Source organism: Gastrolobium bilobum, unplaced genomic scaffold (assembly GCF_033153095.1).
Source record: "Gastrolobium bilobum isolate Gb01-03AN ecotype WA unplaced genomic scaffold, APGP_CSIRO_Gbil_v1 utg4866, whole genome shotgun sequence".
NCBI lineage: Eukaryota > Viridiplantae > Streptophyta > Magnoliopsida > Fabales > Fabaceae > Gastrolobium > Gastrolobium bilobum.
This window is the reverse complement of record NW_026896414.1, coordinates 56,495-200,673: the sequence shown is the minus strand read 5'-3', so window position 1 is coordinate 200,673 and position 144,179 is coordinate 56,495. Positions and strand designations below refer to the sequence as shown.

Sequence of the window (144,179 nt, the reverse complement as noted above, 5' to 3'; positions counted from 1 at the left end):
ACAGAACTACAACGCGTAGACCGAACAATGTCCTGATACATTATACAACTGAAATGAACTCAAACATAACATAAATCAATGTGGCATGGACAACCCCCATGCTCACCAAATCAGGCAACAAAGCCAAACAATGTCTCAAATCAATAGTTATATCATAATAATCAGGCATGTATAAATCCAAAAGCGATAACAAGTAAACATGCATATATCAACTCAGCTCCGGCCTCCTGCCGCCAGAGCTCTCAACCCCCGAGGTACCTGTACTTGAAAATGTGTCCCAACACGGGATGAGATCTCTAAAAAGAAATCTCAGTAAGACAAGGGGTCCTCAAGGATCTCTCCACCCCAAGCTCACTTAAATGTGCAATATAAGTTCCAAAACAGTATAATAATATCAGTTCCAAAATCTGTGCAATGCAGCATATATCCATGTCATGTGTGTAAGCATCCTACTGGCCAGAGAATAAAAATGTAGGGATTACATACGTCTACAACCTACAGTACATGGAACACCGCTTGCACCGCACCCACGGGTTGCCATCTTGTATGTCTCCACATACTCAAGATTACCGTCTAGGTGGTACACCACATACATATCATATGACACTTGCACTCAATTAAATAGCTCAATAGCATTTCAGTAATCATCACATAATTTCATAAAAACACAGCATGCATATAACCACCCCTCCATAAGGTATGGTGGAACCACACAGAGGACACGAAAGCTTACCTCTCAAGCTATCAATCCAAAAATGAGTCCACCAGCCCACGTCACCAAACAGCCCACTCACAGTCTGTTTATAATAGAAACACTATCAACATTCAACCTCTAGAATTTTATTACATTACCATAACATTTCCTTTTTCGTTTACATCCTTTATAGTTCATAATTATCACGCATTAAGCCTCACTATTAAGATATTAATGTTTCCCAACAATAATACTGACTTCCTAGGGCATCATGCCCAAATAGGAATCTTCTCACGCATTAAAATTGGTTTCTGGTCATTCTGACAGGGGGTAATCGATTACTCAACACGGTAACCAATTACAAAAACAGAGTAATTGATTACTGCACATGGTAACCGATTACCAACGAAATGTAATCGATTACCACGCGGACAGAACATAATTCTATAGAATTTTTCTGCATAATCCGCGACCCACAATCTTCCCCAAGGTCCAGGGACCGGTTTTTTACCAAAACAGATGTTCAAAAACACTTAACATGCATAGATTAACAACTCTTAACTTGATTAATCAAAGTTTTCCCTTTTAGTGACTTAAACAAGCTAAAATCATGGATTTCAAGGGGAATGATCATGGTATACCTATGGGCTCAAGAATTCAGAAACAAGGAGGTGACTTGGGGCCTTAAATACCATTCCACACTACTGCCAATGTAGAGCCACGAAATTGATCACCAAGCTAGGTCCTTTTCCTTCAAAGGTGGCTTCTTGAAGTCACAAATGCTAAGAAAATGGCTCCCTCCACACAAACCCAAGAAGTCAGCATCCACACTCTCCCAAACATAAACTATAACTCAGAAATGACTAGCCTTTCAACCACACAATACTAGCACACACCAAGATATGGTGTTTTGGTGAAGGAACAATGAAGAAATATGGTTCCTTGGTTGAGTTTCATGAAGAAGAAGGCTATGGAGTAAGTGGAGAGGGTGGCAGCCAAGAGGATCAGAAAACCCACATAGGAACTGTGAAAATTCTGACCTAGAAATGTGTGCCCTTTTATTTATAGTCCACTTAAGTTTAACCCGTCTGTATTAGCACTAATAGCTACGCTTATTATTTTAATCTCAAATTTCATATTCTGAACCTAGCATTTTTTCTAAGATTTGTCATATTTTTATTATAATTTTTTGCAACACTTTTTCGATACGCGTTTACATGCAGTCGGTATAAGTTCTGACGTCAGTTCTCATTATTTCGACTCCAAATTTGACATATCAGTCCTAAATATTATTTTAGGAATATTCATACACTTATTATAATTTTTCGAGATACTTCACCGGTACGCACTTATACTGTGAAACAGATCCGGTATCTGCACTTTTCGTCAAAAAAGTGACTTTCAGCGTTATTAAGTCCTTATAATAATTATTTAAGTCTTTCCATAATTATTCAAGGTCAATTATGAATTTATTTCCTAAACTCATAATTAATTATTTAAATTCCTAATTTAGCGGTGCAGGTTCTTACATTTTTCTTTATAGTTGGGGTTAGATGAAACTCAATTGAATCTTTATATTTTTGAATTAATCTTTAATGTAATTTTCCCTTTTTATATTGAATGAAAGTGTCTTTGCTTAATTCCTTCTATGAGTTGTTCTTGTAGATTGAATTAGGATTCGTATATGATAATAGGGTTGTTGGTATATGAATTTGATTTGACTCATTCATCATTAATTTGTATGATTCTATGAATAGACATATGAATAGTGTCATATATAATTTTTATGATTCTTGATTTTAATGCTTAAATCCTTTTCAGAAACACCAAAGAATTAGGATTCTCTTAAGGGAGTGAAAGGTTAGAATGCCAAGGGATTGGTTTTTAACTAATTTAGGGGAATTGATGGGCAATATAAAAAGGACGATTAATTAAGGTTTTAATTCAAAACATAAATAAGAGATTGGGGGAAATTGAATCCCTAACTACGTTTCTTGATTGTCAAGTGACTCATATTTTGCGTTCTTGTTTTGTTATTTAATTTAGTTTTCATTAAATTCTCTTGATCAATTGTCCAACTAAAGCGTAAATAGTGAATTAGTGTTTGAAATCTAATCCTTGTGAGAACTATCTCTTACTCCTAGTTATTACTTTTACTACCGGTACACTTGCTGAAGTCGCAACATTGACACTAATGGCGCAATTATCCCTCGCTTATGTTTTTGTAATCACCACACTAATGGAGCATCAGCTCTCCATTCATGGAGGTATTCCTATATATACATTATGCTTGTATTAGAAAATGGTTGCTGAATGAGAATTAGAAGTGTCTACCATAATTCTCTTTGTCTTCGCTCGTCTTTCTCTCTTGATCTTCTCTATCCTTTCTCGCACTTTGTCTTGTATCACATCTTTCCATTATCTCTCCCTCATTATTTCATAACAATTATCTTATTTTAGCAAAAAAGAAAGAAAAAAAGGGAACATTTTATAAGTTTTTCAGCCAAGAAATTTTTTATGCGGGGGGTTAAATAAAAGAAATAAGTATCTATTTTTTAATTTGTTGTTTGTATTTGTCTTAGCTAAATTTCCATAATATATCTAAAAATGATTTCCAAATTATTTCTTATCATCACTATAACACAAATTCATGACTTTATTTATTCCCCGCCTACCTCAATTTATTTAGGTAGAGAACAGGTAATAAATTATTTCTTATAATTTTTAAATGCTTTTAGCTTATGTGCTTAATGTCTTGAGGTTCTTGATTCGACTTTCACCAAAAATTTCCTATGATTTTTTTCCTCTTGAGATCCCATTTCCTTACGGGTTAATCTATTGAGAGCTTTAGCATAGAAACACTCAAGTTTTTCATTGGTCGGTGACTTTAAAATAACATAGATTTGAATCTTCAAAATAAGTGGAGCAAAATCAAAATCTAAAAAGTAGTTAAGTAGAATTAGAGCATTCCAAAGTTCGAATATTTTGCGGCAAAATCCTTTCTTTATTCCCTTGCCAAGTCTCGTTGATTTTCTCATCATTTGAAATGGTACTTTCGTATTCCCCTCATGATGACATTATTAATTAACCTTAATTTGCCAAATAATCACATGCATGATTGAAAATCCTAATAAATTATCTTATGTTAAGTTGACAAAGTTCCATAGAAGGTCATAGTTGTAATACCCCGCGGACACCCGGTGTATTAACTCAATTATGGTATTAAGCGCAGCCAGAATCATTCCTTAAATAATTAATTAGGGCTAAGATAACCTCTTTGTATGTAAGATTGTGAAATAAAAGCTAGATATATTGAAAAATATGGATAAACTTTTTCTTTTAATTAATAAGTTCATTTCTTAATACACCTAAACCATTGGTTATAATGATTATCTTAAGTAGAAAGGTCCTACACAAGCCTATAATCCCAGAACAAGTGGCCTACATAAGCCTAAAGGGGTAAAAGATAGAAAAATAGCAATCAAGCCAGCACCTTAAAATGGCACTTTAACGCGCAAAACAGGTCCAATATTCCCCGGTATAGCACATCAAAGAGTGTTAGCGCATTATAGTGCTTTCTGAGTGCATTAAAATGTGCTTAACCCGAGAGCTAGCATGCTTTCAGCGCGTTAAAAGCACTGGAATTGAATCATCAGGGTTCTTTCAACCCTAGTGTGTTAAAATGCACTAAATCAGAAATCTAAGGTTCCTATTTGGTGCCTTAGCCCCTAGTTTAGAGCATTTGCACTACCCTTACAACCTAATTGACCATACCATCAAATACAACAAAATAAACTACATCACTTTACACACTTATTCCCAAAGTGTTAATCAATTTGGCTTTAAGCAATCTCATATACATCAAATACCTTTTCATACTTGTATTTCAATACAATTCAACATTTTTATATATACAAAACACATATACTTGATTTCAAGTACATCACATCCCAAACTAAGTCATCCATGCATTACATTTATTAATACTAGCTTGTATTAGAAGTCATCAAAATATCTACAAGCCTTTCTCCCAAAAGAATGGTTTTGTAATTAACTATACACAAAAGATATACAAGTAAATCCCCCCCCCCCCCAAAAAAAAGACATATCATCATCAAAATATGCAATTAGCCTTAATGGGTAGAAGTGCTCCCTTCCCAAAGATGGGCCAGTCATTCCTCCTTGAAAACCTGAAACATGTCCCTAAAGGGGGTGAGAGATGAATCTCAGTAAACTAATAGCCCTTGAAGATCACTCCGTATAATAACCCTAAATGGTAAAATGCCTAATTGTGTTGGATTAATTATTTAATTATGCATAATCAGATTAATTAAGTGAAAGTCTTAATATAAAGGTTAGATTAAATATTTATCAAACACATTGTAGATAAAATAAGTGGTATGATTAGTTCAATCAATATGGGAGTATTTATTTGAAAAGCCCACTTATGAAGTGGTTAAGCGGGTATAAGTGAGAAAATATGAATTTTTCCATAATTAACATACGAGAAATTAGATTAAAAATCTAGTTCTTGCATCAAGTTGTTCCTGGAGTGGAAACAATATTCAGCAGGTTGTTCCCGGAATAGAAACGACGTTTAGCAAGTTGTTCTCGGAGTATGAACGACGTTCAGTAAGTTGTTTTCATAGTGGGAACGATATTCGGTACGTCATTCCCACTTTCAGAGGGTTGTTTTTATAGGGGGAACGATGTTTATAAGTTGGGAATACCATAAAGTCACATTTGGAAGAAAAATGTAAATAGTGAAATTTTCGGGTAAGAAAATGTAATTTTGTGAAAGTTATCGGAAATCCAAAAATAATGTTGGGAGTAATTATTAAATTACTTTGGTGAATACTAAAATTATGATTTAATGATTAGATTATGAATTAAAATAGGATTTATGATGAATTAAAATCATAATTAACATAGCTTTTTTTTGGTTAACACAATAACGCATTGCCTCCTTTTTATCTCTCACAATAACGCATTGCCTCCTTTTTATCTCTCTATATGTACTTTCTTTCAATAAATTTCTTCCAGATTTGAAATGGACGGTTGATTTTTTTGGGGCCTTATAAACTCAATAAGCGCTTTTCAAAACCACTTGTAACTTCCTGAAGTCCAATGAGGTACCTACCCTATATACCTGTCATTCAAGAGGTTATAACATAAACCATTATAACCACGCATCGCAAAGTGGTTGTTAATGCATCATGCTGTCGAACAAACATTTTACTAAATGTAATATTTACTGTTCCACCAGTTTGTTTGTTTTTTTCTGGATCGGCCGTCACGCATGTCTAATTTATTGTGTCGGTCACGTTGGCTCTTTACAGGTGTTATACCTTACAAGTTATTGAAATCTAGCTGAGATTTAGCAAGAAGATCAAGTAATGTGCAAAAGATGCATCTTTAACACTGAGGAGAGGTATCTATAAGTTAGAGCAAATTCGCCAACAATGAAAGAGAGTCATAATAGTTTATGCTCTTTTGGACCTCATTAATTATATGTGAGATAAATATACTCACTTAATACATAAAATACGTGTGCAAGGGGAATAAGATCAATTAAAGTGATGTAACATTTGTCTGATTCTCAGTGTTTACTCGAGATAGATCTAAACCCATCCATGCACATTACTTCTTCTTTGGCTTTCGGGATCGTTTTTATAGAGGTTTTTTTAATTATTTTTTTTTAAAAATTTTTATCTTTTCTTTTTGTACGGACAATTTAGTAATTTTTGTTCTTTGACTTTTCATTGTCTATTTAATAGTAGGCGCATGATATACTTATCATCAAAAAAGTTTACCACTCTTACAATCAATTTAATCACCGTTGATTTTTGTCAATCTAACGGTTATATTCTATTGGAAATTAATAATTAATTAATAAATATGACAGAATAAATGTTATTAATTTCCAATAAATTATAACCGTTAGATTGACGAAAATTAACGGTGATTAAATTGGTTATAAGAGTGATAAATTTTTTTGGTGGTAAGTGAATCCTTTTCCTTAATGGTATTATAAACCCTATTTTATTTGATTATTTTTTATTAAATAAAAATATTGTTAAAAGCTGTTGCTTCTCTGAATCTAATTCTTTATGTTTAGCCAATTCGCACTACCTCTAGGCTGCAGATTCCTTCAAGTACTTGTTCAAAAAATGCTCATGATTGGCAAATGAGAATCGACTCAATTTATAGTATAGAATAATCTCGACAAAAAGATCTCATTTTCAATTTGTAATGGTTTGATGTAAGTTATATGTAAGAATTATTATAAAATCGCTAAAATTAACTTGCCAGATACGTCATCACATTGGAATATATCAACCTTCCTTCGTGTTATGGACCAGAGGAAGGCTCATGGTCGCGGAAAGCTCGAATAGCGCAAGCCTACAGGTAAGCAATATAAATAGGAGCTAAAGATAACAGGTATGGTGGATTTCTTTGACCCTATTTTATGCAATCACGACAGTGCACACACACACCCCTCAGGCTAAGGCCGTCATATAGTGTGTTGTGATTCTCTATCCCCAAGGTACCTAGTTCATAGGTATCTAGAGAGAAGCACTTAAATCCTAGATCAATCATCCAATCTCAGTTGGACACATCTGCCTCAGGCAGAACACTTCCTAAATTTCTTTTACAAAAAAATTAAAAAAAAAAGTTCATGATTGCACTTCCACTTAAATTCAAGTAGGTTTCGCAGTAATATGATAAACAGTATGTAATATATATCCTAATTGTGTCGGACATAATTCAATTTTTTAAAACTAGAATGAAAGTGAGAAAGGTGTTAATTAAGATCAAAAGTTTGTCCACCAAAAAAAAATAAAAATCAAAAGTTTTATTGTACCCAAATATTTACCATTGATTACTAATTAATAACTAATAAGACATTTATAACTTTTTTAAATGACTAATAAATAATGGCAGTTTTTTTTGGGCAATTTCAATTTATAAATTACATGCATCGAAATTGAATCCCTAAGTAGGTGATGGGTCTTTCAACTCGAACACCAATCCATGTGGATGAGGGGACCACAGGGGGAGACCAGTTATCCACTTGAACTAAAGTTTTGTTCGTCCTCAAGACATCAACAATTATTGTTGCTGGTTGTGATTTTACTTGTTGTAAACAGGAATCTAGATTTCTCTATCAACAATGCGTGTCGTTCTTAAAGCCGATAGGTCCCCGGACCCCCATAGAGTTTGTCCCCCACTAAGTCAATCCAAAACCAGAGCACTGACATAGACCCACCCACACTCAATAATTCAACCAGGTTTGCTAGTATTTCCGCGAAGACGAAAGTCAATACAATTCCCCGCATTCTAGGGGAATTTGTTCTTTTAGATCTCATGTGCTCCTTTCATTTAAGAAGTGGTGTTGGGATAAAAAAATTATTTTTTAATTTTTTTTTTCTCTCTTTCTTATTAATTAAGTGATTTTGATTGGTTCGAAGTATTGAATTAATGATGATTCGAGACTATTGAAATTCTTCTCACATTTAAGGTGTGTAACAACCTTTAGGGGCAGTTGGTATAAGAAATTTTTTTGGAATCAAACGAAACTGACATTGGCAAATTTAATTTACTAACGTTTGGTATAGGATTCTGAAAATATTTTTGGGAAAATTAGATTCTCTAGAAAAAAAATTTATGTAGCAAAATGCTATCTAAGAATACTATCAGGATCCCCGTGACGAGGGAAAATTTCACAAGAAAAACTTGACAAAATTAACCCTATGTTAACCCACCGCTCTCCCACTCTCTTCCTCGTTCTTGCTTCCATTCAGGAAGTGATACTTGGACAAAAAATTATTTTTTATTTTTCCTTTCTCCTCATTAGTTGTATAATTTTGTTGGTCCAGACCACTGAGTTAATGGTGGTTCGGGACCACTGAATTTCTTCTCACATTAATTAGGGTGTTTGCTATAAGAAATCTTTTTGGATTCCCAGGAAACTGATATTAAAATTTTATTTACTAATGTTTGGTATAGGATTTTGAAATTTTTTTTTCAGAAAAATCAAATTCTCAGAAATTTTTTTTTAACTAAAATGTTATCCAAGAATATGATCAGATTCTCGATGGGAAAATTTCACACGAAAAACTTGACAAAATTAACCCTATGCTAACGCACCGCTCTCCCACTCTCTTTTTCTTCGTTCTTGCTTCCATGGAGTTTCATTTCCAAATTAGATTTTGAGTGTGATTGAATCATTTCCCTATGCAACTGTTCGGTTACTTTATGGGGAACACTGCCATCTCTATCCGTAAAACACGTGAAAAGTCTCCTCCAACCATCTTTAGCCAAGCCTACTAAGTAACCGAACAAAACGAAATTTAAGTCACAATGGATGAAAAAAAGTTTTATACAACTCCAGTCTCAATGATTACTACTGAGAGCCATTTTCAGAAAAACAAAGGGCCTCATTAAAACATTTTATTTTCGCGCTCATTCTTCTTATCTAAAGCATATCTTTCATTCTCTTTCTCCCAATCTCACTCATAATAAAAAAGGAAAAAGAAAAAAAGTTTCATTCTTCAAAGGTCTGCGCAGTGCATACACACATGCACATTACTAGGCTTGTTTGTCAATGGAGGAAGAAGAAGACCAACAAAAGCTTCCAGATCTGGTGAAATCACATTTTCGGTGAAATTGTGCTAGGAGATTATATTCCCAACAATATTAATCAACCAAGTATTAGCTTTTAGGTGATGTCACTGGATAGTTTATTTTCCCACCATGATTCATAGAAACAAAAAAATTTCTCCTCTAACAAACGCCCTATTAAGAATATTTATAAGAAAATTCCTTTGTGCTTTTAAGGTTAAGAAAAAACTCATTCTATATCATTTAGTGTATATTATTTCAATTTTATGAAGGAATAGGATTATTTTATAGGCATGTAACTTATACTCTTAATTCTAGTTCTTGATCATATTTATATCTAATGGCTCTAATTTATTAGTTATGTACGCCGTTATACGCAAATAAGTCAATATTAAGATTATGTATAAAATTTCTTATTCTTATACCAGTATTAATTGATTAATCCCCTTATTTAAATTACTGGTACCTTCTACTTTAATAATATTTGTAATATTATAAATGAACTAATGCTCTAATTAGTAGAAAAGAAATAATTTTTTTTGCTCCAGTAGAATTTAAAGATTTTTCTTATCTATGAGCTAGCCTCAACTTCTCCCTTTTCAACTTTGAATGATATTTCTTGATGAACACACATTGTTTGTTGTAGTAAAATCTTCACTCAGCTCGCCAATTCTACCATCCTAGTATAGATCAGCAGTTTAATTTCTTTATAATTTGTATCCCATTATGGTCATGCAAAAGCTATTGTTCTTTGCTTGCATGAATGTTATATTCATGACGGAGTACTAAATTTACCAAACTCTTCTCCAAAAAAAAAAATACCAAGCTAGACCTCTACAATGAAAATTGAAAAATCCCTAACAACTTCTAGTACATTATCGTAACTTGTAGGATCAATGTCACTCAACAAGAGACAACTTGAGAGTTAACAAGGCTCTCTCCTACTACGAATGTACTGCACCAGACCTTGTGTATTTATAGGTAGATCAAAGATTGGGTCAAATGGTGGATCTTCAATTTCTTGAGGATCTACTTATTCTTGATATTGTTCTTCCACATGTGATACTAATATTTCTACTAGTTTCATTTATATATTATCATGTTGAATTTTCAATTATTGTTCCCTTGTTTCACCTAGAGATATATCTTTTTCCCCTTGAACAATCAAGGGAACAATGGATGAAGCTTCTAGAGATTCTGGAAATTCTTGATCTGAGATAAATCTTATCAAGAATAACCTTACTTAAGAGCTTATAATTTCTCATCTAGTTCTCCTTTAAGAAAATCACGTGAGTGCTCACTTAGATTAACTTGTCCTTAAGACTAAATAAGAAATCATCCCTGTTTTTCTTAGGGTAACCAAAAGATATACAATCTTCCGTATAAGATTCCATCTTATTTGACTGTTGCTGTAGGACGTGTGCCATAGCACCCTAAATCCGAATATGGTTTGATCTGGGCCTGCACCCTTTTCATAGTTCTTTAGGTGTCTTTACAACAAACTTTGACAGAACCAAGTTAAGAAGGTACATCTCCTTTTCTTAGGCATCTCCCTAGAACGTTATTGGTAAGGATGAATAACTGAACACGGACTTTGTAAGAACCCACACCGTTAATTAAGGAATTTTAATTAATACATTATGAGAAAATAGAAAATGATTCCATAATTGACCCTAATAATTATTATGAGGCTCTAATAATTATAATAAGTGAGTAAAAATGCTGAAATGCGTTTTTCGGAAGAAAAGTGCAGATACCGGTTCTGCTAGTCGGTATAAAGGTGTACCGAAAAAGTATCCCGGGAAATTAAAGTAAGTGCATGATAATTACTAGAATGATTTATAGGACTTGTAAAACGAGTTTCAAGTCCAAATAATGAGAACTGGTGCCAGAATCTGATACTGGCTATGAAAAGCGCGTACCGAAAAGGTGCTCAGAAAATTATAAGAAAAATATGATAATTCTTGTAAAATTGAGTAGGTTAAGAATCCAGAGTTTGAGATTAAAATTCTAAACATAGCAATTAAAGCTTATACTGTGTGTTAATCTTTGAGTGGGCTATATATACCCTCTTTAAGGGCACAATGCCCTAGAAAAATGAATTGGCTGCGTGAATTTGCGTTGGTGGCTGACCAAAACTGTTCTCCTTGGTCTCCTTCACCTTCTCTTGAGCCAAGTTGGGACCTTTGGCATTGATCCTTCTCTTTTCTTCTTGTAAACACTTGGGAATCATCTTTGTGAGGGTGTGAGGGTGCTTTGCTTGGGGTTTTAGTCACTGTTTCTGATCAGGGGGTGTGCTGAGTTGGGGTGTGGGTTGAGAGCCACCTTCTTCTTGGTTTTCGAAGCTTCATGAAGCTACCTTTGTGAAGAAAGGAACCATCTTGTTCGAGCATTTTCGTGTTCTGTCCTAGTCAGAGGTTGAGGGACTGTTGGTGAGCTCCAAGGGCCTCTTGGTTCTGAGTTTTGAGCCTTGGTATGTTGTACCACCCTTTGATCATGAGTTTTATGCTTAAAAATGGAACCTTGATGCATGTAAAGGTTAAAAGATGATAACTTAACGTTGGGTAATGTCAAACACACCTAGAAATGCATGTTTAAATATTTAAAATCGGTAAAAACCCAACCTTGGAAGGATATCTTCACGAAGTGCAGTTTCTGCATTCTGTCGTGAAATATCCGGATATCTGCCCGTGGAATATCCGGATATGGGGATATGGATATCCGGATATTGATATCCGGATATGCACCCGAGGAATATCCGAATATTCTGGGATTTCGTAGAACAGTAGCTGTGCTGTGTGTACAGTAGGCTATTGGGGGTTTGTGGACCCTAGATTGATGAAGTTGAACTTCTGTAATTAATGAACTAAGTCAGAATCAAGTGATTAAGGGCTTATGGCTTGGACGGGAGCCTTAAGACGTAAAATATAAAGGAAAGGCGTGGTCTTTAAGTTATATGCTTGTGGTGCATTATTATTGATATATTGTTGGTCCATAACAGATTGTGAATCTGCTGTGTTTGGACTTTGAGCTGTGGACTCTTGGCTTTGGGTGTTAGCTTGCAAGGCAGGCTTTCGTGTCCTCGGTTTAGCCATGTTGTGGTTCCACCATGTCCCTTGGGGGTGTGGTTATATGCATGCTGTGTTACATGCTTTGAATATTTGAAATGTTGTTGAGCTTTATGTGTAATGACTTTTAATATGCATGTGTTGTTTCATCTTGACGGTAAGCCTGAGTATGTGGCGTCATACGATATGGTGATCCGGGGTGAACGCAAGTGGCGTCTTGCACTAATTGTGGGTAATAGACGTATACTTATTCCTGCATTTCTCTGGCCAGTAGAATAGAATTGACACACATGACATGATTATCTGCTGCATTGCACTGCTTTAGAAATGATATTGATGAACTGCTTTTAAACTTATATTGCACATGTAAGTGAGCTTGGGGTGGAAGATCCTTGACGACCCCTTGTCTTACTGAGATTTCTTGTTTAAAGATCTCACCCCACGTTTGGGGAATGCTTATTTCAGGTTCAGGTAGTATGGTGACTGATGCCTCTGGCGGCAGGAGGCCAGAGCTTAGCTGATTATGATATTTATATTGTATTGCTGCCATGATTGAATTTGGATGCTCTTTATGTTTTCCGCTATTTATGATTATGTTGTTATTGAGACTGATGCTGGGCTTGTTTCCTTATTTGAGTGAGCAGGAGGATTGTCCATGACACTTTATGTTAGTACTTTTAGATTGGAGTTGTATAATCTGCTAGTTGGTCCGGCCTACTTGTGGTAGTCCCGTGATTTCTAGAGACACACTTTTAGAGGTTCGTGAAGCGAACCGGAGGACCACTGAGGATGTGATGTCCTCGTGGCGAACAGGATGGCGAACATGACGATGATGAGAGTCATGTTGGAGGAGATGAGGGCTGGTCCTGCTGCAGGCCAATTACCACCGCCACCACTGCCGCCGCCTCCACCTAGTGTTCAGGATGAGAGCCTGAGTCACATTGGCAGTGCTGCTTATGTCGCTGAGACGAGGGAGACTCTTGTAGAGCCTGCTGAGGATCGTGATGTGATAGATCGCCGGCTGAATGCTTTCAGGAAGCATAAGCCACCTGTGTTTGAGGGGTCTTTGGATCCTATTGCTGCTGCAAGATGGCTGGAGTCGCTGGACAAGGTATTTCGGGTCATGCAGTGTACAGACCCACAGAAGCTGATGTTCTCGACTTACATGCTGGAGGGCGATGCCCATGAGTGGTGGACGAACACCTCTCGTGCTTATGAGATGCAGGGTCGTGTTTTGACGTGGCCATTCTTTGAGGAGTGTTTCTTGGGCAGATACTTTCCCTATGATGCGCAGGAGAGGAAACAAGGGGAGTTTGATAGATTGGTTCAGGGCTCGATGTCTGTTGACGAGTACTTGGCCAAGTTCAATGAGCTGGTGAAGTTTGCGCACTTCCGGATGGTTCTTCCTACTCCGATGTTTTTGTCTGCTAAGTTCCGTAGAGGACTTAGTGAGGTGATTGCTGAGCATATTGCTGGAGCTGCTTCGAGGGACTTTGGTACACTGGTTCAGCAGTGTAAGGACATTGAGGATGTCTGCGTAGCGAGTAAGGCCAAGAGGGCCAAGGTCGACGAGACCAAGGGGACTGTTAGTTCCACTCCTGTTTCTACTTCTTGGAAGGACAGGAAGTTTGCTGGGAAGGGAAAGGGTAAACAGTTGGCGACTAGGCAGGCGCCTGGTCAGTTCAAGAGGACTGCTTCACAGCAGGGGAGTTTTGCTAGGCCTCCTTCCACTCCGAGATGTGCGGGGTGCGGAAAGGAGCATGCTGGTCGTTGTGCTTCGGGTCAGTTGATTTGCTTCCAGTGTGGCAAGGAGGGCCACTTCTCTAGAGACTGTCTGTCGTCGACGGCGAAAGCTGCAGCTGTTCAGGAATTCCTTTGCAGATGGTTCCGATGGCTTCTACTTCGGCACCTGCAGTGCCACCTTCTGTTGGGCGTGTTTACACCTTGGATAGGCAGCAGTCGGACCGCGCTCCGAACCTTGTTAGAGGTACTTTGTCGATTGGTGGTATTGTTGTTGATGCATTGCTTGACTCCGGGGCTACGCATTCGTTTGTTGCTACCTTGATTGCTTTGGGGCTTGAGTTGCCCATGTCTGTGCTTTCTCCACCGTTGCGGGTGACTACCGCCACCGGAGAAATATGTGATTCTACCATTGTACATCGTGATGTAGCGTTTCAGAGGGATGGCCGTGAGTTCTTGGTGGATCTGATAGGATTGCCGATGGCCAACTTGGAGATTATTCTGGGCATGGATTGGTTGTCTAGAAACTGCGCAAGGATTGATTGTTGTGCAAAGCGCGTGGTGATGTCTCCGTGTGATTCCACAGCTAGTTCCTCGCCATATATTTCATTGCTGCAGGCTAGGAAGGCCTTGATAGCAGGGGCAATTGGTTATGTCATGTTGGGAGGTTTGGTGAGTGGGACACAGGAGGATATCACTGGCATACCTGTGGTGGGGGAGTTCCTCGAGGTGTTTCCTGAGGAGATTCCTGAGTTTTCGCCACAGCGGGATATAGAGTTCTCCATTGATTTGTTGTCTGGTGTGGGACCGATTTCTTTAGGTCCATATCGTATGTCGCCACCGGAGTTGGCTGAGCTGAAGAAGCATATTGAGGATCTTTCAGCGAAAGATTTCATCCGGCCGAGTGTGTCTCCTTGGGGAGCACCGGTCATCTTTGTGAAGAAGAAGGACGGGACAATGAGATTGTGCACCGACTACCGGCAGTTGAACAAGGTGACAATCAAGAACAAGTATCCCATTCCTCGGATCGATGATCTGTTGGATCAGCTCAGGGGCGCTTGTTTGTATTCCAAGATCGATCTCCGGTCCGGATACCATCAGATTCGGGTGAAGCCAGAGGATGTCCCTAAGACCGCGTTTCGTTCGAGATACGGTCACTTTGAGTATTTGGTGATCCTGTTCGGACTCACCAATGCGCCAGCAGTGTTCATAGATTACATGAACAGGATTTTCCAGCCGTATCTGGATCAGTTTGTGATCGTCTTCATTGATGACATTCTGATTTACTCCAAGACTGAGGAGGAGCATGCGGAGCATCTGAGGATTGTTTTGCATGTGCTGAAGGAGAAAAATATTTATGTTAAACCTTCTAAGTGTGAGTTTTGGCTCAAATCAGTCAAGTTTCTGGGGCATGTGATTTCAGCAGATGGAGTTGCAGTGGATCCCAACAAGATTGAGGTCGTGCTGGATTGGGAGAGGCCCAAGACAGTTACGGAGGTGAGGAGCTTCTTAGGTTTGGCTGGTTACTATCGGAGGTTCATCAAGGGTTTCTCCACGATGGTTCTCCCTTTGACTCGCCTTACCCGAAAGGAGACTCCATTTGTGTGGACTCACGAGTGTGAGGCGTGCTTTCAGGAGTTGAAGGAGAGATTGACTTCTTCACCTGTGTTGATCCTTCCTGATCCTGAGGAGCAGTTTGAGCTTTACTGTGATGCTTCTGGAAAGGGGCTGGGCTGTGTGTTGATGCAGTCTGGTAGGGCTGTTGCTTTTGCTTCAAGGCAGTTGAAGCCTCATGAGGAGAATTACCCGACTCATGATTTGGAGTTGGCTGCGATTGTGTTTGCTTTCAAGATTTGGAGGCATTACCTGTTTGGCATGCAGTTTGCAGTGTTCAGTGATCACAAGAGCTTGAAGTATCTGTTTGATCAGAAAGAGCTAAACATGAGGCAGAGGAGATGGATGGAGTTTCTGAAGGACTACGACTTTGAGTTGAAGTACCATTCTGGCAAGGCCAATGTGGTAGTTGATGCTTTGAGTCGGAAATCCGTGAGTCTATCCATTTGACGATGGGTGACTTCGACCTCATAGAGAAGTTTCGAGATCTGAAGGTGACCACCTTGTTTGGGGGTTCACTTCTCGAGATGGAAACTGTGGGAGTCAGGAATGAGCTTATGGAGAAGATCCAAGAGGCACAAGTGTAGAGAGAATGTCTCGACTACGTAAAGAACCAAGACAGTGTGTCTTGGAATGAGGATGGACTTCTGTTGTTTCAGAAGCGTGTTGTGATTCCTCGAGGTCCTTTGACCGAAGAGGTTATGGCGGAGGCCCATAAGGGACAATTTACTGTTCATCCTGGTGCTACAAAGATGTACCAAGACCTGAAGAGAAATTTCTGGTGGCCAGGAATGAAGAAGGACATAGCTGTGTATGTGTCCAAGTGTTTGATCTGCCAGAAGGTGAAGATTGAACACCAGAAGCCGTCTGGTAAGCTTCAACCTCTTGAGATTCCAGAGTGGAAATGGGAGAGCATTTCTATGGACTTCGTTGTGGGTTTGCCGAAGACTCAGGTTGGATGTGACTCGATATGGGTCATTGTGGACAAATTGACAAAGTCTGCCCATTTTCTTCCAGTGAAGGTGAGCTTCACTACAGAGCAGTTGGCCAAGCTTTACATTCGCGAGATTGTGAGGCTTCACGGGGTGCCCGAGAGTATCATTAGTGATAGGGACCCGAAGTTCACATCTCGGTTCTGGGAGGCGCTGCAGGGAGTTTTTGGTACGCAGTTGAGACTGAGTACAACCTATCACCCTCAGACTGATGGACAGACTGAGCGGACTATCCAGACCTTGGAGGACATGTTGCGGGCTCGCACGTTGGAGCAGGGCTCGACATGGGATAGGTACCTTCCATTGGTGGAGTTTTCGTATAACAACAGTTTCCATGCTAGCCTGGGCATGGCACCCTACGAGGCGCTCTACGGTAGGAGGTGTCGGACACCTACCTGCTGGTCTGAGGTTGGGGATCGTGAGTTGTTTGGCTTGGACTTTGTCCAAGATACCACCCTGCAGATCCAGATGATCAGGGAAAAGCTGAAGCAGGCGCAGAATCGCCAGAAGAGTTACTACGATGTCAAGCATCGCCACTGGAGTTCAGTGTGGGTGAGCACGTGTTTGTGAGACTTTCACCTGTCACCGGTGTTGGACGGGCACTCGGAGTAAGGAAGCTGAGCCCGCGCTTTATTGGGCCATACCAGATTCTTGGTAGAGTAGGACCTGTTGCCTACCGGCTTGCCTTGCCTCCGAACCTGGCTAACATCCACGACGTGTTTCACGTGTCTCAGCTTCGGAAGTACATAGCAGATCTGTCGCAAGTGGTGCAACCTGATGATGTGGAGGTTCGGGAGAACCTAAAGACTCCTGTTGGACCACTAAAGATTCTCGATCGTGGCGAGAAGCAGCTGAGGAGCAAGATCATTCCGATGGTCAAAGTGCAGTAGACCGGAAGAACTCCTGAGGAGTGTACTTGGGAGCGTGAGGACGAGCTTCTCCGGCAGTACCCCGTGTTTCGACCAGCTATGTTTCTGATTTTGAGGTCAAAATCCTAAAAAGGTGGGGTGAATGTAAGAACCCGCACCGTTAATTAAGGTATTTAATTAATTAATTATGAGAAAATAGAAAATGATTCCATAATTGACCCTAATAGTTATTATGAGGTTTTAATAATTATAGTAAGTGATTAAGAATGCTGAAAGTCGCTTTTCGGAAGAAAAGTGCAGATACCGGTTCTGCTAGTCGGTATAAATGCGTACCGAAAAAGTATCCCGAAAAATTATAATAAGTGCATGATAATTACTAGAATAATATGTAGGACTTGTAAAATGAGTTTCAAGTCCAAATAATGAGAACTGGTGCTAGAAACCGATACTGGCTATGAAAAGTGCGTACCGGAAAGGTACTCCGAAAATTATAAGTAAAATATGATAATTCTTGTAAAATTGAGTAGGTTAAGAATCCAAAGTTTGGGATTAAAATGCTAAGCGTAGCAATTAAAGCTAATATTGTGTGTTTATTGGGTAAGTGACTATAAATACCCTTATTAAGGGCACATTGCCCTAGAAAACTGACTCATGCGTGAGTGTTAGGAGGCTGGTCAGCTGCTGGTTTCTTGCCTCTGGTTTCTCCTCCATTTGTGAGCCAAGTTGCCACCTTTGCTCCATTTCTTCTCCTCTTTGAGTGAGTAAACACTTGGTGTGAGTAAGAGTGACCTTGGGAGAGTGTTAGAGGCTTTGTTTCTGAGTGTTGGGGGTTGTTTTGTGGTTGTGAAGGGGCTGAGTTGGTGGTTTGTGGTGTTGGAGCTTTCTCCTTGGCTTGTGAGCTTCAAAGTGTCAACCTTTGTGAAGAAAGGACCCTTCTTGGTGTACATTTTCGTGCACAGTGTTGAGACAGAACCATTAGGAGTTTCTTGTGAGCTCCAAGAGCCTTCATTTCTGAGTTTGAGCTTGGGTAAGCTTCATCACCTTTGATCATGAGTCTTTGAGCTTAAAAATGGAACCTTGATGCATGTAAAGGTTAAAAGATGATAACTTAATGTTGGGGTTGGTCAAACTCACCTAGAAATGCATGTTTAAGTGTCTAGAATCAGTAAAAACCCAACCTTGGAAGGATATCTTCACGAAATGCAGTTTCTGCATTCTGTCATCCGGATATCTGCCCGAGAAATATCCGGATATGTGATATCCGGATATGGGATTTGGATATTCGGATATTGGATATCCGGATATGGGAATCTGGATATCCGGATATGTACAGTAAAATATCCGGATATGGTCCAGAGGAATATCCGGATATTCTGGGATTTCGTAGAACAGTAGCTGTGTTGTGTGTACAGTAGGCTATTGGGGGTTTGTGAACCCTAGATTGATGAAGTTGAACTTCTGTAATTAATGAACTAAGTCCGAATCAAGGGATTAAGGGCTTATGGCTTGGTATGGAGCCTTAAGACGTAAAACGTAAAGGAAAGGCGTTGTCTTTAAGTTATATGCTTGTGGTGCATTATTATTGATATAGTATTGGTCCATAACAGATTGTGAATCTGCTGTGTTTGGACTTTGAGCTGTGGACTCTTGGCTTTGGGTGTTAGCTTGTAAGGTAAGCTTTCGTGTCCTCGGTTTAGCCATGTTGTGGTTCCACCATGTCCCATGGGGGTGTGGTTGTATGCATGCTGTGTTACATGCTTTGAATATTTGAAATGCTGTTGAGCTTTATGTGTAATGGCTTTTAATATGCATGTGTTGTTTCATCTTGACGGTAAGCCTGAGTATGTGGCGTCATACGATATGGTGATCCGGGGTGAATGCAAGTGGCGTATTGCACTATGTGTGGGTATTTGGCGTATAAAATCCTGCATTTCTCTGGCCAGTACAATAGAATTGACACACATGACATGATTATCTGCTGCATTGCACTGTTTTAGAAATGATATTGATGAACTGCTTTTAAACTTATAATGCACATGTAAGTGAGCTTGGGGTGGAAGATCCTTGAGGACCCCTTGTCTTACTGAGATTTCTTGTTTAGAGATCTCACCCCACGTTTGGGGAATGCTTATTTCAGGTTCAGGTAGTTTGGTGACTGATGCCTCTGGCGGCAGGAGGCCAGAGCTTAGCTGATTATGATATTATGTTGTATTGCTGCCATGACTGGATTTGGATGCTGTTTATGTTTTTCCGCGATTTATGATTATGTTGTTGTTGAGACTGATGTTGGGCGTGTTGCCTTATTTGAGTGAGCATGGGGATTGTCCATGACACTTTATGTTATAACTTTTAGATTGGAGTTGTATAACCTGCTAGTTGGTTCGGCCTACTTGTGGTAGTTCCGTGATTTCTAGAGACACACTTTTATTATCTATGTTATGAGGTATTTCAGTTAGCTGTTTTATTGCAATTGCATACAGACGATGTTTTATTAATTGATTAATAAGCAAGTTGGTAATGATAATGACATCATAATTGAAAAGAAAAAGATATTCCGCATTTTAAATTAAGCGCTGCTTAATACGATAGTATGATAACATTACCGGATATATACGGGGTGTTACAGACCTCTACAATGAAAATTGAAAAATCCCTAAATTTCTAGTTCCAGGTGATATATGCAAGCAAGTAAAATGGTATTTTGGATTGGCAATGCGTATAGTTCAACTAGGAATCAAGGATCATATAACCTCATTTGAAAAGGCTTCAATTCGAGTCTTGTACGCGCGTTGCCAATAATATTCCTTGATAAGCAATATGTGAATATCATTGTAAGTTCTCTGATTGATTGATATATGTGACATGCTCTTGTCTTGGAATGAGAGAGCCTCTAATCTCTTAAACTTTCATTCACTAGAAAAAATATATATGATATGTAATGTCTTAAACCTTTTTTCCCCTCGTTAATGATTCAAACTTCATGCATTTTATGTAATACATAACTATGTTTTTCTTTATTATTTATTTGCATAATTTTTATTTTGAAGCCATCTTTATCATAAACTATAGTAGTATAGCTTTGCCACGCAAATCCATTGACAACCATGTCGAATGAAGATGATATTGAAATCAAATTGGACCCTGAACGCTTGCACAGTTACCACCCTCTCGGTCAACCCTTCGGGTTGGCTCATAACCCGCATAAAATAAGCTGGGTTGGGCTGACAAAAATGAGATGACAACCCGAGCTAACTCAAAAAAAATTGAGCCAACTCGCAGGTCAAACGGGTCAGCTCGCGGGTTATCCTTTTTTTTAAATAAAAAACCACCACTGTTGAGCCGCCGCTACCATCTCCACATCCACTGACCAACCATCACACCACCACCAAGACCCATAAGCTTCAAAACCCCTGCTCCACCAGCTTCTTTGGCCAACAACCACCGCGGGACCACCACCATCACCGGTCCAACAGATCTTGAAAACCACCACCGGCAAAGACACATCCTCACTGTCGAATAGCAAACCACCAACTCCTTACCATCGAATAGCAAACTAAACCCCACACCAACCTGTCATCTTCTCACAAAAGACCACCACTGCATCCTTCTCCCAATCCCCACAACTAGTCCAGACCCAACCACCAAACTCATTCACCCATATTGAACCATACCTTCTCACAAACCCCACCATCGACAGTCACAAATACCCTCACCGTTCCAAATCCCTTCCTCCATTATTGTCCAACACCACAGGCCACCACAACACTCAAAGATCATGGCAACCACTTGATACCCCTGGTTCACCTTCCTTCACCACTAAGCTCTTTTCCTTTTAACACCATTGTGCTAATCTCTCTCCTTAGCCACTATTTGACTCACCGCCTAAATCAAAACCCGTAGCTTCCCCACCACTGTGCTATTTTTTTCCAAATTTTTTCGAGCTAACCCGCGAGCCAACCTTAACCCGGCTTGGGTCGGGTTAGGTTGGATTTCCTGGCTCATTTTTTTTTGAGCCAAGCCTAACCTGACTCATTTTTTCGGGTTGCAAATGGGTTGGGCCGGGTCGAGCCGGGTTGGCCCGTTTTGCCAACCCTAACTATACATATCCATTAAACTCCAATTTTATTATTTGATTTTGAGTGTGGTTAGCTTGTACAAACACAATTATTTCTTCAGTGTTTGTTGATTGAGGGTATGAGATCTTAGTATTGGAAAGGTAGCCCATTGCCTAAGAAATTTAGGTGGAAGTGTAAGTTGTCCAAGAGCTGTAATCTTGGTAGTTTTTGTTGGAGGTAATGAGTTTGTGAGAGAAGGGTTTAGAGGTGTTTGAAGTATTACACCAAGAGAAATCAAGTTTGAAATGATTAACAGTGTTACCTCCAGCTTAGGAAACCCTAGAGATAATGCAAGCTATTGGCTCTAGCCCATATGGACCCAAATAAACATACTTTCATCTATTGGGCTTGTATGTGAGTAGGGGTGTGCAAAAAAATTGGTTCACTTGCCCTACCCTTGATCTGACCTTGATCTAACCTATAAATACCTATTTTTTTAACTAGGTTCAAATACTGACCCACTTTTATTTGTGTCAGTTTTAGACCTGACTTGTTTTAATAATTACCCATTGACCCAAAACTTGATCCACACCCATTATGTGAAAAGAAAAAGAAAAAGAAATCACAATTATGGTTCTCTCTGTCACATTCTTGCACTCCACCGAAGAGGATCTCCCATATGCTTCTCGACTTTTCTTGTGCTCAATCCTGAGCTTCTTGATTAATTTAAATCCATATGGTATGATATGCCTGAATACCTGATTGATGCCATGTTTTGCTATAATGATCTTTGTTATTGGCTATGGATTTAACTCTCTGATCCTTCCAACACCGCCTCCTTCATTTCATAACAAGCAGTAGATTTCCCTTCTCTCTATTCCTTCGTTTTTTATTTTATTTTAATGGCTTTTACATCGTAGCTTTTCTGGTAAAATTTAGGTGCATTGTAACTAAGAATTTTAATAAATGACTCGCATAATAATCTTGAAGGCTCGCTGCCGATTGATCTCAGCAAATTAGCAACTACATCTTTTTCCAATTTTTATTTGAGTCATTATGTGTGGAGTTACAATTATTACTTTAATGAAAAAGTTTCTATACAACCATTCGACCTATATAATATGTCGCTGTTTATCAATCTAATGCCTTTACATTTTCTATTTTCTTTGTAGTTGATAACTAAAATTATATATGTACAGTTATATTAGCCAAGAGTTGCCTTAAACTAATTGATCTTTCCCTAGTAATAATTGTATAATTTGGGTTTGAATTTATGAATTTCCTATCAGTAGACATTATGTAATTTTATAATATATTATTGTTAAAATTAGTGATTTGTCATCTTAAGATGGGAAGAGCGTTCTCTCATCCTTTACTTTTCATTAATTTTCACTAATTTTGATACCCCCTTTGGCTTAAAATTACATTCCTTTATTTATTCAACAAATATCAAATTTATTATAAAATCTATATATTTTAAAACAAATAAATAATTAAATTACATGAGTTTAAAAAAATAAATCAATAACTATAAAAAAAATCAAAATAAAAACATGTTTTGAAACCAAGTCAAAGATGGGTCAGGTCGAGTTTGACCCACTTCAAAAACCAAGTCAGACCCACTTCAGAAATCAAGTCAGGTCAGATCCGACCTGGTTCAGAACTAGTTCAAAAAAAATCAAACCAAGTCAGACCTGACTTGGATCAAATTAAACTAGGTCGGGTCAAGATACTTGACCTATAAAAACTAAGTTGGGTCGAGTCGGCACAAAAACCTAACCCGACCTGACCCATGCACACCTCTATATGTGAATATACTATTAGACTATATAATTAATATATTCAACAATTGTAGTGGTTTGCACAAACACCCATAAAGTTTGATCAATAGTAGGCAATCATTACGGTGATTGAAGGCTGGACGTAGGTCATAATGGTTATGACCGAAACAAGATAAATTGAGTTTGCACTTTCTCTAACTTTATCTCCTTTACTTAAGCAATAGTATACTTAAGCATATTTAGCTTCAAATTTGTTGATTATAATTTCTATGTCTAAATTATTATTCATTACCTTTTATTTATCATGAATCATAATATATCTCTAGAAATTATTTTTACAAAAAAAGTGAAACATTTTGTAAAAAGTTTTTAAAACTCAATTCATCCTGTCTTGAGTTTTGATGTCACTTGTCTAACTATCTTTTATAATAATTTAAATATTTATATCAGGTAAGATTAAATATTCTTAATTTATTTTAATTTTTCTTTTGATATTTTAAATAAGAGTTACATGTCTTTTGATATTTTCTTTTCAATATTTTTGTTATCAAGTGAAATTTATGTGATTTTTACTAAATAACCTGGATTCATTCTCTATTAATAGAATCAATATGGGATTTTATCTAGTGATAAAAAAATTATAAAAAGATAAAAATTGTGTCTACAATTTCTTAAACATTAAAATTGAGGTAAATGTATTTCACCATAAAATTACACTTTTAAACATTAAAACTGAGAGAAATAACTAAAGTCGTGTGTGAAACTCATTACTTAGTAATTTAAGTCCTGTTTGATGCCCATAATTTCATTAAAAATATTAAAGACATAACTGGTACGAATTAGATGTGGTTGAAACTCAAGGTTTTGTGCATCTTGAACCATTTTAGAAAATAAAATTAAAGTTGCACCACTTGAGTAAAAATCCCTATTATTGTTTCCTTTAAATATTTTAAAAGAATTAGAAATGATTCAATAACAGTTAATTCATTAAAATAATTTTTTATTAATTACAAATTAAACTTTTTTTCGTTGAAAAGGGTCAGGCCGCCCCATCCTAGGTTTAGAAAGCCCAACTCACCCCAACTTAGACTAGAAAAGAAAGAATGATGCTAATAAACTAAGAAATAAAAAACAACAAAATTCCATGAACAAAGAAATGTTAAATTACATTCTTGGGAGGGGGCTGAACCTTTAGCCATCACTGTTCCCCCGCACTCCGGATTAGTCCCATAGCCGGCTCAAAAAGTCGAAGCTCGTGGGGATACCGGAGGGAGCCAACTCGTCTCAAAGAGATAATTAGGGTTGGGTAACTCCAAAAAAAAAGAAATGTTAAATTAAGAGTAAACTCTTATGTTGGTGATACAAGGTTACTTACGTAATTATGTTGGTTCTAATTTTTTTTTTATCATTTTTATAGAAATATAAAATCATTAAGGTAGTCTCGCCCAATAATTTAAATTTATGAATTGAAATAATTCTTTACATTGTATCAGAGCCGATGTGATTAATTGGTCATGAATTTGATCATCACCGCCCTATTTTATTAATAAAAATAATTAAATATTATGGAGTTTCGTAAAATTTGTAGGTTGAGCCTGATGCATAATCCATTCTTCAAATCCAATAAATTTTCTAGCAAAACGGCGTGCTAGAGAAAAATAAAATCATTAACCTAGCTTCACCCAAAAGTTTAAATTTTTGAGTTGAAATAATTATTTACAATCATTAATTTAATTTATTAAGAATGTAAAGTATGATCGGCACTTTAGCCCCTAATTTTTTTTTACATTAATTTAATTTCTTAATAATACAATGTATTATTAATTTAATCCCTTAAAGTTGCCATCAAGTCAATCTCTAAATAAGGACTCTTACAGCCATTTCTCTCATTCTAACAAAGAGGGACCAATTTCGTGACATTTGCATAATTTAGGAACTAAAATAATAATAACAATAAAATTTCAAATACAAAAATGATTCCAGCAAAATGAATGCTATATATAGTATATACCTTCATGTAAAAAGCAACTATTTGTTTCACGAGTTCCATGAGATTATCTATAGGGGCCTCTTCACTCTGTAAAAGGACAAAAAAGCAAGCAATATTTCAAATAAACAGGAATTGGAAAACAATCTGAGCGCACAGCTTGACTAAATTTATAATAATTTTTTTCATATATAATTTATGGATTTATCCTATAATGCACCGACACTGACACGGAACACGACACGTCGACATGTTAATTTTAAAAAATATCATATTTTGATAAGTTGTGACACGTTTTGATATTAAATAATATTTTAACATATATAATAGGGAAAAAAGTTTCCGATGTTACTTTAGATAACTTTATCTAATGTTCATCGAAACGACGTCGTTTTGGAGTTGAAAAATTAAAAAATTAGAGTGATAAAGACTATTATAACCCTGAAATAAATTAAAATTAAAAATACCATGATTTCCGTCCCAAAATGACGTCGTTTTGATGAATATTAGATAAAGTTATCTAAAGTAACATCAGAAAAAACAAACCCTATATAATATAATTTATATTTAATACATATATAATATAATTTATATTTAATACATATTTAATATATAGCAGCCTATAATAAGTTATATAACCAATCAAATATTCAAATTTCATAAGATAAATATAAACAAAAATAAATTTTCATACCTTGTTAATTTTTCATGTAAATTTCATAACAGAAAAAAATTGATTTTTAAATTATTACTTTTTATTTTTAGTTAATAAAATAAAATTAAGAAGTAAAAAAAAAAAAACGTGTCAGATGCGTGTCAGAGCGTTGACCGCGTGTCGGAAAAGTTGATTGTGTGTCGAAAAAATATGTCGAAACGTGTCGGAACATTGATCGCATGTCCTAAAATATTGACTTCATGTCGGACGCATGTCAGAACGTGTCAGAGCGTGTCCGTGTCGGATACGTGTCCGACACGCACACTTTGACAAAAATCACGTATCGGTGCTTTGTTGGATTCATCTATCACTCGACAAATTTAATTTGAGTTGGGTATAATTACAAATTTTTCGTACCAAATTTTTAAACAATACTGCATTCAGTTAACACCACTGACACAAATTCTAATAAATAAATAAAAACTACTACACACTAATCAAAAAGACCCTTACACTCAGTGTTGAAAAAACCAGATCAAACTGGCCAAGTTGACCCAAAAATTAATAAATTGGTGACATAACCAATTCAGGTTTTATAAGGAATCGGACAAGTAATAGAATCGGTGCAAATTGACCAATTTTTATAAAAATCGGTGATCAAACTGATTCAAATTAAATAGGACAGGTCATGGCGCCATGCATCTTTATTTTAAAAAAACAAAAAACAAAACAAAACAAAACGATGGTCGTTTAACGAGATGGGATTATCAAAATTTTCGATCTAAAACACGCGAAGTAGACACTGCCTCTGTAGAGAAGAAGAACCACAGCTCTGTGCTCGTCTGCGAACGCCATCGCTGTTGTTCCGCAGTTCGAGAAGAAGACATAAACAAACAGGGATATGCATATTAGTCATAAACATATTCTCCTTGTGTTTGTTCTTGAACTTTCCTTGACGATGTTGTCTCTTTTTTCTTTTTTCACATAATTTTTGGTTTTTTCCTATTTTTGGAAAAATTATTTTCATGTCTGATTTATTCATCTTCTCTGATTATATATATATATGGAGAATGATCCGTTTACAAATTTTTTTTACAAATTACACTAAGTATGACCGGTCATATACTCTTGATTAGAGTATATACTTAGTGTAGTTTGTAAACAAAAAATTTGTAAATATACTTCCTCTGTATATATTGCGAATCTTAATTCTTAAGGTCGCAACCCTGTTCTCAATTTTAATTTCTAAATCATATATATCAGCAAACAGACTATGTTTACCAACCCCGTTCTCTTCTGCCTTACGTAATGGAATTGATTCCTAGATGCAAAAATTAAGTATTACTATCCCGTAGTTTAGAGAATCCAGCTGCTCCCGCCATTTTTTATAGGCAAAATAATTATTTAATTTTACGTTAGATAACTATCTCATGTTCTTTTCACGTCAAAAATTGTGCCATCACTTTTTATTTAATGAGTGGTGAGTTCTATCACATCATATGTTTATAATAGTAGATAACTATCTTCAACAACATGAAAAATATATGTTTGAGTATGATATTATTTTGAAACTGATATTATTTTTAACATATATTTGAGTCGGTTTGCGGATTTTAAGTATAAAATATATGTTTGTATATATTTATTCGGGTCAAGTCCGGAACTGATAACCCAATAATCCAATTATTTCAGCTGGATTAATAATCAGGTCAGGTTTAATACCAATAACCCAAAAGGCTGAGTGCAAGTGCCAGAAAAGAAAACACATTTGGAGTGTACCAAAAAAAAAAAAAGGAAAACACATTTGGGACTCGTGAGTTTAGAGCATATAACACTACAGCAGAAGGAGGTTTAGGATTTCCTTTCGTTTTTAATGGGCCATTATCCAATTCTGAACAGGGCCCAACAACAAATGTTTTTAGGCTCCTCGGGAAGTTCAACATCACATTACGGTCCATTTGATGGACTGTTGAAAAAGAAATTTTATTGTTTTTTTAAAATAATTATTTTTTTACAAAAAATCACAGATATTTTTCATTTGAAATTGTATTAAAAAATATTTTTAACTAAAAACTATCGGCTTAACTTTTTTTCCTTCAAAATCCAAGAGTCTTGGCTTAAAAATATATTATTTTAGCTTTTTTTTTTACTTTTTTTCTGCCTTCAAATATACATGCAAAGTGAAAAATATTTTTATTTAAAAAAACATTTCCGTGGATAAAAAGCCCACCCAAAGGGCTAACCTAAATAAAAAGTAAAAAAGAGCGGATAGGTACATAATTATAGGTTCCCAATCTTAGTTATGGGGTTGAGGCATGGTTATGGGATTTATGGGCTCATTTGGTGGATAGAATATGATATGAGCATAATAAGATAACTTACTATCCTGTATGTGATGTACCCTGAATAGACAGTCTGATAGGATTATATTATCATATCTTGTGTTTGAAGTCAACCAGATAGCGTCAGGTTCTGATATAAATAGACGGTAATACCCTTTATAGCATAATTCTATGTATTTTTTTAATATTCATGAAGAAGAAAGATGGTAGCATGAGATTGTGTACTGACTACCGGCAGTTGAATAAGGTCACGATTAAGAACAGGTACCCTTTGCCCCATATTGATGATCTTCTGGACCAGTTGAGGGGTGCTTGTGTGTTTTCTAAGATTGATCTCCGGTCCGGATACCACCAGATCCGGACTAAACCGGAGGATGTGCCTAAAACGAATTTCTAATCCAGATACGGACACGTTGAATATTAGGTAATTCCTTTTGGGCTTACTAATGCCTCGATGATGTTCATGGATTATATGAATCGCATCTTTAAACCCTACCTGGATCAGTTTGTTATTGTGTTCATCGATGATATTATAATCTATTTGATAAACTTTTGGTTTACCATTTTTTTAGGCTAAATTATACAAGAATTATGTAGTAGATTGCATGTAATTCAAGGTTTTACAATAAATAAATCATAAGATAGGAAATTGAGCTGACGTTTTGAATTTCTTTGCATTTGGAAGGTAAAACCATGCTTGTTGGTGCTAAAAAGTGATGAAGAAATCATGACAAAAATTTGCGGCTCAATATGGACCAAAGGAAGCCAAAGTATTACAAATCAAAGGCCAGAATAGCACACTCGAGCGCACAGAATGGACGCTCGAGCACATTCAGGCAGGGAAAACAGCTAAATTGAAGAAATCCAGGACGCTCAAGCGCACAAATGCATGCTCAAGTGCCCAAAGATCACATGAATCCACCATCGAGGAGCACGCTCGAGCGCACAAATGGACACTCGAGCGTGTGGGGGCAGACAATTTAAGGAATTTTGTGCTCAAGAGAGCGCTCAAGCCTCCAGTAGCGCGCTTGAACGCCCAAATACGAATCAGTCAGCCCAATATTTAATTAGATTTGCCAATGGATACAAATTTGTAATATTTTTAGAGATCCATGGGAAGATTTGATGAGGGATCATAACAAAAATTCAATGCTCAATCTGTCACCCAATCTGCAAGATCTTAAATAAAAAGGGAAGCAATTAAAGATGTGATTGCAAATTTGATAGAGATTCATGAGAAGATTGGATGGAAAATTAAAAGATATAACTTCAATGGTTATAAATAGGGGAGCTGAGGGTCAAGGAAATGAGACTTTTTACATGAATTCACAAGTCCAGAGAATTACATAGAGACCTGAAGGAGGAATCCTGTTGTGGAGCGAGGGAACACTGAGGAACCAAGTCAACATCACACCAATGGAGGCTTGGGGTTCTCTTTTCTTTACTATTGTTTTTGAATTCAGTATGCTAGGCTAGATTTTTATGTAGTTAGGGGTAGATGGAACCCAATTGAATCTTTATGTTTATGAATTAAATTGTCTCTGAATTCTTTTCTTTTTTATAATTGAATAAATTTATCTGTTATTAATGTTTTCTATGAGTTTGCTCCTTATAGAATGACTTTAGGGAATTGTATGACAATAGGGATGTTGGTGCATGAAGCCTGATTTGATAAATTTATCATAATCCTTGTAATCTAGGGATAGACATATGGTAATTGTGCAATCTTGGAATTCTTGATCTTAATGCATGTTTTCTTGGGGAATAACCGGGGAACTAGGGTTCTTTTGAGATCACATAGATTTTGGGTAACAAGGAATTGAGCCCTAATTAACTTAGAAAGAATTGATTGGCAATATATTAAGAAAAGGTTCTTGACTGTTTAACTTATAACATAACGAGGATATTGGGGGAAGTCGAAACCCTAACTACGCTTGTTTTCACATTTTTAATTAATCATCATATTTTTCAATTGTTTCTTTTGAATTCTGATTTTTTTAATTGCATGTTAGTACTTATTCTTAATTTTAAATTCTTCAATTACAAATCTCTTCATCTTATTCTTGATTGTCCAACTAAACAGCGATTAGCGAACTAGTGCTTGAAAATTCGATCCTCGTGGGAACGATCTCGTACTCCGGTACACTTTATTACTTTACGACTGGTGCACTTGCCGAGTTGCAAAAAGTTTTTGGCGCTGTTGTCGGGAATTGGATCCTTCAACATAAGAAGTAACTAATTACCTTTTAGATTGGACGTGTTAATTTTCTGCACTTCTTTTCATACTGCAAAAACATTTTCTGCATTAAAATTCTGCATCAATTTTCTTCATATTTTGCATTCATTAATTTTCTGCATTCATTTTCTGTTTTTATTTTCTGTTTTCTATTGTTGCCCTTTTCTGTTTTACTTCGCCTCTTTTCAATCTTAGTTTATGCGAGATACTCTTAACCCACGGATCTTGCAGTTTAATCTTGAGATAGAAAAGACAGAAAGGAAACTCAGAAAAAGTGCAAAGGAAAGAAAAGCGAAAGAAGCAAAAGAAGCCTCAAGTTCAACGGAACCAAAGGAGGAAACAATGGCTGAAAACAATGCAATTCAGAACCCTCCAAGGACGTTGGGAGATTACATGACCTCAGCTCGAGTTCCACAGACGGCGAGCATTGTTAGACCAACCGTGGATGCTAACAACTTTGAACTCAAGCCGGTGCTGCTACAATTAATTCAAAAAGATCAGTTCGCTGGAGGAAGCACAGAAGATCCCTATATTCATCTTGATAACTTCCTACTCTACTCTGATACATTAAAGATGAATGGAGTCTCACGTGACGCCATCTTGCTTAGATTATTTCCATGCTCACTGAAGGATGATGCAAGAGCTTGGCTGCAATCACTGCCTGAGGGAAGCATCACCAACTGGGATGACTTAGCAATGAAGTTCTTGGCCAGATTCTTCTCAGCTTCAAAGATGGCAAGGCTCAAATCATAGATCACTGCTTTTGAACAAAAAGAAAGTGAATCTTTTTACGAGGCATGGGAAAGGTTTAAAGGACTGCTCTGAAAGTGTCCTCAACATGGCATCGAAGCATGGGAGAGAGGAAGAATCTTCTTCGAAGGAATGACGCCAAGCACAAGAACATTGGTGAATGCTGCAGCAGGACGATCGTTGAAAACAAAAACTCCAGAGGAAGCATTGGAATTGTTGGAATCTTTAGCTTCTCAGGAGTATGACAATGCTCCAGTCACACAAAGGAGAGCAGGAATCATGAAACTTGACGAATATGATGCAATCTTGGCTCAGAATGAAGAAATACTGCAAATTAATAAGAAACAACAAAAACAATTAGATGCTCTTACAAAGCAATTTAATCTTTCTCAAGTTTCTTCTGTTAGTAATTCTCAAGTTATTTGTGGTATTTGTGCAGATGCTCATGCAACTGAAGATTGCGACTACATGAGGACACCTGAAAAAGCTGAGGTCAATGGAATCTGGTACGATCAAAAGAACCAGAACAATCCAGGGAGGAACCAATATGAGAATAACTACAATCAAGGGTGGAAAAATCCTAATCAACACTCAGGGTTGAGTTACAAGTCAAACCATCAGCTGAATCCTCCTCTGCCACTGCAACAACAACCCCCACCACAAGGCAACACTTCAGAGTGGGAGAAAGCTTTTGCACAGCTTTCCAAGACCACATCGAATTATATTCAGAATGCAAATGCCTTTAGAGATGAAACAAGAGCTTCATTCCGGAATCAAGAAGCTTCTATCCGAAATCTGGAAACTCAGATTGGCCAGCTGTCAAAACAATTTGCTGAAAAACTCATGGCACCTTTCCAAGTAACACCGACACGAACCCAAATGCACAATGTAATTCAATTTTCACCATAAGTGGGATCGTGATCAACCTGTGAAAAAGCTGCTAGTTGAAAAGAAGAAAGAAGCTGAACTTGTAGTTGTCAAGGAGAAAGAAGAAGATGCATAAGAAGCTGAAAAGAGCAGTCCAGAAAAGAAGCTGCTCAAATGGGAGAAAAAGAAAGCTCTGGACAGGCAACCGAAGTCGGCAGATCCGTCTCCCTATGCAAGAGTCTCATATCCTCAGCGGTTGAAACAAGAGATCCAGAAACAACAATACACCAAAATTTTGGACATATTCAAGAAGCTGCAAGTTAACATTGCTTTCGCAGAAGCCCTGGAAAGCATGCCCAATTACGCAAAATTCATGAAAGACCTTCTGTCAAAGAAGCGCAAGCTAAAGGAGTGCGAAACAGTGGCCCTGACAGTGGAATGCAGTGCAATCATTCAGAAGAAACTTCCTCCTTAGCTGAAAAATCCGGGTAGCTTCAGTATTCCTATAGCCATATGAAATATTGAAGTAGGAAAAGCATTATGTGATCTGGGAGCAAGTATAAATCTGATGCCACTGTCCATGTGCAGAGCTCTAGGAATTAAAGAACTGAAGCCAACTACTGTTTCTCTCCAGTTAGCGGATAAATCGATCAGACGACCAGATGGGGTAATTAAGGATGTTTTAGTTAAAATTGACAAATTTATCTTCCCTGCAGATTTTTTAATTCTGAATATGGAAGAAGATGTCGAGATTCTCTATTGCTTGGGAGGCCATTCTTAGCCACCGCAAGAGCAATGATCGATGTGGAGCAAGGGAAGGACCGCCATATAGAGACGAGTGCACCACCGCCGTAACCACCCAAAAAGGTGGCTTGACGCTCCCTCACACTCTCATTCTTTGCTGGTGGCGGCCACTCGCAGCCGATTGTGGCGGCACGTGGAGGCGTGTGGAGGCTCTGGTGGTGGCGATCCACCCACCGTTGTGTTCGTCTTTCCGTCCTCTTTCCAACCATATATAGATCGCCCAATTATGAGATCAGGAAGTCCTCGAAAAGTCTTTGACAGTGCTGACTGCGCATCTTCCTCGCGGTTTCTCGATCTTGAACTTTTACAAAATATTAGAAAAATACACAGAAATTCCTAAAATAAATAAAAACAGCAAGGAGGAAACCTAATCATATGGGAGTAGCCTCCTTGTTACAAATCGAGAAATACATGAGAGACCTTAACCATAGATTAAAACATTTTTACAGATTAAAATTTAAACTTTTATGAAAAAGAACTATAATGAATTAACAACATGAATATCAATAACAGATACAGAATAAAGGTGCCATATTTTCAAAATCACATAGAAAAATAAATAAATAAATCAAAACTGATCTTAATCCCCATCACAATCCGGCTCTGATACCACATGAAGGTATATCACCAGAAACGCGGAAGCGTATCGTACCGATGCGATGAGGAATGAAGACACCGCTTTGATTACCTGGGGCGAAGAAGCGAGCGTGACGATTTCTCACCTTCAGTTCTCCTTGTCAAGCCTCACGATCTTGCAGCAACGCACCACGAACGGTCGCAATTCCGCTCTACCGTTGATCTTCCAGGCTATGACTTAAGGGGATCATGGGGTCTGTGGGCAACCGTTCAGATGATGAACATCTGCCTCTTTGGTGTGTTTCTGATGACTGTAATCCTAGGAGGCACAAGGGAGAAAAGATTGTTTATATATTCTGCCCAATCCAAAACTAACCCTAAGCTTCATGGGTTAAAATTGGACTTTGGGCTCACTCTCACTAAAACTATTAGGCTTAAGTGAAAAGAGCATACTAAACCCAACAAGTTAGGCATTATTTATAATTATTTAGCATTTAGATTTTAGTTATGATCACAGTTTTACTCATTACGTTTTATTATAGTTGTAAATGCTCGCGTAATTAAAAGAAAAAGTTTACTAGTATTTTTATAAATGAACTGTTGTGATTGTAACTGCGCTTAATATCATAATCAATGTTAACAATACCATTATACAACGGGCTGTTACAGGTAGTACATGAACATTAATAGCATATGTTCGACATTTATGACGAAGTTTCCTCTGTTTATAGGCCTTTGACATTTGATATTTCCTCTCGTTCTCTTCTTTTTCTGGTTCTCTCTGTTACTTTCATCCTTCTTTGTTAGTTCTACAATTTGAATTTTTTTTTTTCAAAATAAACAGAGTTGATCATTTTCATTTTTTACTGAACCGAGGGGGAAAGCTGTAAAGAACCTTGGGATACACCACCCCAAAAGCTAGCTCAAAGGGTGAGAGTGCCCAAGGCCTTATAAACTTCACATTAGTTGCACATACAACCAATGTGGGACTATATATCTCAACACGCCCCCTCACACGAGAGCCCATTGGGCTTGAAGAGTGGACAATGCAACAGGCCCAACCTACCTGTGCTAAGAAATACCACAAGAGAAAGTAGGGGGCGGCGAGGCTCTGATACCATGTAAAGAACCTTGGGATACACCACCCCAAAAGCTAGCTCAAAGGGTGAGAGTGCCCAAGGCCTTATAAACTTCACATTAGTTGCACATACAACCAATGTGGGACTATATATCTCAACAAAAGCATTGATTAAAGGAAGCTTTTTCTTTGAACCATTTTTGTCGTTATGCTTTTTTTTTTTTGGGAGAAGGACAATCTTTTTTTTACTTAATTTTGTCTTTCTATCATATTTTGCTTTATTTTGAATGTACTTTAATTTATATTTGGCAGAGAAAACATTTGGCCACACTTGTGTGTGTCATTGTATCTCTTCTATGTTCTCTGCTTTGGTTGAATAACAACAAAGTATAATAAGTGGAAAAAATCAATGTTCAAACATACATAAAAAAGTAGGTGTGATCTTATTTTTTTCATCTATTTTCTCTTTTGGTGGGTTCCATCCATTTTTTTTATTTGTTATATGAGATAATTTTGTCTCTTGCAACATGAGAAACTACTTTTCCATGTTTTTAATATAAATACAGAGATTATTGTTTCTCATGTTGTAAGAGATAATTTTATCTTCTACACATATAAAAGCATGTAGGACTCATATTTTTTTCTCTCTTCTCATAGAACCCACATACTTTTATGTATGTAAGAGATAAAATTTTCTTATATAAAATGAGAAATATTAATCCCAAAAATATATTATGTGTTAAATCTTATTTACATATAAAGCATTAAATAAGGATTCAAATACCAAAATATAGATGTACTTAAGAAAGAACTATTCTCATGTAATACATTATTAGAAGAGTTTAAGAATGACAATAATTACTTTAAAAGTTAAACTTTTCAAAAATGTATTAATAAATAACTAAAAAAGGACCAGATGATATAAAAATAAAACACCGTGAGATACAAATGATTTTTCAGATCAGCAAAAATTCTTTCTTTCTTTGGGTTAATTTAAAGTTTCGTAATTTTAGTATCAATAAAGGTGTCTCCCTTGAACCAAAGGGTGAAAAAACTAACACATGAACCACACCTAAAATTCTTGCATTTTACGTATAATAGATTATTAAAATGACAAGTTGGATACTCAATGCCGAAATAAAAATAGTCGATTAATAAAGTTAATTAAAGAGAAGAAAAAAAAACACAAATCCAAAGTCAACGTTTGGAAAAAGGAAGTCATTGGAGTTCTCGTCACGATGGGTTTTCCCTTGGGAATTACATCCAAATCAAGACGCTTATACAAAGATATTCCACTTGATCTCTTCATTCTTCTTCAGATTTAGATCGCAGAGAAACAGAATCCATTTTGACTCAACAATTAAGACAAAGACTACAAAGAGAGCGAGAGAGAGAGAGAGAGTATGGAAGACGAGTTTTGCGAATGCAGGCCATTGGGTTTCTTGGTTGGATTACCCTTCGCTTTGGTGTCGTTGGTTTTATCTCTTGTGGGTGCAATTATCTGGCTTCTTGGGTATGAAACTTTTTCTAATTTCTCTTCAATCTTATATGCTATTGTTTATCTCTTATCTTATGTTCCGTTTTCCTTTATTTACAACATTATCTTCAATATATATATGCTTTGTGTTCATTAATCCAATTAATGTATCTTTCTCTTTTTTTTTTTAATTTTCTTTTTTCGCTGATTGGTTGATATATAGTATATATTAATTCATGAATTAATTAATTACTCGTTAACATGAGTTGTGATGATGGAAGTGTAGGTCAATATCGAGTTGCTTGTGTCCATGCTGCATATGCTGTGCAGAATTATCCAATGTGGGTATGAGTCTTGTGAAGCTCCCAGGTCGTGTTCTTAGATGGTTCATTAGCAAGATTCCTTGTTAGAGGATACATATTTTGTAGCCCCCTCTCCTTTTCTTAGTAATGAGTTTGACTCGTTTGTACTCCTTCTATGCTTTTTTTGGGGACTAGCCTCATTTATGATTCATGTTAGTTAATTGAATGTGTTCTTCAATGGCTACCTCTTTTATTATATTTGGTTTATTCTTTCTATATATAGGGAATAGAAAGGATGTTTCGTGAACCTAAATTTGTTTGCGTGCGTTCTAATAATTAAGCTGATGATTAATTAATTGATTGAATTTAAGATAAACAAGTTTTATTTATATTTCTATTAATCATCTAAAAATTAAACAAGTCTTACTTTATCACAATTGTTAAGAAATGAGACTAAAGTCTTGTGAAATACAATTCTTATCGTGCCAAATTAGCTTTACTTGGTTTGGACCATGTTAATGGACTTATAGGTGAGTTTTAGTTGAACAAGTTTAGCCAGTGGGTCAAATAATTCTCTCTCCCTTCAATATCTTTTCTGAGTAATAATTTTTATTTTCTATTTTAGGTTTGCGAATTAAACATTTTTCACCATATTTTTTCCAAAACATATTATGAAAAAAATTTATTTACTCATTTTTCAGCAATTTTATCTACTCTTTAAGTGAGTTAACGTCATGGAATATCTGTTTTGATCCCGCTTTGAACATTTGGTTAAGACTTAAAAAAAAACAAATTGAGTTGACCCATTCTAATAATGTCTTTTATTATAAAAATAAATGATTTAATGTCTCTTATCTTGTAAACGATAATTTTATCTTTTACACACATATAAAAGTATGTGGGACCCATGTTTTTTTTCTCTTTTCTTTTTACATGACCTCACATATTTTATATGTATGTAGGAGATAATTTTATCTCATGAGAAACATCAAACCCAAAAATTTAAATATAAATGTGCAACAAAAATAAATTGAATCCAACATATGCACACAGTCGCAAATTTATTAAAGTGTGGTATGTGATAGTGTCAGGTAATTACTTGGTCGAAAAACACGAATGATATGATATTTTAATAAAATATATAAATTTAGATACTATTCATAATCAATTCATAAAATATTAAAAATAAAGGATGTTTACAGCATAAATTTAATTCGATTTATATCAATATAAATATATTAACATATATATATATATATATATATATATATTATGTACAATTATACAACATTAAATCCTATTATAAGGTTTTCATTATTTATTATTTACTTTTAAAATATTATAAGTTTTAAAATATTGTATAAGTTTTAATATATTACATCAACTTATAATATGTGAACAACAACCAAAATTACATATGTTTCCAAATAAATTATTCAAATATAACATTTCATAAAAAATTTGCTAAAATATCACGTTTTAGAATCCGTTATCAATTATGTAAGTATAATTTGTCATTTATGGCTTAGACAAGGATTTACTGTCAAAAGTAGCAAGTCCCTATCTATGCGACATGTGGTAAAATAATAAATCAATTGGATAAAAAGACATTATTTATTTGTCAAATGTTATTAGTAACATATTCTAGAGTTTTATCTAACAATGAGGGAAATTTCTTTGCTGCTATGGATGCATCGAGTTTATAGTGCATCTTCCACTCACAACTAATATGTGTTTTACTTTTTATCAAATTATTTTCTTTTTATTTTAAAATAAATTATTTATTATTAATTTGACAAAAATAAGACATGTGTCATAATATAAATGAAAAATATTCAATATATTCGTAGTATCAAAGATATTCTCAACAACGAGATATGTGACGTGGCAAACCGAAACAACGGTGATGTTTCATGTTTTACTTCTGAAACATACCATTTCAAAAATATAATACCAAAATATGCATTTTGGTCGTTGTTGTTATAATATCACTAAAAAAAAAAAATCTTGTTTCTACAACTTAGACTCGTCACAATTATCATGATAGTACAGTTCTTGGACAACCCAAATCGGCAGCGCTTTGTTTATTGATGTTCAATTATCGAGCTTCAATTTGTCCTCTCTCTTTTTTTATTTATTTTTTATTTTAAGCTAGGTCTAAGAGAGGGAGAGATTTCAATTTGATTTCTGTTCATTGTTTGTGCTAGAGTGGGCACCGGCCACGTTAGACCTAGACGGATGCAACGCCCCCGTATATGTTATTTATAAGTGCTAAAAATAGAAACAGTTGAGCGGCACCTCTAACGATAAAATTTATTTGATTATATAAAAAGGGACAGATTATTTTATTTTTGTTTACTCTTATTATGCTTACTTTTGTCTACTCCTCTCAACTTCGTTAGATTATAATCTCATCCAATGATAAAGATTTATGAGATAAAATAAACACTTTTACCTTTTTTTTTCTCCTATATTTTATTTCTCCTCCCTTGCGAAGAAAATTATAATCTCTTATTCTGCCTACGAAATTTTCATCTCTCTTTAATGTGAAAGAGAAAGTGTGGGAGAAAGGAAAAAGGTAAAAGGGTTTTTTATCCCATAAATCTTTACCGTTGGATGAGATTATAATCTAACGATGATGGAAAGGATAGACAAAGGTAGGCAAAATAAGAGTAGGTAGAATACCATATAAAAATAGGGGAGGAATATATTTACAAAATTTTTGTTTACAAACTCTTACAAATTATACTATGTACTCCGGGAGAACACTATGTTCTCCCGAGAGTACATAGTGTAATTTGCAAAAATTTGTAAAAAAAGATTATAAACGAATCATTCTTCAAAAAAATAATGTTTTATATTTTTTCACAAATATTTACAAACTTTAGTAGAATCTAAACATTTTTATGTCTATGAAAAGAGAGGTAATATAAATTTTCTGTATAAGAAGTATAAGTATTCACTCTCCTTCATCAGATGACCACTGACCGAAAACTTCTTTTAAACTAAATTTACTTTTGAAATAAGGAAAAGCATGTATTTATGTTAAATTAATTTAAAATCTATAATATTTATTTTATGAAAATAATAAATATCAAAATTTTGTTAAAAATAATATTTATTTTTAAAAAATAAGTATTTATCTCCAATTATTTAGACTGTTAACATTTTTATTGTATAGGAAGTCGGAATTTTATTTAACTCAAGTAGAAGTTCTCGAAAGAAGTCTAAAACCTAAATAGGATTCATGTCGTAATCAAAAAGTTGTAGCAATGTTAAGACAAAGATAAAAAGTCGTATAAAAACAGCATAAAAAAAACATTCAATTCTAGAGAGAGAGAAGAGAAGAGAAAGAACAACGTAAGGTTCATTCATGCATTTGAAATATGGCTCTGATCATATTCTAGTAGGACGAGGTATGGATCATAATATGGGAGTTATGGAGGATAAGGACCCGCGAGTTAAGGAAGTTTTGAGGGAGCGGGATGTTGTGGATTGTATCGTTCACTTCTGTAAGCCCACTATGTACCATTGAGGATAATATTATTATATGGATTGTACTTCTAGCTGAGGTAAAGACCAAGCTAGAATGTATTATTCCAAGAGGTAGCAAGCAGATATCAATGGCAGACAAATAGTAAGAGTATGACTTGGAAGTAAATGAGCATAATAACAGTACATAAAAGATCCCTTTCTCAAATCCCAAAAAAAAAAGATCCCTTTCCCTTGTGCCCAAGGGTGGTATTTATAGGAGTCCTGGAGGCTGATCCGATAGGGCTTACGTATTGGAGGTCAACGCTCCTTGGGATTCGTTGTGAGGAGCTGACATGCCTGGTACTGCTGTGATACAGAGTCTGCTCTTGGGCGGTGTCAGCATGCGGCAGCAGGGCGGTTTCCACTTATGGTCTCTGGGCGATCCGCAGAGCGTATGGGATTCCAAGGTAAGACATTTTGGTGTCTTACCTTGGGAGGTGAGCTGCCTTGGGACAGGCGTCTAGGGCCAACCGGTAGGGCTGACGTGTGTGTAACTTGGGGTTTTGGGCCTAGGCTGTTTGGGGCTCTGCGAAATTGGGCCATCCATGTTAACAGGCCCTTGGGCTTCGGATGTGGTTAAGCCATCCGGAACAGGAGCCCCCACCATATGTCAAACGGAAAGGGGTCTCTCCAGTACTGGATTGGGCGGTCGTCCGATATCCCCACAAAACGCCGTGAAGGTTTTCAAGCCAAGCTCCTTTATGGGAGGTTAACTTCTTTTTTATTCCTTTGGACAACATCTTGTTGGCAGACTCGACTAACCCGTTAGATTGAGGATGTTCTACGGTTGCAAAGTGGTGCCGGATATGGAGGTTTGTCATCAATTCTCTGAACTCAGAATCGGTAAATTGGGTGCCATTATCTGTAATAACCTCTCCCGGAATGCCAAAACGATAGACAATATTTTTCCAAAAAAACTTCCTGACCTTCTGAGACATGATGGCGGCAACTGGCTCGGCCTCTACCCATTTGGTGAAGTAATCTATGGCGACGATCAGCCACTGTATATGCCCTGTGGCTTTTGGAAAAGGTCCAAGAATGTCCATTCCCCATTTGTGAAAGGGCCAGGGTGATGTTATCGAGGTCAACTCCTCTGGTGGGGCCCTATGTACGTCCACGAAACGTTGGCACTTATCGCACTTCTTGACGTGGTTATTAGCGTCACGCTCCATGGTCGGCCAGTAGAATCCAGCTCTCAGTGCTTTCCTTGCCAGAGAATGCCCACCTATGTGGTGGCCGTTAATTCCTTCGTGGATTTCTTCCAACACATACCCCACGTCTCCTGGGTTCAAACATTTCAACAGTGGGGGTTGAGAAACCTCTTTTGTATAACCGGCCATGCATCAGGCAGAAATGAGCACTCCTTCGCGCGATTTTCTTTGCTTCTTTCTCATCTGGCGGGAGGGTGCCTTCTGAAAGGTAGTTAGCGATTGGAGTGATCCAGGTGTCTGCTGCGATTTCATCTGTCTCTACCGTAATACTCATTACAACGCATGGCGTTGGTAGGTTATGCTGGATGACAGAACGGTTATTACCTGGACTCTTCGTACTGGCCAGTTTGGCGAGTATGTCGGCCCGAGTGTTCTCTCCCTGCCTAATGTGCTCCACCTTGACTGTCACGAATGTCTCCATTATCTCTTTGACTTTTTCTAAGTATTTGCACATCAGGGGACCTTTTGCTTGATATTCGCTTGAAATTTGACAGGTCATCAGCTGTGAGTCACTAAAAACCTTGAGATGTTGGGCTCCCAGTTATCTGGCTTGAAGTAAACCGGCTATCAAAGCCTCATATTCTGCTTGATTGTTTGTTGTATTGAAGTCGAAGGTCAAGGAATGCTCCATCGCCACACCGTAAGGATTTTCAACGATCAACCCGGCACCTGACCCTTTGGCGTTGGTTGATCCATCCACAAACAGCTTCCATGTCGCCAGGGTTTTCTCCAATTGATTACCGCTTGCACTGGCATGGGTCATCTCAGCAATGAAATCTGTGAGCGCTTGTGCTTTGATGGCGGTTCTTGGTTCGTAATTGATTTGGTATTCTGAAAGTTCAATCGCCCAAGACATCATTCGTCCCGCCAGATCAGGCTTTTGTAATACTTGGCGAATGGGTTGATTGGTTCTAACCGTGATTGGGTGACATTGGAAGTATGGTCGAAGTCTTCTTGCAGCAAAGATGAGTGTGAGAATAACCTTTTCAACCTGCTGATACCTGAACTCTGCGCCCTGCAGGACTTTGCTGATAAAATACACTGGTTTCTGTGCTTCTCCGTTTGGTTCTCTGACCAAGGCGGCACTGATGGCTTCTACACTAACGACGAGATATAAATAAAGGATCTCTCCATTGTCTGGCTTTGTTAAGACAGGCGGGAAAGACAGCGCTCTTTTGAATTCTTGGAAAGCTTTCTCACAATCATCAATCCATTGAAAGGAGCAACCCTTCTTGAGCAGGCCAAATAATGGAAGGGACTTATAGGCAGAATTTGCTAAGAAACGAGTGAGTGCGACTATCCTCCCGGTCAACTGTTGCACCTCTTTAACCGTTTGGGGACTTCTCATGTCAATGACCGCCTTGCACTTGTCAGGATTAACTTCAATGCCTCTTTCAGTCAGCATAAAGCCTAGGAACTTCCCTGCTGGAACTCCGAAGGCACATTTGCTTGGGTTGAGTCGCATGTTGTATTTTCTCAACCTGTCAAACACGCCTTGGAGATGTGACAAGTGTTGTTCTGGAGTTTGTGACTTAGCGATCATATCGTCTATTTAGACTTCAATGCTGTCACCAATCAGGTCTTTGAATACCTCATTCATCATTCGTTGGTAAGTGGCACCCGCATTTTTCAATCCGAACGACATCATGGTGTAACAGTAATTAGCAGTCTGTGTGACGAATGCCGTTTTGTCCTGGTCTTCTTTTAGCAATGGGATCTGATTATAGCCTGAGTATGCATCCATGAATGAAAGCACCTTGAATCCTGAGGAGTTATCTACAAGCTGGTCAATGCTTGGGAAATGATATGCGTCCTTAGGGCACATCTTATTGAGGTCGGTATAATCAATGCACATTCTCCACGCTCCACTAGGTTTTTTGACTAGTACCGGATTTGAGAGCCATGTAGTATATTTAATTTCTCGGATGAAACCGGCATCCCAGAGTCTCTTTACCTCTTCATCAATGATCCTTTGGCGATCAGGGCCAAACTTCCTCTTCTTCTGTGAAACGGGCTTTGCTTTTGGGTCTACTGACAACCTGTGGCAACATACTTCCGGGTCTATGCCGGGCATGTCACATGGCTTCCATGCGAATAGATCCTTGTTGTCTCGTAGGAGTTTGATCAACTTGCTTTTCAACTCCGGGTTGGTGAACGCCCCAACAGTTGTGGTTTGGTCCTTCTCGCCCAGCACTACATGCTCTAGAGCTCCATCTGGTGTGGGCCTGGAATTCTCCATCCGAGGGTCGTCCCGTGCATCAAATTCTACAAGGAGACATTGGTCAAGTTCTTTACCCTTTCTAGTGAGGGTATTAGTTGTTACCTGGGCTGTCGTCATATGGGGTGCTGGCTGGGCTTTGAAAGTGACTTTCGGTGCTGGTTTCATGGATATGTTGTAGCAGCTCCTTGCTACCGTTTGATCGCCTCTTACCGTCGCCACCTTGTTGTCTCTTGCCACAAACTTCATCGCCAAGTGTGGGTGTGACACACTTGCTTCAAAAGCGGCGAACATTCGTCTGCCGAGAATTACGTTGTAAGCCGACTGGGTGTCCAGCACCAGGAATTGAATGTCGGCTGACTTTGAGGTAGGTGGTGTTCCCAGAGATAATCGTAAGTTTATTAATCCCAAAGGTTTGGTGGTTGTGCCATTAAACCCTGCAAGTTCACCTGCCACTGGTGTTAAGTCATTAACAGTAAAACCCAAAGCCTTAAGACAAGGCAAAAACAAAATGTCAGCAGAACTGCAATGATCTACAAATACGCGGTTGACGCTCCAGTTGGTAATGATTGCTTGGATGACCAAGGGGTCATCATGGCCAGGTAGGATGTCGCCCAACTCGTTGAAGTCCCAGACGATTTTTGGTTTGGCCTAACCTGCATCTGTGTTCGTTTTGCTGATGGTTTTTCCTGCCACTGCTAGGCACTGCTTCAAGTGTCTCTTTCGGGCATTAACTGTTACTCCACCGCCACCCAGCCCTCCAGAGATCATATTTATCACTCCATGTTTTATGGCTGCTGAATCTTCGTCTCCTCCGTCGCGCCTTTCTCTATTGCTCTGGTTATCATGCGCCTTGCGGATTGGGGGAGACCTTTCCCTGCGATCTCGCCCACGACGAGTTTGATACCTGGGCTGGGTGCTCCTTCTTTGATCTGGTGACCAGCTACGCTCTCGATATCGCCTGTTGTTTCCTGGGATTCGGGCATTGCTTCCCGTGTTTCTTTGACCTCTACTGTTAATGATCTCGTCGATTTCGTCCTTGAGATGCCTGCATTCCTCGGTACTGTGGTCGTTACTACGGTGGAATTTGCAGTATACAGCACTTCCCTGAGATTGCTGCTGGCGTCTTGGGCTATCTTTGTGTTCCTCCTTGTATTCGGTCTGAAGGACGCTATGTGTATGACGTCCATCCATGTCTCGCCCTTGTTGGCGACTGACATACTTGGGGGGTTTGCGACTCTTTCTCCGTTCCTCAGCATGGTTACGATTTTTAGTCTCTCTGTTTTCTTGGCAGTGGCTGTCGCCTGCTCGACTTCCTTTGTATTCTTCGATTCGCATAAACTCTTGAGCTTTACGCTTGACTTCTTCAAGATCTAAAATCTCGTGACGAGCAAGCTCGTAGGCGAATGCTCCTTCACGTAATCCAGATAAAAGTATGTGCAACTGCACCTTTGGGTCTAGTCCTTGTACCTGCAGGGCTTCTTTGTCAAAACGATCCAGGAAGGACCTAAGAGTTTCCCCGGATTGTTGGCGTACTTTTTCCAAGGCATGGACAGACTTTGGTACAGGGCGACTGGTGGCAAAGTGGGTCTGGAACTTTCTTGCCAGATCGTCCCAGGATGCTACACTACCTGTTGGTAAGGTGGTATACCAAGTTAACGCTCTCCCGCCCAAGAGCGTTGGGAAGGTTCTGCACATCAGGAGATCTGTTTCACCATGAAGGGTCATTGCCGCTTCAAACTTTTGTATCCATTCGAATGGATCAGTGTCACCCACGTACGTAATGATATTGGATGGTCCCTTAAAGCCAAGGGGAATAGGAGTGAGGCGTAGGCTATCAGTCAGGGGTTTATTATGCCCTGAGGTGTTTGGAGGGGTTGTCAGTAAGTATGGGTTACGGGCTTGTAAATCTGGTGGAGGGCGAGGCTCATGAGGCGCCTCGACTGAGTATGAGATAGTTGGGGCTTGGCGGGCTCCAAAATGGGGTTGGCCAAGGTTCGCGACCGATCCCTGTGGTTGGGGGATGGCCGCGTTATAAGGGTGGAAGGGGTATCCGTGAAACGGGTAACCATTTGGAAAAGGTGGGGGAAAATGAGTGGCCACATTATTCAAACAAGGTCTGGGATGGTATGTTGGGACCCGATGGTCATTATATAGTGCTACGGGTTGGCTTCGCGCCGGTTGGACACGACGGGCGGTAGGGAAAGGCATTCCAAATTGGACTCCAGGGGGTGGGGGTTGGTTTTCAAATCAGTTTTATCCTTGCATTTCTTGTATTGGAACTTGATGATTCAGGAGTGCTGCTCTAAGACCTTCCGCTGGTACCTGGAGGTCTGCAGGTTGTAGCACCGGGGGAAGGGCTTCCGCAGCTTCTCGCCCAGCTGGGATTGAGTGCATAGAAGGAGGGGAGTTGGAGTGCACAGTTTGCACGTGTCCTTCCGGAGTGACTGCTCGTACTTGTTCTGCTCACCTTGTTGTGACCACCATGTTAGTTTGAAAACGGTAAGTGTCTTGCGTATTTAGTGGTAGGAGAATGGGAATAGAAGTTTATAGCTTCCCACAGACGGCGCCAATGTACCGTTCAGTTCTGTGAGCCCACTATGTACCCTTGAGGGTAATGTTATTATATGAATTGTACCCTAGCTGAGGTAAAGACCAGGCTAGAAGGTATTATTCCAAGAGGTAGCAAGCAGATATCAATGGCAGACAAATAGTAAGAGTATGACTTGGAAGTAAATGGGCATAATAACAGTACATTAAAGATCCCTTTCCCTTGTGCCCAAGGGTGGTATTTATAGGAGTCCTGGAGGCTGATCCGTTAGGGCTTACGTATTGGAGGTGAACGCTCCTTGGGATTCATTGTGAGGAGCTGACACGCCTGGTACTGCTGTGGTACAGAGTCTGCCCTTGGGCGGTGTCAGCATGCGGCAGCAGGGCGGTTTCCACTTATGGTCTCTGGGCGATCCGCAGAGCATATGGGGTTCCAAGGTAAGACATTTTGGTGTCTTACCTTGGGAGGTGAGCTGCCTTGGGACAGGCGTCTAGGGCCAACCGGTAGGGCTGATGTGTGTGTAACTTGGGGTTTTGGGCCTAGGCTGTTTGGGGCTCTGCGAAACTGGGCCATCCATGTTAACAGGCCCTTGGGCTTCAGATGTGGTTAAGCCATGCGGAACATGGACGTAGAAGTCTTTGTTAAGGAAGGTGACAGTTTGGTTGCCATACATGAGAAAAATCTTCTCAGAAGGGAGCAGGTTGAGCCTCCCAAAGAGAAGGGCAGGAAAATAGTCTCATACAGAGACAAAGTTCTTTGCCTGAACGGGGACGACTATGTCTCCGAGGAAGAAAGAGAAAAGGTTTCTGAACAGAGTACAGAGGAGAATGATGTTGAGTTGTAGGACCTCATTACAGAGGGTGTAGATGATCCACTATGTCCAACATACGTCTTCTCTAGAAAACAACACAAGATAGATTGTGAGCAGTGGAGTAAAGCTTTAATTATAAAGCTGATGGAAAAAGAATGCCTCCGAAATTCTTCATGACCAGGCTGCTAAGGCTCTGGAACCTCATGGGGACATGTAAACAGATTGAGATGGATAATGGCTATTCTCTCTTGAAGTTCAGTGATGAAGGAGATTATCTCCACGTCTTGCATGACGGGCCGTGAATAGTGGCGGATCATTACGTTGTCGTGCAACGATGGCGGCCGTTTTTTGATCCATATAACGAAGAAGTAAGGAAGTTAGCTATTTGGTTAAGAATCCCAGGGCTACCAACAGAATTATACACAATGCAACATTTGTGGAAAATAGGTAGCCTGTTTGGAAAAACTTTGAAGGTGGACAAGGCGTCCTTTAAGAGGGATGATAGTACTGTAGGTTATAACACGGAGAAAACAAGATTTGCGAGGATTTGTGTCGAGGTTGATCTTAGAAAAAGTTTCATTTCTAAGTTCAGGATATGAGACTATATCCATAACAAGGAAGTAATTCTCAACGTCGGGTACGAAGGCTTGCACTTAATTTTCTTCTCATGTGGGAGATATGGACACCAGAAAGAAGCGTGTAATGAGGGTCTAGATTACAAGCTAGTGAGCAATATGAACGTACCTGAGACCCAACCTCAACAACAGGGGGAACCAGTAGTAACATCGGGGAGCACTTCTGTTATCGCTCTAAATGGTGACACCACCGGTATGGAGGACGACGCAAAGGAAGGGGCTTTTGGGGCTTGAAAGGTCATGAAACGCCCAGTGAAGGGGAGAAGGAACAAAACGATGCAGGCGAATGACACCAGGGACAGAACGGAGTTCACTCCGGTGATCTTGGATAAAGTGCAACCGGCAGCTACCATTTTAGGGGCACAACATGTTAAACATACTTTGGTGGCTCAGGGGGCAACAATATCCAAACAAGTGAAAGTGGTAGCGGGTCAGAAGGATAAAAGCAAGCTTTTGGTTAAGAGGTCAAACCATGCAGATCTTCCTGGTAGGACTGACCAAAGAATTTCAACCTCGGACAAACCTATTCACCGAAAAGGCAAAGAATCATCAGCCAAGCAAAAGGGCCCTAGCGCAGGGTTAAGACAAAAGGGCAGCATTCTTCTAAGTCAACCCCCCATGCAGAAGACGACAAGGACAGTGGTGGCAGGTGAGTCAGCCCCTGTGACCACAAAGGAGTATAGGCCTGGGAAGGAAGAAGGTAGGCAGGAAGATCAGGGTACAAATGCCAAAAAATCAAACAATGCGTTGGTTTTGCTGCGACGTGGCACACATGGTAACCCCCACATGGCTAAGACCCTGGAGGAAAATATCACTAGCGGGCTAGTTGGGCCCTCCGGTTTGTAGGTTGGGCCTCAGTGTTTTTCTTTCCCCCACTTTTGTTTTTCTTATGATGAACACTTTTTATTGGAATGTGAGGGGGGCAAATAAAAAACGTTTATCTTTGTTGATTAAAGATTTGGTCAAAAAATATGAAATAAAATTACTATTCCTATCTGAAGTAAGGATTAGTGGGCCGATAGCTTTGCGTAGAATTAACCAGCTGGGCTTTGATGGTTTCCACATTAACGAGGCCATTGGGTTTGCTGGGGGGATTTGGGTCCTTTGGGACAAATCCTGTGTTGAGGTTTCTATCCTGGCCCAAAATAGGCAGTTCACCCACACATCCCTATTCTGGAAAGCAGCAAACGCGAAGGAGGTGGCCACCTTTGTGTATGGCAGCCCTCACAGGGTGGATAGAAGAATGTTGTGGGATAGCTTGGTTGCTATTGAGGCTACGGTTACTGATCCTTGGTTGGTAATAGGGGATTTCAATGCCTTACTTTATTCTTCAGAGAAGGTTGGAGGGGGACTATCTTCTAAGGGGAGCATGGAGGAGTTTAGAGATTGTCTCCTTTCTTGTAATATGGTGGATTTGGGCTTCAAAGGCCCACAGTTCACGTGGAGGAGGACCAACTTGAAGGAAAGACTGGATCGGGCTCTAAGCAATGTTAGGTGGGCCAATTCCTTTGCTAATAGGTACATCGTTCACCTTCCCTTCTTCAGTTCAGACCACCGCCCCCTGCTGTTGACAGATGGGGAAACCTCGCTGATAGCCTGCGGCAACAAGCCTTTCCGCTTTCTGGCGGCTTGGCTGCTATGCGACGATTTCTAGGACCTGGTTCGAGGATGTTGGGGCGAAGAAATGGGCTGGATGAGAGCAACAGAGCAATTCCAACAGAGAGCCTCCCAGTGGCATGCAACTGTCTTCAGGGATCACGTTCGCCGCAAAAATCATCTTCATGCGCGGATTAAGGGGATCGACGATCATTTGCAAAGTAATAAAAACCAAGCCATGGGAATCCTTCAGTCTAAGCTTTGGGAGGAATTGAACCTAATTTATGTGCAAGAGGAGATTTCTTGGTATCAGAGATCGAGATCAGAGTGGCTGGTCAATGGGGACAGAAACACAAATTTCTACCACGCGGCTACCAAGGCTCGGGCTCATCATAATAAGATTCTCACCTTGAAAGATAGTGATGGTCGGTGGGTTAAGGAGCCAAACGCGGTGAAGGAGAAGGTGGTAGTTTTCTTTCAAGGATTGTATATGGATGACGGTTCCAAGAGACCCCTTCTCCCAATCACAGGTTCGTTCCCAAATATCACTAGTCCGTCGTTTCAATTGATTCATGTTGTTCCCTATGACTTGGAAATTAGGGATGTTCTCTTTAATCTTCCCCCTTTTAAGGCCCCTGGATCAGATGAGCTTCATGCTAACTTCCTTCAGTCTCAGTGGGATATTGTCCACAAATCTGTCGCTGACTTGATTAAAAGCTTTTTTGAGAACCCAAATTCGATCAAGGATATCAATCAGGCTTTAATCTACCTGATCCCTAAAGAGGTTAATCCTGAGTCCCTGAAGCAGTTCCGCCCCATCAGTCTTTGCAACGTCATATTCAAAGTGGTCACCAAGATTCTGGCGAACAGGCTCAAACCTCATCTCAATAACCTGATCATGCCTAACCAGTGCAGCTTTATACACGGAAGGCAAAGCACAGATAACATAATCATAGCACAGGAGGTTATGCACTCCATGAGACTTAAAAAAGGCAAGAAAGGCTGGATGGCTATTAAGGTAGATCTTGAGAAGGCCTATGACTGGGTAAATTGGGAATTCCTCCAAGATACGCTAAGGGAAGCTGGTTTAAGTCCACAAGTTGTGCATCTGATTATGCAAAGTGTAACCACTACCTCCCTTGATGTTCTTTGGGAAGGTTCTACAACTGGCTCATTCCTGCCTTCCAGGGGTATCAGGCAAGGAGACCCCATGTCTCCGTACATTTTCGTTCTTTGCATGGAACGGTTGAGCCATCTAATCTTCGAGGCTACTTCAGGAAAGTATTGGAAACCTATTGTCCTTAGGAAGAACGGTCCTCCAATCAGCCACTTATTCTTTGCGGATGATCTCTTACTGTTTACGGAAGCATCTTTGGACCAGGCGGATCTTATTAAAAAAATTATTTCCTGTTTTTGTGATTCCTCTGGGTAGACAGTAAATTTTGACAAGTCTAGGGTGCTCTTCTCAAGAAATGTGAACCAATTGAGAGCCGAGGAGATTGCTCAAGCCATGGGCTTCTCCACAACTCCGGATTTGGGCAAGTACTTGGGCATTCCTCTAATGCACGAGAGGGTGAGGACTAGCACTTTCAATCTCATCCTTCAGAAAATGGACAACAAGCTCTCTGTTTGGAAGATGAAGACCCTCTCCCTAGCGGGTCGAGCAACCCTCTCCCAATCCGTGCTTTCATCCATACCTGTCTATCCTATGCAATCGTGCCTCCTCCCCTTGAAAACTTGCGATGACATTGAGAGGAAAATCTGTAATTTCCTTTGGGGTGACTCTACTGATAAGAAAGGTCTGCATGTTGTTTCCTGGAATAGAATTTGTCATCCTAAAGACAACAGAGGTCTAGGATTTAGAAGTCTGAGACTCATGAATTAGGCCCTTCTTATGAAGGTGGGCCACAGAATGCTAACCCAGACGAAGAGCTTATGTGTAAGGGTGTTAAGGAATAAGTAGAAGGTTGGGGAAGACTTAATCCCGGAGATAAAAACAACGAAACAAGCCTCAAACTTATAGAGGGGTATCCAGAAGGTGTGGCCTAAAGTGAAACTTGGTTCGACAATCCAAGTTGGCAATGGTGAAAAGACCAGATTTTGGGAGGATAGATGAATCCTAGGCAATGAGCTTGTGAAGGCCAAGGATTCTGTTATCATTCCTAGAGAAGTAGAGAGATGGACAATAGGTAACTGTGTTGAAGGAGATGGAACTTGGAATTGGAACTCTCTGGAACAATATGTCTCCCCACAGTCTCTGATTTGTTTGGCTAGTATTCTGCCCCCTTCTTCCTCCGATGGTGATGACCGAGTCACTCGGGCAGGATCAAGTAATGGAGTTTTCTCGGTCAAATCAGCCTTCTCCATGCTTGATTTCGATTCCTTATTGCATACTAATAATGCCGAGCTGCTCCCTTGGAAATGGAAAGGACCTAACAGAATCCAGATGTTTATTTGGAAAGCTCTTGGCAATCATCTGATGACAAATATCAATAGGGAAAAGAGGAACTTAACAACATGCAATCTTTGTACTAGATGTGCCCGACATCTAGAGGACATCCTACATGTGCTTCGAGACTGCTCATGGACCAGAAGTATTTGGATACGCCTTCTCCCCAGTGAACATCTGCCTCAATTTTTTGATCTTCAACACCACCAATGGCTACAGTATAATCTTGAGTCGACTCCAAATACTTATGGCTATCAACATTGGCATCTCCTATTTGGTGTTGTTTGCTGGCTGACTTGGAAATATAGAAACGATTTCATCTTCAGCAACAAAGTAGCAACTCAGGAATCTTTGATTAGGCAAGCTAATATTTACGTTTCAAATTTCCTTGCTGCTCGTGATAGGCTGGGCTCCTAAGGCGTGCAGAAACGGGTAACAGTGGAGCAGCTCATCAAGTGGAATTTTCCTGCTGCAGACTGGGTGAAATTGAATACAGATGGATCTAGTAGCTTGGGAGGTCAGTTATCTAGCTGTGGAGGAGTTCTCCGGGATGATGCAGGTAGGTGGCTGGGGGGTTCTGCAAGAAACTGGGAGCAGGCTCGTCCCTAACAGCGGAGGTTTGGGGTGTCCTACAGGGGATGCTTGTGGCTTGGGAGCTAGGCTTCAAGAAGGTATGCATTGAGTCTGATTCTAAAGTGGCTATTCTCCTCATACAGGATTTTTGTGATCCTTGTCACCCATTAGCCCCCTTGATTAATCATATTAGAAGCCTGTTAAGTAAGAATTGGGAGATCAATTTTATTCACACTTTTCGCAAAGGGAATTCAGTTGCTAATGCCATGGCTCGTATGAGAAGCTACTTAGACTCTTGGGATGTGCAACTGCATGTAGAAATTCCTAAGGAATGTAGAGATCTCTTAAATAGAGACTTGCAGGGTGTAACTTGCCTAAGAATTTATAACCTGTTTTAGTTTTTGTTTTGTTTTCGTGCTATTCAAAATAAAAAAAAACGATAAAAAGTCGTAGAAATGTTAAGACAAAGACAATTATTACTATTTAAACATTAATTATATTTGTTTCGTACGTAAATGAAATGTATGTAGTTTCCCTACCCCCAAAAAAATGTATGTAGTTAGCTGAATGAGAGTTAGGATTATATTTTATAAATGTAAAGGTTGTGAATAAATTTTTATTTGTTAAGTATTTCTTAATATTACGGCATATAACTACTAGCTTGCTTTCGCTGTATTTAAAGCAAGTGCTCTGGTCTTGGAATGAAATAAGCTTTTTTTTTCCCTTAAGCTTTTTTTTTGTTAGAAATAATAGGAAATTAAAACAAAAACACAACAAAAAGAAACTAGGCACAAAGCCTAGACCAGTGAACACCTATAGTGTCACCATACAGACTATCAATACAACCTGACGGTGGACAATCAAATTCCTGAATTACCCAAGAGAAACCATAAGAGTAAGAGGCTAGAAAGTCCGCTACTCTATTTCCTTCACGGTGAATGTGAGACATATAAATCTGCCAATCTCGCTGCATCAAATTTCGAATACGATTCACCAAATTAGCCGCAGGGTAATCATGGTGGCACCCCTTAAGCTTTTTATAACAAAATATATAAACCTTTTTTTTTTTGGATATTAAAAAAAAATTGTAATTAGATGTATATCTATAATTAAGATGTATATCTTTCCAAAAAAATTGTAATTAGATAAGCTATTGTTGTCACCAAAAAAAAAAAAAAAATTTGTTTTCTTTATCATGGTACCTCTATTATTAAGTGTAAGCCTATTTAAAAATTTGTTTTCTTTATCATGTTAACTAATTAATTAGGAGGTTATCGAGGTACACTCCACTTTTTTTTTATTGTTTTGAAAATTAGGTCGATTATTAAAACCATGAAGATATCGATTTATTGTTTACTGGTTTCACCATGGTCTAATCGCAGTCAAAAAATGACAATTAAATATATATTTTCAATTTTATATAATGCATATTAAATAATGAACTAAAGTCAAAGCAATATAAATTAATCAAATTCCACAATGTCCAGAAAATTAAGAATTATACATGACATAATATTTAAATGGATTGAACACCAAAACCGTTTACTAATTTTTCATTCAAACCAATTGATCCATTTTTTTATTATTGGTTTTTCTACATTTTCTATAGCTGAGGTAAGTGGTCTTTAAAAAAAAGTTTATTTTTTTAACATTTAATAAAATATGAAGGGTAAAGAAAGTGAATGCAACTCAAGTTAGGGATATTCAAGATCCATTCAATTCTAATAATTCGGTCTAATCCAGAGCTATTTGGGACGGGTTTGGTTCTTAAAAAATTAGACGCGATGTTTTTTTTGTTTTTTGTTTTTTATCAAGTTTGCGTTACACGTAATATTGTCCCAATTCAGCATAATCTTACAAAATATTTTAATTAATTTTAGTCATTGATAATCAAAGAATAAAATTTCTTGACTTAATAAAATTTGTTTTAAAATATATATTGTAAAACATTTAGAGACGTGAACGCGACATAAACCTTTTAGTCACGGATAGGATGGTCTTTTAGAGAGCAATTTCAATTTGCTAACTCATTCTTTTAGTTTCATTGTTTGATCATTTTTTTTATGATTACTTCTTAAGTAAAAATATACTACGCAATAATAAAAGCATTTTTACATTTACTTTTTTAAAAAAATAATCAGTTTTTTCTCAATTTTTTTTTTTAAAATATTTTTCAATAACCGCTACAAAACATTCCTATCACATGTTAATTAATAATTTTAATATGATCATCTTAACGGTGATGTTCTTATAACTCTATGTTCTAATGTTTTTTCCTATCTCACTCGCTATCCTCGTTAATTTAATCATGAATAACTAGGATACTCATATCTTAATGTTTTTGTTTATTGTGCTTCTTTCAACAGTTCAGAATCACTGTGTTTCTTAGAGAGCCTAGAAATTAAAGGTGTTTGTCAACCGATTCAAACCGCACTGATCGAACAAAAAAATTGATAATCGAATAAGCTGAAAATCGAAAAAATGAAAACTGAAAAAAAATTGTAAATTTTAATTGGATTGGATCAGTTTTTGGATTGGTTAATGAAAACTGATCCAATCTAAACCGATACAATATATTAATTTCTCTTACCTACTTGAGCTTTTCTCCAATCATAATCCACAAATTTCTAAACCCAATACTCATTAATCCATCAACTAAACTCAAGAAAAAACCTAGTTATATCTTATCAACAAAATTTTGTGTAGAGCTTCATATCTCATTACAAAAAAAAATATATTATCGTTTACTAATGTTTTTGTATTTCAAAAAAATAATAATTAACAAAAGTATATATAAAATATATTATTTGCACAATAATCATGAAATAAATTTTAAAATTTTTAAAAAATTAAAAGCTAATTCAATCTAATCGGATGAAAAAAAAACAACGGCGATGATTAGACGATGAAACCAAAATATTAGATCGAAATGATTCTTTTTGCTTTGAAAACTAACTCAGACCGCTAACACCGATACTAGAAATCGAAAATTAACCGCAACTGTGTGGATTCTGGAACTTTCTACAGAGATCGAGATGCTCTACATATAAAACATTATTAAACTTCCAAAAAAGACCTTAAAGATTTAAAGATAGTCGGACACTATCATCAACCTCAATTTGCAATCGCAAGCTCTCTGAATTTGTGTGAGAAAACATCATAGAACTAAAGGAGGAGAGAGAAGAAGAACAGCAAAACTGAAGAAGAGAAAGAGAGGAGAAGCACCATCACCACGAAAGATGGGTGTGGACTATTACAAGATCTTACAGGTTGATAAGAATGCCAAAGACGATGATTTGAAGAAGGCATATAGGAAACTTGCAATGAAATGGCACCCTGATAAGAACCCAAACAACAAAAAAGAAGCTGAAGCTAAGTTTAAGCAAATTTCCGAAGCCTATGATGTAAGTTTTCATAAGGGTATTGCAAAATTTTAAGCTTTTTTCTGAAATTAGGAGTGGAACAGTGGAACTCAATTCAAAGTTTCATCTGGGTGATGCTCCCTTTTTGTTACTCTATTGTGATTCTAATGTGTTTTCGCAAAATTTTGAGCCTTTTTCTCGAATTAGGAGTGAAGCAGTGAAACTCAATAAAAAAATTTATCTGGGTGATGCTCACTTTTTGTTATTCTATTGTGATTCTAATGTTTTTCTGTAAGGGTATTGCAAATTATTTAGCTTTTTCTGAAATTATAAGAAAAACAGTGAAATTCAATAAAAAAATTTATGTGGGTGATGCTTACTTTTTTTTCTCTTTCTGTTGTTATTATTGAAGGTGCTTAGTGATCCTCAGAAGAGAGCTATCTATGATCAATATGGGGAAGAGGGTCTGAAGGGTCAGGTTCCACCACCTGATGCTGGTGGTGCTGGTGGTGGAGGAGCTACTTTCTTTTCCACAGGAGATATCCCGGGATCGTTTCGGTTCAATCCCAGGAACGCTGATGACGTTTTTGCGGAGTTTTTTGGGTTCTCAAGCCCCTTTGGTGGCATGAGTGGAAGAGGTGGTGGTGGTGGTGGCATGAGATCAAGGTTCTCTGGTGGAATGTTTGGTGATGATGTGTTTCGATCTTTTGGGGAAGGAGGAGGGGTACATATGAATCAAGGTGCACCTCGCAAAGCTCCTCCTATTGAGAACAAGTTGCCCTGTACTCTCGAGGATATATATAAAGGGACTACGAAGAAGATGAAGATCTCTAGAGAAATTGCAGATGCCAGTGGGTGAGTAGTTGTTATTACTTGGTTATTTCAGTTTTTTGTTTTTTTGGTATCTGTAACATGATCTCTAATATGGTCAATTTTGTGCATTATTGAAAGGATTGAACTTCAATTTGGTTGTAAGTAAAAGCATATATTGGATCCACTGAAGGAGAAATTAATTGACCCTAAAACATGACTGCTTCCAATTATGATTTAGTTCATCATCAATAAGGTCTGCTATTTTCATTTGGTTTTATTTTGAGTGCATGGCGTGAAAAATTACTATTGAGAGCTAATGCTTCTTAAATGGCTGTCCGTTATGGATGCCATTTTAGTTGTTGAGTGGTTTCCGTTTTTTATCAGTACATCTAATTTCATCTTCTGTGGGCAATTGTTGAGCCTTGATTGATAGGTGTTTTAGTTTTTGTAATGGTTAATGATTTATAGGTGTGGATTTCCATTAATTTAAATGTTGGGATTAAGGATTCTTCTAGTAAAATTTAGTAGGTGGTTATAGCTAAAACTTGAAAGGGTACACTGAACCTTCATTCCCTTGACCTTGAGCATCAAAAGTATTAGGATTTTTTTTCTTATTTATTTTTTAGATAATATGTTTGAATGAAATTCTGATATTTTTTGGTGTGCTCAAGAATGTCACCTTTATTCTAACCAAAATAATAAAGGAAATGGAGGTGGTGAATTTCATTTCTCGAATTGTTATATTAATACAAGATGAGAGAGCATCTTCATTCCAGATTGTACTTTTGGTTTCTTTTTCTGTTGTGGTAATTGCTTATTGATAGTCTTCATTTAATGATGCATTCTCTTTTCCTGTGACTACAGTAAAACCATGCCAGTGGAGGAGATATTGACCATTAATGTGAAGCCTGGTTGGAAGAAGGGGACAAAGATCACCTTCCCAGAGAAGGGAAATGAACAGCCAAATGTGACTCCTGCAGATCTTGTTTTCATCATTGATGAAAAACCACATGGTGTCTTCACTCGTGATGGAAATGATCTGATTGTCACCCAGAAGATTTCTCTTGTGGAGGCCTTAACTGGCTATACAATGCACCTCACTACCTTGGATGGTAGAAACTTAAACATACCAATCAACAATGTTATTCATCCAAACTATGAGGAGGTTGTCCCAGGAGAAGGAATGCCAATTCCCAAGGATCCATCAAAGAAGGGGAACTTGAGGATAAAGTTCAACATCAAGTTCCCAACACGGATCACTGATGAACAGAAAGCGGGAATAAGAAAACTCTTAGCTGCCTCAGCTTGAGATCAAATATAGATGGATATGATAATGTATAATATTTGGCAGATATGCACTACTTTTATGAAATTTTGTTAGCTTTACCAATAAGTTTGGTTGCTTCCACATGTATTGTCACGTAGTGAAAAATATTTGATTAGATTATTTTGTATGATTTATCAGTTAACGGGTTGTCCGGATTGTCTCATTGCAAAAATGAAGGATAAGGGTGTAAGCAATCAAAGTTGATTTTTTTTTTTTGAGCTCTTTTATCAGTTAACGGGCAGTGATTATGCAACGTTCAAATTAATATGAAACTTCTGAGATCTTAAATAGAAACTTTTTGATCTGTACTATAACCCGGATAAAAATTGCATAAGCAAGGTACGTCTAAATAAAATTTGAAATATATACTAAACAAACGATGTCCAATTTGAAAATCAGTATGTCTGTCAGTCCAAGATTTCTTCTCTTATATTATATATCCTAGAGATAATTTTTTTTTAAATATTATTATTTAAAAAAATATATATTAAACTGTAGTATTTTTGAATTAATTTACGGATTTACAGCCATCAGTCACGTTAAAATTAGATAGGATTGGTCAAGTCTCATTTACAAAAAGTCAATTTTGATGTGACCAAATTTTTAATAGCTAATGAAGAATTGATATATTGGTAATAACAAAGATTAAAAATGCACATACAACCTTGAAAATATGAAAAGTCACGTATGCATATTAAAAATAATATTATATAGAAACATGGATTACAAAATTATTCCCGACCATCGCCATAAAATATGGACTTTGATTTTCTCATGTTGCAAAAGAATTGAATTTTTATATTGTGATTTAATTAATAGTGAATCTCTCCTTTTTTTAAAAGAGAAAAAATAAAAGAAAAGCTTTACACACATGTCGAAGGGTCATAACATAATAATTCAATTCTCATGTAATAGGAGAAAATATTTTTCATAAAATATATGCACTACACCATAAACGGTCAAGGCCACCAATGAATTCTTATCTTTGCTTGGAAAGATAAAATAAAAAGCAGATACAACCTTCTTGAAAATATAAAAAAATAATAATAATAGGTATTTAAATTATTATAAAATTTTATCATGCCTCTCTCCATTTTCCCCTTAATAATTTGGGAAAAATATTTTTTCAGTCACGGGAGATAAACCTATCTCCAATGAACTTTTAGGATTATAAAATTAAAAAATTATAATTATAAATATTAATATAATCCTGCAATATATTAGAATTATAAAATTATTTTGATTTCGCTCAAAAATGACATCATTTTAAACTTACCAGAAATAACTTATCTCCTGCAAAAATTAATTACTCTAATAATTTATTTTGAGAGCATGTGTTCGAATCTTTACAGTACCACCTTTGGGAGGGGTTTAAAGCCTTAATCCTAGACCCACCCCGAATCGGATTAATTACGAAGCAATGAATTGATTGGAATATTTCCAAAAAAAAATAATTTATTTCGAATATGGGGTGATACGATATCTCGGGTCCCTCGAATAAGAGATATATACAACGGTTAATGAAGGATTATGCACGTGATAAGTATTTGCTTAGAATTGACAAGAGCCAACTGTAGAGCAAATAATGTTCATAAAGTTTTTGAGCAAATAATGAGTTGACTCCCTGAGTGTCACCTGCAGAGTAATATAAGCTAAGACTAAGAGCACTATTTTTCCAATGAATTATATTAATCTAATGACGACCATCACCATTCTATATATTTCTAGGAACGAGACATTTATTTTAATTAACATAAAATCAGTAAGAGATGGCAAAACAAGTCAACTCTGCTTGACCCGACCCAATCTATTTGCAACCCGAAAAAATAAGCAAGATTAGAATTGGCTCGAAAAGAAAACGAGACAAAAAAATTCAACCAAACCCGACCCGAGTCGGGTTAGGGTTAGTCCACGGGTTGGCTAGAAAAAAAAAAGTCTTTCACACTCATTCGATACATGTGGTGAGAAAGCAAAGAAAATAATTTTCATTTGATATAAGATATTTACTACAAAGAAAAACACTAAATATAATCACTACTTACTAGCCACTAAATATGCTAAACATAGCACCAATGAATACTCAAGTTTCAAGTCCAACAAGACATATTGCTAAACCAAATCAAGTTTCATGACCATTAGACCCCCACGAAGAAGAGCAACCCAAAATATATGGGAAATACTATCATCATCATTATCTACAAAACACAAACCAAAAAATATTGTATGCGTTTGGGATTTAGCCTTTATGTTTCTATTTTCTTTGAACAGATCTGACCCCCTAATTATTTTTTCGTATTCTTTTAATAAAAAAAAAGATAACCCGTGAACTGATTCGTTTGACCTGCGGATTAACTCGGTTTTTTCCGAGCTGGCTCAAGTTGTCAGCTCATTTTTGCCAACCTAACCCGACTCATTTTATGCGTGTTACGAGCCAACCCGACGAGAACTTAGCTATGTTGTGCATGGAAATTCTTAAATATTATATCGTGTGTTCTAATCTGCAAAATTAACTTGAAGTGGGAAATTTTAGGGATTCATTGATCAGTGGCGAAGCTAAGATTTTATTTTCCTATGGGGGGTCGAAATATCGAAAGACACATTTCTTTGAGAACTGAAATTACAACGACCTAACATCTTCCTTTTCTACATACTTCAAATAACCAATAGGACAAAAGAAAGAAATAACCTACTAAAGCAAAACAAATACAATTTTACCATACATTTTCATTTTTTTAATGAGGCTTGAATTTTTATCCTCTCTAAATATCAGAACAAGCAGAGTGAACCAATCTTCAATTTTTTTAATAATATGAGAGAAAAAGAGAGTGAGAGAGAGTATGGTAGATGCCACCATCTCAACTAGGATTCATGTTAGGCAAAAAAATGGCATCAGAGCATGCAACGATCGAAGTCCTTGGGTGCCAACTAAATTCACAACTCAGCTTGTTGAACCATAGGTCTTGAAGATTATGATATTAAAGTTTTGATGATAATAAAGCACCTCAAAGGACCAACATAGCTCAATATGGATGCTCTCGATGGAAGGTATGACAATAAGTCCTTAATAGTACTAGAAGACCAAATCAAAGTGTAAAATTGATAAGGCTACTCAAATGTGCAAACTCGAGCTAGAAGTCAAAATTTTTCAAGTTAGTATAGAAGGCTCAAATCATGAAGACTATTGAAGACAAAGAAGACTTAATGCTCTTACTGTTTGTAATAAGTTTTAGAGTTATAGAAACTTTAAGATTGAGTTTATTGAGCTTTAACTTGAAGGTTGCATTAATAGGTCACAAACTCATGTATTAGTGACATACACTTAGATCCTGCATACAAGATCACACACACATGGAGAGTTGTTATACAAGTATGAGACGTGATCATAAATATGCTAGATGTCACTAGAAATCTTTTAGAAGTCACTAAGATTCAATTAGATTGAAAAACCAACAGAAAAATAGGTTTCTAACATGAAGTAATCGAATACTTTTTGAAAGTAATCGATTATCCCACGAAAAGAAATCAATTACTATCTGCTAAGTAATTCGAATTTTTAGATGTCTAACGGCTATAACCGGTTAGTAACTCGATAAGATACCTATATAAATATATTCTTAGGGTTTCTGAAAAAGAATTAACATTGGAAAACATTATAACATATAGAATTCAAAAAGAACCCTCATTTGGATTACTTTTGCATATCTTTGAGAAAAAGCTCAATTACTCTCTTGTTTCTTAATCTTTTTCTGATCTTTTTTAGAATTCTGAACGTGGGGAGGTTGCCCCTACATCTGTTTGAACGGATTTGATTGTTGTAATCATTTGTGAGACAAGTGGAGTGATCCTAAGGGTCTTAGGTTGAGTGTGGTCAAGGTGTGATCATAGACTTGTGAAATTCTTCTTGTAAATTGGTTTTTCTGGAACCGGTTGGAAGCTAGAACATAGTTAAATAGATCAAACTTAGTCTAGATGTAGCTATCAAATGGATAGAAAGTGAACCAAGATATATTCCGGTGTGATTCTTCCTTTACCTTATCTCTTTGATTTCAATGCTTATAACTAGTTTTCTAGATTATACATGTTATATTGAATCTGTTTAAGATCTGGGAATTATTAGTTTTCAGTTTGATTTCGTTGTTGAATGTTTTCTCGAAGAGTGTATTGAATTACATTGATTTTCTTATCTTTTACCTTCTCTTTTTGATTCCTCTATTAATCCTCTAAATCACATTTTATGTAATATGTTTTAATTCTCTTTTTGTGTTAGGAAAAGGTTGATGTTTTATAAATTTCATTTTGGTTGATTTTCTAGTAAAGAGTTTTTTGTTTTTTATTGTTTATACAAAAGAAGTAACACACAATTCACTCTGCTCTTGTGTGATTGTTTAGCCATCATTTCCTTTCGCAGCCATCCCTTATTTTTGGAAAAACCCAAATCATTCCATGGTACTATGTTGCGTAAAATCGGAAAGTGCACCGATCGTACCAAGTAATAAAAGAGAGAGTAAGAATATCGTCCCACGAGGATTGAGGCACCTAAGTTGTTATAACTATTCCTCTCTTGTTGGATAAATCAAAATAGGTTGAGAATAATTGTGGTTTATAAAATAAACTAAAACAATTAAAGAAAAAATGTAAATGATTCCAAAAGTGCTTTCAGAATGCAAGAACAAAAGATTAAGGATGGAGAAAATATTTGAGAAAATATTGCGGTAAAGAGAAACAAACACCTTTCCGATCCCCACCTTGCCACTTGGATTACGTTTACATTTACCTATTCAATTGATCAAATGATTCATCATCTTTTATATGATTAGTTAAGCCTTAATCTCTTAGTGACTTTAACCTTATTAGCTCTATTAGAATCCTAATCCCTTAGAAATCCCTTTTCAAGTTAACCCTTAGAATCAATGAATCTTTAACGTTCGCGGTTCATGTAGCCTATTCCCAGTGCGTATATGAACAGTTATCTTATTCTTTGTCAGGAATTAGAATTCCAACATCCTTATTGAAAACCCTAACCCTCGCAATCCTACTAGATTGATCAGTTCCAATAGAATTATTGAAAAAAGAACAAGAAAAGATAAATTCAATTAAAATAGATAAACGTAAATTTCAACCAAGGTACAAGGGGTTCACATCAAGGGTTGTGACCCTTACCACAATGATAAAACTAGCCAGACATGTTCATGTCTGACAAAATAAAAGTAAAAGAAATTGACATTCAAAACCTAAAAGAGAAAAGGAAGATGAAGATCTTCCGTCTTGATCAATCGAATCCTTGAATCTCCAAGAAGCTCCAAGGAATTCCCACTCTCTTTGTTGTTTTTCTCTTCTTGATTGTCCAAAAGTTCCTCCTTCGTATGTTTCTGATCCTTTTATTAGGTTTTGGGATAACCTACTTCGTTTGCACTCCAACTGGGCCTTCTTTTGGGTAATTCTCATCAGATTGGAGTCAAAAAATATATCGCCCGCGCACTTTGCACCAGTCCTGGCCGTGCTTGGGAAAACAAAAGAGGATATGCAAAAATGGCACACCGTGCGCCGCCTCCCGCGAGCCGTGCGCGCCGCCTCCCGCGCTCCGTGCGCTGAGATACAGTAGCAGTTCGTCCAAAATGGCGCGGGGTACGCCAGGTTCCGCGCACCTTGCGCCGGTCCCGTGCACCGTGCGCCGACTTCAGCGCGTCGTGCGCCAGTGAGAACTTTGGCTTCTCCGCTTTTTCTCCTTTTTGTGGCATTTCCTGCTATTAAAACACATAACTTGAGTAAGAGCATGATTGAAAAGGAATAATCAATATTTCTTGCATTTAATGACTATTTTCACATATTTATGATTAATTCCTTACTTCTTTTAAGTTAGAAAGCATCATATGCTTAACGCACATCAAACAATTCCCAGATTTAGATGTTGCTGTCCTCAGTAATAAACAAAATTAAAGCATGGGAAGCAGGGTTTAATTAATCAAGCATAACATTGCCCAGACAATCATAAAGATTACTATACTAAGCATGAATGATTTCCAAGTCAAAGCTTAAAACGATGCTTATCAACTACATTCAAATATCAGAGTCTACTTGATTACCCCTCACAAGACATAATATTCACTCATCACTCAGTGTTTGAGGGTATTCATCATCACTCATTCCATCGCAGCTATTGTACTACCATAAGCTTGATCTTTTTCTCAAGTTCCTAAAGATGAGGAACATCAACACATGCATGATTGATCAAAAGGGCTTCTCAAGGTTATAACTTGGCTTGGCTTAAGGTTAGGATCTTTTGAAAAATGGCTGAATAATCATTGAGATTGAAACACCATTTTCGTTAAGACTCAATCATCTCTCAATTCAATTTTTAGCTCCACTTTTTATTTGAATTCATGATTCCTTCCTTTTTCTCACCCTTTTCCTTCATCATTGCTTTTCAATTTTTGCAATTTACTTTTCTTCCTCTTTAAATTCATGTGGGAACTATTCTTTTCTTTTCCTCTTCAACTGTTTAACTTCTAGTGGAGCTTACCTCAATCACTTCTAACTTTTTGATTATTGACATTTCAATCTCAATTAAGGTAAGTTCTGATGGAAGTGGTCTAAACAGTTTAATAAGGTAATTGAACAAAAATGGTCTCAGGCTCAACATGGCTAGCAATGGATGATTTCTCAAGTAGCTATTTGGTCATAAGCTTAATAGAACAAAATGCCTCTATCACTTCAATCAACACATGCATTGGAGAGAATTAGATCAAGTTCTAGAGTACTACTGCAATAAGGACTCTCAATAAATTAGTTGTATAGGCACAAACCTCACAAGCTGTAGTATCAAACTAGACTCTTCCTAATTTCATTCCAAGCATCATTATCCATTATTAACATAGAAATCAAACAAACGAGCAATCATAATCTCTATTCATGCTCTATGCAATGTCATGACAATCCTGTATGTCATGCAATGCTTCCTCATTTGCAACCAAGGAATTGACCGAGTAGCACATCTAAATCAGAATTGTGCTTTCGTCTAGCAGGAAATGAAACTAAAAACAAAACAAAAAAAAATTTCTACCAAAATGAAAATAACTGGAAAGGTTAAAATAACTCCCCGGAAGTGGCTATGAATCTGCTGAACCTTTTTCTGTGTGCGATACCTCAATTTCCGCGTACGCGGCCAATTCCTAGATTTAGAACATTGTTGTCCTCTGCAATAACTAAACTAGTTGGAGAAAATAACTGCTGCGCAAGTAAAAACAACACCCGCATGTGAAATATCAGGCAAAAAATAACATGACCAATGTACTGGGGAATTACAAAACCAAAGACCAAATATGTCTCAATGATCCTAAGTAGAAATGAAAAACATCAAAATAAAAATTAAACACAAATAAAGGAAAGGAAATAAAAAATAATAATAATAAAAACCCATTGGGTTGCCTCCCAAATAGCGCTTGTTTAACGTCACGAGCCTTACGTACTCTTTGTGATCATGGTGGCTGGTAACTCGGGCTCAGTGATGACATTATACCCTTGCTCAGAATTTGTGTCCTGCCATGGTTATACTCATATGCATGTGGATAAGGAGGAGGGCTTTCAGGAACTTTAAACTTAGTTTTCACATGCTTTTTCTTGCTCTTGGGTTATTCCATCTTAACATTTGGCTTGTGTTCTTCATGTAGCTGATGGACTTCCTTCTTGTTCCCTTCCTCAACCTTTTTCTCAGTAATGTAGTTGACTTGATTCTTAGGTTGAGAAGCAGGCAATGGAGGAGCTTCATTTATAAGTACTTTGAATATTGCTTGCTCTCCATCCACGCGCATTATCAACTCACCCTTAGGTACATCGATTAATGCTCCTGAGGTTGCTAAGAATGGCCTCCCGAAGATCATAGGCACACTGGCATCTTCATCAATGTCAAGGATAACAAAATCAACAGGAATTAGAAATTTGTCTACCTTGACTAGCACATCTTCCACAATACCATGTGCTTGCTTTGTTGAGCGGTCGGCTAGTTGAACATTCATCCTAGTTGGCTTCACTTCATTAATTCGCAGCTTCTTCATCAGGGTTAATGGCATCACATTAATGCTGGCACCAAGATCGCATAAGACTCTCTCTACAGTTGTCTTGCCAATGGTGCATGGAATACTGAAGCTTCCTGGATCCTTCAACTTTGGAGGAATATTTTCCTGTAAGATTGCACTAAACTCCTCTGTTAGTGTAATCGGTTCATCCTCTGTGAGCTTCCTCTTCTTAGATAATGTTTCCTTCAAGAATTTGGCATATGAAGGCATTTTCTCCAAAGTGTCTGCAAAAGGAATATTAATCTGCAATTTCTTACAAATATCTAAAAATTTAGACAATTGCTTCCTTTACTCATTTTGCTTGGGCCTCATTGGATATGGAGGTTTCTCAAAACGTGAGAAATCTCATTGCTTCTTTTGAACTGCAGGAGATTGTTCCTGTGCTTCTTCTTTATCCTTTTGAGCTTGTTCATCCTTTCTTGTAGAAACTTCAACTTTCTCTTTTCTAGCTCCTCATTCCTTGTAGTGATGACATTGCATTGCTCCTTTGACACTGCATTGCTCCTTTCTTGACTCCTCTCAGCTAGTTGTCTTGAATGTTGGCCAATTTGAGTCTCCAAGTTTCTGATGGATGCATCTTGGTTCTTGTTGTAGGCTCTTGTCTCATTCATGAAGGCATCAGTAGTCTGCATGTGATCATTGGTGGTCTTGGAAAGCTGTATCATTGCTTTCTCCAACTCTGATGGCTCTTTATGTGGAAGGGGAGGGGGTTGCAGGTAATTGTTGGATTTATAATCCAAGCCTCCCCCTTGATTTCTCCTTTGAAAGTTGATGCCTTGGGCACCATTCTGATTCCTCTGAAAGCTTTGGGTATTTTGTGGTGGTCTTGGATCATACCAAACTCCATTGACCTGGAACGATTCAGCTCCCATGGGTGTTGGGCACTCATTAGTCTCATCTGCTCCTTGTAGTACTCACAGTTAAATAAATTAACTTGAGCTGTCGAGACTTGCATCTTATCTAGCTTGGCATTCATACTGCCTAGCTGTTGAAAGATCATCTTTTGCTCAGCTAGTGATGCATCATTGTTCCTCAGTTGTAAGATTCCTTTCTTGGGCTGAACAGGTTGGATTGTCATAGATGCATTTTCATTCCTTGCCATAAAATCAATCAGCTCTAAGGTTTGAGCTGATGTCTTCTTTTCTATAGTTCCACCAGCTGCACCATTGATAATCATTCTGGAGTTTGGTGTCACCCCATTATAGAAGACTCTGACCTTCTTGGTATCTGACAAGTCATATTGTGGGCACTTTCTGATCAACTCCTGGAATCGGGTCCAGGCTGCACATAAGTTCTCTCCCGGTTGTTGAGTGAAGTTGGTAATTTCATTTACCAACTTGTTGTAATTTTCCATAGAAAAGTGCTCAGCAAAAAATTTAGCTGCCAATTCCTCCCATGTTCTGATATTATTAGGAGCATGTCGATCTAACCATTTGAGAGCTCTCCTGGTCAAAGCAAACGGGAACAATCGGAGTCTGATCGCATCATCTGTCACTCCGTTGTGCTTAGTTGTATCACGGATTCTTAAAAATCTGTCTATGAAGTTGTGAGGATCTTCATAGTCTTCCCCACCAAACTGAGTTTTCTCCACCAACGTGATTAGTGCTGGCTGGATGTCATAGTTATTGGCAACAATTGATGGCTTGACAATTGTAACACCCCGTATATATCTAGTAGTGTTATCATTACATCGTATTAAGCTATGCTTAATTAAAAATGCGGAATATTCTTTTTCTTTTCAATTATGACGTCATTATCAATTACCAACTTGATTACTTAATCAATTTCATAAAATATCGCCTGAATGTAAATTGCAATAAAACATCTACTGAAATACCTCAATATAACATATAAAGTGAGTATCTAAGTCACGGCATTACATCACGTAATCCGGACAATATCCTGATACATTAATACAACTCTAATAAAAGCAAGACATAACAAGTCTACGTGGCATGGACAATCCTCATGCTCACCAAATCAACAGCGTCTCAACAAGATAATCCAAAATCATAACATGAAGCTAAAAACATAAAAATAGCAAGCATATCCAGCATCCAACATGTTAGCATATAATGTCATCATTATCTAACTCAGCTCCAGCCTCCTGCCGCCTAAGGTCTCAACATTACCTGACCCTGAAATAAGCATTCCCCAAACGTGGGGTGAGATCTCTAAACCAGAAATCTCAGTAAGACAAGGGGTCCTCAAGGATCTTCCACCCCAAGCTCACTTACATGTGCAATATAAGTTCTAAAAGCATTTATATCAATATAAGTTCCAAAACAATGCAGTGCAACAGATATTCATGCCATGTGTGTTTATCACTATTCTACTGGCCAGAGAAATGCAGGAATACGTCTATTACCCACACGTAGTACAAGGAACACCTCTTGCACCTCACCCACAGCCTCACCATCTTGTATGTACCACATACTCAGGCTTACCGTATAGGTGGAACACCACATGCATATCATAAAGGCACTAGCATATAACAGCTCAATAGTATTTCCAAAACATCAAAAGCATGTAACACAACATGCATATAACCATACCCCCATGGGACATGGTGGAACCACAACATGGCCAAACCGAGGACACGAAAGCTTACCTTGCAAGCTCACTATCCAATGCAAAGGTTCCTCATAGCTCAAGTCCAACACACAGCAGATCACAATCTGATTTAGGACCAGCAAGTGTATCAACATGCATAGCTCAAAAGCATTAACATAAAGACTACGTTCTCCTTTAACGATTTATGTCTTAAGGCTTCCAACAAAGCCACAAGCCCTTAATCACAAGATTCAGACTTAGTTCATTAATTACAGAAGTTCAACTTCATCAATCTACGATCCACAAACCCCCAATAGCCTGCTGTACACACATCACAACTACTGTTCTTCGAAATCCCAGAATATCCGGATATTCCTCGGGGTATATTCGGATATGCAATATCCGGATATCAATATCCGGATATTTCACGAGCAAATATCCGGATATTTCGCGACAGAATGCAGTTTCTGCATTTTCGCGAAGATATCCTTCCAAGGTTGGGTTTTTACTGAATTCAGACACTAAGACATGCATTTCTAGGTGTGTTTGCATTACCCAACGTTAGGTTATCATCTTTTAATCATTACATGCATCAAGGTTTCATTTTTAAGCATTAAACTCATGATCAAAGGTTGGTACAACATACCAAAGCTCAAAACAAAAAGACAAGGGCTCTTGGAGCTCTCCAAACAGCTCCAACACTTCTGACTTCCAAGGAAAGCAAAAATGGCTCAACAAGATGAGTTCTTTCTTCCCCAAAGGTGATACTTTGTAGCTCAAAATGCCTTAACAAAGGCTCAACCAACTCAAACTCACCAACTCAGCCTACCACCCTCAAACACAGTAGCTGGAACACCAAGACAAAGCTATCTCTCACCCTCACAAAGCCACCCACAAGTGTTTACAAGGAGGAAATGTGAAGAAAATTGAGAAAGATCACAACTTGGCTCAAGAAATGGAAGGGAAGGCCAATGGAATAGTAACCAGCAGATGTCAGCCCCAAACTCACGTATAGAAAACTGATCCTAGGGTTTTGTGCCCATAATAAGAGTATTTATAGCTCAAACACACTTAAACACACAGTATTAACTTTAATTGCTACGTTTAGCATTTTAATCCCAAACTCAGGATTAGAATTTTAATCCCAAACTCAGGATTCTTAAACTACACAATTTTACAAGAATTATCATATTTTTATTATATTTTTCGGAACAACTTTCTGGTACGCGCTTTTCATAGCCAGTATCAGTTTCTGGCACCAGTTCTTATTATTTGGACTTGAAACTCGTTTTACAAGTCCTATATGTTATTCTAGTAATTTTCATGCACTTATTATAATTTTTCGAGATACTTTTTCGGTACGCATTTATACCGACTAGCAGAACCGGTATCTGCACTTTTCTTCCGAAAAGCGACTCTCAGCCCTCTTAATAATTATTAGGGTCAATTATGGAATCATTTCCTATTTTCTCATAATTAATCAGTTAAATTCCTTATTTAACGGTGCAGGTTATTACAACAATGCTCGAGTTTGGCCTTGTGAACTGCAGGGCCAAAATTGATTCCATCAACTCAGCTGCTGGTGGATCTTGAGCTGCCATCTCTGTTTCTACTTCAAACTGTGGAGTAGAAGTTTCTGCTTGCCTTCTCTGCCTGGTAAGTTTTCTTAATCTCTTTGTAGTCCTTTCTATCTCTGGTTCGTAGATCAAAGTTTCAGGATCAACTGTACCACGCATAAACTAAAGCAAACAGATTAGTAACACAAAATCCAATCAAGAAAATCAAAAGTTATAAATAACTTGGCGTAGTCAATCCCCGACAACGGCGCCAAAAAATTGTTGCGTAAAATCGGCAAGTGCACCGATCGTACCAAGTAATAAAAGAGTGAGTAAGAATATCATCCCATGAGGATTGAGGCACCTAAGTTGTTATAACTATTCCTCTCTTGTTGGATAAATCAAAATAGGTTGAGAACAATTGTGGTTTATAAAATAAACTAAAACAATTAAAGGAAAAATGTAAATGATTCCAAAAGTGCTTTCAGAATGTAAGAACAAAAGATTAAGGATAGAGAAAATATTTGAGAAAATATTGCGGTAAAGAGAAACAAACACTTTTCCGGTCCCCACCTTGTAACTTGGATTACGTTTACATTTACCTATTCAATTGATCAAACGATTCATCATCTTTTATATGATTAGTTAAGTTTTAATCCCTTAGTGACTTTAACCTTATTAGCTCTATTAGAATCCTAATCCCTTAGAAATCCCTTTTCAAGTTAACCCTTAGAATCAATGAATTTTTAACGTTCGCGGTTCATGTAGCTTATTCCTAGTGCGTACATGAACAATTATCTTATTCTTTGTCAGGAATTAGAATTCCAACATCCCTATTGAAAACCATAACCCTCGCAATCCTACTAGATTGATCAGTTCCAATAGAATTATAAAAAGAAGAACAAGAAAAGATAAATTCAATTAAAATAGATAAACGTAAATTTCAACCAAGGTAAGAGGGGTTCACATCAAGGGTTGTGACCCTTGCCACAATGATAAAACTAGCCAGACATGTTCATGTCTGACAAAATAAAAGTAAAAGAAATTGGCATTCAAAACCTAAAAGAGAAAAGAAAGATGAACATTTTCCGTCTTGATCGATCGAATCCTTGAATCTCCAAGGAACTCCCACTCTCTTTGTTGTTTTTCTCTTCTTGATTGTCCAAAAGTTCCTCCTTCCTCTATTTCTGTTCCTTTTATTAGGTTTTGGGAAAACCTACTTCACTTGCACTCCAACTGGGCCTCCTTTTGGGTAATTCGCATCAGATTGGAGTCAAAAAATATATCGCCCACGCACTTTGCGCCAAGCCTGGCGCACCGTGCTTGGGAAAATAGAAGAGGAGCTGCAAAAATGGCGCACCGTGCACCGCCTCCCCCCGCCGTGCGCCGCCTCCCGCGCACCATGCGCCGGGTTTGCGCGTCGTGCACCGGCTCCCGCGCTCTGTGTGCCGAGATGCAGTAGCAATTCGTCCAAAATGGCGTGGGGTGCGCCAGGTTCTACGCCCCATGCGCCGGTCCCGCGCACCGTGCGCCTACTTCAGCGCGTCGTGCGCTAGCGGGAACTTTGGCTTCTCCGTTTTTGCTCCTTTTTGTGGCATTTCCTTCTATTAAAACACATAACTTGAGTAAGAGCATGATTGAGAAGGAATAATCAATATTTCTTGCATTTAATGACTATTTTCACATATTTATGATTAATTCGTTGCTTCTTTTAAGTTAGAAAGCATCATATGCTAGACGCACATCATACTCTCAATCTATTTCCCTTGAAATTCGCACTCGAACTATTAGGTTCCAAATCAAACAAGAATAATTGGCCACTTTCAAACAAAATAAAGCTCTCTTCCAGTATATGAGGACTCCAACAAGCATGCACAATAAGGCAAGTCTTAAACACTTTACCACCAAGATAAAGCACATTGGGCCTCTCCAAAATCGAATTATGCTTCACAACAAACCAATAAATAGAATAAAGTGTAGAAGCCAACAAATACCCAATAACATAAGAAGAATTACCCAACAAACTAGAAGCTCTAAGAGCAAAATCAACAACTGGGTTCACGAAATCTTGAAGATTCAGTGAGAGGATCCACTAGCAGCCCGAAAAAATTGCCATTGTTGTTTTTTTATGTTTATTGTTCTTAGCTCCCTCTCCTTCTTCCTTGCTTCTCTCATCTTACTTAGACTTTTTTTTTTCAAATTTAGGGGGGGGGCGCCCACCCTAGCCCCCTTGGCTTTGCCCCTGTCATTGGTGGGCGTGCCCGTTCATGGTGTAGTGATGATCGGGGATGATTTTGTAGTTCACGTGGCTTTTAGTATTTTCTCATATTTTCAAGGTCGCATGTACGTCGGAGGCATTTTTAATCTTTGTTATTCCCAAGATACCAATTCTTCATTATCTATTAAAACTTTGGTTAGATCAAAATTGACTTTTCGATTCATAAAGAAAATGAAGTATAAAGTATAAACCACTCCTAGAGGCCCCTTAGTTTTCCCACTTCCCTATCTCCTCAACAATGTTACTTCATCGTCTCTTAATCTCTTTCACAAGAATTTCATCATCTCCAATCTCACTGTGTCTATTACTCTATTACAACAATTCCAGCAACTCTGATAAACCCGAGCCAGCAATTTGGCACTCCTTTTTCACCATGTTAGCCTCTGAATCAACGATTTTTCAGCAATAAAATCAGTACTAAGAAATTCGGCAACAAGATAAGTTTTTGACCATATCACCTTCAATGAAATATTATTGCATAGATCTCAAAAAATTATGTGAAATAAAAAAAATACCTAATTCGAATACTCAATTTAAAAGTTATAGCCTTTTGAAATTTTACGATCAAACTGTTGATTTTTTTGTACGTGTTAATGCCGGGTGAATTGCACCTAAACGAAGCACGACCAAGCACCAAATGTGCCTAATTAGGGCACAACCATTCACCCCCAATTTTGGCACAACTAATTGCTATAAATCCATAAATTGATTCAAAACTGTTACATTTTTTTAATTTCTTATTTAAATAATAATATTTAATTATTTTTTTTGCCATATATCCTATGTTAGAAGTTTGGTGGACATTCATCATAATGATTTCGCTGTAAACCTCAAATAATCTTCGACACATGAAATTTCTAGAGACCGATGCAAACATTTTATATCGGCAGGAGAAACAAATTTCCTTTCATCATTTTGCAGTCTACAAATTCTATCTCAAATACCTGATTCATTGGACTATTCCTACTAAATGAAATATATCAAAATTTAACTGACAGACTCTTGAGGATTCACCCTACATGACTAGAGCTGCTACTTTTAATCACTGTAGTCGGATGATGTAGAACCTATTCCATCTGGATCCATGTTTTGTTCTGGATTTTCTTCTCTGCTGTCCCTGGTATCAGAGTCCCCAATTATGTAATCTTCAACATCAACATCTACTCTCCCATCATCATCATCTTCATCATCAATACCCACACCTTCCTCATCATCCACGTTATAGTGGCTCTCTTTTACGAAGTTCTCAGACTTCCCACTAAATCCACCAAGATATCTATCATTATTATCCACCAGATAATCATACTCATCACCTGTTGCTTGATAAATATCATCTTCATAGCCTGATCTACCTGAACTACTAGCATTTAGAGCAGTGTCTTCCATTTCACCTTCATCAATCTCCTCTCTGACAAAGATACCTTTCGATGTTTCCTCTGTGATGTCTTTTGGGGTATCCCTCTCACCACTGATCACATCCACCTTGGCTGCTGCTGGTTTCTGCCCACTTCTAATGCTCCGGCGACCGCGAACAGGTCCTCCTTTTCCACATGATCTCCCTTTCCATCCAAGTAATTTACCCATTTTCCTGCTGCTGGAGGCAGTGCTTCTCTTTCTAGAATTGTATCTTGATCTAACAACCCTTCCTTGTGATCTCCCACTTTGAGAATGGCTGTGGCCTTGTCGGGTCCTTTGTCCTCTGCTGTAGCTCGTGAGTCCCGCACCAAGATTAACCCAGTTCTCTACAGTATGTTCAGCCTGATGTGAAGTCTCAATTGTATCAGCATTGTAAGAATTTTTGGCAGCAGCATACTTTGATGGAAGCTTCTGAAAGTTGGAAACGAGAAGTTGGTTGGGAAAATTCGAACAAAAACATTCATACGCCAATAATAAAAGTTAATGCCCCACAATCAATTGCAGCCAAATTAGTCTCTTTTTTCTCTTTTGAAAATTCTATTAGTATGGCAAGCAACGGAATCCCAGAAACAGGAAATAAGTTTCGATATTAGTAAAATCATGTCAGAAATAAGCTTGTTGTACTAGTACTAGAAGCAAATGAAGATCACGAGTGCTCTCATACTCGAGGAATTTATTTGTATGGCAAACCTATTGATATTCAGGTTCCTGATCCTTCCCCTTAATCCCCACTCTCAAAAAGATGAAAATAATGAAATAACGCCCCCTACATTCTTTATTTTGCTAAAATGAACCTTCTGTAAAATAACACCCCCTTTTTTCTTTTTAATCTAACATCAGACTCAGTTCTTCATCCTCCATTAACCAGCTATGTTCCCCTCACATTATTTTTAAATAGGCACATGCCAGTAGATCCAAATGCAGATAGCCGCTCAAATGAAATCAAGAATAGCAGTAACATTATAAAAATATTGAACTGGGGAAAACAATCAGTTTCATATTTATCAAGTCAACCTTGAAGCTTTGTTCTTTTCTTTTTCTTTTCCTTTTTAACGAAAAAGGAAAAAACCCAATTCAACTAAAATTTCGTAGTTGTTTATGATGGAATCAAAAGCTTAACATTTTCCATGTACATCTTATAGACCAAGTCTTGCAGGAATTTCACATAGCTTGAATATTGTTGAAAGGTAGAGGTGCTCAAGTTAATTGAACCAGGTTTACGTTCAGAAAAACAAACCAAGTCTATTTCTGGGTCGGGGACAGACCACACTTTGGGTTGGTCCTGCTGGATGTTACATAATATTTTAATAATTTTTTTAAAAAATTAAGAATAAATAATAGAACTTTTTTAATGAATGCATTATGCATAAAATAGAGGGCAAATCTGGAATAGTGGTAAAATTGTTCTCTTGTGACTGAAAGGTCACATATTCAAATTCAAATCCGGAAAATAACCTCTTTGTGATTATGCAAGGGTAAGGATACGTACAAAAATTGCTCTCACTCCACCCTCCTAGCCGGGATTTAATAGGGAGTGGTTTACATTATTCATAACGTGCTAATATTTTTTATATCAATATAATTTATTTAAAAAATTATATTATAAAACTTCTTTTAATTTTAGTTTCCTATTTTTAAAATTTTATAATTTAAATATATCTAATGTCCAAACTTACATTTGTCCAAATCTTGGGTCAACCCAATCCCAACTGGGCATTAGTTAGTTGGGCCACGGCCAGATTAGGTCTAGGTCCCAAAAATTGGACCAATGAGCATACTTTCTGAAATAAGTGCAGCCTTCTAAGTCATTTTTTTTATCCTCACTTCCGCGTCAAGACTCAGGCAGCTAATTCATTCTTCTTTTTAAATAAAAAAAAGTAGAAATTCTCCAACATTATTTTTGTTTATTTTCCTCAAAATCTTTTAATTTTTTCACTATAGTTTACAGAAGGATACTCACCATAACAATTCCAATTCTCTTATCCTTCTCAGATTCCAACTTCTGCTGCGAGGTGTAAAAGGTACACGCATCAAGTTCCATGAGCCTTAAAGCCACAGCAGCTGTTGTATATGGCACCCACGGAAGCACAGGTATGCTTTCACCACCTATGGAATCATTATTAATGGGACATCCAGAAGAACTAAAGGAACCCAACAGCTCATGGGTAGTTTCATAGTTTGAAGCCAAATACTCCCTTTTTATAGCACCTTCCAACGCAGTCAATATCTGAGAAGGATATGATGTCTTACACATTAGTAACTAGGTAAACAAATAATTAAGAAAAGCATAAAATAAACTACACATATTCCACTTCATGGTAGAAATAAAGGATAGTGTTAGAGATATATAAAACCATTAATGTAGCCTCACCCACCACCAGCTTAAGCTTTTGGGTTGAATTGATTTTTTAAATAGTATCAGAGCCTCGGTGTCACGGGTTCGATCTCGCCGCCCCCCATTTAATTAATAATTAATTAAGTCTTGTGGAATTTCTTAACACAGGTAGGTGGGTCTATGCATTGTTCACCCTTCAAATCCAGTGGACTCTCGTGTGAGGGTGCGTATTAGAGATATTTTAAATCATTAAGATAGCCTCACCCACCAGCTTAATCTTTTGGATTGAATTAGTTCTTTACAGAAAGCAAACAAGAAAACACATTACAATGCATAATAAAACCTAACATGTTTAGCAATATGGCATGAAACAATTCTGAGTTTGAGGAATGAAACGCAAAGCAGCAATATTGAATTTTAAAATGTTTAGATTTTAGACCAACACAATAACTTACTCGGCATATGCCCAACTAGTCGGGTGATATGGCTATAATATCATTGTAACTCAATGGACTTAAGAGATCATTGTGAAGAAAATTATAGTGTGTTTTAAAAACCAAACCACATCGACCAGTTGAATCGGTCAGACAATGATGGTTATGCCTCCAATTCGAATATTAGAATGTATAAATGTATTGTATTCAATTGTGTATAGAACTGTACAAAAGACCTCTATTTAAAGAGGTTAAATGACCTAATGGACCAAGCCCAAATAACCTGTTAGAAATAACAGAATAATAAATAATACAATGCTATTTAATATTATATTATTTCTAACATAGTTCAACCAGAAAATTAACGGGTTGAATATGCCAGTTCAATCTCTGGATCCGTTTGTAAAACAGTTTAGTAAAAGAACAAGAAAAATTAATATTGACAAATCCATTTAAATTTCAATAGCACACTTAAAGGGTGAGATTATTATCCACAATCCTGTTTAGTAGTATCATTGCCTTTCCCCTTGATATGTATTTTCAAATGATAATATAATCTTTAAACCAGAATAATGACCCTAGATTTCTCTCTGTCTTAATCATTTAAATATTTTCCAGCTCCCTATTCAATTATTAGCACTTCCCCACTATTGGAAACTGGGCATTGATTCAGCATTAGTTATTCTTTCTATATGCAACAGATAAGGGAAGACCAATGATGAGCTTTAAAAATATTGTCACAACTACACCACAGGACAAAAGAAGAGTGCTTAAACTTGAGACAATGAGCAACAAATGGAAGTTCTAAAGCATGCTCTATCAAGATGTGCCAGATTTATAACCTGGAGAATATCTTCAGTTGATGAGGAAGCATCCAGCTTTGCACTCCAAGATTTCCTGTAGCCATCTGTCCAAAGGGGTTGAAGAGCTTCTTGGGGAAGGGTTACCTGTCACCCATAGTGAAACACTCGGCAAATAAACAATAAACAGAGACCTTATCTGAACAACTACTCACAAATTAGTAATATGTAACTACTCGACAAATTATAGTCACAAAAAATAAATATGTAATCACCTCAACAACTGCCAAGAAGATTTTCAGCAATCTCATCCTCAAAGGAGATGAAGATGAAACATTGAAATAGTCAATGCCAATCTTCATTTTGCCTTTAGAATGAGTAACATGTTCAGAAGAACTAGAGTTACTCTTAAAAGTACTGAAGGTTCTATGGCAGGAAGGACATTGGATTCCTCCAGAGAAATAGACATGATGGCACAAATCACATATGACCAGCAGTTGGCTGCACCTCTTCTTCTCAAACTTCATTGCACATAATATTGAGGAATTTAGGCATTCCTTTCGCATCCATTCCTCAAAGTCCTGATATCTCATAAAAATATCTTTGTTCTCAGCTTCATTTCTTCCAAGCTGAACCACAAAAGATGTTGAGGTCACAGTTGCGTCTGAATTATCAATGCATACAGAAGTAGGACAGTGAATATTACTATTAGCATTACAGTCTTGGTTTTTAACCATTTCAACAACTTCTGTCTTTAGTCCGTTGACAGCATCTCCATTTTGCATTCTCATATTACCATTTAGGACATTCCTTCTCACAGATTTCCTGAAGGACATCTCAATTCTTTGCAGCATCATATGTAAGTGGGACTCCCTGATCCCTCGTACATCCAAAGATGCCAGTAGAGCATCAAAACCCTGCATGTAAGATGAAGAAAATCAACACAAAACAGAATAATGTCTAGAATAAATCAGTAAGCACAAGTACAAAAAAGCTAATTTCTATCATCCACGAGAATAAGACTTTAAATGCTCAGGAAATAATAATATCGCATAACTTTGCTAATAGTCTATGCACTTCAAAGCAGTAGACTCGATGCCTTTCACATGCAAATCATCAGTAATAAACATCTATTGCCTTAGCTACATCAAGCTTGACAGGTTAAAAAATGCACATAAAGACCACTTGCAAACCATATAATGATCATCAAAGATCAGCTCAGTCTCGGAGAAGCAATACCTCTTCAGAATCAATCAGCCTCCAACAACCATCATGCAACTCCACAAAAATCCTGCCACAGCCTGGATCATTATGAGAAGCAGATGCAATGAACCGCCAGTATCGATTATGTCTTCGATCCAAACCAAGAGGCAATGACCTATACATGTAAGTTTGCTCTGCCAGGTGGCCAATGTATGATTTTAAATTTGGCCTTGATTTTTCAGCAGCAAATCCTGATTGTTGGAAAAAATAATTATCTGGGCCCATAGAACAATCTTGCATCTGCATGTTGACTTCTAATGGAAAACTCCGAAGATGATTCTGATTTTCCTGTAGTACATTTGTCTGTTCATGCTGGCCACAGGGAGTGAACAAAGCCTCATCATTTTTGTCATCAACAGCAAGCAATGGGCTTTGTTTACCCTCTACTGTTGGAATTGCAACAGCTGCTTCATTTTTATTGCCCATATTAGAGACAGACTGCATCTTAAAAAAGTATTCCTCTTTGATACGACGTTTATCAAGCTGTGCCTCTGCCCACATCTGCTTCTTTAAAGCATTTGCTGCTTCTAAACGCTCCTGAAACATCGCTCATCAGAAATACATACATATATAGATATGTATAGCAGTTGTTTTATGGCCACCCACAATGATGAAAAATGAAAGTGTCAAACTAAAAGCGATTACCTCAAGTACAACACGAATTGAATTTCCTTCAATTGCCACACCAATCAAAGCAACAAGAGCATGAAGACGCTCCTCAACACTAAGATCCGAGTACTCTCCTTCTGCAAGCCCATGTACCCATGGTTCACCTAGAATGCCTTCATCAACTTTCATGCCTTCTAGATTAGAATTATTCACATCATTGCTGCAAACAGCAATTTCACTAGAGGCACTAACATCTTTATGTTCATTGAAGTCTTCAGCAACCTTTTGCAAAATCTCACTGTCCTTTCCACTCATTACAGTGTTTGCATTAAATTCCTCAGAATTGGAAGCCTTCTTTTTCAAATGTATTTCAGTTCCTAAATCATTAATCTCAGGATCTTCTGCCACATCACTTTCAGAATCATCATCCTTTTCACCATCATCTACTTCTACATCCATGAATCCACTTCTGAATAACCTGATTCTTTCCCTGGCAGTTGAAAAAATTGCATCAGAATCAGCTGCATCCTTTCTATATGCAGGACGTACACAATATGTTGAAGGAGCTGTCCTTTCAAATAGTTTTGTATCCCTGGACAAAGCAGCAGCTATAGAAGCCTCTGGTGTTTTGCTTGTTGTAAGATCACGAAGTCCAGATTTCTAGAAAAACAAAAAGAAATTAACAATAAAATTTAATTATTAACATGAGGCAATGAGTAAGACATCCAGTAAGAATAGTTCTACCTGAATCTTGTTTGCAACTTCCAGTATATTGAGGCCATTGCTTCCTTCAACAGAAAGGACATGAAATGCAGCAAATTTAACAGTTCCAGGTGTCAAGCGATGCCGAGATCTTCTAGGGTTAGATAATCCCTTCTCTTGCATAATAGCAACAGCATTTTTAGCTGCTGCTCCACTGCGTAGTCTAGAAATTATATCTCTACCATCATTACCCTGCACTTGCAACCCAGAAGGGGATGGAGAAACAAGCAAGACAACAAAACCAAAGAAATGGAATTAAAATCATAATTTTGATATGGAATGCTTAGATAATTTATTTCCAATGCATCACATATTATTGTTAATTATGACCAAAATCCAAATTCACAAACATGACAAGCACATACGTGCTTTATTCCACCATAGATCATTCTCAAGTTCTGAAAGTTAGAGTAATTTCCTAAAAATTCCCCAACTTTAGAAAGGGAGGAGGAGTGATTTGGATTTTGGACTCCATCCCCTCCCACCCCCAATTCGAAAGAAAAAAGTTAAAAAGCATTCATTTTTCTGCTGTTTTACATTGTATTTGATAAAATAAAAAAAATAATAAATACAAATATATAATTGACTTAATTGCATAAAATATTTTCATAACATGAAAATGATACAACCCAAGTAGGATGCAGCAGTGCATACGGCACAGTCACATCAATAATATTGAGAAATTATTTAATATAAACAACAACACACGAACGACATCCTTTATTTAGGCTTAACTCTTAAGAAAGACAACCATCCAAAATTTCACATTTGAGACATGCATATTAGATTATAATGTTGGGAACCCCAGATGCTTTCCTAAATTTTACTTCCAAAAATCTGTTGCACCTTTTTATGCGAGTTCAATTTTTTTGGACAAAGCATTGCTTTAGAAGATAAATTTTTTTTTACTTAACTGATTATTAAGGATAACTCTTTCCTCATGGTAATCATAAAATGCAAACTCTCAAAGTGAAAAAAGGTAAATATTTCAGTTGGTAACTGAAAAATAAATTACCTCATTATTATTGCAAGGATGCACCTGATCAATATTCTGTTTTTTCATTTGAGGCCCAAATCCTGCTGACAAAGCAAATTGCCGCAAAATCTCTGGCCATGTTAATGGATTTAAATGTCGCTGCCAATTTCTTATATCAAAACCCCACACATATGCCTGACAGTAGATTCCAAATAGGCTTTTTAGGTTAAGGAAAGAAATAAGAAATTACATTTAAAACTGGAAGAATGAAAAAACTTGCCCCTTCAACTACTTGTGGATGCCCCCCACCAGAGTTGGCAACATTGTTTTGGTTAGCTCCTAACCCAGTAGAGGCTGTTCTTGCAACATCTTCTATATCTTTTATAAGGGATCTCAGAAGCGCAATATGAATCTCACCTAACAACCTTGAATCCTGCAGTATTAATTGAGCAAATATACATCCATTGTCACAAAGCACTAATTTTGAATTCAAAACGATCAATATTAAGTCTAGGTTCAGTTCAGTGTATTGTGTAAATATAGTAATTAAGAAAATTGTATATTTCTTTGCTATTTTTATATTCATTATATAAATATTGAGTCCATGGAGTAGTTGAGACATGATACGCATGGTTTTCAGCATTAGCCTCTCTCTCTCTCTCTCACACACACACACACAGCATTAGCCAAAGAAGAATTTTAGGACAAACAAGACCTTGAATGGGGACCTTATAGCGAGGACATAACCTGGCAAAAAAAGGTGGAGAAAGGAATACTTACATAGTCATGAAAAGCTTGTATAAATTCATCCAAGGTAAACGGCCATACTCCAAGAACATCAGCAAAGGTAATCAAGAACCTCCAAACCTAAATATAAAGCATTTCCAATTCATCACAGTTGAGAGAAAATTTGGCAAACCACAGATAGTAACAAAATGCAATAAAAAAATAATCATATTCATCTATGAACAATTTGGTACAGCTTATTTGCTTGAAGCCATGTTGACAATAAATTTCTCCACAAGAAAAATTAAGCACAATTACAGGCTCAATCGAGGTGTTTGATGGGCCAATTGGGGCAAACGGAACACCATATGACAAAAGAACTTAACTTCCAAAGTGGTGAAGCACATCACGTGGATCAATCATTCATTTCACTGAAAAAACTAGACTAAGCACAAAATAGAATCAGTCATTTTCCACAAGATACTATAAAAAACCATTTCAACCCAAAAGCTTAAGTTGTTCAGTGAAGGCCACAATAATGGTTTTCTATCATAGTTTTCTAACACGCCCCCTAACACGAGTTCATTGGACTTGAAAGGTGGACAATGTACAAGCTCATCTACCTGTGCTAAGAAATTCTATAATATTTAATTAATTATTAATAGAATGAGGGGCAATGAGGATCAAACTCATTACCACTTGATCACGGAGGCTCAGATACCATGTAAAATACCATTTCAACCTAAAAGCTTAAGTTGTTAGTTGAAGGCACATTAATAATTTTATTTTATATTATATTTTTGTAACCAATACAATAATGCACAATCAGCAACATATTTGAACCAAAAACCATAACTAGAATACCGCTTTTATATGGTCAGGGGAAATAGTTTTTCACAACTTTAGTTAACCTAACGGTTAGTAATAACATCAAAGATCTCAACAAATTTCATCTACCATTCAGAAAAGAAAAATAAATAAATAGAACATAAAGGGAAAAACAAACTTACCATCAAAAGATTTCCTATGTTCTCATCAGACTTTGACCAAGGTTGAATTGAAAAGGCTCTTTTCAACTGTACAGACTTGGGTGGGAATGAAGTCTGCCCATCTGAAAAACCAGAGCAAGTTTGGTTTTGATTAATGTTTTGGGGAAAATGACCTTTTCGTTTTAACAAAAGCTCTCTAAGATTTTGATTATAAGCTATTTTGAACACAAAATAAGCTAATGCCAAAACACATCAAATTCCATTTTGATAGGAATATACCAACTTTCACTATGCTAGTGAGCATAATAAATGAAGGGATATTATCATAGATGGATTCAGTATTAATTATGGGTATCAATCATAGGTGATTTTGTATTTATGGGGTCGTTTTATAGGTGATTATGTAGTTATGGGTTGATTTATGGGTAATTGACTGTGTAATTATTGGTGATTGATTCCATAATTAAGGGTGATTAATCCTTTATTTATGGGAATCTATGATAAATAGAGGAGAGATGGGAGCTGATGGGAGACTATTGAGTGATTAAGAATTGGTCTCGAAAGCCCCCACCACAGAGGTTTCAGATTGATACATCCTCACCCCTCAAGGTTTATTCTGGAAAGAGGTTTAGGGGTAATGTGGGTATCCAAAATAATATCCGCAACAACCTCTCAAGTGTCGACTCGGCAGCAAAACTGTTGGGAGGGAATATATACTATATGGGCCTTTCTGATACACACTATGGAGAAGGGGAGAATCACCAATCGCATGACACAAGTGGCAGGTTTTTTAAATAGAGGAGAAAATCATTCAGAAGGGCAGACAAGGATTGGGACTAGGCTGGAACTTGGGAGAATTCAGGGCTTCTCAAATTATCTTGAGCTATAGTTTATTTCCTTTGTTGTTAATTTCATTTACTATTATTTCCATTTGTGGTTGGAGTTGCAATTTCCATTTCTTAGAACCAAGTAAAGAGACATCCTCCAAGGATTTTCCCTTTACACTAGAGCAATGTGTCCGGTTCGGAATAATTCCCCAAAAGATAACTCCCTACAGAATATATGTTATTTAACCACTTGACCAAATAACTCATAACTGTCATCCTAACTGTCTAACTGCTCTTATTTCTTCTAATATATAATCTCCGTATCTTTTTCCTAACCTCTTTATGTTCATGTCTAAAACATAGTGCTGAAGGTTTCTATTGGAGGAAACAGACTCTATACTCACGATGGCAAGGCAAGTACATTTCACCCTCCCCAGGCCTGACAATGGTGGGAGCCTTCTGCACTAGGCCATCCTTTAAAATACAAATATTAAGGTATAAACTCAAAATGGAACCACCTATAAGTGGGAGTTTGAGAGATAACCCCTTGAACAATTAGAATTCTGAAAAGAGAATACTTTATACGTTATTCTCTGTAATTTTTTCCGAGTATCAAGTCAATTTCCAGCATATAAACTTCAATTTCATTGCTCTCAAAATGATTTAGATGCTAAGCAGATCAGCAGAGTAAAAATGTTGCAAAACAACTTCTAATTGTTGCAGTTCAATTTCCAAACTGCACAATCTTCAGAAAGCAGGTACAAGATAGCAAACACAAGTGACCAGAAAAATAAAGTGTCAAATTATTACCTCTATACAATTCAAGATTTTGCATAGTTTCATAGTCAAGAGCTAGTATTGAAGAAAGCCCCTTCTTTGATGCAGCTAACTCCATGAGTTCCAGACATTCATCTTCAATAAGTTCCATTGATTCTTTCACCATTCTGCGGGCAATAGCTCTTTCATTGGCAGCTTTGATCCTTGCTACCTCTTTCTCCCTGCGTAGTTCTTCCTTCTGTCTCAGTTTCTCGGCCTGCAAGAGCAGATAACATAAGCATCATTTAGTTTCACATAACAGATCAGAGTAAATTGGCAGAAAAATCTTACATACTCTAATTGATTCTTTCTGTAAAAACTTCTCCCTCCGCTCCAGTTCACGCCTCTGTTCTCTTTGGTACCTCTCCTCCTCCCGCTGTCTTTCACGCACTAGCCTTTCCTCTTCCTTCCGCCTTTCACGGTCATTCCTCTCCATCTCTTTCTTTATTTGCTCTTCTCTCTTGATGTATGGCAAAACAATATTAGCAACAGAATAAATATAATCATCAAAGCGGGGAAAAAGAGACCAACTCAAACCTTTTGCCTTAGAATATCCTGTTTTTCAAGCTCTTTTCTAATTCTTTTCTCTTGTGCTTCAATTTCCCTTTGCATCCTAGCCTCTTCATTCTGCAAGCAAGACAAGTCAATTAGCAAACATTCTGTAGTGATAAAACATGTTGGAATTGTGTGCTGAGATACCCTTTGTTTCCTTTGAAACCTTGAAAGTTCCTCCTCATGCATAACCTTTCTGTCAGATGGCATTAGTGGGCTGTTGATCAGAGTTATTGGGTGAGCCCCACCATGAGTGTCAACAGTTACATCAACAAATGGGTTTTTTCGGGGAACATCATCATTCTTTCCTGAAGCAGACGGCAAAAGATGATTCTGCCTGTCTTGCTGAGAAAGAAGATTTAAACCAGGTATCTGATCTTGAACTCCATACCCATAAGGTATAGATTCATTCCTATTAAGGAAAGATTGCCCACTTGATAATAAAGTCCGGGAATGCGGAATGCCATCAAGAGAACCATGATGGATAGAGGGGGCAACTCTCTCATATGTCTCATTTCTGACAGTTGGCTGCTCTGGAATAAATTGATATTCGAGGGGAGTCCTTGAAATTGAAACACCCTAGAAATCAAACTTTTTAGCCAAGACAAAAATATGCACATAAAATTCATTCTTTCAACTATGATCAAGTATATAATTAAAACAAATGAAGGGAATACAAAGGAAAACACAGAAAAATATAGCAATATTTAACTAGTATAGTTGTTATGTATCAACTTTTAAAGTAATAGCAGTACAATATTCAACAGATTTCTTTAAAACTCTGCAAGGGCAGAAAGAGAGGAAGAAAAGAAATCTAACCTTGTCCAATTGTTCATAAATTTTTCCCTCAAAAGGCCTTGCAGATTGCCTATGCTGCCCCAATGTCACTGTCCCTGGAATAATAGAAGACATTGCAGAGGTTCAATAGCATTAGATCTTACAGCACAAAGCCATAGTGCCATACCAACTGAAACTTCTCTCATGCGCAGCATTGACAAGAAATGTTTTATACAACCTTCACAAAACCACTTTTAAAATCTTTCAAGAGCTCAAAAGTGATTATTGGCCTTTAAAATTAGATTTTCAGGGTCAAATGCAGCATGTTATGGCACTCTATTATATACAACAGAAAAAAATGCCAAATACCAGTTCTCAAAAGGGAGAGAAAGATTTAAAAGCTCATAAATATATATCATTCTCTTCAAATCAATTGATAAATGTACCACAATTAAAATGGACTATTATCCAAATGAAGACTTAACTCATCAAATGACTTGTTAAAAAGTACTTGCATGGCAAGTGCCTTTAAAATAAGCTCTCATATAAATTTAAATTTTCTTAACCCTTAAAGGGCAAACCCTAGTGCACAAGGTTCTCAAATGTTGTGAGTGTATTAGCCTTGCCCTTTTATTTTTGCAAAGAGTTTGTTATTTAGACTTACAGTGACCTTACGGTCACAAAAGAGCAACCTTACCATTGCAACTAATTTTAAAATGTTTATTGTACAAGTTATTTTTCACTTACTTTCTTAAGTATAAGTATTAGCTGGTGGGTTTGCTTGACCTAATAAGCAATGGAAATTATCCCATCCAAATGCACAAAAGAATTTGTATAATTGTTGTGCTAATGACATTTAATATGCACTTACCACAATAATAAGTTAAGCTGTAAACAACCATTTCAACCCAAAAACTTAAGCTTTTGGGTTGAATCGTCAGTTCTTTACATGGTATCAGAACTTCAGTGACCACAATGTCACGAGTTCGATCCTCACCGCCCCCTACTTTGTAGTGGAATTAAATAAGCACAAGGTAAACCAAAAATTAGGCCTGTATAATATCCACGTTTCAAGCTCAAAAGGCTCTTGTGTGAGGAGGTGTGTTAGAGAATAATATAAACTATTAAAAAGGCCCTCGCCTAAACACCTTAAGGTTTTTGGTTGAAATAGTTCTTTACATGGTATCAGAGCCTCCGTGACTAAGTGGTCACGAGTTCGATCATCACTGCCCTCCACTTTCTTTGGTGAATTTCTTAGCACAGGTAGGTGGGTCTGTGCATTATCCACCTTTCATGCCCAGTAGACTCTCGTGAGAGGGGGCATGTTAAAAAATAATATAAACCATTGATGGGCCTTCACTTAAAAGCTTAAACTTTTGGGTTGAATTGGCTCTTTACATGGTATCAGAGCTTAGGTATCTCAAGTTCAATCCTCGCCGCCCCCCATTTTATTTTTGGAATTTTCTTAGCACAGACAGATGGGCTTGTGCATTATCCACCCTTCAAACCCAGTGAGCTCTTGTGTGAAGAGCGTGTTAAAGAATAGTATGAACCATTAAAAAATCCTCACCCACCAGCTTAAGCTTTTGGGTTAAATTGGTTCTTTATATGATTTCAGAGCTAGGTTTCAAGTGGAATTAAATAAACACAAGGTAAAACAAAAAAAAAAATTGGCCTTGTGCATTATCCAAGCTTTAAGTCCAAAGGGCTATTGCGTGAGGGGGTGTGTTAAAAAATAATATAAACCATTAAAAAGGCCCTCACCCAACACCTTAAGGTTATGGGTTGAAGTGGTTTTTTACATGGTATCAGAGCCTCAGTGTCTCGGGTTCGATCCTCGCCGTCCCCCATTTTCTTTGTGAAATTTCTTAGCACAGGTAAGCTAGGTCTGATGCATCATCCACCTTTCAAGTCCAATGGGCTCTCTTGTGAAGGGGCGTATTAAAGCATAATATTAAAACCATTAAAAGAGGCCCTCACCTAACATTTTAAGCTTTTGGATTGAATTAGTTCTTTACATGGTATCAAAGCCTCGATGTCCTAGGTTCGATCCTCGCCACCCCCTATTTTCTTTGTGGAATTTCTTAACACAGGTAGACTAGACCTGATGCATCATCCACCTTTCAAGTCTAATGGGCTCTCTTGTGAGGGGAAATGTTAGAGATATATAAAATCATTAATGTAGCCTCACACAACAGCTTAAGCTTTTGGATTGAATTGGTTCAATACATAATCTATTGGGTTCATAAAACACTCTATACTAATCCAACATTTCACTTCAAATATTTTACAGCCCTTGAACTCACAATCGGGGTGAAATTATTTGTCACCAATATTGTTAAAAAATTACTATATTTATCAAATGTGGGTAGCTACCCACAAAAACACTATAGCAGGTATCGATATAGTACAACAATGAAGTCCTATGCATGAACCTATTATATAAAAGCAGGCTTGAGCATCAAAAGTTGCAAGACTTGGTTTTTATTAAATATAACCAAGCTCTTAAACAACATTTCGAGAGTCGTGATGTGATTGATCCCATTTTTCTAAAGACATGGATGAGAGTAATGAATAGTTGGTGGGAAAATAGGCGGAGATGATGAAGTTGTTGAAGATGACTTCATTTTTTTTATGATATCTTGACTTGGGGAGCTGTTGCTAATTTAAGTGGTGCTGGTGAGCCTTTAACATATACTAGGCAGCAAACAAGAACGAAGAAACAAGCTTCTTCTATGCCTTCAAGCGCTAGAGGAAAGGAAAAAGAGGGTGTGGAAAGTGAAGGTGGTTATGAAGAAATTGAAGAAGAGGAGGAACAAATTTATAATTTTAGTACTAGAGAAAGTGAGGATGGACAAGACTTCTTAGAAGATGGTGGAAATGATGTTGATTAGTTCCTTCCTTGCATTTGAAATAGACAATGGAAATTCGTATTTGACAATATTTAGATCCTTCCTTATGTTCCTTGAATTTTATTAATTTAGTTTTTTTCAAGGAATTTATGTTATTTCCTTTATCTTCTTTGAATCGTTGTTTAGAATGAAAGTGACAACAGAATTAATTATGAATGTATGTTTTTAATTTTGAGTGATTTTTTATTTTTGTGGACTTCACTGTAGCAATTATACCAGCACTTTTGAACTTGGCCGCTATTGGCCGTTACCTGCTATTAATAACTATGCTATTTTAATTAAAATGACACAATTTTATATCCTTTAAAATGACAAACATGTTTTCATATATATATATATATATATATATATATATGAAAAAAACATTTCTACAGCAACTATAGATAAGGGTTTTTTTCATACAGCAACTATAGATAAGGTTATCTACAGCTACCCCAAAAACTACGTCGTTTTGATTAATGAAGGGTGTTTATGTAATTTTAGGTGAATTAATGAAGGGTGTTTCGGTAAAATTCATATGATAAAAAAATAAACAAAATTACGGAAACATCCTTCATTAATTCACCTAAAATTACAAAAACACTCTTCATTAATCAAAACGAGTAGTTTTTGGGTAGCTGTAGAAAACTTTATCTAAAGCGGCTGTAGAAATTTTTACCCCATATATATATATATATATATATATATATATATATATATTTGTGTGGGAAATGATTTCTGCATTTACTACAGAAATCATTTTTCTACCAATGATAGTAAAAGAGCAATGTGGCCCATCACATTTATCCTTTCTCTCTCTTGATTAGTTTCTCTCTCCCTCATTTTCTATGAGTGGCAGATAAAATGAAATCTGCAGTTAATGCAGAAATTATTTCCCCATATATATATGGGTCAAGATTATTTTACACCAGTGTAAGTTAAACTCTTAATCTTGGTTGTTGATCTTATCTATATCTAACAGTTCTGATTTATAAGATATTTGAGCAATTAGATGGAAGTAAATCAATGATCAAGATTTGGGGCAAGACTTCTTATTCTTACACCGGTGTAAGAATATCATGCCCTTATATATATATATATGTATATATATGGGCTTATCATTTCTGCAGCCGCCGTAGATAACACTCTCTACAGCTGACACAGAAAAGTGGGCCCCACGGCATTTTAAAAAAAAAAATCAAGGATCCGGTGCCGGTGCCGTATCCTAGGATCCGCACGCGGATCCTGGCTAGCTGTAGGTGCAGCGGCTGCAGAAATCATTTTGCCTATATATATATATATATATATATATATATATATGAGGAATCTTTTGACTCCAATGTAAGATTAAAAAGTCTTATTTCTCATCTCAATCGTTGATTTTTGTCTATCTAATGGTTGTAATTTATTTAGAATTAATAATTAATTAATTAGTATAACTTAATAAACTATAATCATTTGATGGACAGAAATCAAATGTTGAGATAATAAGTGTGCATTTGGATAGACTTTTTTTCTAGAAAAGTTACCTTTTTAAAAAAAAATCCTTTTGAATAATTTTATTTGTTTGGATAGCAACTTTTAGAAAAAGAAAAATTAGAAAGAAAAAAAGAAGAGTTAAAATGATGCTTTTTTTTTAGAAGTCATGATTCCTTGCTTCTAAAAAAAACTGAAGTTAAAAGTTAAATATTTTTTTAAAAATCCAATTTATTCCAACCCTACTCCTCCCCACTACCACTGCTCCATAACATTTTCAGTAATTTTATATATAAAAAGTGCTTATTAATTTTAAAATCCAAATAACATTTTTATTTAAAAGTATTTTTTGTGTTTCATCCAAAGATAAAATAATTTCAACTTTTAAAAAAAGTCATTCTAAAAAAAGCAAGTCATAAAAAGTCATTTTTTTAAAAGCCCATATAAACGGATCCTAAGACTTTGTTAGTCTTAAACCGGAGTCAAAAGACCTCTCCTCATATATATACATATACATATGTATGAATCCAGAGTAACACTTACAAGTCTTACTCTCCATCCTAACCGTTAATTTCCGCGCATCTAACGATTATAGTTTAGGAAGTCATATTAATTAATAATTATTAATTACACTACAAATGACAATCATTGATTTCCGTCCATCAACGGCTGAAATGGGGAGTAAGACTTATAAGTCTTACTCTTGAGTCAAAAGAACCCTCCATATATATATATATATATATATATATATATATATATAATAGCCTCATTTTCCCATAACTTTCCACAATTTCGACAATCGCAAAGGAACCAAAATTTAAAATCATGATCACCAGCAACAAGGTGCTCATTTCTCATTCGAATTCTTACGCTTACCCAACTAAGCCAGAAGCAATTAATACAGATAAAATTATCTAATTAATATAAAATAGCCTCCCCTTAACCTCCCACCCTTTTGCTATATGAGTCCTTCACAGATGACAAAACTTAGGAATGTTAATATGCATAAAGAGAAGCAGAGAAAACAAGGTTTACCTATTGGTGTACCAAATGCACCAGGCGGCAAGGAATCAAATTTCATCCCTAGAATTGGTCCATCCTCTCTTAATGGCTCTCCCAACTGTCTTTCCACAAATGCAATAGCTCGCAGCTCCTCTATGGTCTGATGGGCTTCATAGTAACTGTTGCTTTCCATTGCTGGCAATCCAGCTCCCATCCTGGGAAAGGCCATCATCCCAGGCTGTGACACAACTCGCCGCGAATCCAGATGACCAAATTGCTTCAACCCAGAAACCAAACTAGGATCATGCCTAGCATCAGCCACTGCTATTTGCTCAACACCCTCCCCCACCTCGTTTCGCAGCTTCTTGGCGGCTGGCGCAGCCTTCCTGTCCTTCAGTCTCCGGTGACAGAACCACATCTGCAGTTGACGATCAGATAGACCCAACTTCACAGATAGCTCAGCCCGCAAAGCTTCCGAGGGATAGGCCTCCTCTGAACCAAAAATGCACAACCCCAGAACACAAAATTCCACATTTCAGCACAAATTCACTTCACAAATCACAACCCACTTTTTAAAAAAAAAAAAAAAAAGAAGTAGAAGAACACACACATAAAAGAGGTTCACAAAATGGCTGAAAATTATCACTGACCAGCATATGTTTTCTCCAGAACTTCCAACTGGGAAGCAGTCTTCATTTTGCGCTTGGTCTTGTTCTCCCCCTCCGGTGGCTTCTTATTCTTCTCTCCTTCCGAACCACTCTCCATAGCCGAAGATCAAGCTCGCACTTGCACAAACTCACCTCACCTCCCCCCAAAAAAAAAAACAAATTGATCCCTACGGAACAAAGAACCTTGCAAAACACAAACCCTTTGGCTCCCGAGTACCCAAAATCGCAACTCAGAAACAACCCAGAAACCAAAAACCCACGAAGAAGACGAAAAACGAAAGAGAACCCAGAATTGTTCCGGGAATCTGAGCCTGATGGAGTGGTTGCGGGCGTGAATTCAGAGTTTCTCTCTCTCTCTCTCTCTCTCTCTCTCTACGGGAATCGAAGAAGTTTTACTCTTTTTCTGAGATGGGTGTGACTGAGATGTGCGGTTAGATTTTGGGAACAACAAAAACAACAATAATAATAATTAATACAAATAGTAGAGATTACGGAGGAAAAAGAAGAAGGAGAAAGGAGAATGCAAAAACAGTAATAAAAATAATAGAAAAGACGTTCGCGTAATCTTTGATTAATGATAGTGAAACCACGAACAAACGAAACAACAGTCTTGCACTCCCCAATCGCTGCCATCGAATTGTTTTTTCCTCTCTTTTTCCGCCTTTTTGAATTTCAAGTTTTATCCAAATATGTTCGATAAAATGCGCCAAAGAAAAAAAAGAAAAAAACAGAATTTGTAACTTGTAAGTTATAGAGAGAAGATAAGCTAATAATAAATGGAATTTTAAAGATAGAGAGAGAGAGAGAGAAATTGTTATGAGTGTGGCTTTTCGTTGAAATGAAATGAGTGCGTGTGAGTGTGTGAAGCTAAGTGGGTATTTTATTGTAGCGTGTGTTGTGAGGTAGTGTTTGGTTCGGATGTGTTTCTATAAATATATGATTTTCTCTCTCTAGCTTATTGTATTTTTTTGGGTGGTTGCTGGGTTTTTGGGTCTTGAGCGTGGCGATCCTTCAATCTTAGCCCGTTCGTTGCTTTCATTGGTTTGTGTCGTCCCTGGTACGACATTGTCAGTGTCGTTTCGGGACTCAGACTACCCATGCCTACTGCCTCCGCCCCGCACGTGCATTTTGCGCTTATTTGTTGTTACCGTGGTTAAAAGATAAAAGGAATATATAAATATAAAAAAGTGTTTATCCTTAGGCTTTATTTGGGAGTTGATTTTAGGAAGAAATGAAGGGTTTTAGAAAAAAAATTCTTTGTTTGTGAGTTTAAAAAAATGAGGGGAAGAAATTAAAAATTTTTACTAAATCCTCATTCTTCCTAAAATTAAAGTCCCCCCCAATTTGGGAGTTTGAGGGAAGAAATATTAAAAATTACTTATCCACCCTTAGCATTAAAATATGAAAACTTTGTGAATCATTTTTAAATGTGACATTATTAGAAAAGTCTCAAATACCGAAAGAATTTATTGACGAAAAATATTTCGTCAAAAATAATGATGAAAATTTTCATGAAAATCATATAAGTCAAAAAAATTCCGTCAAAACTAAAGACAAAATTAGAGACGGAACTAGATTTTGCAATAATCACTAACATAAATTTTTTACGGAAAAAAAAATCAGTCAAAATTATTGATAGAATCTAAATTCCATTAAAACTTTCAACGAAAATATTTTCGTCCAAAATTTTGAAGAAACACATTTCCATCGAAAAGTTTCGACGTAAAACAATTACGTCAAATTTTTTTATGGAAAACATTTCCATCAAAAAATTTCTCAAAAATTTTTGACGAAAAATACTTCCATCAAAATTTATGACCAAAAACATTTTTCTAAAAAATTTTAATGGAAATTTTTTTTGTCTAAATTCTTTACAGAATCAAAATTTGGTCAAAATATTTCACAAAAAAACATATTCATAAAAAATTTAGACAAAAAATATTTTCATCAAAATTTTCAACGAAACACATTTCTATCAAAAAAATTTTATCGAAAAAAATTTCATCAAAATTCTTTACAGAATTTAAATTCTATTGAAAATTTTCACCGGAAACATTTTCGTTAAAGTTTTTGACATAAAAAATTTCTCTCGAATTTTGTAACGAAACACATTTCCATAGAAACTTTTTGACGGAAAATATTTTCGTCAAGTTTTTGTTAAAAAAACATTTTCATCAAAATTTTCAACTCAATACATTTCTGTCAAAAAATTTCAACAGAAAATATTTTCGTAAACATTTTTGACGAAAAATATTTCGATAAAAAATTTTGACGAAAAAATATTCTGTCAAAATTCTTTACAGAATCTAAATTTCGTCGAAAGTTTCAAATGAAACATTTCCCTCAATATTTTTGACAAAACAATTTCCGTCAAAAATTTTGTCAGAACAAATTTCCATCGAAAATTTGAACGGAAAATATTTCGTCAAAATTTTTGACAGAATTCTTTTTTCGTTTAAAACATTTGATAAAGGAAATCTTTTCCGTCAAAACTTTGGACGGAAACTAAATTTCGTCAAAAATTTCAATAGAAAATTTATTTTTGTAAAAATTTTCATCCGAGAAAAAATTCTGTCACTTTTCGACGAAAAAATAATTTTGTGATGAAATTTTTGTCGTTTGCAATGTAGAAATTTCGTCGCAAATATGATCTTTTTTAGTATTGTGAAAAGTAAATAAATAATTATGTTAAAAATTTTAAATTTAATTTAATTTGTAAAATATAACAATTATATTAATTTAAAAAAGGGTAAAATTGTAAAAATATCTCATTAGTCCTCTATTTTTCTCACTTACCATTTTTTAACTCGCAAACAAGGAGAGGGAATACCCTCCAATTTCCTTCCCCTCCCTTCCCTTTAAATCCCCTTCCTTCTCTTCCCCTCCAAAATCCCAAACAAAGCCTTAAATACACAACTTATGTTATTTCACTCCTACAAAGAGGTGAGACCCACACCTTTACTTTTTTTGTGCATTCTCTCTCCCTCTTTATCTATCTCTTTCTCTCACTTAAAATGACATAATTTTACATCCTTTAAAATGATACACATTTTTTCCATATAAATAAGGACATAATAGAATAATTATGGATATGATAATTACAGAGAGAGAATAAGAGACTTGGATAAAGATAAGAATGATATGGGCCTAATAAGTTTATGTGAGAATAGCTTCTGCTGCGACTGCAAAAGGTTATTTTTATGCCAATGACATACTGTTTTGCATGTCATTTTTATTTTATTTTTTCTTGTTAAAATATGGTAGAGCATGTAAGAACTCGCACCGCTAAATTAGGAATTTAAATAATTTAATAATGAGTTTACAAAATAACTCCATAATTAACTTCGAATAAATATAAAAAGATTAGAATAATTATCTAGAAGGTCAAATAATACTTAAATCGTTTTTCTGATGAAAAGTGCAGATACCGGTTCTGCTTCACAGTATAAATGCGTATAGGTTGAAAGTTCGAATTGGCCTTGAAGGCCGTAGCATGTGAGAGGGAAAAAAAAAATTTCCGCAAGCGGAATACACATGCATGTCAAGATACATACTTTAAGACGTATGTCATACCTTGTTCGTGAAAACTTAAGATGATCAAGGTAGGTCTGAAGGGTTCAGACCCTCTAACGTTGATCCACACCACCCGCGTCTAGATACAGGAACACCTTCCAGTAAAGTCGCCGACTGATCACCACAATAAGGTTTGCTATGTGCTCAATGTGTGATGAAAGGAGACTATGTAAAAGTGTTTAGAAGAGTGAAGTTTTCAGAGAGAAAACCTCACAAAAGTGGCGCAGGAATAAGGAGAGAATGGCTCAGACTTTTTACAAAACCCTAGGAGGAACATATATACTACTAGGCGTACAAGTAGTAATCAAGAGATTCATGATGCAATCCGATTTTTGATCCTCAAAATCTGTAATATCCCATATTTCCTTTTAATAAAATAATAATAATAATATAATAATTTTTTATGGATAATAATGATATTTAGTATTTTTGTAATTAATAATATTGGTATTTAATATTTTAATTAATGAGTTAATAATAGTTAAAATAATAAAAGGTAAGATAATAATAATAGTAATATTATTTGATTTATGTGATAATATATATATATATATATATATATATATATATATATATATATTAGATGATAAATTATGATTAATTGATTGATGATTTATGTATTTATGTTTGATTAGTAATGATTGATTAGTAATTTGTTTAGATATGATGAGTCAACAAACATAAATTGTTTAGATATGATGAGTCAACAAACATAAGTTGCTTAGATATGATGAGTCAACAAACATAAGTTGTTTAGATATCATGAGTCAACAAACATAAATTGTTTAGATATGATGAGTCAAACAAACATAAATTGTTTAGATATGATGAGTCAACAAACATAAATTGTTTAGATATGATGAGTCAGCATTGAGTCAGTAATGTGTAAGTCCAAAACTTCAACTATAAATAGAGGTCTAGCCTAACCAAACCAATTCACTCTTCAACATTTCTCATCTACTATTCTCTCTTCTTAGTTCAAAAACTTAGTTTAATTTATTTTATACTCTTCTGGTTACCAACCGGTTCTCTGCCCCAAATTACTCTTTTCTTCTAAGAAGTTACTCTTTTCATATATTATATGTAACCCTTAGGGTATTTAAATTAAATTATTTTAACCTCTAGAAATTAATTGGATTCATTATTAGATTTTGGCTTTACTCTAATAGATGTGAATATTTGAATTATGATTTGGAAAAAATTATGATATGATGATTGGATTTGGGTTTTACCCTTTGAATTTTGATTTGGAAAATTAGGATATGATGATTGGATTTGGGTTTTGCTCTGGTAGATGTTAAATATGAAAATTATGATATTATCGGATAATGGATTTGAAAATTATGATGGATTTGAAAATTATGATATTGTTAGATAACAGATTTGGAAATTATGATATTATTGAAAGATTGACTTTGGAAATTATAATTTTGATTAAATTGATGTGGAAATCATGAAAATTATTTGACAATTATGAGAATTGTGACAAGATTGAATTGATTGTGTGTTTGTAATAAATTAATGGTGGGAGGATAGCTTTGGGATGGTACCTCCCAAGGTGATGAACACAACTTTTGGGCTTTATGCCTCCGATATGAAACTGATGTGAAAAAGATTATATCCGTTCTTCCCAAATTGGTGTCTGGCAGGGTTTCCCGGGATACTAGTAGCAACTTTGGGAAGAGGTGTGCATACTAGGAAGATGTGAATTGATTATGGCCAATGTGGTTTGTTTGTGACTGGCAGGGTTTTCCGGGTCACAGGGTAGACTGACAGGGTTTCCCGGGTCTACCATGGTTCTCTTCCCACTAAATATAATGAACTTAAACATTATTATTAATGAAATTTGTTATTTGATTTGATTATGAAGAATGTCATTGAGTTGTTAATATTATCATATTATGATTAATGTTGCGCTAAATATGTTAGTTGATAATTACCAAATACATTAAATGAACTTAATAAAGATAAATATTATATAATGGAATTTTGATTATTATATTGATATTTGATTTGATTAATGTGGAACTGATTTGAACACTATTTGATATTTGATTTAATTTGTTATTAATTACATTAATTGTATTTTGATTGGGATTACCAGCTTTGCTGACTTTTGTGTTTGTTTAACTGCAATGATCCTTCACGGGGGAGCAGATTTTCAGTGAAGCATGTTGCAAAGGATGGGGCTAGTTGTGGGCAGTGAGGATCACGACTCGGATATTTCTAGCTGTCATAAATATTATGTATAAAAAAAAATTGTAGTCTTAGATTTTTATTTCAGCTAGTTTCTAAGTTTAGAAATTTATGAGATTTAAATAAATGCATATGACATATTTCCTTTATTTAAACTTTTGTCTTTGGTTTTATTTTAATCTAATAGAGTTAGCCTTGCACTTGTCCCTGTACAGGTGCGGCGGTAACACTTCCCAAATTCGATTATTTTGAACTTCCGCTGTTATTTATAAAATTATTGAATTTATTTATGCTATTATAAATTGTTAGAATTTGGGGTGTTACAAAATCCCTTCAAAATGGCGCACCAACAAGGAGAAACAAGAGGATTTGTTGCAAATCAAATCTTATCAAATCTTGCCAATCAACATCCTATCATATCTTTATGATATTAGGTTCAAAGCCTAATCAAATATTTGATCATATATCATCATATATTCAGCTATATGGTGCGCCCCATACAGCCTAAATAATGACCAGATACATTTGAGTAGTTGCATTCAAACTTGAATCAAATCACTCAAATATTCTCCCAACATATCGTATCTTCTAGAGCTGATTCTGATGACTAACCAACAGCCAAATCAGCACCCCAAGTCTTCTTAGATTATGTCCAAAAGATTTCCTCTTAATATGTTCCAACAAGATCTCATCTTATCCTTTTGTTATGAAACAACTTTTCATAGCCAATTCAAATTCGAATTTCAAACATTTGAACTCAAACCTTCAAACATTTAAATTTTAAATTCAAATTCAAATTCTAAATTCAAATTCAAATTTCAAAATTCAGATTTCAAAATTCAAAATTCAAATTCAAATTCTAAATTCAAATTCAAATTTCAAAATTCAAAATTTAGATTTCAAAATTCAAGATTCAAATTCAAATTTCAAAATTCAAAATTCAAAATTCAAAATTCAAAATTCAAATTTCAAATTCAAAATTCGAATTTCAAAATTCAAATTTCAAATTCAAAATTCAAAATTTAAACATTTGATAATTAATTTAACTAATTAAATTAATTAGTAATGTCTTGGACTATCCAAGCCCATTACTTAGATCCATGCGCCCTCCACCCTATATGTGGAGTTCCAAACTACTTTTTGGGCTAATAACAATTGTTAGGTCCAATACCATTAATGCTAGAGCATCTAGACAATTAGGTGTTAGTGTGTGACCCATTAGGTCCAACATAGCCACTGACATAAATGGGCTTGGGCCCAATAAGCCCACAACCCATCTAATGACAACACAGAGCACTAGCAATGTTTTGTTGCCCCAGAACTAGTTAGATTAGTGACTTGATCATCCTATTACACATATTTGGTTGCCGTATATAATTCCTTTCGTCTCGGTTACCTTCCCATAAAACCTAGGGTAAGGAAGCGTATCAACCCCTGCGGTTTAGGGTAAGCTTTATTCGAAATAGGGAATCTTCAATTTACAGACTCTAAAGGCAGATCATCTCATGATCTCTTTTACTATGCATAGATTCCCGAGTCCCTGTAAATGTCATCCCGATTTCTCCGGTTTACAGATAACCTAATCTCTCACAGAGATTTGACGAATTCCTTCAGCTTGTCACCCTAGCCCTGTGTTCTTTCAGGACAAGCCCAACAGTATACCTATGAGTCTCCATGTTTCAGGCAGACGAGGTGCACAATCAAAGCATGCCTTCTAGAACACAGTCTAGGTAATAACTTCTGGTCTTAGGAAAGACATACCCAAATATAAAGAGACTACTCTAATGATACTCTCTGTGAGAGTTCCTCATAGAGTCTCTTTGTGGGTCTGTTCAGTGCGAGCTATACCCTTATAGGTCCACCCACGACTTTAGCTAAGACATCTCCATATCTGTAGCACATGAGGTCTATACCTTGTATCCATATACAAGTAGATAAGTCGTGCTAGTCTTACCCGAGATCACTGACCTCATTCTCAGTATCTCTAGACTAGGAACATAAAATTAGGAATAAACATCCGGTATTCTTGAATCCTCATGATTGTGATCTCATCACAGATACTCAAGAGATACCTATTTTATTCCACGGGGTTTATCAAGTTATTCATAATATATTAACATTAATATCGAGACGGAATTATGAAACAAGATAAATAGTGCTTTTATTTATTTGCGACAATATTAAAAAGGTCTACATCTATGTCCTTATTTAATCATAAGATTGTCTCTAGGACACCTAAATACTAACACAGGTGAAGTATTCCAAAATATTATAATAAAAATATAAATATTCCTAAAAAATATCTAGGTCAAGGATATCAAGTTTGGGGTAAAAACAATGACCATTAGTGTCAGAACTAATACCGGCTATGTATAAAACGCGTACCGGTGAAGTGTCTCAAAAAATTAATGTAAAAATATGATAATTCCTAGAAAAATAACTAGGTTAAGAATATAAATTTTGGAAGAAAAATAATTGGTAGAACAATTAGAACTAATACTGTTAGTTTAAGTAGGTACACTTATAAATAGGGAAGAGGGCACAAAACCCTAGACTTTCTAACACTCAGATTGTCACTCTTCCAAAACTCTTCATGGCTGCCCACTCAAGAACTCCAAGGAAGTTCATCCCTTTTTCATGAAACTTGACCAAGAACCATGCTTTCTTCATCCCTCTTCTATGGTACAACATTGAATCATTGAAAGCTTGTGTTATGTGAGAGAAAGATACACTCTTTGAGCTTTAAGGTTGCTATTTTTTGAGAGTGAGGGACTGCCACAATTGTGAGTTTGTGTTTAAGCCATTTATGTAACACCTCGTGTCTACCCGATTTGTTAACATGTCATCGTATTAAGCCACGCTTAATAAAATATGCCGAATAACTTTTTCTTTTCAATTATGACGTCATTAACTTAGCCAAGTTGAATTACTTAACCATTTTCATAAAAACATCGCTTGTATGTAAATTGCAAATGACAGCTAACTGAAATACCTCATTATATAATTAAGAGTGAGTATCTAAAATCACGGAACTACAACACGTAGTCCGAACATAATCTTGATACATTATTACAACTCGAATCTAAACTAAGACATAGTCAATCAATGTGGCATGGACAATCCTCATGCTCACCCAATAAGGCAACCAGCCCAACATAGTCTCAACAACAAAATCATAATAATAAAGCTAAAAACACAATAGCAACAGGCATATCCAGCATCTCAGCACAATCAGCATAACAGATAAACATCAATCAACTAAGCTCCGGCCTCCTACCGCTAGAGGTCTTAACCCCCGCATTACCTGAACCTGAAAATGGTGCCCCAAACGTGGGGTGAGATCTCTAAACAGAAATCTCAGTAAGACAAGGGGTCCTCAAGGATCTTCCACCCCAAGCTCACTTACATGTGCAATATAAGTTCTAAAACAGTTTACACAATAGATATAAGTTCCAAAATCAGTGTAATGCACAGATAACCATGTCATGTGTGTTAATATAATCTACTGGCCACAGCAAATGTAGGGATACGTCTATTACCCACACATAGTGCAAGGCGCTACTTCCATCCACCCCAGTCTCACCATCTTGTATGACGCTACATACTCAGGCTTACCGTCAAAGTGGAACAACACATGTGTAAGAACCTGCACCGTTAATTAAGGAATTTAATTAATAAATTACGAGAAAATAGAAAATGATTCCATAATTGACCCTAATAATTATTTATGAGGCTTAATAATCGTAATAAGTGATTAAGAATGCTGAAAGTCGCTTTTCGGAAGAAAAGTGCAGATACCGGTTCTGCTAGTCGGTATAAATGCGTGCCGAAAAAGTATCCCGGAAAATTAATGTAAGTGCATGATAATTACTAGAATAATATGTAGGACTTGTAAAACGAGTTTCAAGTCCAGATAATGAGAACTGGTGCTAGAAACCGGTACTGGCTTTGAAAAGCGCGTACCAGAAAGTTGCTCAGAAAATTATAAGAAAAATATGATAAATCTTAGAAAATTATGTAGTTTCAGAATTCAAAGTTTGGGATTAAAATGCTAAGCGTAGCAATTAAAGTTAATACTGTGTGTTTAAGTGTGTTTGGGCTATAAATACTCCCATTATGGGCACAAAACCCTAGGACCAGATTTCTATTCGTGAGTAACTTGGAGGCTGACCAGAAAACACTCCTTCCTTTCCTTCTTCACCATTTCTTGAGCAAGCATTCATCTTTGATGCTTGTTCTTCCATTTAAACACTTGGTGAGGGTGAGGGTTGGCCTTGGGACTACATTGGGGTGGTGTTTCTGAGTTAGAGAACCTGTGTGAGGGAGTTTGAAGAGCTGTGTTTGCTGTTCTTGAGGGGTGTGACCTTTTGTTGGCATTTTGATGCTTCAAGGTGTCTTCTTGTTGAGTAAAAGAGTCATCTTGTGTTCATTTTCGTGCATCCTCTTGTGACAGTAGCTTGAGACTGATTGTGAGCTCCAAGAGCATCTCCCTTTGCTGTTTTTGAGCTGTGGTATGTGTACCAACCTTTAACTTGAGTTTTAAGGCTTAAAAATGGTTCCTTGATGCATCTAATGACTAAAAGATGATAACTTGTTGTTGGGCAATGTTGAACACACCTAGAAATGCATGATTAGGTGTATAAAATCGGTAAAAAGTGAACCTTTTAGGGATATCTTCACGAAAATGCAGAAACTGCATTCTGTCGTGAGATATCCGGATATTTGTCGAACTGATATCCGGATATTGGATATCCGGATACGTGGTTTTGGGATATCCGGATATTGCATATCCGGATATGGACAGTGAGATATCCGGATATTCTGGGATTTCGCAGAATAGCAGCTGTGCTGTGTGTACAGTAGGCTATTGGGGGTTTGTGGACCCTAGTTTGATGAAGTTGAACTTCTGTATTTAATGGATTAAGCCAGAATCATGGGATTAAGGGCTTGTGGCTTTGTTAGAAGCTTTAAGACTTGAAAACGTAATGAAAAGGCGTTGTCTTAATATTGTATGCTTGTGGTGCATGTTGTTGATGTATTGTTGGTCCATAACAGATTGTGAATCTGCTGTGTTTGGACTTTGAGCTGTGGACTCTTGGCTTTTGGAGTTAGCTTGCAAGGTAAGCTTTCGTGTCCTCGGTTTAGCCATGTTGTGGTTCCACCATGTCCCATGGGGGTATGGTTTATGCATGCTGTGTACATGCTTTTGGATATTTGATAGGTTGATTGAACTTTACATGTAATGGCTTTTAATATGCATGTGTTGTTTCATCTTGACGGGAAGCCTGAGTATGTAGCGTCATACAAGACGGTGTACCGGGGTGAATTCCAGTGGTACTTGCACGGTGTGTAGGTGATAGACGTATACCTGCACTGTTTCTGGCCAGTAGATTAGTATTGACACACATGGCATGATTATCTGCTGCATTGCATTGTTTTGGGAAATGATAAATGATAAACTGCTTTTGAACTTATATTGCACATGTAAGTGAGCTTGGGGTGGAAGATCCTTGAGGACTCACTGACTTACTGAGATTTCTAGTTTAGAGATCTTACCCCATGTTTGGGGAATGCTTATTTCAGGATCAGGTAGTATGGGTACTGATGCCTCAGGCGGCAGGAGGCCGGAGCTTAGCTGATTATGTTATTTCTGCTTATTTGCTAGCATGACTGGATATTGATGCTGATTATGTTTTCTGCCTTTTATCATTATGTTGATGTTGTTGAGACTGATGTTGGGCATGTTGCCTTATTTGAGTGAGCATGGGGATTGTCCATGACACTTTCTGTTAGTACTTTTGGATTGGAGTTGTATAAACTGTTAGATGGTCCGGTTTACGTTGTTGTAGTTCCGTGACTAGAGCCACACTTATATTATCTATGTTATGAGGTATTTCAGTTAGCTGTTTTATTGCAATTACATACAGGCGATGTTTTATTAATTGATTATTAAGCAAGTTGGTAATGTTAATGGCATCATAATTGAAAAGAAAAAGTAATTCCGCATGTTAATCAAGCGCAGCTTAATACGATATTATGATAACATTACCGGATATGTACGAGGTGTTACAACATGCATATTATAAGGCCCTTACACTTAACAGTTCAACAACATTCCAAATCATCAAGCATGAAAACACAGCATGCATATAAACCATTCCCCCATGGGGTATGGTGGAACCAAACAATGGCTAAACCGAGGACACAAAAGCTTACCTTGCAAGCTAACTATCCAAGCCAAGAGTCCACACAAGCTCAAAACCCACAAACAGCTCAATAACAATCTGTTTATATAATAATTAATCATCAATAACCATTACTCAAGGTTACATTAAGTGATTAAAGCTTTCCATCTCATTTTAAGTCATTTCATGTTGTTTCTGCAGGAGGTGTTCAAATACTCCCCGGTGAGTATTCGAATACTCCTTGTCTCCAAAAAGTATCCGAATACTTTCTCTTAAGTATTCGAATACCACAAAGTATTCGACTACTTTATCCCCCAGTATCCGAATACCACAGTATCCGAATATCAAAACCCAAGTATTCGAATACCACTCGGTATTCGAATACTTCTTCAAGGTATCCGAATACTTTTCTTTCCAGAAAAGTATCCCAATACTCTAAGATTTTAATATGCTAAACTAGACATCTCAAGCTTTCCAACGACATATTTTATGTCTCAATCGGAGTTGTATAACTCCGGTTATTATTTTTGCAAAGTTCCTACAACAACTGAATTTCCATAGCCAGTATTAACAATAATAGCTACGCTTAGCATTTTAATCCCAAACTTAGGATTCTTAACCTACTCATTTTTCTAATATTTATCATATTTTTATTTTATTTTTCGCAGCACCTTTCTGGTAGGCGCTTTTCCATAGCCAGTATCAGTTCTGGCACTAGTTCTCATTATTTTGACTTGAAACTTATTTTACAAGTCCTACATATTATTCTAGTGACATATACGTACTTTTCGTAATTTTCTGGGATACTTCATCAGTACGCATTTACACCGAGTAGCAGAACCAGCATTTGCACTTTTCGTCAGAAAAGTGACTTTCAACATTATTAATCACTTACCATATTTATTTAAGCCTTCTTATAATTATTAGGGTCACTTATGGAATTATTTCCTAATTTCTCTTAATTAATTAATTAACTTCCTTAATTAACGGTACGGGTTCTTACATTCACCCCACATTTTTAGGATTTTGCCCTCAAAATCAAAAAACATACATGTCTCGAAGCTCAGGATACTGCCGGAGAAGCTCGTCCTCTCGCTCCCAGAATTACCCTACAGGAATTCTTATTGTTCATCGTATTTTGACCATCGAAATGATCTTACTCCTCAACTTCTTCTCGCCACGATCGAGAATCTTGAGTGGTACGGCGGAAGATCTTTAGGTTCTTCCGAACCTCCACAACATCCGGTTGCACCACGTGCGAAGGATCCGCTACAAACTTGCGAAGTTGAGACACGTGAAACGCGTCTTGGGTGCTGGCCAAGTTCGGAGGCAAGGCAAACTGGTAGGCAACAGGTCCTACTCTACCACGTAACTGGTATGGCCCAATGAATTGCGGGCTCAGCCTCCTCACTCCGAGTGCCCGAACAACACCAGTGACAGTTAATTGGACAAGGTCCAAGCTTCTCAACCTCAGATCAGCAGGTAGGAGTCTGACACCTCCTACCATACAACGCCTCGTAGGGTGCCATGCCCAGGCTAGCATGGAAACTGTTGTTGTAAGAAAACTCAACCAATGATAGGTACCTATCCCATGCTGAACCCTGCTCCAATGAGCAAGCCCTCAACATGTCCTCCAATGTCTGGATGGTTCGCTCAGCCTGTCCATCAGTCTGAGGGTGATAGGTTGTACTCAGTCTCAACTGCGTACCAAAAGCTCTCTGCAACGCCTCCCATAACCGAGATGTGAACTTCGGGTCCCTACCACAGAAGATACTCTCGGGAACCCCATGAACCTCCATGATCTCGCGAACAAACAGTTTGGCCAACTGCTATGAAGAGAAGCTCACCTTTACCGGAAGAAAGTGGGCAGACTTTGACAATCTGTCCACAATGACCCAATAGAGTCAAGACCAGCCTGAGTCTTAGGCCAACCCATCACGAAGTTCATGGAAATACTTTCCCACTTCCACTACGGTACCACAAGAGGTTGAAGCTTATCAACGGCTTCTGGTGTTCAATCTTCACATTCAAATCTTGAAACTTCTTATTGACAATAAAATGCCAAACGATTTTCTGGGATCACCAGTCACTTTCTCAAGAGAAGTGACCTGACCCCACAACTCAAATCTACACAACACTCGAGTGAGTTTGGTCCTATTCCATGACTCTAACATCGACACGACTTACAATTTATAATCAATATCCTCAAGATAAATTTATATTCATTTCACAGTACGAAATCATAATCATGTTCATCTCACCCAATACATGTTAGTTAACATACTCATTCACATAGTTGCGTACCTTAGTTCACGTACACTTGCAAAATTTTCAATTTCAATAACATAATAAACTAAAAACTCTATGTAACGGTATACCTCAATCTCCATGGTATCTGCAAAATCGAGAGTCAGTCAAAGGTGAAATAACATTTATACATTAAAGATGGTTAAGGATAACATTATATAATTAATTCTATGTAACGGTGTTACTCTTATATAATTTTGGTAAAGAGTTGCAATTTCAGTTTTAAAAATAGTAAAGATGATTTGTGCTTGGGTTCTTTGGAAGAAGCCTGCAGTCACCAAACAAAAAAGAAAACATTGTCCAATTGCCATGAAATTCGGGATTCTGATTGTTAATAATATTTCTTGATATAAAACAGATTGCAATTGTCAAATTTTGTGACTGTTGGTGTATCGGTTTACATCGAGCCTTTGGATAAGGATTTTGGCATTTCAGGTAAGCTTTCGTGTCCTTGATTTTATCCATTGATGGTTCCATCATACCTCATGGAGGGACAGTTTATATGCATAATGTTTTTTCTGGAAATATTTGTTTATGTTATAAGTATTGGATATGTTGTTGAGCTGGATTATTATTATAGTGCATTGTCATATGTATATGTATGTGGGGTATTCCATACGAGACGTTAGTCCCTTAGCATGGCAGGCCACATGCAAGAAGGTAACTTTGTGTGTGAGGTACATCGTGGACTCCTTGTACTGTGGGTTGTAGACGTATGTAATCCCTACCTTTTATTCTCTGTCCAGTAGGATGCATACACACATGATATGGACATATGCTGCATTGCACAGATTTTGCCATTATAATATTGTTATCATTTTAGAACTTATATTGCACATGTAAGTGAGCTTGGGGTTGAGAGATCCTTGAGGACCCCTCGTCTTACTGAGATTTCTTGCTAGAGATCTCACCCCGTGTGGGGCACATTTTCAGGTACAGGTGTTCCTGAGGCTGAGACCTCTGGTGGCAGGAGGCCGAAGTTGAACTGACATTATGCATGCTTCTTACTTGTCATATTTGGATATGATTATGCCTTGTTATTATTATTTGGCTTTTGTAGTTGAGACATGACTTGATGATTATGTTGCTTTATTTGGTGAGCATGGGGTTTGTCCATGCCACATTTGAATAAGCTGTATTTATTCAGACTGGAGTTGTATTATTGTATCAGGCCACGTCTGGTTTACATGTTGTAGTTCCATGACTTGATACATTATTTATATTATGAGGTTATTCAATGTAGTTATTCATTGCAATTTACATACATACAGTTTTTGAAAAAGAATAAGTAAATCCACTTGGTTAATATGATAAGGTTCATAATTTGGAAAATTTAGCTTCCGCATTTAATGAGTTGCGCTTATTACCATTTATATGTTTAATACACCGGGTGCACACAGGGTGTTACAGGGCCCATTCAAAAATTGTATCAGCTGCAAAAAAATTTCTTCTCCCGTTAAAGGAGAAGAACACTAAGTTTATATCATATCTTGTATTTGATGTGTATTAGATTAGCAATCTAATAGGATTATGTTATCCTATCATATGTTTGATGTGAACTAGATATCATCAAGATATAATATAAATGGACCAAAATATCCTTTATAACAAAATATCATATAATTTTTTTAATTTTTTTTAATTTTAGTTATACAATTCTAAAATTATAATTCTAAATAAAATATATTAAATTAGTTTTTTTCTAAATGATATGTTATTTTACTTACCTTTTTTCTGTCTCCCGATGACTATCATTCTCTAATATCGTTACATCAGAATCTCGAGAGGAGAAAAAACAACAACAACAACAGTAGGACATCCTAACCCAACCTAGGGATGGTTATCCCATTGCATCCTTCCATAGGAGCGAAAGACAACCAGGGGGAGGCACAAAAATTTCGGAACATTCCATCCATGGATATGTGACTGGCCAGCCAACCAATCGGCTACATAATTCCCTTCATCCAACAAGCTTTCTTTTGGTATCAGGAAGCAAAAATGGTATGATTCGATCCATCGATAGGGGTCTCATGTCTGTCAATCACAATAGCGCTATGGTTCAAGGTGAAGGAAGAATGATGAACATGTGCTTCTTTTTTTCCTGATTTATTGAATAAGTGCCCTGTGGAACATGTTTTATGGAATGAAACTCGCTAAGCATCAACTTAATTCAGTATACCCCTTTTGCCAGCGGGTACTTGTATAGAAATCTCATGGTTGTTAGGGCAAATTTGGCATTCGAAAGGCACTATGGAAAGGGTTTGGACAAAGAGAACGACAGTTTCATTTTTTAGGGATGAGTTGGAAATTTTTTTTACTATTCCATCTTATTGGTTTTTAAACCAAGCCCTTTCTTGGGATAAGTTATCAATGGACAAGATAAAATGAGCCCGCCAAATAATTTTATCTTACACCAAATAGTTGATAAGAACCAGATAGAATAAATTATCTTATTCTATTTTTCTTATTAAGTGTACCAAATAGGCCTATACTTTTGTATTCTCTTGGTGGGGTCCAGCTATATTAAACTCTCATTATTTTGTGCATGAGTAACTGTTAAACCTATTAATTATTTCCATTAATTTCTGCATGAGAAATTGTTAAATCTATTAATTGTTCCCACTACTTTCTGCATAGGTAATTGTTAAGCCTATTAATTGTTAGAAGCTTTAAAATTAAGTTTTAATAAAAGCAATTAGTTTAAAAAACGAATTTAGTATTTAGTACATGTGTAAATAGAATATGTGTTGCTGCATATTTTCCTTTGGTAATCACCTTTATACACATATTTATTATGTTTCTGTCTGTTTATCTTCTTCATATTCTCAAGCTGTTCTTATGTATAATCTTACTCATTATTTGTGCGTTTATAGTTTTCTACTTCGTGTTTGTTGATCTTCCACGTTTAATGTTCTGTACTTTATTGGGTGAATTGTTTATATTATTTCTATATTCTATATTATTAATATAGTATACTGACACGAGCTATTTTTTGTGATATAGTTTTGATGCTTAAGTCAGAGACATCTTGATGGACAAAGAAATTTGTGACTGATAAAGATGTTGTGCTGTGAAAAGTCCTTGGAAGAAATAAGCATGAGGTGCTGGGACAGAAGTTGGGGAGGATGAGGAAGAGTCTTCATAAGGAAGAGGAAGACAATAAGACTAAAAATAAGGTATAATATTAGTTTCTGTCTGTTTATTTATTATTTGAGGTTTAAACCCGAATTAATGCTTTTGTTTTTCACCTGTCCTTTGGTGTCATATATTTTCAACTTCCATAATCTTGATGCTTTATAATTAATACGGTCTTTCTTTTGCATGGCTATGGACATTTCAGAAGAGCGGAAAAGCACAAGCTGGTGGTGTTCAGCAGCAGGGTGAGCGTTCTGCAGAGTGCAAGCAGCAGCAGTTGTTTATTTCTTCAGAGAGTCATGCATATCATAGTTGTTTTATGGGGGTCTTTAGGTGCCCGATTTTTCCAGCGATTTTTCATGGTCCTTAATTTATTTTCCCCAAAGAACTTATAATTCGGATTTTTATTCAAAGTTCTTCTCTCTGTTTTGTTCTATTATTTTGGAGAGACGTGGTTATATAGTTTCAGATAAATAATGATTTGTTACTGCTGGACTTCGTCCCAGATACTTTAAATATATAATTTGTGTTTCATTATTATAAATTTTTGTTGTTAATTATTATTTTAACGTTATGAGTCTTCACTCTTCTGTCAAAAAACAAAACTTTTTCTTTTATCTCACCCTTAAATGCATTTCTATTTCTCCAAGAAGATTATCCAAATGAGCAACGATGGAGAGTTTTATGTTTGCGTGTGTCATAGAAGAAGAAAACAGTAATTGTATGTGCAATACTCTCATTAGCTCTCAAAGATATGTAATACACACATTGGAATGAGCCTTAAGATGTCAATTTACAGAAAAGATTCAACCCAAAAGCTTAAGCTGTTGGGTGAGGCTACATTAATGGTTTTCTTAAACATTTAATAATATTTTGCTGGATAAATTTAGCTTAAAATATATCTTGTGCATGTATCATCTTGCGTAACTGTATCGTGTGTGGATTTCACATTTTTTTGTTGTTTGATTAATTTTTTACTTTTGAAAAATATAGAAATATGATGTTGTACTATGAATAACTATTATTTATTTTGATTTTATAAAATAAATTTGTTTTATGTGTTGAATAAGTTAATATATGGAATGAGCTGAGTGACTTTCACTTTTACCATTTCAAATAAACCATAAAGATCATAATTTTATGATTATTTTCAAATTAAATTAACAAATAAAAAATTGGAAGATGGTGAAAAAAATTGCATTACCAAAGGATTATACTATTATTTATTTATTTATTTTTGGGAAAGGGGTTACAAAGTACAAACAAACATTTGATTTCTTTTTGGTACAAACAAAAAATTTATTTTATTAATTGGTTTTGGGGAATATCAAAAGGTTTTGGGGACCATTAATTGGTGAAAATGAAAAGTCAGAAGGGCAATATTACTTAGAGAATGTGGACAGCTTTTTATGCACGTGCGTTGATTAACGTGTATATTTGTGAGAGTTAAAATATTAATTTAATTGTCATAATGAATGCAAAATTTGTGTTTGGAAAATGAGGGTTACTGTGGTAAGTCGTTTTAGTTGTATACATAAGTTGCCCGTTAATATATCTCAGTTTGGTATTAAGAAATCTTATCATATCTATATATAAAATCTTAAATCATTCTTTGAAAAGTTTGCTGATGTGTCACTTTCTCTTTCAATATACACTTTTTGTTCACACTTGAAACCACTTTGAAACGTTCACTCTTTTAGAAACTATTAAAATTCGAAATTTAAACTTGATAGGTGGAAAAAAAAGTTAAGCATTCTTTGGTGGCAAATAACTGTATTAATATCTCATTACTTTCTACAAGAGTAATTGTTAAGCCTATTAATAATATCACTAGTTTTTGCGTAAGAAATTGTTAAGTCTATTAATAATACCACTGCTATCTGTATCAAAAATTGTTAAGTCTATTAATAATATTTATTATTATCTCTATTAGGATTAATTAATTTTTTGGATCTACAAACAAACCAAGGATTATTAGGATTAATAATACCACTATTTCACAAATTATAATTGCAATAGTATTTGAATACAAAACATATTAAATCAATTTTTTTTATCATATTTAATAAATCACGTGTACTTAATAGGGGTGTTCGCGGTCTGGATTGGATCGGTTTTGAAACAAAAAACCATCCGATCCAATTTCTTCGGTTTGGTCATTACATCATCCGATCGGTTTGATTTTTTTTTTCAAATCCGATCCAATCCGATTCAATTTTTTTCGGTTTGGATTGGATCGGTTTTCGGTTTTTTGAAAAGCCAAAAAAACAAAACCTATAAGAATTATTTTTAGAAAAAATGAGGATGTTTCAAAACATTTCAAACGTACTTAAGTGATTAGTGGAAGAACAAAACTTGGGGGACTAAACAATTAGTGGCAAATCACTAAAATCTTTTAGAAATCATATGCTAATAACGATTACAAATAGAATATGAAAGATGCAATGTATATTATTCACCACCATAAGATTTGTATAATAGAAGAAAGAAAAAACGAACCCAAAAAATGAATCAGAGCGAAACAACGAAAAATACAGTTGTAGAGTTGTATATACAACATTTTAAATATAAGTGCAGAGCAAAATAAATCAATGGGCAATGACTTTCTTTTATTTTGCTCTGTATATATATACAACGTAAAACAAACGCTTAGAATGAATTTTATTTTTTTTATTTTTAAAAAAGCTTTCAACATAGATGAAATACAAAAATAAACCGTGAAGACCAATGGGCAATGACCTTAGTTATGGAAGAACATAAGTGCAGCAATGTTGAGGAAGCGACGACTGAGGACAGCGAAATAGACAGGAAGATGCAAATGATATGGTGGTGAGAGACTGAGAGAGTGAGAGACTGAGAGAGCAAAACGACGGCAAGACCCTCACCCACAGATGCCATTGCACTGCCAGAGCGTAAGTTGATGAATTAGGTTTAGAATTTTTTTGGGTTTCACTTCAAAGCTGATGGGCTAATGGGTGGGTTTATAACTTTGGACTATTATTTGGGATAGGCCCAATTTGGTAGAAAATAAGTTTGGATCGGTTTGGATTGGATCGGTTTTCAACATTCAAACCGAAAACCGATCCAATCCAGTAAATTTTTTCGGTTTTTTTTGGTTTTCAGTTTTTCGGTTTTCGGTTATTTCGGTTTTTGGTTTTTCGGTTCGATTTTTGCGGTTTGAATCGGTTTGGATCGATTTATGAACACCCCTAGTACTTAATAGAGATTTGAATAAATAAATTGCATGTTAGTGAAAAACTCATTTTTTAAAAAACAAGAATGTCATACTCATATCCACACAACCGAGAGGAGTATCAATGAATACATTACTGCCTTTCGTATTAGATCCCAATTGCATATATATTGTTGTGTTCTTTTTGTTTGTTTACTTCTAATAGATGATAAACACTACAAAATACATAAAAAAATTCATAATTAATTTTTTTTAACATTTATAAAATTTCTTTTTTAAATAAATAAATTCATATATGATAAATAGCTCTATCATGAAGAATCGTTCTTCTAAAAACGGATGCTTCATGCAGTTTACTTTGATATACTAACAATAGAAAGTAAAATAAGTGTAAAAGTGACTTAAATATCTTTATTTTGATATCAACAAAGTGATGTTGTTATCAATACTTTAAAACTATATATATTTCAGTTCAAATTAACTTATAAAATTATGCTATTTTTATTAAAAAATTATCCAAGTAAAAATATTAAATGCAAGTTATGTATACTAGCAAATATATCATGTATTATATGTGTATTTTTATTTTTATTTTAAATACAAAAATTTAAATAAAAAATTATTTAAAAGAGATGAATATTATAAATCATAAAAAAATTCTTAATTAATACAAAATATTTGAACTTACAATTTAAAAAAGTTAAGAATAATATAGTTCATTCTGTAATGAACACAAGAATAAAAAAATTTGAATGTATAAGCAACTAAGATTTGGAGAGAGAAAAGTACAATTTTTTTAATTGAAAGTATAATCGATTAAGATTTCGGGAGAATAAGAAGTTTTAATATAAAACTATAAATTTTTTAATTGAAAGTACATGCTAATATAAAATGTTGATAGTTAGAGGTGGCAAAATGAGCTTGATCTAGAGGGCTGGCCCACCCCGCCTGTTGGCGGGCGGGTTATCTAGCTAACACGTTTTTTTTCTTATATTTATTGTCCAACAAACCCGTCTTTGTGTGGCTAAGATTAATGGATCTACTGTTGATATAAAATGCTAATAGTTAGAAATAGCAAAACCGGTCCGAGCCCACCCAGCCCGCCAACACATTTCCCCCCTTATATTTATTGTCTAACAAACTTGTGTTTGTGTGGCTAAGATTATTGGATTTACTGCTGTAAATATTTCAGAAACAATCATTAAACAAAATGAACAATCAGATTGTGATAAATAAAAGTCCATATCTGAGAAATACTGAAAGCAGCCGAGTCAAACTACGTAATTTATAAATGATTACAGGACAAGCTAACACAATGACATCTACTAACTCAAATATTTGCCAACTCTACATGTACAAAAAGCTATAGTTAGATAATAGTATTGATTTAAATAAAATGTAGTAATATACTTTTACAATTTGCATTAATTTTTACGAGACAAATAAATTGAGTTTTTTCACCATATAGTTGATAATATATCTTATTCTATTCTTTTTATTAAGTGTAGCAAACAGGCTTTGAGTGTTTAGCCAGATTCATGAAAAGAAGAGATTTTTTTTACCTTCTATTCACATAAAATACAGAGTCTGATTTCCCTCTCAAGTGCTATTATCTGGATTGTTTTTATAAAAAATGAATTTACATTATCGTATTTATACGTCATTAGATTTGAATAAAACAAATCATTCAATTTTGATATTTTTTTTTACCATAAAAATAAAGTATATATTTTAGTTTTAATGCTCAATTTATTTTATTTTACAATTAATTTTTATGGGACAAAATTTACAGTTAAAAAGTTAATTTTTTATACTATAAAATAAAATAATATTTAGAAAATAACAAATTAATAAATTATTTATAACAAAATTAAAATTTATTAATTTGTTATTTTATAAATATAAGTTATATTTTATATTATCTGTGCATGTCAACTAGTATTAACGTAGCTATTTAACCAAAAGGAGTTGGTTCAAACAGTAGATGCTTCATTTTGCTTAATTAAGTAAGGCTTTGGGTTTGGGAGAATTAGTCTCGTCATAATATGAATGTTCCTGACCCAAACAGAATTGTCTTTCATAAAAATACATGTGATTTATCTAAGAAAAATGTGAAATGATCCGTTTATAAACTTTTTTTTTTACAAACTTACAAATTACACTATGTCTGACCGGTAATACTCTACTCAAGAGTGTATTACTGATTAGACATAATATAGTTTGTAAATAAAAAATTTATAAATATAACCAAAAAAAAATATAACTACTTATCAATAATGGGTTACCATGCCGATGCAGAATAATTCTCGTAGGTTAATGTAAGGATTCAGAGTATGTTCTATCTTGAATGCTCGTTAGGTGAATGCTTTAGTCGTAGCTCTTCTCGTAACATAATAGGTGCCTGTTTGGATCCTCTTATTTTTAAGTTAGAATCTACTTATAAGCATAAGCTAGGCCAAACAGGTTTTGGAAAAAGCTGTTGGGTATGGGTCATACTTCACATGATGATGTTGGCCCTAATTGTCGGGGTCAGCAGAAAGGCAACTGGGGTCCCGCTCCCAGGTGAGCGGGCGGGGGTCCGGGGGAGCCGCCCCGGCGGGGGTCCGGGGGGCAGCGCCCCCGGCCCGTAGAGGCTAGGTAATGTTTAGGCCTCTGTTTCTATTGTAATTTTCTTAGCAGTTTGGGCTTGAGCCCATGAATAGCTGCTGTTAGGGTTTCTTGTAATCCTATTTATATTTGCCTTGTAAACCAAGAGACTTGTAACGAGTGGCGGTGAGGTGAATATAGTACAGACAAGCTGGACGTAGCCTATATTGGGTGAACCAGGGTAAATCATCGTGTCAATCTCTCTACTCTTATCTCTTTTTCTGTTTTCTCGATTCTATGTGATTGTCGATTTCCAACAAAAGCTCTTATAACGAAAAGCTCTTTTTTTATAATGAAGAAAAAAGCTGAAAAATTAAAAGCTCCTAGGAGGAGCTTTTTTTAAGCTCTTATCTGTTTTTCTTGAATTGTACTTGTGCTTTTTTTTAAAATGAAGAGTGATAAAGATAGAGAGAGAAATAATTTTCTTGAAATATGTGCTTTTAACTAATTTTTAAGCTAAAATTTTTATGTAATTTCCAAACAGCTTTTAGCTTCTTTTTTTAAGCTCTTTTTTTTAACTTTAGCTTATAAGTAGCTTCTAGCTATTATTGTACGTCTTGGGGACAGCTTTGACATTTGACTGGTATATATATTATTTTTCAATTGAAAAGTCTGTTTTTTCGGTAAAAGAAAATGAAAATAAAAAACTTAACTCTGTATTGAAAAAACTTAACTGTGTATTGAAAAAATTGAATTAAATTAATTGGGTAACCAATGAAAAGTGGAGAAATTTAGAAAAAAAAAGAATTATTTAAAACAATTTAAGCTAAAGTTAGATTCAACATTCTCATTAACAGAATCTGTTTGGAGTGGTAATGTTATTGGTAGTTTCCGATACTAATTGGTGTCCCTGGTTAACGGTTTAAAATTAGGGTTTTATTCTTATAATGTGATATAAGATAATGTTATTGGTAGTTTCCGATACTAATTAGGGTTTTAATCCCAATGGGTGCAGCTCAGTTGGTAATTTGGCACTGAGTTAGTGGGGTTGGATATGTGTTCGATTCCCGCTGAATGCATTTTTGGGGAGGGGGCTGAACTTTTAGCCATCACTGTTCCCCCGCACTCCGGATTAGTCCCATAGCCGACTCAAAGAGTCGAAGCTTGTGGGGACACCGGAGGGAGCCAACTCGTCTCAAAGAGATAATTAGGGTTGGGTAACTCCAAAAAAAAAAGATAAAAAATTTCTCCTACTTTAATTTTGATTTCTATGTTTTTTTTTTTTAAGTAAAGTGGTTCCCATCATTTGTTCTATATGTAGGAAACAAGAATTCTCTTCTCTTATGTGACATAAGAGAAATAAAATCCTTAAAACTATTGTTTGAATATTCAAGTTTGATGAATATCACATTAGTTGGTAATGAGTTAAGTGAAGTGGATATAAGAGAATGGATCCATGAACCCAAAGGCGGATCTGCACTTGTGCCACTGTGTGCAAGTGCAGACACAAATCTTTGGGGAAAAAAAGTAAAGTAAATTTTGGGTACTCAACAAAAATTATGGAGCCCAATTTAATTCCTTAGAAAAAAAAAACAGTCGACTTGTGATCTCTTTGAATTCAAAAATAGAGTCACTTGGTCAAAATTATGGTCCCTTCGAAATTCAAAGAAGATCCACATTAGTCCCTCAAAAGGGCTAACATGGATCTATTTTGAATTTCAAAGGAACCACGAGTCAATTTTTTTTCTAAAGAATTAAATTGGATCTCGTAACATTTGTTAAGTATCCAAAAAGTTCAAACGAACCACTTATTTATATTCTTTTATTTTTTAATACATTTAAAACTTTCTTTAATTTTTTTTTAGGGGTGCTTCCCTCGAACTCTCGTGCCCTATATGTGCAGACATAAATAAAATTTCTTGGATCGGCCACTGCATGAACCCAATACCTTAAGGTATTGGGTTGAAACATGGTGTCAGACCCACTTGATATAGTGGTATAGCTTAGCCTATTGGTGGTGGTCTCCCGCCACGGGCTTCCTTTAGAACCCGTCTGGCAGTGGTATCAGAGCCAGGTTAGGCTCGAGCTAGCTAGATGTTTGGCTAAGAGGCATGTTGAGTACTTTGGGCCTGGGTACTCGGTTGAGGGGGAGCGTACCAATGGTGTGTTTCACACTTGATGGGGGAGATTGTTGGAATATTCAAGTGTGATGAATTTCATATTGGTTGGTAATGAGCTAAGTGAAATGAATAAGAAGATAGATCCATGAACCCAATGCCTTAAAGGATTGGGTTAAAACATAGTATTGGACTCACTTAATATGATGGTATAATTTAGCCCATTAATAATAATCCCTGGTAAGGGTGCTAAACGAACCAGGGGCCTTTGGCTCGGCTCGTGAAGGCTTGAGCTTACATGTCTAAAATTGGTTGTTGGCACCAGACTTGAACTTGTATAAAAGCTCGTTTAATAAAAAAGCCTCAGTCTCCAATTCAAAAGCTTGGCCTAGTATATATATATATATATTTTTATTTTTTATATTACTTGTAATAGCCCTCTCTTTTTCCTTAATTCATTTCACCCAATTTTATTAGTTAAATAGACTTTTTGAATGATTTTGTTTTATATTATGTTGTTTGGGTATACATTGAATTTAAGAATATTTAAGAAATTACTAGTATTGTTGATTATATATTCTGTTTGGATAAATTTTTGTTGTCTTATTTTTTTTAAACAGCCTAAACCAAGCTTTTATTTTTTGTAAATAAACCAGGCCACAAGCCGATAATTCTATTTATAACAGATAACAGACTTGGTCAAGCTGACACACTTAAATACAAGCTTAGCATTTTAAAATCAAAGCTCAGTTCGGCTCGGCCCGTTAGGACCCGTAATCCCGGCCACAAACTTCCTGTAAATCCGCCTGACAACTATCATAGAAAAGGAAAACGACATAAAATTAATAGTGCAAACAACAACAAAAATGATAATATGCTTCTAAGTAGCTTTTGCAAAGAGACAAAGATATAATATGAAACAATATTCCTAATTAATAGAAAGGAATTCCTGAACTTAGCAAACAACATTCCCAACCGAAAGACCTCTGCTTCGGCGCGTATCGTGCATGCTTTGTTTTGATCTGCTAAATGCCAATGATTAGGGCTGGGCATGGATTTGGCCCTCAGTTGGCCCAAAAAAATCAACGCAAAGAGAAATACCTGACGCTTGATCTGTGAAGCCAACGAGGAGCATTGGTTGAAACTGGAGCACTTGTTAATATGCGTATTAAAAAAATAATTGGGCTAGCGTAGAGGCTCATGGGCTAGATCTCTTAAATTAAGATTATGGCCTAATTTTTAATTAAACTTTTAAACCAGCCAAAAATTGGACTGTTAAGTAAAAAGGCAGGGTCAAGTAGGCCAGTAACGCTGCAGGCCTCTGTAGACCGTGTCGACCCAGTTTCACCCCTACTTGTAATCAGGTTTTATGGTTTTTATTTTTCTTTACTTTCCTGTATTTCCAAAAATAAAAATTGAACAAAGTTAACCTTTAACCTATGACTCGATTTTATTTTTGTTTTTTTAAAACAAAAACCCTGCGTTCCTTTTTCCCAAATCAGAATGCGTAGCGACTTCGACTATCTTCTTCTAGCTATCTAACTCAAATTAAACTCTTCAGTGATCTTGTGTCCACCGCAGCTCTTGTTGTCGTTTGTCTCCTATCCCCTACGGTGCCAGTGATGTAGCCACTAAACCCTTCTAATCAGCAACATCAGTAATGGTAAGTGTGTGTCTCTGCTATTTTGTTCATTTTCTATTTTGGAACTTGGTTGTAGTAGTTAAACACTTTTTGTGTTTCTGGACTTATGTCTTATATAGTTTTTTTTTTAACTATGAAGTTATTCATTGAATTTTTAGCAGTGACTTATGTATACATGTATATATATAATTTTATATTTTGACCTTAAATAGTAGAAACTTTATATTTCGAGTCGTTTCTATGATTTATGTTTCTACCATCCCTTTTGTTTTTACTTAGAAATTCGATTTTGACAACATTGGCCACATTTTTTCCCGTCGAAAATAGCAGAGACGTTATTAGCTTGGTATAAAAATTTGTTGTTCATTACCTCATCGTCAAAATATGGTTGAAATTGAAGAGAAAAATTATGTCAATGATACTGATTTTTCTAGTACTATATTATTATAAAAATACTTTTCATTTTTTTATTTAATTTATATTTAATTTATAAATTATTTTTATTCATTTATTTAAAATTTAATGAGAAAAATAAAAATTGATTTCTTATCTTTAAACATTTCTCAACTTCTAATTATATAGTTATAATTACTCACTTCAAATACTCCCTTCTACTATTATTATGTGGGTGAGGATCATATTTTACACTGGTGTAAATTACACTCTTAATTTTGATCAATGGTCTTTCTTGTATCGAACATTCCTAATATATTACATACGTGAGCCGTTAAATGCAAGTAAATCAATGACTAATATTTGATATAAGACTTCTTATTCTTACATTGATATAAGAATAATTGGCCCTTATTATTTAAATTTTCTATTAAAAAAAAACATAAGGGTAAATGCTAAAATTGAATAGGATATTCATCATATAATTGGAGCATATACAATGGAAATGCTTGATCTTCAATTTGATTTGGATCATATATTGCCTTAACATGCTGCTTGCACCGCAAGTCTAGCTACACCGCTATCATTATCTCTCATAAGACCATACGTTACACCAAATGCATCTTTAGTGACTTTAAAGGCACAAGTCTGTTTTCCAATGCAAGCGGCTTCCACCACAGATTGACTATCAGTAGCTTCCCAAGAGCCTTTCTGGAAAGAACCACACTTACCTTTTGGGCTTCCAAAGCTAGCAAATTGGATTTCTGAAATTACTTGTCCACCTTGGCATGAAAGCTCAAAGTCTTCACCTTCATAGACATTAGCACAAATGGTTCCTGCTGTTACTGTTTGAAATGAAACGTTTAGAGGATTTCCACCAATTTCTTCAAACAAGACCAATGTGTTATTGTCATTGTTCAAGAATGAGCGTGGCACATGGTACCACCTCTGTGATGGATTCCCACAATTCGTGTTGCATTTTTCCTTGACATATTTCCCGCGGTAGTCACACGTGTCACTACATCCATTGTTAGCAGTAATCCAAGAAGGCCAATAACGACCAATGCTGTGCCCATTCACCCAAGCATGTCCTTTACCCAAACCTTGCAAGTCCACCACCACAGGATTTGTTCCTGAAGGAGCATTGAAATCTGCCTTATACCAAGTCATTGGTTTCCCAACAGGATACGACGAATTAGTGTTCCATGATACACCAGTACGTGGTTGCAAATCGTACAAACGTTTTCTCTCACCAGTCAAACCAACCTTGTAAGACCAAAGATTGGTTGACAAATCCATAGTCACATTCTTTGCAATTAATTGAACAGGACCACCTGCAATACCTGTCTTTATCTTATCAAAACCTACGCCATAATTTGGAAGCCCAACAGTGGCACTAAGCAAAGTTATGATGTTTGTTCCTTTCTTCAAAGAAACATGTTTCTCATATGTGAATTTGTTTCCCCATTGGCTAAATTGGTATCCTGCATACCTCCTATTAACATAACCATGAAGAGTATGGCCCATAGTGTCCACGCGAAGAGTTGCATTGCTCCAAATGGAAGTATCGTTGACATCGACACTAGTCATGTACCACAAGTAGTCACTCGCATCCAAACTTAGTTCCTTCTGCTCGAGAAGTTGGTGTGCTTTGAGATTACCCTTTCCATGCATGGTGTCTTTCTTTGCCTCCGGTGTCCATGCCCAAGTGAGCCTAGCAAAAGCATCATCGTTCTTCTTCACCATCACTGAGGTTTGACTATTAACCTTTGCGGTATTGTAAACTTCTTTGTTGCAACCATCAAGAATGCTCACGGACCAAGCGGGTACAAAGTATTTTCCATTTTGTTGTAAGTCAACATTTGCATCATCTTTAGCATTTGAATTGCTTAAGAAACAAAATCTTGCCCCTGTGGCATTGGTGGTGGTGTATGTTGTTAGTGTGACTTGATTGCCAAAATCCTTATCAGTCCTTGTTCCGTTGGTGAGGATTTTTTCCCCTAATTTTATTGCTGCATGAAGCCGCTTAAGATGTCCCCATTTAGGTTGATTCAAATTCCCATACTCATCAATCGGTGCATCATAGTCATAAGAAGTTGTGATATATGGGCCTCCGGATGTGCGACCAAAGTTTGTTCCTCCGTGGTACATGTAGTAATTATTGAGTACTCCACCGCTCTGGAAAAAGCGTGCAACTGAGTAAGCCGAATCTTCAGCACTTCTATGGGGAGCCCTTTCACCCCATTTTTGGAACCATCCAATCCAATTTTCCGTGAACATTTTAGGACTTTTGGGGTTATTAGGTTGAAACCAGTCACAATAGTAACCGTTGCAAGTATTGATGATAGGCTGGGGAGCATCTTTTTGCTGACACATAATCCACGGGACACCAATATTTTGAGCTAGAGCCATTTGTGCACACCATTTGATATATGTCTTCCCTGCGTCTCCATAACCCCACATGATGTCTCCATATTCATTCTCAATTTGAGCAAGAATAATGGGTCCTCCTTGTGATGCAAACAACTTTGCTTCTTTGGCCATGTTCACAATCTTTGTAGTAAAAACTTGCATTTCGTTCTTGTAAATTGGGTTATCTGTTCTCAGCTCAATCCCTGGCATGTTGTGCAACCACAATGGATAGCCTCCATAGTTCCATTCCGCACAAACATAAGGACCAATCCTCAAAATGGCATACAAACCAGCCTCTTGGATTTGCTTGAAAAATTTGACAAAATCCAAATTTCCTGAGAAATCATACTGACGCCGAACAGGTTCATGACGATCCCAAAACACGTAAGTCTCAATAGCATCAAGACCTCCATCCTTAGCCTTTTGAATAATGTCAGGCCACATCTCCACTGTGCTTCGTGGATAATGGACTGCACCAGAAAATATGAGACGTCTTTCTCCATTAATAATGAGAGCATTTGCATCATAACTAACCTCTGCACCAAAGCATGAGTCCAAAAGAGCTACGTATACGCTCAATAAGAAAATCACAACCCAAGAAGAAGCACCCATTGTTTAACATCTACGATTATTCAATCTTAATTTGTTATTGCCACATTGAAATAAGGCACGGGATTTATATAAGAATGTTAGTTAGTTAATGAATAACTAAACTACTAAATTGAGTTCGTGACTTATATAACTGAATTAACTTTATCTACATATAAGAATAATGGATAAGCACTGCTTTAATCTTTATCCACATGCATATGCATCGGCTTATCCAATTATCTTCTAGAAGAATGATTTGTACCGGTTAAGTTTTCTTTGTAAATTTTTCATTCTGTTATATCTCTAGCTCCTTATTCTTAGAGCTAAGAATATCATAAAATCTATTATGTGCTGTTATATATTGTTGTAGATGATAAGGCATGAGACGCGGTACTTATTCGATGCGCTCGTAGTTTTACTTTTTTATCTTGCAATTAAGGCTATTCTGCCGTGTTTGTTGTTCTATCTTTATATTTAGCATATATTTCACACCATTAGAATAACAATATATATTTCACTATGATTTGGAAATTCATTCATTTTTTAATTGGGACGAATAATTCACTTTGAACCTTTGCATTTACCAGGACGTTATAATAGCCACATATATATATATATATATATATATATATATATATATATATATATGTGTGTATATATATATATATATGTGTATATATATATATGTGTGTGTATATATATATATATATGTGTATCTATATATATATGTATATATATATATGTGTGTATATATATATATACGGGTTTTATAAGAGTTATGTTGTAGGAAAAATGATTGTATAATGTTATAGAGATTCGTTTTGCGTGCCTTAACTTTTTTAATTTTTTTTTTTGTTTTAAAAAGTGTGGGTCCCACAAAATATTGTGTGTGTAGGAAATTTGATGGTGTCATGTTAAAAGACAAACTACAATCCCTATATATATATATATATTATATATATAGAGGAGGGATCTTTTGACTCTAGAGTAAGACTTACAACTCTTACTCCTCATCTCAACCGTTGATTTTCGTCTATCTAACGGTTATCTATACCAATTAATTAATTATTAAATTCAAATAAATAATAACAGTTAGATAGACGGAAATCAACGGTTGAGATGAAGAGTAAGAGTTGTAAGTCTTACTCTAGAGTCAAAAGATCATTCCCCATATATATATATATATATATATATATATATATATATATATATATATATATGGGGCAGGATCATCTTACACCGGTGTAAGAATAATAAATCTTACACCAAATCTTAACCATTGATTTTCTACATCTAACGGTTAAGATTTATTAGGTCTCACTCATTAATTAATTTTTAATTTCCAATAAATCTCAACCGTTCGATGCACAGAAATCAACGGTTATGATTTGGTGTAAGATTTATTATTCTTACACCGGTGTAAGTTGATCCTATCCCTATATATATATATTTCTTCGGTCAGCCCAAAATTATGTTATTTTGTTTATTAATTTCTTTATATTAATTGATTCACCTTTGAATGATTATGATTCTCATTTTCTCTCTCTTTCTTTATCATTATTGATCTATCTTTATACGGTTATGATTTAGTAGCCCGAGATAAAGTTATCTCAAACAACTTGAGAATCAATAAGTCCACACACACATGTGTATATATATATATATATATATATATATATATATATATATATATATTAATTTTTGACCGCACCACACACACACACACACATATATATATAGGGAATAACGTTTCTACATTTGTGGCAAAAAAAAAATCTACCACAAAGAATAAATCAATGAAAGAGAAATGGATTAAATGATGGGTCCACTCTTGATTTACTCTATGTGGCTGAAAAAACAAATTCCGTCACAGATACAGAAATTTTATTCCCACATATATATATATATATATATATATATATATATATATATATCTACAATAATTGATTTGCATGTATCTAACAATTCAAATTTGCAATAAATCAGAATCATTAGTCATTGATTTGCTTGCATCTAACGGCTCAAAACCGTGATTTATTGCAAATTTGAGCCGTTAGATGCAAGCAAATCAATGATCGAGAATATTTACATATATTTATATATATATATATATATATGTGTAAAATTATTTCTACAGCCGTTTTACGTATAACAATGATAGATGTATGGTTATGATTCCCCACATTTAATGTTTTCATCTTGTATGGTTATGATTCCCCTCATTTAATGCTTTCAAGTATATATATGACAAGTATTTGATTGCTGCTTGTACAACAACTGTAGAAATGTAAACCCCATTTATATATATAGTCGACTAGTGCTTTTAAATGAGGTGATCATGTTGGAAAAAAAAATTATGTGGGAAAAATTTTATTTATGCTTGCATCATATTGAGTTGGGCTTATAACATCTGTTGGTATTAGGCCTAGTTGTGTAACAGTGTAGGCTTTTTAATATGACCCTGGTTTTCTGTTATGGGTCGACTAATGAACATAAACTCTTTTCGAGGTATTTTGTTAGGTTCTCTCTATAACATATCATAGTTTTAACACATATAATTATAGTTTAAATAAGAAATTAAAGGGTAGGATTAGTGAAAATTCTGAGTTATGGGTCAAAATATATAAAAAGGGTAAAAACGGTAAATTGCCAAACAGTAACCCTAGGAAATGAAATGTGAGTAGAAGATCTAAAATGGAAAAACTAACCTTGAAAATGGATTCAGAATGAAAAATTGAGTGGTTAGGCAAGTTTCTGGAAATTTAATGAATAATGTTTTTATAGTGTAAAAATATAGTGGTACAGTTGCATCAAAAAGTGTGCCGAATGAATTTTGAGTTCTAAGCTTGGAAATAAGTTATAAATGATATATAGACTAAGATTTATCATTTTTGATGAAAATTAATTGAAATTAGAATTTTTGGGTAGTGTGCCCACAGGGCACGTAATAGCTTAAAATTGTGATTTCATAGAACGATCGAAAAACTCTAGATTAATTTGCTCAAGCACAATTAAAGGATACTTATTCGATGCGCTCGTAGTTTTTATTTTTTATCTTGCAATTAAGGCTATTCGCCGTGTTTGTTGTTCTATCTTTATATTTAGCATATAGTTCACACCATTAGAATAGCGATATATATTTCACTATGATTTGGAAATTCATTCATTTTTTAATTGGGATGAATAATTCACTCTGAACCTTTGCATTCACCAGGACGTTATAATAGCCATATGTGTGTGTGGTTGTGTGTGTATGTGGGGGTGGGGTGTTGTTTTAAAATCATATCTAAAGTTGTGTGTGTGGTAAAATTTGCTGTACGAGATATATATATAGGTTCAGGATCATTTTACACCGGTTTAAGACTAATAAGTCTTACACTACATCTCAATTGGTGATTTTCGTGCATCTAACGGTTATAATTTAGGAAGTCATACAAATTAATTAATCATTAATTACACTACAAATACCAACTGATGATTTACGTCCATCAACGGTTGAGATGTGGTGTAAGACTAGTTAGTCTTACACCAGTGTAAAAAGAACTAGCTCCATATATATATATATATATATATATATATATATATATATATATATATATATATATAGGGTTCGCTTTTTCTGCAGTTGCTGCAGATAACTTATCTGCAGTAAGCCTAATACGACGTCGTTTTGAGGCGAAAATCATGGTGTTTTTGTAATTTTAATTTATTTCAGGGTTATTATAGTCTTTATAATTATAATTTTCTAATCTTTCAATCTCAAAACGACATCGTTTTGGAAGTAAATGCAGATAACTTATCTGCATTAACTGCAAAAATATTTTTCATATATATATATATATATATATATATATATATATGGAAAAAATATTTCTCCGGCAACTTGAGATAAAAATCAAATCAACGACTGCGAATGAAATATGCACGAGTACTTTCTATACGTCTTACTATATTATTTTGATAAATTTTTTTGAATTTATATTGATTCTGTTCTAGATATATTATCCAATAGAGTCCCATTATACATTGGGTCCAATAATTAAGGGGAAAAACCTAGACTAGGTCTGTGTAAAATATTTTAAACCTGACCTAGTCTATTAGCCTGGTGCAGGCTAAATTATAAGTCTGAATTAATCTATATTTTAAAAACAAAAAATTTGGACTAGGTCTATTTGCTTGTTTAAGCCTATTAGGAACTCAATAATTAAAAATAATTATAATAATATTATTTTATTATTCAAAATTATTTAAATAATAATTTTTTTGTTTTATATAAAATAAATAATATGATATAAGGTGGCCTGTAGGCTTATTGGTCGGGCCTCGTAAAAGAAAATATTTAATCTGCATTCTAAATAGGCTTTTTAAAAGGCTTAAGCCTTGTTACCAAAAAAGAAGAAGCTTAAGTCTGATCTATTTTACTATATATTTTAGACTAAGTCTAATGTAATATAGGTTAGGCCATATGCTCCTGATAGATTGTATGACCTATTTACACCCTTTTTCCCACCAGAGCACACGGAGAAATGCACTGATGCTACCATCACGACTACTCCATAGATGCTCATGCTCAACCACACTCTATAATCGAGTGCACAAATCTGTTCAGATACTATACAAGTTTTAAAAGTGACATTAAATTAATCTAAAGGCTAAAATAATTTATTTTTTTAAGATTTCTCTACCTGTTTATCGATTAATCTGGTCGATGCAAGCAAGACCACAAGGACAGGAAAGTTCTCCATTTAAAATTTTCAACACAGCTTGAGCTAAAAACTACTGATTAACTTAAAATAATCCCTTATAATTGATCCGCTTGGTGGTTTAAAAGAAATATTCTTATAACTAGGGGTGAAAGTCGGTTGGGCTGGGCCGAGCTTTGCCTCGAAAAATCCAATCCTATGCCAAAAAATTTCAATTTGGCCTAGCCCGAGCTTAGTATGAATCTAACTGTTAGCTTGGCTTGACCCGTTTATATAAAAAAATTTGCTTGGCTTGTCTCGTTAGCTTGTTAATTTTTAACTTTCAAGCAGAATCACGAATCAACTTCACAAAATACTCAAATTTTGTTGCTAAAATAAAAATCACAATTTCAACGTCCAAACAGAACCATGAATCACATCAAAACTCATCACAGTCTGCATTTAATTCACTTTCAAAAGCAAAATGCTCAAATTAAATAACATATATTCCATCAGATCCAACAAATAAATCTATACTATGTAAATTAAAATAACTACACAAATCCAACAAACACATCATGATGCTTGTAGTAGCCAAAATCTTCTCTTCATCTTCTCCTCCCTACAAATACAATTCCAAGTTTACTTAAGTTGGCAAATAATTTGTAAATGTAGAAAATAAGAAACAAGAATAAAGAATAAAAAATATAAGATTAAGAAACAAAAAAATCTTTTAATAGATTCATATAGGAAATCTCACATGTTGAGATGTTGGTTCTTCTTACATTAAAAATAAAGTCAAATTTCTATTAAAATAATTTCAATTGATTAAATTTTATACCTTTTATTTTTTCTTCAAGTCATACCTATTACGTAGCCAATCTCCACCGTATATTCTTGGATGGTATCTTCAGCCAAGCTAAAATGATAGGCATCAATAACTCTTCCTCATGCAGTAAATGTTTATTCTGATGGTACCGTAGAGATTAGTACAGATTTTATGTTTCTCTCAAAGATAGTATTGGTAAGGGAAAGAACCTAAGTCCTTCCACCACCTACTTAGCTCATATGCACCAACTGAACTATTTGGTACTACTATGAATAATATAATTTAATTTAATTTAAAATAAATAATATGATATAGGCCGACCTGTAGGCTTATAGGCCCAACATGTAAAAAAAGTCTATCACCTACTTTCTAAATAGGCTTCTTTTAAAGCTCAGGTCTTCTCTATTTGACTTTAAGTAATAGGCCAAGACCGACCTAATATAAGTTAGGCGGTAGGCCCCTATAGCCGGCCCGGCCCACTTTCACCGCTACTTATAACTTATTCATGGACCAATAAAGAAACGTACCAAACGAGTTGAGCTTAATAATGTAGGGGTGATTACTGGACTTGACGAGATTGGCAGAGCTTGATGGGCCCAGTTTTTTTTCTAACTTTTTTGGTTCATAATTTTTAATTTCAAAACATTTAACTATAGATTTTAATTCACCAAAAATAAATTGCAGAAGAAATGAGAGGATAATTATGTACTTATGTTCCATTTGCACTATTAATTTTATGTCGTTGGCTCATCAATTTCTTTGTTAATTTTTCTTTCTATTCTTCAATCTTGTTTTTTTGTTTTATACATTCATAAATTGTTTGCCAATTTATGTAACCTTGTAATTGTATTTATAGGGAGAGATGATGATGAGAAGTTTTTGGCTGCTACAAGCATCATGACGTATTTGTTGGATTCATGTAGTTATTTTAATTTACATAGTATGGATTGGTTTGTTGGATATGATGAAATATATGTTATTTACTTTGGGCATTTTGTTTCTGAAAATGACTTAAATGCAGATTGTAATAAGTTATTACTGTGATTCATGGTTTTGTTTAGACATTGAAATTGTGGTTTTTGTTTTAACAACAGAATTTGAGTATTTTGTGAAGTTGATTAATGATTCTGCTTTGAAGTTAAAAATTAATAGGCGAACGGGTCTGGTCAGGCCATTTGCTTTTTTATAATAGGTCAAGGTAGGTTAACAGTTAGATCGTATTATACTATCGGGTCAAGTCAAATTTAAATTTTTGACATGGGTTTAGGCTTTTCAGGATAAAGCAAAGCCCAGCCCCCAGTGAAATTTGTTGCACTGTGTGTATCCTTATGCACAGCCTTAGAGAAGGAAAGAGGAATAAACTGAAGAATATATAATTTCCAATGCAGGGTCTCAGTTATAACAGCTAGAGCATCAGCTACCTCATTATCTTCCCTATGCACATAGGAAACTTTAACAACCCAGTCCCTACCTATGGTATTTCGAATCATGTTGACCATGGAAGACTGCGTGTGTTGCTGTTGACAACCCTCAAAGACCAAGTGAATTTCTCAGGAAGAATCTCTCTCCAAATAAATTCTTTGAAAACCATGATTTCACGCAATGTTTAGACCTAGTAAAATTCCCCACAATTCAACCATAAGTTAATTTCCAGTTCCCAGGAATCTGAAGCTTAGGATCTTGTGAGCATAACCCTCCATTTAGTTCTTCTTGAGAGGATTTTTTTGGTGATATATCCTCCTTGTTCTCCTTTAGTTATTGTTCATGGCTGCACCTTGGATGAGTATGTTTTGATGGTTTAAAGTGTGGGAATTAATCTCTAGGTGTATCAGAAGCCATTAGAGGTAAGAAAACTTATTTTAAACGGTTGGAATTCAAGCTGATTCTAGGTTTTTTTAGGTTTTTGGGCTGAATACAGCTATATATAATCATGGTTATATGATGTGTTTTGATGTTTAGATATGTCTTTTGATGAGTTTGAAGTTAAATGAGACATGTTAAAGGAATTTGAATTAGTAAAAGTTCATGAAGTCACCTATGTACAATTTGGCCATTATGCCTATAAGAGCTTGGAAATGTGATTTTGTTAAGTAATAGTGTTTAATGTCTCTTGGATGTGATATAGTTTAATAGAACATGAATTAGTATTAAAGAAGTTTGTATTTATAAACCCTTTGTATGTCATTTTCGATCTTATATAAAAAGTCATGTTAGAAGTTGTATTTGATGTGATTTGGATGGTGGTTATTATGTATTTGATATTGTAGTAATGAATAGATAAAGTAATGGTCGTTGAATGTTAGTGTAAGTTTGATGAATACATAGATCATAATTCGGCCCTTCAAAGGAAAAAATATGTAGGTTTGTTATAACTACAATGATGCATTTCGGCCATGTTGATTAAAATGGTGTAGATCATGTGTTTGATCTTATGTAAATAAGAAATCATGGTTAATATGTGATTTATTGATGAATGGTATGATTTATAATTATTTAGAAGTTTGTAAATTCTTGGATTTCTTGTGGTATATGATTCAGACATGTATAGAAGAATTATGTGGTAAGACTCTTGTGTGGAGTTGATAATAGTTAATGATCACTAGATTATGAAATGTGAAATGGACTAATTGGTTGTCATTAGCAACTTTGTGAAGTCTATGTATCATAGGTGTTATGTTTTGGCCATATTGAGGAAAATGACTTAGAAGCTTGTTAAATTGTAATGAATGATTGGAAGCTTGTGTTAAGGTTATGTCGAGTAAAATTAAGGTGAGACAACCTCGCTTTGTGTGAAGTTCATGGTGGTTTCTACTAGTAACCTATTTGGCCATTTCATGGAGAAATTGGTTAGAATCACGCTAGATGTTAGTTTATGATTTATAGACCATTTTGGTGATGTTATAAGCCTTGATAAAGTAGTAGATTCCTATTTTGAATTAGTAAATTAAGCTAACCAGATTTTGGGTTCATTCTTTGACTCGTGAAATGATTAATATGACTTGAATTTTGGTATATTTTGGGCATGTTTTGGATATATGTTAGGCATGAATTTACTTGTCTTAATTTTGATAAGAAAGTATTTGATATGAAAGCAGTTGATGGAACCAACCTAATCCTGATTTGTACAAGTTTGTGTATATTTCAAGTTTTAAACTTTGGTGCTTAAAACTTGTAAAAGAACCTTAATTGGTATTGATTATGGTTGGATGTTGAACTAGGTTGGAGGCAAGCGACCTAGTGTCTGAGGATCAGATTTTGGAAACTTTGCAGTAATTGCTTGAAGTGCAAATAACCTCTGATTTTGGTGCTTCAAGAGGTAAGCTCTTGCTTTAAGGAGTTTTCCCCTATCTTGTTTGTTCTACCATGGTCCATTGTGGTTGTAGTTTGGATATTTGTATGTCTGATTCTATTAGATAGTACTATAATTGCTTTCATGTAGGTTATGGATTGATAACTATATGATATGTATTCTTGACGTTTTGACTCGTGAATAAGATATGAATTTCTGATATAATATGGTCTGATATGATGTAATCTAGTGTGATATGTTTATAAGATTATATGATATGTCTGATTTCTGATTCTTGGCCAATAAACATATACTTAGTTATCTTCCATGAGTACTATGATGCTCGGTAGATTCTAATATCTTCTGTAAGGACTTTGGTTCTAGGAAGATTTTGTTATTCTCCGGAAGGACTAATGTGCTTGGAGATTTAGTTATCTTCCGTGAGGGCTATGGTTCTCAGAATATTCTATCTAGACTATCCGAGTAGAGATTTTAACTACTAGATGTCATATATGATTTTGTCTAGACTATCCGAGTAGAGATTTTAACTATTGGATAACATATGTTAGTTCTGATATATGCTATATTATGTATGCTATACTTTGTATATGACCTTTTATGCAAGAAGTGAACTTATGGGTGGAGACTATTTCATAAACCCTGAGTTTACTGAAATAGTTGTATCTCACCCTTTTTGGGGACTTACATTTCAGGTGTTCTAGCAATAACAGGAGAGCCTCCTAAGGGCAAGGGACTTGCACAGGACTAGATGTCTCAGCTGCGTAGGACTTTTGATATAATATTTTGGATGATTGCACAAATATTTTTTAGAATGACGTATGATCATACGTATGTTAATATGATGTTTGTTTATGTTTTGGAGTTGTACATGTATATAATGTATTCAGTTATCTATTCTGGTTCTGTTATGTATAAGTATATTGCCCGTTAAGGTTAAGTATCAGAGAATTGGCACGAAGCCAAATTTTGTAAGAATATACAAATGGATTCTACGTATGTTAATATGCATTTGTAACATCTGTCTGGACTTTTATGAGTTTCAAGTATATTCAAGATGTGGGATTTTATCCATGGATAGTCTGAATTACAACTGTTATGCTATTCGTGAGACTCTATCCGGAATGGTACATGTTATCATATTTAGATAGTCTTTAAGTGTTAATTATGGTCACCAGAGAAATAAGAATCTATACAGTTGTGGGACTGTATGGTTAAAATAAATATGGAAATTCAGTTATGCAGGGCAATACATAAGGAAAAAGAAAAGGGAAAAAATTTATTCACCTAATTACATAAGGTAACGATGATTCTATATGTTGAGTCTTCCGCTGTTAATAATTACTTCAGATACGTTTTATACCATATATATGTTAACAAATCAATTGCAAATTGCAGTGTTACACACCCCACTATAAGGGTGGGAACATTTTGTATTAAACACCAGATCGTTTCTATCATGCCACACCATCCAGCACACTACCCCAAATATGGTGCACCATTCCCCACCTCCTCTTACATGGTTAAAAACTTTCAGGTCCTCCACAAGCCAGTCAAGAAAAGAACCAGAAAGGAAAATCCCCATATGGGAAGAACTAAGAATCCCTTCCCAAACCTTAATAACCCAAGGACAAAATCTAAATATATGATTGCAATATTTAGAAAAATAGTCGCACCTGAGGCAAGCCATGGAATGATCAATGTTCCTTCTAAATCTCTCTGCATTTCTATCAACAACCATAAAAAGGATTGAATCCTATGGGGGGGCCTTCCAATCCCAAGGGATATTCCAGCAGCAACGAGGGGCATCAGAGTTAGGGAATAGCAGGGAATAAGCAGAAGAAATAGAAAATGAGCCAACACTAGATAGATACCAAGCACCCCTATCAGCTTCTTCCTCAAGAACCAGAGGGCCATACCAGCAATAATATTAAGGATTTCTGGGGGAAGTAGATGTTGGAACAAATGCCAATTCCAACCTTATTTTCTATTGGTTGTGTCGGCGACCACCCAATCCAAAAAATAATTTGGAACCTGATCTGTTGCAACTGAGAGCAGATTATCCTAGGAAAGAACCCATTTGTCAATCCAGAATTTAGTGCTTAAGCGATCCCTAAATAAAATCCTGGAGCCACTCTTAATTTCAGGCCAAGACATGGAGATATCCATCCATAAATTGGAGGTGTTTCTACCTTTACTGATAGTTGGAATGAGCTTCTCCCCAACTTTGTAGTTGGCCATAAGCACCTTACTCCAAAGCGCATTATTTTCCACAAGCAAACGGTGCCCAGACTTCATGAATAGGGTATTATTTATGAACCTGGAATGCCTGAAGCCAAGACAACCTGTAACTCTTTAAGAACAGATCATGTCCCACTTCATAAGATGAACCTTTCTAGCTCCACTTGAGGAATCCCAAATAAAACTTCTTGTGATCCTATCAATGTCATCATAGACTGAGAGAGGCAAAAAGGAAGTCTGCATAGAATAAACTGGAAGGGCACTGAGCATAAACTTGGCTAAAATGACCTTGCCCGCGAGGGAAATGGAATTTTGGTTCCAAGAATTCAGACGCATTTCCACTATGTTAAAGATGTACGAGAAAGACACATGAGTGACATGCTTATGATGCATTGGAATCCCCAAATACTTGCCCAAGTCTCCCGTGATACCAAAATTCAGACATTCGCTAATTTGCCTAGCTTTGGCGAAATCCATATTCTTGGAGAAGAAAACTTTGGATTTCCCTTCACTAATTTTTTGACTCGACGCGCCATAGAAAGTTTTTAGTACTTGGTTAATCGAAAAGGCTTTCTCTATTAAAGCTTCCAAAAAAGGAAGATATCATCAGCGAAAAGGGCATTTAAACCATCAAGCCCAGGGGCCTTGAATTTCCCCATACCAAAAATAGCATTATTACTTTCAGAGAGGGAGGGGACCGTACGACCGTACCTAAGTTATCGAGACCCTGGTCAGGAGTAGGGAAAGCCCCTCTATTTGGGAACTCATCCAAGTGACTATCTTTTTTGGCAAAAAGACTTTCAAAGTGATTCACGGCCAAATCAGCAATAAGGTGCAAATCATCTATCCAGGCCTTATTCTCGTCCTTAATTATGGTGATTCTATTCCTTCTTTATCTTACAACTGTTGTAGAGTGGAAATACCTCATATTCTTGTCCCAAAACTCCATCCAATTACAAGGGGATCTCTGAAACTTGGACAATTCTCCCATAATGAGAATAATCTCCAGATCCTTCCACAACGATTTCTAAAGGGCTTCTAGGTTAGCATCTAGATGAGCACAAAGCCTTGCATCGATCCCTCTCAACCTAGCTTAGAGCATGTTCTTTAGTTTCTGAGACACTTTAAACACTGATTTGTGCCAAATCGACGCTTCCTCCTAGAAGTTTCTTGAGCTCAATATCCAATTGGACTCTTGGTTCTAGCAATTTTTAACTAGAAATCCTCAACTGTGAGCCATGCCACAAGAAACTTGAAAGGCTTGGCCTCCCGATTGAATAGGGTAGGGTTTTCCTCAAAAATGAGAAGGGGGCTATAATCTGAGTTGTAGAAGGGAAGATGCAATATGGAATGGTTTGGCTAAGATATGTTCCACTCCTCCATCCCGCAAGCGCGATCGAGTTTCTCCTGAATCCCCCCCTCTTTTCCAGGTATACAATAGACCTTTAGACCCAAGGTCATGGAGATTATAACTAGTGAGGCAGACATGTAAGTCTTGCGCAGCACACCAATTAAAAAGACCTTCCTCCACATTCTCATCCGGCAAAAAGAAGGAGTTAAAATTTCCCAACACTAACCAAGAGGAAGAATCATATAGTTGAGGATAGAGAGCTCATCTCACAGATGCCTTCTCTCAGCCCTTCTTGGGCTTGCATACACGAAAGTAACAAATTCCACTCTGGCATTGCTTTTCTGAATGACCTTTGAATGTACAAACTAATTATAAGCTTTCAGAAATTGCAAGGAGAATGTGGACTCATCTCAGCAAAGTCAAATGCCACCAGATAGGCCCAATGGGTCATGTCTAAAGGCTTTATCAAACCCAAATTTCTTAATTAATCTACTAGCTTTATCTCCACTGATTTTTGTTTCTAAAAGAGCCAAAATACTGATTTTATGTCTAAACTTTAGGTATTAATTAGGGCCAAGAAACCCTTTTTTCCCACTTCTCTACTAATCCAACTTAAAATATTCATAAGTAAACCAATAAAGAGGGGGGAATGAGAGAGGCCCCCAATTAAGGCACATCATTCTGATACACCCTAACAGCCCCTACAACCGCCAGAGTATGATCAAGGTTAGACTCCTCTTGAGAATAGGATATAATTTTCATTAAAGTTAACATATCTTTTTCTTCCCTTTTTTTCTGATTTCACCACATAAGCCTTTATTGTCTCTGTCTCCATGTCAAAGGGTGAATTGGCTCTACAACCGAAGATGTAGAGCTGGGACCCACCTCAGGAGCATTTGCTGGGGTCAACACCTGAACCACACTTTTGCCTTTTCGCTGAGAGAGACCTGTGAGTTAGTGGGACCTATTTTACCCGCATTATCCTTCCTATAAAACTAAGAATCTTTCCCACCTTTTGAACTGATCTTAAAACGGGTAAGATCTGATTTTTCCTTTGGCACCTTAGCAGTTCCTACAGGAACTTTTTGCTTCGATCCACGCTCTTCACCAGAAGAAGTAACAGAGGAAACGACATTCTGTAAATCCTCTAAGGTGGCTACAATCTTGCAACAAAAGGTGATAGAGTCTGATTCCTTCTTTCTGCTTTGATAGAGCCTCGATGAACACCCCCTTTCTGGTTGACCGAGGGAGACTCTCCACCAATTGCCTTCGCCGTCAGCACAGACTTAAGTCAATTTTCTTGTCGGACCTCTGAATGACCATCCGTTCACCAAAAACTTATGCTTCCTCTTTTGGTTTCATATCAACCGAAGGCATATTGTTTGGACAAGGCGCTACATCAGATGGAGTCTCTTTCGTTCCCTTGGCAACTTCATGAACTTTCATTGCATTGCATTGATCATGACGATTGCCATATTTTTCACATGCAAAATATATCAAATATAATTCCTTATATCCCACGTGGAAGACCCCATCTCCAAGTTTGAACGATGAAACAAAGCCTTTTCTTAGGTCTACCTCGATACAGATCCTATCTAATCTAGTTTTGTCTATCACCTTGCCTTCTCCTTCTTCATTCCTCCTGATAGGTCTCTTGTCCACCTTCAAAACTCTTCCTAAGAGATTGTCGATTCTCCAGATATGGTAAGAGGAGTAAAACTCCATCGGGATACCCCCATCCTCACCCACACAACAAGTTTCTTGACCGAGTTATAGTTTGGATTGAAAAATCGACGCCATCTATGCGCGACAAGATAATGGTCTGAGACAATCCAAGGGCTTTCGTGTAGTACATGATGATAGTCTGTAACCAAGAAGAAATGAGTTAATGAAGAAAGAAGAGTAGAGAGAAAATAGATCAGGAGAGTAGAGAAGAGACATAAAGTTTTCACATAATTCATGCCTGCTTCATTCATTCAGATTCCAATATAAACAACCCTAATGGGTTAAACATAGTTTGGCCCAATTGACTACATCAATTACCTAACTGGCCTAGGCCTTATTACCCCACTACATAATCGGACAACTTCCCAGGGCGTGGTATCCTTCCCCTGTCCCTCAGCCTGACATTAGTTGGTGGGTCACGGTTAACTGGGCTTGTGATGTCAAGAGGCCTAGTTACATTACCTCCCCCATAAAGACCAGACTTGTCCTCAAGGCTGGGTATAATTGGTGGAATCGCTGCCATGTGGTCCACTTGAAGAGCCGCACATGGATGTGGGACAGGCTGCTTAATGGGTTGGTGATAAGAAGGATCTGGACTAAAGAGATCCAACGGCTGGGGATGTGCCAACACTTTTGGGATGATGGAAGGCGTTGGATCAGATGTGGTAGTGGAGATGAGCTGGCATGCATCAAGTTGGGTAGGTGAGTGGACATCAATAGACGTAGCGTTGGTGGCTGTTGTCTTCAATGTGAGTCCCTTAGTTTCCCTAGACTATAGTTCTTTCTCACCTTTCTCCCTAGTCACAACAGTTGTCAAGGTGGGAACTTTAATGGTTCATTCATCAGTTTCGCTTGTGATGCCAGTGGATGAGGCATGGTGACGCTCGAGTTCTTCCATGGCCGTTGTTAAATAGGGGTAGCCTGAGAGAATAGTAGACTGATCTTCCCAGGTAGAGTCCTCTGGCTGGAGTCCGATCTACTGGACTAGAACTAGAGGGATTTGAAGGTCGTTCCGTCATATTTTGCGGGTTGCTACAATACCGGCAGGTGCTAAGGCAAGTGGAAAAGCAAGGGGGTCTCTGGCAGCTGATGTATGGTATATTGACGGCCGTTTTTGAAAGGACGGGGCATGGATACATGGAATACATCGTGAATCCGAGCGGAAGGAGGGAGCTTAAGACGATAGGCTACTTGTCCTATTTTCTCCACAATCTCGAAAGGACCATAGAAGCGTAGACTAAGCTTCTGAGAAGAACGGCGGTGAACCGAAAGCTGTCGAAATGTAACAGGACAAGCTCTCCCAGATTAAAGGTCTAATCTTTTCTCCCTTTATCTGTGTTTGCTTTCATAATTTGTTGTGCCCTTTTAAGGTTATCCTTTAACGTGTGCATAATGGTAGTGCGGGCGGTCAGTGTGGTATCAATGGCTTCAACGGGAGATGAGCCCAGACAGTACGAAACCAGATCTGGTGGGGGCTTACCAATCATCACTTCATATGGTGTGAAACCGGTAGAGTGGTGATAAGAAGTATTGTAATGGTATTCGGCCTAACTGAGGTAGCTAGACCATTTATTTGGATGAGCATGTGCAAAGGCTCATAGATAAGTTTCTAAACACATGTTTACTCTTTCAGTCTGGCTGTCAGTTTGAGGATGGTAAGATGAACTAAACTTTAGTGTTGTGCCTTGCAGCTTAAAGAGGGAGCGCCAGAACTCGCTGAGAAAAATAAGGTCGCAATCGGAGACAACGGTGTTTGGCATACCGTGTAATTTACCAACATGATCCCAGAATAAAGATGCAATCTTGGCGGCTGAATAATGGCGTGGTAGAGGAATGAAATGAGCTTCTTTTGACAGACGATCAACCACTACCAAAACAGCGGTAGAACCTGCAGACAAAGGTAAATGTGTAATGAAGTCCATGGTAATATCTGTCCATATGGAGTTTGGGATTGGTAACGGTTGCAGCAAGCCCAGTGGGGCATGAGTTGGGGTTTTTGATTTCTGGCACATGATGGGACGTAAATTCGTTCCCATCTAAGCCCATTTTGATGGTAAAATACCATACGTTCCCTCATCTGATGAGCAACTTCAGCATGAAAATCACGTGTTTTACACATTTGTGACAAAAACACAGTGGGGGAACGAATGGTAACGTATTCCTTTAAAATATATTAAAAGGGGAACGAACTGAGACGCATTTAATGCACCTGCTCCATTCATTTAATGCTTCTGTACACTTTGCAGGTAACATAGAGTTAAAGACTTCTAAAAAGCAAGGTGGTGCACCAACTGAGCAGCTGGAAACGTGAAGAGCAGAGAATCAAGAGTTCTCATTGGCTGAAAACAGAAGCAAAACATGGGAAGGTCTGCAAACAACGGCTAATCATCACCAAATCCTGTTCCATTCAGCAATTCACGCAAGCTTCACACTCTGCTGCCACAGTCTCGTCCCCTTATTCAAGCAACTAGCTCCAAAGGAATTACAGTCTTGTCACTCCTCTTCCAGCTATAAATAAGACCACCCTCACACAAAAACATCATCGAATCCTGGAGGGTTTGCAGTCCAAAGGAAGAGATCACTTTGTAGTAGTTAGTAACTTAGTTTAATTTTAAGTTATAACTGTAGTTAAGTGACAACCCCTCTTATCTTTTCTGTAAACAACCATCAAGACTCCTCACGAGCAAATACTCATCTTTCTCCACTATCATTTTCTTTTTGTAAACTGTCTTTTAAATTAATATAATTATTTTTCTCTTTGTTCCAATCGTTATCTCTTGACTGAATCTCGGGTCTATGTGATCTCAGTTGAGAATAATTACGTTTAAACTATCAGCCATGAGCTGAACTATCTGTGGAACGGGTAAACTGTGAAACTTTTAAAGAACTTTTTTCAAAACTCTTGACCGAAGCTTTTTGTATTTCTTTGGCTAAGTAAGCTATATTCATTGTGCGCCAATGGAAATTGGGTACATACTGAGAAAGGAACTTCTATAAGGAAGGGATTTTAGACAGCTTAGCATTTGGGGGAAGGTAGATGTCATGGAAAAAACGCTACTGGTCACCTTAGGAATAAGGGGCCAACTCGTCTATTTTAAGGTTCTGAACTAAGTACCTGTTGGAGTCAATGGAGCCATAGGAATATGGAAACTTGTGAGTCATCTAGACCATGAGCTGAGGAATCAGAGTTGGCAGGTAAAGAAACTGGGACAAAGCCAAAAGGTGCTAAGTCTTGAGCAGAGAAAACAGCCCCTTTAAGAGTGAAGCAGTAAATCCGTTCCTTCTGTTAAACTGTTTTAACCACCACCCTGTTGTCTCTTGATTAAAGTTATTTCTGTTTTAGTAGTTTTTATTTTATTTAGTACTTATAAAAACTCCAATGATTATTATCTCACCTTCTTCTAAACAGGAAGGATCACATACATAACGCAGCGAGCAACTGTTTGCCATCAGATTGAACCTACTGTTCCTGAGGAACGTTGTCAAGACAGTAGGGAACGTTTGACCAGACAGTTCATTTACTAACTTTTCTTCTCATTTTCACTCTTTATAAACAGTGATAAAAAAAATAATTAGCACTCTATCCTCATGGGACGATAATTTGGGCATTAATACTCCCTTTATTACTTGATGCGTGCACTTGCACACTTGGGTTAGAACTAAGGGACGAATCGATGTTCTACAAGAACAGAGGAACGTCCCCTATCAGAACTTATATTTTTCCACCATCAGCAAACCACCTAACAGCACACTTCACAATTAGCTACATATACCTTAACATCTTTGTGTACCCCTTTCCAGGTGAAGCTGCGGTTGAGGTGATGAAGGGTAGCCTGCACTCCGGAATGCCCTCCCTGTTTGGAATCATGCATCTCATAGAGGATATGAGGAATTAATTTGGAGGCGGCCGACAGGAATATTCTGTGTTTGTGGAACAACAAGTTATTTCTGTAGATTTGGCCATAGAGTAGGATCATGTTGTAGTTCATGTATGATCTTTGTAGTGTAGGAATTTGTAGCTAACTCGGACGGTAAAATAGTAGTGAAATTCAGGATGGGGCCAGCGATGGCTGCTGGGGAAAATTTATCCTCTCTGTTTGTCTGGAAAATCCGTCAGCCACCAAGTTGGTTTTGCCGGATTTATATGTTATAGAATAGTCATAGCCTAACAATTTTGAGAGAAACTGTTGTTGTTCAGGAGTCTGGACAACTTGATTCATCAAGTTGTGAAGACTTTTATGATCTGTATGAATCACGAATGGAGAGCCTAATAAGTACTGGCGCCATTTGGACACAACTGAGGTGATGGCGAATATTTCACAAACATACGTGGATTTGCCTTGCATCAATGGGGACACTTCTCAACTAAAATAGGCAATAGGTTTCTCGTTTTGGATGAAAACGACACCAATACCCACCCCAGACGCATCTGTCTCCACCACAAAGGACAAGTGGAAATCTGGAAGACTGAGTATAGGGGCTTCAGTCAACAATGTTTTGAGTCTGTGGAACGCCTCATTTGCTTGAGAGTTCCATAGAAAGCCTGATTTGGACAGAAGGTCTGTCAATGGGGCAGCAATTGAAGTGTATTGTTTGATAAACTTCCTGTAGTAGCCAGACAACCCGAGGAAGGCCGTAGCTGGGTAACTGTGGACGAAGTGGGCCAATCGATAACAGCTTTGATCATACTGGGGTCTGGTTGAATTCCCAAACCAGATATGATATGGCCCAGAAAGTGTACTTTCGGTTGGGCAAAAAGGCATTTGGTGAGCTTGGCATATAGAGAGTAAGCCCTTAAGGTGGAAAGGACTGTAGTAAGGTGATGCAAGTGGAGGGATGCTGAAGAGCTGTAAACCAAAATATCGTCGAAGAAAACAACCACAAATTTGCACAAATACGCTGCAAAAATTTGGATCATGGTGGCCTGAAATGTAGAGGGGGCATTACTTAACCCAAAGGGCATCTCCAGAAATTCATAGTGACCCTGATGTGTTCTGAAGGCAGTTTTAGGCGTGTCAGGAGGGTGCATGCGTATTTGATGAAAACCTGATCGGAGATCCAACTTGGAGAAGATAGTAGCTCCCTGTAATTCGTCAATGAGCTCATCAATTGTGGGGATAGGGAATTTATCTTTTATGGTAATGGCATTTAAGGCTCTGTAGTCTATGCAAAAGATGTACCATCTTTTTTTTTATAAGGAGGACTGGGCAGCTAAACTCGGATTGGCTGTGTTGTATGATTCCGTTTTTCATCATTTCTGCAATCAAACATTCAATCTGATGATGTGGAGGTTCGAGAGAACCTAAAGACTCCCGTCGGACCCCTCAAGATTCTCGATCGTGGCGAGAAGCAGCTGAGGAGCAAGGTCATTCTGATGGTCAAAGTACAATGGACCGGAAGAACTCCTAGGAGTGTACTTGGGATCGTGAGGACGAGCTTCTCCGGCAGTACCCCGAGTTTCGAGACAGGTATGTTTCTGATTTTGAGGACAAAATCCTAAAAAGGTGGGGTGAATGTAAAAACTCGCACCGTTAAATAAGGAAATAATTCCATAATTGACCCTAATAATTATTATAAGGCTTAATTAAGTATGATAAGTGATTAAGAATGCTGAAGGTTGTTTTTTGGAAGAAAAATGCAGATACCGGTTCTGCTAGTCGGTATAAATGCGTACCGAAAAAGTATCCCGGAAAATTATAATAAGTGCATGATAATTCCTAAAATAATATATAGGACTTGTAAAACGAGTTTCAAGTTAAAATAATGAGAACTGATGCCAGAAAGTGATATTGGCTATGAAAAGCGCGTACGAGAAAGGTGCTCCGAAAAATATAATAAAAATATGATAATTCTTGTAAAATTGAGTAGGTTAAGAACCCTAAGTTTGGGATTAAAATGCTAAGCGTAGCAATTAAAGTTAATACTGTGTATTTTAGTGTTAAACCGCTATAAATAGGCCCTTGCACATTAACCTAGGCTGATTCTTCAGCCACCTTACGTGAGAGTGTGGAGCCAGCTGCTGCCACCACCATTGCTTGGTCTTCCTTGCTTGAAATTGTGTCAAGTCTTCACCTTTTCTTCCTTTTTTCACCATCTAAACACTATGATTGGGTGTGGTTGAGACTTGTGTGAGAGGAAAGCCTTGTGTTTCTGAGTGTAGAGGCTGTTTGTGAGGGGTTGAGAGGCTGAGTTTGGTGAAGCTTGTGGTGAGCACCATTTCCTTGAGTGTAGAAGCTCCAAGGAGTGACCTTTGGTGCCAAGAACCAAACTTTGTTGGTCCATTTTCGTACTCCTTCTTGGTCTGAGTTTGAGGAACTGTTGGTGAGCTCTGAGAGTCTTCCATTCTGAGTTTGAAGCTTTGGGTAAGTTGTACCACCTTTGTTCTTGAGTTTTTATGCTTAAAGGAGATGTCTTGGTATGCTTAATGAGTTAAACATGTAACCAACACATGTATGAACCTTAATGAGCCTAAAAACGCATGCTTTAACGTGTATAAGTGTTAAAAATGGAACCTTGGAAGTGATACTTCGCGAAATGCAGAAACTGCATTTTGTCGCGAAATATCCGGATATGATATCTGGATATTGATATCCGGATATGGGGATCTGGATATCCAGATATTGATATCCGGATATGCCCCCGACGAATATCCGGATATTCTGGGATTTCGAAGAATAGTAGCTGCACTGTTAATACAGTAGGCTATTGGGGGTTTGTGGACCCTAGATTGATGAAGTTGAACTTCTATTTTAACTGAACTAAGTCAGAATCAAGTGGTTAAGGGATTATGGCTTTGTGTGAAGCCTTAAGAGCTAAATCGTAAGAGGAAAACGTAGTCTTTATGTTTATGCTTATGAGCTATGAGTGTTGATATGCTTGCTGTCCTAATCAGATTGTGATCTGCTGTGTGTTGGACTTGAGTTGTGTGGACTCTTGGCATTGGATAGTGAGCTTGCAAGGTAAGCTTTCGTTTCCTCGGTTTAGCTATGTTGTGGTTCCACCATGTCCCATGGGGGTATGGTTATATGCATGCTTGATGTTTTGGAAATGCTGTTGAGCTATTATATGCTAGTGCCTTTATGATATGCATGTGGTGTTCCACCTATACGGTAAGCCTGAGTATGTAGTACATACAATATGGTGAGGCTGTGGGTGAGGTGCAAGCGGTGTTCCTTGTACTATCTGTAGGTAATAGACGTATTCCTGCATTTCTCTGGCCAGTAGAATAGTTACAACACACATGGTATGAATATTTGTTGCACTGCATTGAGTTTTGGAACTTATGTTAAATTACTGCTTTTAGAACTTATATTGCACATGTAAGTGAGCTTGGGGTGGAAGATCCTTGAGGACCCCTTGTCTTACTGAGATTTCTGGTTTAGAGATCTCACCCCACGTTTGGGGAATGCTTATTTCAGGTTCAGGTAATGCGGGGGTTGAGACTTCTAGTGGCAGGAGGCAAGAGCTTAGTTGATAGATGATACTTGTTTATGTTGCTTATGCTGATATGCTGTTATGATTGGATGTTGGATCCTGTTTACTGTTTTATGCTTTTAGATTCAGTTTATGGATTTCTCTGTTGAGACTCTGTTGGTTATGCTGTTGATTTGGTGAGCATGGGGATTGTCCATGCCACATAGACTTGGTTATGTCTTGTTTCACTTGGAGTTGTAATAATGTATCAGGATATTGTCCGGACTACGTGTAGTGGATCCGTGACATAGATACTCACTTTATCTATTTTATGAGGTATTTCAGTTAGATGTCTTTTTGCAATTTACATACAGGCGATATTTTATGAAATTGATTAAGTAGTCAACTTGGCTAAGTATAATGACGTCATAATTGAAAAGAAAAAGATATTCCACATTTTTAATTAAGCGCAGCTTAATACGATGATATGTTACCAAACCGGGTATACACATGGTGTTACAAAGGGTGTTTTTGTAATTTTAAGTAAATTAATGAAGGGTGTTTCAGTAAAATGTATATGATAAAAATTAAACAAAAGTACAGAAACACCCTTCATTAATTCACCTAAAATTATAGAAACACCCTTCATTAATCGAAATGACGTAGTTTTTGGGGTAGCTGTAGATAACCTTATATAAAATGGCCGTAGAAATGTTTATCCTATATATATATATATATTTTATATATATATATATATATATATATATATATATATATAAACATCCTTCATTAATCAAAATGACGTAGTTTTTGGGGTAGCTGTAGATAACCTTATATAAAATGACTGTAGAAATGTTTATCCCATATATATATATATATATATATATGCATATGGGTTAAGTGGATGTCATGTCACTTGATGCAAGATTTT

General features: G+C 36.4%; 5 protein-coding genes and 2 non-coding genes across 13 annotated transcripts; 3 read left to right on the top strand and 4 right to left on the bottom strand.

The window, feature by feature from the left end:
- Positions 1-31,396: 31,396 nt before the first annotated feature.
- On the bottom strand, positions 31,397-31,503 carry LOC133299594 (small nucleolar RNA R71). The gene has a single exon (XR_009749953.1). It is a non-coding gene; the product is annotated as a small nucleolar RNA R71 (small nucleolar RNA).
- Positions 31,504-35,946: 4,443 nt separating this feature from the next.
- LOC133299593 (signaling peptide TAXIMIN 2-like) lies at positions 35,947-36,703 on the top strand. Its single transcript, XM_061499063.1, has 2 exons — positions 35,947-36,246; positions 36,497-36,703. Exons 1-2 carry the CDS (start codon positions 36,137-36,139, stop codon positions 36,618-36,620), a joined length of 234 nt encoding a protein of 77 aa, XP_061355047.1. The 5' UTR covers positions 35,947-36,136; the 3' UTR covers positions 36,621-36,703.
- An 18,449-nt stretch (positions 36,704-55,152) lies between these two features.
- Positions 55,153-57,819, top strand: LOC133299586 (uncharacterized). 5 transcript variants are annotated; one of them, XM_061499054.1, is made up of 4 exons: positions 55,153-55,494; positions 55,865-56,118; positions 57,130-57,232; positions 57,323-57,819. In XM_061499054.1, the coding sequence occupies exons 1-4, from the start codon at positions 55,330-55,332 to the stop codon at positions 57,572-57,574; spliced, it is 774 nt and encodes a 257-aa protein (XP_061355038.1). In that variant the 5' UTR covers positions 55,153-55,329; the 3' UTR covers positions 57,575-57,819. The 5 variants fall into 5 exon arrangements, with proteins under 5 accessions (XP_061355038.1, XP_061355036.1, XP_061355037.1 ...); XM_061499052.1 differs by having other exon boundaries at positions 55,167-55,494; positions 55,865-56,171; positions 57,141-57,815; XM_061499053.1 differs by having other exon boundaries at positions 55,168-55,494; positions 57,130-57,814.
- Positions 57,820-65,220: 7,401 nt separating this feature from the next.
- On the bottom strand, positions 65,221-69,953 carry LOC133299591 (uncharacterized). The gene is made up of 5 exons (XM_061499061.1): positions 69,763-69,953; positions 66,643-67,334; positions 66,017-66,562; positions 65,701-65,888; positions 65,221-65,412 (listed from the first exon to the last, which is right to left on the bottom strand). The coding sequence occupies exons 1-5, from the start codon at positions 69,951-69,953 to the stop codon at positions 65,221-65,223; spliced, it is 1,809 nt and encodes a 602-aa protein (XP_061355045.1).
- LOC133299595 (small nucleolar RNA R71) lies at positions 66,897-67,003 on the top strand. The gene has a single exon (XR_009749954.1). It is a non-coding gene; the product is annotated as a small nucleolar RNA R71 (small nucleolar RNA).
- A 3,000-nt stretch (positions 69,954-72,953) lies between the features above and the next one.
- LOC133299588 (homeobox-DDT domain protein RLT2-like) lies at positions 72,954-92,022 on the bottom strand. 3 transcript variants are annotated; one of them, XM_061499055.1, is made up of 18 exons: positions 91,353-92,022; positions 90,736-91,194; positions 85,376-85,449; positions 84,704-85,135; positions 84,542-84,631; positions 84,300-84,464; positions 83,999-84,221; positions 82,383-82,483; positions 81,427-81,513; positions 80,927-81,079; positions 80,686-80,841; positions 79,653-79,862; positions 78,945-79,568; positions 78,276-78,836; positions 77,312-77,953; positions 77,079-77,183; positions 75,428-75,694; positions 72,954-73,878 (listed from the first exon to the last, which is right to left on the bottom strand). In XM_061499055.1, the coding sequence occupies exons 1-18, from the start codon at positions 91,465-91,467 to the stop codon at positions 73,090-73,092; spliced, it is 5,253 nt and encodes a 1,750-aa protein (XP_061355039.1). In that variant the 5' UTR covers positions 91,468-92,022; the 3' UTR covers positions 72,954-73,089. The 3 variants fall into 3 exon arrangements, with proteins under 3 accessions (XP_061355039.1, XP_061355040.1, XP_061355041.1); XM_061499056.1 differs by lacking the exon at positions 84,704-85,135; XM_061499057.1 differs by lacking the exon at positions 91,353-92,022 and having other exon boundaries at positions 84,704-85,118; positions 90,736-90,864.
- A 27,218-nt stretch (positions 92,023-119,240) lies between these two features.
- Positions 119,241-121,721, bottom strand: LOC133299590 (beta-galactosidase 7-like). Its single transcript, XM_061499060.1, has one exon. It carries the CDS (start codon positions 121,719-121,721, stop codon positions 119,241-119,243), a length of 2,481 nt encoding a protein of 826 aa, XP_061355044.1.
- Between the last annotated feature and the right edge of the window lie 22,458 nt (positions 121,722-144,179).

Bases quoted from the DNA above. Each gene is read 5' to 3' on its own strand.
- LOC133299593 (XM_061499063.1), top strand. From the start codon at position 36,137: ATGGAAGACGAGTTTTGCGAATGCAGGCCATTGGGTTTCTTGGTTGGA. The intron at 36,247-36,496 runs GTATGAAACTTT...ATGGAAGTGTAG, and splicing joins GCAATTATCTGGCTTCTTGG to GTCAATATCGAGTTGCTTGT.
- LOC133299586 (XM_061499050.1), top strand. From the start codon at position 55,330: ATGGGTGTGGACTATTACAAGATCTTACAGGTTGATAAGAATGCCAAA. The intron at 55,506-55,851 runs TAAGGGTATTGC...TCTCTTTCTGTT, and splicing joins GCCTATGATGTAAGTTTTCA to GTTATTATTGAAGGTGCTTA. The intron at 56,308-57,129 runs GTGAGTAGTTGT...CTGTGACTACAG, and splicing joins GAAATTGCAGATGCCAGTGG to TAAAACCATGCCAGTGGAGG.
- LOC133299591 (XM_061499061.1), bottom strand. From the start codon at position 69,953: ATGCGTGGTACAGTTGATCCTGAAACTTTGATCTACGAACCAGAGATA. The intron at 67,335-69,762 runs GTTCACAAGGCC...TAACACTACTAG, and splicing joins GAATCAATTTTGGCCCTGCA to ATATATACGGGGTGTTACAA. The intron at 65,889-66,016 runs GCAATGAGATTT...TTCCTTTTGCAG, and splicing joins TCTCCTGCAGTTCAAAAGAA to ACACTTTGGAGAAAATGCCT.
- LOC133299588 (XM_061499055.1), bottom strand. From the start codon at position 91,467: ATGGAGAGTGGTTCGGAAGGAGAGAAGAATAAGAAGCCACCGGAGGGG. The intron at 85,450-90,735 runs GTAAACCTTGTT...CTATTATTCCAG, and splicing joins TGCATTTGGTACACCAATAG to GGACAGTGACATTGGGGCAG. The intron at 73,879-75,427 runs GTGAGTATCCTT...TCCAACTTTCAG, and splicing joins AGAGAATTGGAATTGTTATG to AAGCTTCCATCAAAGTATGC.
- LOC133299590 (XM_061499060.1), bottom strand. From the start codon at position 121,721: ATGGGTGCTTCTTCTTGGGTTGTGATTTTCTTATTGAGCGTATACGTA.